A 131,909-nucleotide genomic window follows, 5' to 3' on the forward strand; every position below is an offset into this window, starting at 1 on the left:
ACTATAATTTTTCAAAAAATGGAAATTATGAATAACAATTTGTAGAATGTAAGTACTACTTATATTGATAGTGCAAAAAAGTGCTGTTATATAAAAGAAAAAAAGTGGAAATAGTGTTTTTTTTTATTACAATCTTTACCAACCTATTTTATTGACTACTCAAGACCCTTATGAATTTGCCTTTCTGTGATTTCTAATAAAGGCCAGAGAGAATTTCACCCTTATAAAGATGTTATTTAATCATGAAAAAAGGGCATATTCACTCTATGACAAAATGTAAAAAAATAATGAACACCTCCATTAAAAGTGGACAAAAAATATTGGCATAATCTCCATTGTTGCACACTGCATGGCATTCTCAACTCTAGTGGAATCAGAAACAGGAAAAAGGAGTGTTAATGTTTGCACATCTTCTATTACGATATTCTATTTTATACGAAATACCCTCCACCTTTGGGACTTCAACCACCATTCCTTTCTTAGATAATCAAATACAAGTACCAGCACTTTAATTAACAAAAGAAAACAACAAATGGTATGGCTATAGAGGCACACAAATTTCAACTCTTAGGAGCATTGGGAATTTCATCTCCACATTGCAAGTTTTTGGATATTTGTTCTAAGTCTTTAGCAACTCCTTTCACTACTTTAGATATTTCTGATTTAGACATTGGTTTGAATTTTTCTGATCCAGGCATTTGACGTCTGATTGCATCTTGTTCCAATAAGATTTGAACTTTTTCATCAACCTTGCGACACTCCTCACTCCTTTCTTGAATTCGAGCTATTTTAGCTTTCTTGAGTTTCTGCAACAGAAGAATTGTTGTTTTAAAAAAAAATTACGTCTACCTGAACAGGTTTTCTTCTCATCTGAACAGGTTTATTTGATACTTTTAAATGAACATTCTGCTTTTTTGAAGGTTCAAATTTGTGAAAACTATACACAAAAATCTAGAAAAATGTATCTTGTAATGTTTTACGGTTTAATTAAAAATTGGTACTCTCTGTTTTTAATTAACCCTTTTAGACAAATTCAGTTTGATCAAGTACATACATAGATATGAATAGCATACTTTAGAAATATTTTCAGGTTTAATTTATTATTTATTTATTATAATGAAAATATTTTACAAAAAAAGCTGAATACCCCTTTAAAGCATATCAAACAAAATCACAGAATTTTTGTTGAGTAGGGCTCTGTATATAGTTTGACAACATTTCACTATTGGTAGCTACTTCCAAGCTTACAGTTTAGTCAATGATAATAAATAACTCATGTCTTCAGATGTTGAAAAGGGCCTTTTAATCCCCCTATTAACTAATAGTAGGCCAAATACTTGTGACTGTGTTGTCAATCAATAAGATAAATAAATTAGCCCATTCCCAGCCATTTAAAAAAAATGGATTGAATTAAAACATGAAGAAAATTCATTTGACCAGGTAGCAAGGTGAATTACTCTTTATCAGCTTCTAAATCTGACCAATTTCTATGAAAGATAGTGGACTGTCTTTCTGTAGTGGTTTAGGGAGCCAGACACTGGTTGGCATTGGCAGTAGTGAGTTGGTATGTTGACTAAGCTTTGGGGATTTTTCTGCTAACATTTGACTATGATTTATCTGCCAACAGGGTCCACTAATTAGTATCCGCAGCAAATTAATTCTACTGATTGAGAAAGAAAAAAAAGATTGCACCTCTTTTCTTTCAAAAGCTTCTTTCTGTTTTCTCTCTAAATCTTCTCTCGTCAAACTTTTCTTTTCACTTTGTGAAGTGCGACTGACAAATTTGGGCAGATTCTTACTATTCTTTGGCTTTGTGTCATCTTTTTCATTAAAGTTTATCACGAACGATGCGCTGAGCCTTTCAACTTCAGTTTTGGTGGATTTCTCCATTCATAAAAAGTAAGCAAAACTAAACTTTGGGTTTCATAGGTTTCATTTGGTTTCATAGGTAAACAACGGCAACTTTGTATCGTATATGTGAGTTATTCCCCTTAGTAAGTTTGTTTATTTACAGATGGCACTTTATTCAATGTGTTCGATTTAACGTGCTGAATATTCTTATTTCATCGATTTCGATTTTAATTTTTGCTGATCTAACCTTTATCGTAGGTAACCCCACATACATTAGACATAATGATTAGGTTTGAACTCAACCAACAATACAAAATTAATGTTCATTTTTGTGTGTTGTACTACTCATCCGTCGAGTAACGATAATAATTTTGAACGCACCCTATTTACTAATTTACCTTACACGTGCTATTTGTGACATTCAGCGAAAATTCGTCTGCATTTGTGAGTCATTATTTACTTATTCTACAGTCTTGTCTGTTTATTTTTGTGGTTAGTCGCCAAGTTGTCAAAATTACAAGTAAAGGAGAATCTAGAGAAGATAGTGATGTTTTTAGAGACACCTGGGTGAGGTATTTGGGTAAGTTACTGCTAATACTAGGCCATATCAATATCATCGTGTAGTTTGGTTTGATATTTGTGTTGTTAATGCGTGCCTGAGGTCAGTTCTGGCCATAAAATATTATTATTGGGTTTAATTGTTGGCATATTGTCAACTCTACCATTTAATTACACAATAATCATACGAGTTGGGCCTACATAAGCACCAACTGTTCAAGGCTGACCTACCATTCATCCCCTAAAGGACTTGAAGAGGTTTTCTGGCCTTTGTTTAATTCCAATCCAACTTCCAACTACTACGACTACCATAAACTAGGCCTAACTAGTTGAGGTATGACCTAGTTTGCGATAGCAGCTTTTAAACGCTGGAAACGAACGTTAACATGTCATCTACCAGCCAACCAACCTTTGTTATGAATTTTAGTGTATCTAGGACACCTAAAGCACCCATTTACACTATTTAGATTTTCCATCTGTTCTGTGGTTCCCGTTTCAAAGTTTTCTTTAGACGTAATGATTTGCTTGTAGGTTATTCAAATGAAGTTGGTGAAGCCTTTAGGTCATTGGTCAATGTTAAACTGGTGTATTTAAGTTATGGATTGGCTTCTTCCTACGTCTTAGCCGATTCTATCCATAAAGGATATGCAGAGTACCAGGTATACTGTGCTATTCTTTTTACTTTCTCTATATTATTTTGTTTACTTTACAGGTAACTGACTTTGATTGTCACAATACAAACCTAGCAAAGTTATGCGAAATAGTGCAATTCATTCAATGGCGTTTCTACGCCACTGAATTCATTATGTATTGTAAACCAGTTTGTCAAAGTGAACGAATGAGTCTTTGTTATTCGACATTAATAGAAGTAACTTTTATGATAAATGATAGACAAACTCATTTGCAAAAAGGCGTTGACATGTTAATGTGACATAAGTTAAACACTAAGTAAAGAACTGTGAAGAGGTGTGCATATTCATAGCTATAAATACGATAGCATTGAGAGAAGAATTCCATTTGTCTGATCGGTAATGTATTTAAACTTTTCAGAAAAAAGGAACAGAACACAGAACAAAGAGAGTGGCTATTGCTGCTGGGGATTGTTTAGTTTGGCAAGGATTTGCTTCTGTTGTTATACCAGGCTTTATTATTAACAGAATTTGCACATTCACAGGCATTGCCTTAAAGAAAGGGACGCAACTCGGAGGTCCTGTCAGGCATTGGACAACAACGATCATAGGACTGATGTTCATTCCATTTATCATTAAGCCAATCGACCACAGTGTTGAAATAGGAATGGATAAAACCATCAGGAAATTATACCCCATTAGCAAAAGTGATTCCAGTTCTTGACCATAAAATCATGAAGTAAATTATATACTAAACTGACAGGCAAAAGAAAGTTTTCACCGACTTCATTTGACCACACACCAAAGACAAAGGCATATGTGAGATGATGATTGATTTATAAACAGAAATCAATTTCCTTGAATTAGAACGAAAATGCATTGTAATACCTATATTCAATTCTCCGCAATACACAAAGGAAGAGTCAAGGGGTCAAAATTAAAAATTACACAAACCAGAATTCATTGCAAAAGTGCATAAAGAGTTCATTCCATGACAGTGGTCAGGCAAAACTTCATCAATAACGAGTGTGGTCACCCTGGGCAAACATGCACGCAAACACACGCCTCCTCATTGACGTCGTCAGGCGGCGGATAACGTCAACAGGAATCCTGTTCCATAAGTTCAATAGAGTCTGTTCAAGTTCCTGTCTGTTCAGTGAAGGCGGTACATGTTGTCTCAGCTGACGATCAAGATGATCCCAGAGATGTTCAATGGGGTTCATGTCTGGAGAACAAGGTGGCCAGGGCAATACTTCGACGTTGGTATCGTTCCTGAACAGACAGAACCGACTTTCATCTGTAAAGAGCACCTTCGCTCAGTCACGTCGCTGCCACCGACGTTCAGTTCGTGCGCATTGCAGTCTGGGTTGACGATGTAGACGGGTCATCGCCATCTCACGGAAGGGTCGGTAGGCAACTGAAAGAAGTCTTCGAAGGACTGTTCGTCTGCTGATGACATGTCCTAGTGCTGTTGCTGCCATCGACGCCGCCATCACCTATCTGTTTCGAATATGAATCCTCCGGATGTAGCGGTCGTCGGCGGGTGTTGTCTCTATCGATCTTTCCGATGTCCGAGGTCTTGGGTCTGTCCTGTCTGTTGGGGGCCGAATTATCAAATTGCTGATGGTGGTCTGGGAGCATTTGAAGGTTCTAGCTATCTGTCGTTGAAAAGCCCCCATACTGGCCATACCGATCGCTCTATCTCGTTGCGCTTGCTTAAGTCTTGGCATACTTTTGGTGGTTTTTACCTTACTGAATGCCTGTTCTGTCCAACTTCGGTATTTATGCCGAAATCGTGCACGTGTGTTTGGACCAATGTCCCAAAATCGCGTTTTGTACGTTTTTATGCATGCACGATTTGGAAAGTTGCGTTCGATAATCTGTGTTGTGGTTATGATAACGTTGCATTAAGGCAAATATTTGCTGCTGGGGTTCAAACATGTACTAGCTTTTTTGCTTTTTATACAACGATTTTTAAAGTGAAAACTTTCTTTTGCCTGTCAGTTAATAAATAAAGGGGGGCTCAGATCGACTTGAGATTTAAAACATCCCATAGTATCCGTTGCAGTCGACATGAGTAAAAAAGAACTGTAATCAACTGGATGGTCGCAAAATCCGAATGCTTACGTCGACGATAAGATCAAGTTTTTTGTGAAATGTAGAACTTGAATAACTGATGTCGACTGTCCCAATTTGTACTCTGAGTCTATGACGCCGGTCGTTGAAAATCCAGTTTCTCTCAGATTCCGACAGTCACATAGTCGAACTGAACCCCCACTTTTGCAAGAGTATTTATTATTCTTCACTATGGAACATCTTCCTATTTATAGCATATCAATTTCAGGGTTTTATTTTCTATTCCTTATATTCTATTAGTGTGATAAAGTGATGTATTATAGATTTTTGTAAATAGTAACAAATAATATATTAAATCTTCTAATAAAGCTATTACATTGTTTTATTTATATCAAAATCTCTCAACATTCACCAAGAGCAAGGCGTAAAACCACCGCCATTCATCCAAATACCTTTACAATTTCATACTTCACGGTTGTTTCTTACAGGAATGTTATAAATGGTAAAGTTTTATTTGATCTTATTAAAGAATTGTCTTGTTCAATCAACAATCTGCAGTCACTCTATTTTTGAATAGACATTGTCTGTCTGTGGAAGACAAGTTCTGCAGAAATATAACCTAAGAATCCAAATAAAGACACACCAATTGCTATATACAGTCGTGTTTTAAGACACAGAAATGTACCGAGTACAAATGTTGCAGTGAAAGCCAACGCCTTTGACGTATGATAGTTAGCAAAAGCTGAATCCAGTTTTTCTTCGAACATGATGCTCACCAGCGCTGCAAGAAATAATAAATGGCGTTAGTTTGGGATAATAAAGGCAGCAGTTTTTAGAAGTATATATGTGAAATAATTTAACCAAAGAAATAACCTAAACTTAAAAAATCACGAAGCCAATGGTTTTGATGGAATGATGGTGCACAAAAATATACGAACATCGAGGAATACCCTGAGAAGCATATTTAATGAATATTTCATAAAGGCAGCGTTTTACTTACAGTTAAACTGGGCTTGCAATATAGCTTCAGCAACTCCCCAAACTGTCGGAACAATGTAAAAGAAAGCTGGGTGATCGGGGCTAGGATTCCAATACAGCAGCGCTATTGGCATTGCGGCGTCTATTATATTGCCTACGATAAAGAGGGAATATCTTCCAGTATATTTTGCCATACGACTAACAAACAGAGCCAGAACAGCAGTAGTCCCACCATAACTCGCCATTATAAAACCAACCATTGAAATACCAAGAGAGCAACTTATAAATGCCTGGAAGGAAAATGAACACATTTTATAGTGAAACCGTTCTCCTCCAATTTTCAACCCCACATTTTGTGAAAATAAGAAAAGACATTGGAGAATATATCTAGTGTATAGGACTATGTTATGGTTGTGGACGTGAAAGATTTTTTTGACAGTTGTAAAGGTGTTGAACGACGCCGCTCTCTTGATGTATACGGTATTCCAGTGAAAACATTGTCATTTGAAAAGATCATCTATGTAATTAGATGGATGCTAGGCCCTGTGGGTTTCCACATCGAGTATAAGATAAAGGTACGTGAAAGCCCTAACCTGTGTGTAATCAGCGAACAGAATACCAAGAGTCATTGCATTAGACATAAATGTTGGTATGAGAAGTAACATCTTTTTGTCCACCATAGTAGTGCAGCAAGATACCACTGAATTGGATATTGGTTTGTCCTGAGATGCTTTCATTTTTAATTCCGGTAAAAAGAAAAACGTCAAACACAATCCTACTAAGTCACACGCTAGAAATATTCCCAATAAGATGTATATCACATTTTGATCTGGTTTTTCGATGACACTCGTTACATTAGAGGCAGTAGCACAGAATTCAGCCCCACAAGATATCGCTGTGTTATTGTTTTCGACGGAAGACGATTTGCTTAAAACTAATGATGAAATGAGATTTCCAATTATTTGTGTAGCTTCATAACAAGTAAAAAAGATACCGTTCAATTTACTTAACGCTGAATGAAAATTTTCGTTGATTAACTTGGAATATGCATTTCCATTTGCAGTCAGGTACAATCCTTGAGATGTCCACATAGGTCCAGCAATTCCACCAAGAAGCACTGATGAAGGAATTAGAGTAGCCCATGAAGGATAGAAGTTACTCCCAACATACACAGTATGTATAATCCAAGCTATCACTAATGATCGTTTGGCACCAACTATTTTGATAAAGGACGGTGCCAATATTCCCGATAATATAATGGTACCATACAAACAAGACAATGCAACTACCCCTAAGGATCCTTCTTCATTTAAACTGCTCTGGAGGTTTTGTATAGCGAGATAGGACGTGTATATAGCTAGAAAAGAAAACGAAAGCACCAGCGTGTCTTTCAAAGGTCTTTTTACTTCATTTTCATCCCTTGAATCTGTGTTTAATGCCACTGACGTTTCGTTGCACATTTTGATTTTAGGTGAATAAAACATCTACTCCACATCCACTTTGAAATTATAATTTGTACTTCCAGCACTACAATAAAAAATAAGGTTATCGATGAAAAGATATCAATATGCTCTACTTTCTGTTGTTAAATAATGATTCCTTGAGTGGCATTTAGTAATTGATGATATTAACACGAACACAATTATATGGATAACAATTACTTTAATAAATAACTTGCGACGTTTCGACGATGATTCTTTCGTCTTAGTTATCATGTTCACTATGTCAATCTATTACAAACTGCGTCTGCACTGCACTGCATCAGCCACCTTTCTTCTATCATGGATGTTTGATTGGGTTGTAGGCCTACGTTAGCGAATAAAGCCAATCGAAGAAAGACGACTTTTGAAGCGTTTTTAGCCGTATTCGATAACGTACAATCCAATCAAATCGTTGCAATTCCGTGATACAAGAATGGTGACTATTGAGGTCCAGATATTGGACTCAGCATGACAAGTTACACCCACAAACTGATTTCCATACCTCAGTTTAAGTAAAATGTGTCTGTTGAAGACTGTTTCCCAGGACCCAATAACGGATTAGTTGTCACTCCTTGTCCACATGAGAAGCATCTGATTGTTTACGGTACATTATTGATTCAGTATATTTCAAATATATTACAAACAAATTTGACCTTCTTTATCATTATCTAAACATGAATTTTGAACATAAGATGAAATTTGTTTTATCCACACGAAATCGACTTGAGAGGTTTGGGTATTAATTTCGGTTTGATGTCAGTATCTCATATCTCAATGATGATGCAAATAATGTGGTGTACAACAAGCTGGGTCTTCAGAAGCATTGCTCATACAAACTTATCTTGTAGCAAGTCTTAATTTGCCTCACTGAGATTGTTGGCTTCCATACGAAACTGCGCGCCTTGTATATAGAGCTATAATACAATATTAGTCTCGAATGTGCTGAAGTTTGAAGATCATGTAATACTTAACTAAACCATGTTACTCAGAGTTTCACGCCGTGCAATCTTCAGGCAACTGACCAATTTTAGCCTACGTTCTACTGCAGTTGGTTAAGAAAAATTCCTTTTTCCTGCCTGCACTTTTAGACTTTTAGATACGGCTGTTGTTTTTACATTGAAAGTTGAACCAATACTTAAGTCCTATAATTCTTAATCAACAATCGGTAGATTATAATGTATACATCACCTGTTGCATCAAGGGTTATAGATGTCTAAGACTCTTGATACCTTTATTAAACCACGACGGTAGTTTATTGGATCTTAAACCTATTCATTTCAGACTATGAGTTCATTCCATAGAAAATTAACATAGAATAATATATATTACTTTTACTCTTGAATAGTGTTGCCTCCAACAGCCGGTCGTTTTTGTATAATTATGTTTATATGTCAAACATTTCAATATATGACTTGCTATATTTAAATACATGTAAGTATAAAAACTGTAACTCTGTCAGATATTTTTAGATTACAGTTTCGTTATATAATGCAGTACACATAATTATTGCGGAAATAAATTGGAAATAAAGACAAGATCCTTGTCAATTAGACTGTATGCAAACTTAATAATATGGTTATCATTGAAAACCATGCAGATGTCAATTTAACTATAATGGTTAGGCCTAAGTATCTTATATAATGTTTCGCTTGTATGCAAATACATGTTATATAAATATTTTTATTTAACTTTTTTTTTAAGTTTGGACTACCTAGTAAGAGTCGTACGAGTGTGTACTGAAGAAGTGTCCGTAAAATACCACAGCCACGTGAAGCCATGGTATTGAGAGCTAAGGATTGATGGCGTATATAATCTTAAGTTACAATTTAGAATACCATTAGCATACGATTTGGCCAAAATCCCGTCCAAACTTGCTTTCTATGATCTGATGGTGCATCTTTGACAGTTGTTAGCTCACAACCAACGGACAGAAATACGATACTTGCAGAATATATGCATGGCATATTGTGTCGATAAAGAAAACTCCGTTAATTAAAAACCGAATGCAAACCTGCAAGCTGTTGAGTTGAGATGAAAATTTGATAACAAAAATAGAACATTTCCATATAGATGCTCCCTTTCTATGCAGTCTAATACTCGTATCCCTTATTATCTTATTTGATACACCCACGAGCATAAAATTATATTCATCGAATGGTTATATAAGATTTTAAATTTAAAATTTATATGGAGAATACAGAATTCCACCTACCTTTGCACCGATATAACCACAGCGTTATAAATAGCACATTAACTTGCCGTGTTTCTTAATGTAATGATAAAGCATTTTTATTAAACATAATGTAGGCCTACATCGATAAACTTTATCACCACATAGTATCGTATACGTAAATATTGATTCATATCGGTGGACTTTTGAAACACGTGTTAACTTTTGTATGACCACACCACAGTAGACTGTTAAATGCCTTTATATAAAATTATTCTTGATCATTAATGTGCATCTCACGAAGAACGAAATACATAGAGCAATACAACGTTCCATTTTATATAGATCTTTGGAGATTAATGGTGATTTCATAGTAATGGTGGATTTTTATTTTTGCACCTTTTTGTTAACTGCGACATTTGCAAGCCTATTTTAATGCCATGCTTAATTTTTTTTCATAGTTTACAACCTCGTAACGCATAGATTAGATAAGAAAGTCCTATTTCTAAAAGAAACTCTTTGGATAACACCATATGAAACAACGTATTGGTAGTATTGGTAGTATTGGTAGAAATATCGCACACAAACGTAGCTAACTACCATTTTGAATCACTTACTCGACTTAATCAAAACCCTATTATGTTATTATACATAATATAATTGCACTTAATAAGTCGGATTTTGAAAAGGCTTCAATATTTCAACTAAGTCTTCAAAGCATATTTCAAGGTTTAAGAAATGACTTTAAATGAGATTTGAAGGCATTGTTGAAATATCAAAGTCGAATAATGATTAAAAATGGCTGTGAACTACGTTCGTGTCTGTTATTTCCATGTAATAACCATACGTTGTGGATGGCATGTGTCCTAAGTATGTAATTTTACATTTCGGTTGTGGATGGCATGTGTCCTAAGTATGTAATTTTACATTTCGGTTTTAACCAATCAAACTTCTACCCTCTCCACCTCTGGCATTTATGACGCTGTGTTTATCAGGTTAACTAGGTCTTAAGACCGAAACTGAGAATTAAAAGCTAATTAAGAAACGGAACGAAAGTTTGGTCTAAATTTAAGTAGACTTCTATAAAAGGAACGATAATTATGCTCATGCAGCTGTAAATTTTCAAAAAAACACAAGAACATCATTCTTTCCTTTATGATAATATTGTCCCAGCCTCGACAAGATCATCTATTAACCTGAAAGCTCTGATTCAACTTCAAAATATCCTTTTAGTTTAGCTCTCATTAGATGAGTGAGCTACTACGATAGTGTTTCTACCAGGGCAAGACATGTTCATATGATCAAGCACAAGAGAACGGAGCTGCTCGGCATACGGATTGTAATTTAACTACTGTCTTTTTAACAATCGTGTTCATGTCAACCCATGTTACAACAAAATGACAATATTTAATTCAACAAAACCATATACAAACTGTCCCATGCAAATTCACAACAATTAAAAATGCATACATTTATAACATTATTTGAAGAAACACTAGATATCGAGTGGATCAAAAAAAAACATAACATGCACTTTTCATTTGAGGATTTTCATAAAGTATCAAAGATAAGATCATAATATTTTAAACTCTCAATTAGCTATATATAAGACACATTTTAACAAAAAATTCTTTCTCGAAATTAAAGTGAAATTACAAAAATACTTTCGGTATTGAAATTTGTGCCAAAGAATTTAAAAATGTTGTCATTTCAAAGTGTTTTAAACAAGAAGCGGACATTTTGTGAGAACATGTCTGATATATATCTTATTATGAGGTTAGAATGTCATGACTATAGCTTTGGTAGTTTACGATTAATCCTGTAACAAAAAGATTATGGTTTTTTTCTGGACCACCCGATATATGGTAATACTCTTTCTGATATTTGGGACATGATAATGCAATATTTATAATGTAACAACAGAGACAGATCGACATGAAATACCAAATACATGTATAGACATAGAAAGAGAGGTAATTCAAAATGAGTTAAAGCTTGCAAGATACATGTACACTAAAAATTGGCCTATATATATTTATAGAGAAGTAATGTGGTGGTTTTTTCAACAAGGTTAATACATGGGGAAATTGAATTGTTCAGATATTGTTCTACTCTTTGCTAAAATATATAATGTAAGCTTTGCTTGCTCGCATTGAAATGTGAACATAAACATGTAAAAATACCAGAAAGTTGCATATCATTGTGTCTTATGAGAAAGGAAATGAACTCTTAAATTTGTGCACGATCGGCAGCTCACATAGAGAACTTCTTCAGCATCTCTGATGTTCCTTTTCTACACGTCGCTGCTCTGTAATTTTCCTTTTCTTAAATATGCCATGGATTGGACTGATCAGACATATAATTGTTCGTGTAATGAAGAACTGCACCAAATCGCCAGCACTTAGAAAAAGACAATTAAATGCTCATTCGCACAAGTAACTGCTTTTCATAAAATTCATTAAAGTAGTTCAAATCACAATAAGTAGTTTACTCAACCAACATATTCTCATAAATGCTCATTTTAGATGACGACTGTTGTTCGAAGGTCATTGGACGTTTTGCAGAAGGGTATTGTAATGGGGTAGGTTCGGGTAGTTCGTCTGACTCCATGTGGTGCACCGGAAGTTGACGCCATGTTTTCTGATCACCTGAGTTGCTGAGTATTGATGTCGAAGAAACAGTATTGTCATAATCCTCATTTCCCAATAATCTAGTTTGTGATAAGTCCATTATTGGGCCTCTTAATTGAGTAGATTGTCCGTAAGAACCTGTACCCATTTGGTTTTGAGTTGTGTGACCACTTGAGGAGTATGAGTAAGAAGAAGCATCGGACGTACGTTGATGTGATTGAATACCCGGAAGATTTGAAACGGTCTTGTTTGGCAACGTTGCCGAATAGTACCTAGCTTCAACTGGGAACTTGGGAGACGAGTCGTAGGGATTAGGATTAGAATAATGTGAGAACATTTGACTTTGGTTAGCACTGTTTGATGGCAACGACGAGTATGGTGATTTCACTGGATACGAAGCTTCTGATCGGTATTGTTGTCGCAGCGAGTCAACTTTATCAGCCTGTGTGATATAGGCACCGGGAGTAATGGTCGCCGGTTGTGGTTGCTGGTGAAGTTGCTGGTGTGGTTGTTGAGATGGCTGCGGACTGCGTACATTGTATATATTTTGTTGCTTCTCGGGTGTACTTGTTCTTTGACCAGTTGGGATGTAGGTTATGATATGCGGAGACGCTGGAAAAGCGGGGATATCTTGTATAACTGCTCTCTGTGGTTGATCTTGAACAAAAAACTCTTTATCTGCAACCTGTATATCTGGCGACATTGTAACCTTCTTATAGCCAGGTTTTCCATTGCGTCTTAAAGAAGATGGTTTCTCTGGGGTAATAAATCCATGGGGCTCTATTTCAATAGTTTCTGATGGCGGGATTGTTTCCTGCAAAAAGACAGGTTCAAACTGTTACTTGTTAAAGAAAAAAACATTTATTATGTGGTATTTTAAAAGTTTTTACATTAGCTAAACTTTTATTTTTCAGAACATTGTCGCTTGCAACACCGAATGCTGTCACACATCATACTATCTATATTATGCAATTTACATGAACCTTATCTTCTATTATCAACCATAAAAATGTAGTTACACAAAGGGAAAAGGGTGGCAAAGGGGTAAAATATTGGCTGGTTCAATTGCGGTTTGAAAAATTGTTTTCCCTGTCAGTTGACATGAAAAAAGGCGTCTAGTTTGTAATATCTCTTGAACCTTAGAAAAAGACAAAAGGATTTGGTTAATGAAGCCGTTCTAATAGTTTCTGTTCTTGTACAATTTCTTTTCCTTTTCTGGTTTATAAGAAAACTTACAGTTGTCTGCGTTTCTTGATCCCGAACATACCATATACAATATGCATGTAGACATAAGAACAGAAATATTAATAAACAACATCCACCTAGGCCCATAAAAACAGCACCAGCCGCAACTGCACCACTGAAATATATAAAGAAATAACACTAATGGAATTTTGCAATATTACACTATTCTAGTGAAATTTTACAATCAGTCATACAATATTTAAGTCATGTCATCTCGTGAAATACACCATGGGTGTTTACAACACATAAGCATGAAGCTTTAATAATCACAGTAACAATACTCAGCATCACTACTGGAATAAACAAACAGCATTAAAAAATCCATCTTCACAATATCAAGCTATTACGAACTTAAACTTTGACTGAAATAGCCACCTTTCTTGTATCATGGAATTTTTTTCCGAGGATTTGTTTGGATTTTTCGTTTAGAGCACTGTTGAAATTTAACAACCAATACTGGTAGTCTCATTATCAAACGTAGCCACCGAATGAACAACTCATCGACTTCGGCAACACTATTGAAATATACCTACTATAATACTGGTAGAATTAATAAACCTAGCCACCGAATGTAGCAATTTTTATGCACCTCGACATCACAAATAGAGAGAATTAAAGACGATTAGAAACAGAGTTTTCGCCCTTAATCTTGATGTTTTAAATGCTTTAGCATGTAAATTGTTCGTATTTGATCAAACTTGAGATACAAATCTAAAAGGATTTGTGATTTTGAGAATTTAGTGACAATTTGTGTTTTTTTTTTGTATTTAGTTACACATCTTACTCTTTTAACAGATTTTCATATAATTTGGTGGAGATTCTGCATGTCAAGTGGTCTAACAAACTTTTTATTCTCAAAACAGTATTATAAATAGGAAAACCAATTATACAATATCAGAATATACGTGAGCTCATTTGAGTGCAAAAAAAGAATAAAAATATCAACGCAAAAAAAATATTTTATTAGAAAATTGCAATAAAGTTATGAGTAGTGAGTGAGTGACGGTATTTATTCTTTCCGCTTCTATAATTGTATAGCTAATGCTGTTTCACGGGTCATAAAAAATGAAATGAATGGAGTTTTACGTCCTACTTTTCCCCACCTGAAGGCAGGCAACGCAAAACAGTGCACAATGAGGGAAATTTTGCCAGGACACCGGCATTAGCATACTCTTTTTCGATTTCCAACTGTCGGGGGATCTTTAACGTACAGAGCCTGTAGCATTGGGTTTATATACTTTATAAAATATATACTACATATTATGTTAAGGTCCTACTGCATTTCTTATCGTCAATTTCAGAAGTCTTAATATTTCCCTTATATTAGATTTGAATACAGAAAAGTAGAAATTCGGTGGAAACTGTAAACAATTTCAACATTTTTCAATCTCAATGTTCACCTTAAACAAATACTGTACACCCAAATACCGGTTACATTTTCAACAAGTTTGACGAACAATTCTTAAACTAGACTTGACAATTGGTCGAAATAACAACCGTCTTCTTTATTTCCTGAATAATACGATGTATTTTAGAGGAAACAAATTTCATTAAATCGTAGCACATATACAAAATTGATTTTTCCTGTTTGGTTTTCTTGATATTTTCGTCAATAAATGAAGAAAATTGTCCTGAAATGTCTCAGACATATTTTCTTTATCAAAAAACTGAAGAGAGGTAATATAGTCGAAGCCTTTTCCACCAATCCCCGAATTCATAATGTATATATTTGAATATTTGGGAATATAATTTGTTCACAAAAAATAAAAAATAAAACAGAGTCGAGATTCCAAGTTGGCCTACACTAGCGTCATGTTTTTTTCACAGTAGGCGTACACTGTTCATACGTACCTAATTATTATAGTACCCTATAATAATATGGTATGTTGTATGCTAGTAATCAATTTTGACACATAATTGAATGAACCTAGCCTCTTATATTGATATATACCGGTATGCATTTTTTTTATTAATTTAGATAAAATATGGTTTGTGACACTCAAAATAGCAAATTAAGTGAATCCAACTAATTGAATGTGCTACAACATGCCAATAGCCAACCTGGATCATTCAGTTTTTTCTGTTTCATGAATGGGGCCAATAAAGATGAAATCGTTTATACTTTTAAGATAAGACTCATTTAAATATAAGACAATCCGCTTCAGTTTCTATGCTAAAGAAAGGACATTGGCTCTCTGACTAACAACATGAAAGGAACTTCAAAATGATTTGCCAGAATACCACTGAAATGGGAAAAAGTTTCAAGTTCAGGGGAGGTAATGATTGAAATTTAGTTAATTTTTGTCTCCATGGTAATCTTACACGGGTTCTATCATAGCCCCATTCTAACTCAAAGCATGTCATGTAGGGCCCTTTAATTTTTATAAGGAAGAGAATGTGGGCGAACCTCAAAGAGTGTGTCATATTGCTCTACTGTTGGTTTCGCTATCCCACAATTCATCATTTTGATCTTGAAACAAAAAGGTCTTCCACGACAAAATGATTGGTCATTAAAACGTCTCTGTGGTAAATAATTTCTTAAATTTCAATCGAAATAAAATTTTAAAAATTCGGCATGGTACCGGCTTTCACCCCCTCATACCTATAAAATAAATATTGTTTATACAAAAAAGGTATTTATCTTGCATCTTCATTGTATTTACAAAAGTTTAAATGGTCAAAAATCCTAACCAGCGAGTTGCCCCTTGCAATTTGATTAAAATGCAAATTAAAAGAAATTGGGTTTTTTTGTCTGTTCTGCAAGTAATATGCTGCACCCCTTGTATGTGTTTGTTTACTTCTATTCTTCAGCCATATAGATTTATATATATTAAGGTATCATTTTTCAAAAACTAAACATGATTTATATTTGAGACTTTGCTATCGGTTTATTCAACTGAGAGAATTATAGCCATGTTTCTGGCACAGTCATTTTTAGAATTCCAAGAAAATAGGCGATTTGCCAAGGACAAAGTCAAAACGATATAACAGTAGATTGGTTTATCGTGTCTTAGGGAACATGTTATATTCTCATAGGTAATATTACTTCTGGTATACACGAGATGTTCACAGTGGCGGTGCTCGTGGTCGTACAGCATGGGGTCACTTTGTCCCCCCAGAAATACTGAAATATAGATTGTACCCCTAACTGTACCAATACTTCATTTAAAAGAAAATTTTGGATTTTTTATACTTTTTTGTCCTTGTCTCAAGATGCGCCAGATACAATTAACTTTTTTCAGAACCTCCACAGACCTTTCATGGAAGTCTTTCGTTTATTTAACTTTCACAGAGCTTCCGCATTGGAATCTTCGGCAGTTGTTCCTCCATAAGTCAGTGCGCTCCCAATTCACAGAAGCTGGCTCCGTCAGTACTTAGCCAGGTGAGGAATGAGTAAGCTACGAAATTATAGAATGAGCGATAACAAGAGAACTGATGAAAGAAACAGAAAACATAGTAAGCATGCATGAATGTAAATCGACATGTTGTGACGAATGAGAGAATAAAAGAGAGAGAGATGGTGAACATGAATGTATGTGTTTTAAGGGAAAGAAGAAATAAACTAATGGAGAGAATAAATGGATGATAAGTAAAACCAATCGATAATCGATCAATCAATCAATCAATGTGGATAGCTTAATATGTTGCCAATGAATGAATGAATATTTGGATAAATGAAATAACTGAATTTGTCATTATCCACAAAGTTTGCCTTAGAAAAACATTCGCCAAGCAACATGACAGTCTTACACAGTACACTTCAAAAGATAAAGCCTATACAAATGATGTTTTTCATCTACATTCATATTTTCCCAGGCTTTAACAATATACCTTTACTGTCAATACACATTCAGGTTGAATGAAAGATATAAAGTTATTTTATTAATAGTCAGTTATCGATTTTTATATAAATATCATTTTATACTCGTGTTTACGTTTTACACGATAGAAAGGGTAATGAGTTTACTATGAGTAATGTTAGTACCCATAGGCACCATACATACCTACTAGCAGCACCAATCGCCAATAATATGATTCCAATAAATAGAAATACGATTCCCACTAAACATAATCCAAATACTACATTTCTTGGCAATATCCAATCATGAAAATTACGTGTAGCTAATCTTCCACCATTGGTTTCTGAAGTATCCAAAAAACACATATTGTATATAGAAGTTCACGGGCAGGTAAAAAAAGTGGTTCTATATACGTGAATTACGAACACCTTCTAAGTAAACTACTGGTAGCTATAGAGAAAATAGTACAGTGTTGAGAAGGCAAACAATTTCTGCTGCCATCATTACAGAGTCGTACTAAATTTAGGCCGGCGAATATAGTCGTTTCGTTTTATTTTTAGCTGTAAGGTCGTGCTTTGGTTTGTGGCAGGTATTTAGAAGATACAATCGGAGCGGTAGAGCTGTTAAGATGTGTTAATGAGCAACTCGGCTGTTAGGTATTGTGTTTACCACATTGTATTGAATAGTGTCAGTGAAGTGAAAACACTAATATGAATTGAGGTTGAATGTCTTATGTTAACAAGCTGGTGACTCATACACGTTATGGTCGTGAGTTTAAAAATTGTAGCGGCTTGATTTTTAATTCATTCTTAATCTTTAGTTTTTATTCCCATATTTTAAATGGATAGACAATATGATTTTTTGTATTCTTGAGGGTTTTTACACTCATTCTAGCGTCTGATAATGTCTCTATGAACCTATCAAAGCAATGTTAAAATTGGATAACAAATCAATATTTGAAATGAATACTGAACAAAGTTTGCATATTTTTGACAAATTCCATTGCAAAGGAATACCAGGAACCTCTATTTTAACAATATGGGTTTGCTCAGGCCCGTAGTTCGGAGGGGCAAGTAATATATCCAGACATCCAGGTGTATGGTGTTTATTGGCAGTAGTGCAATCGGTCCGTTGTAAGAATATTTTCAAGAGGAGGAGGGTGGGGGGTGGCAATCCATTTTTTCGGTAGCTACGGGAATAGGTGTGATACATTTCCCAGTAAAATGGAAAATGCATGAACATACATCTTTTTATTTTGATCAAATTGGTAGAAAAACATAATCTTACATACTTATTTCGAAACTTTGGACTTAATCGTTTTTGCTTTGATAATGCCAATTTGGCAGAAAATCCTTCCAAAGATGAAATTGCGCGATACATAAGAAAAACCTTTGTAACGTCCATATCTGTTTGTATTTGCGGCTGAGTGATTTGCAGCCGCCCAATACTACTACATCTACTCACAATATCGATTTTTTACTTGATTAAGAATATAATTATGTATGATATTGACCATTTGAATTAACTGGTGTGGACTTTTTGTCATTGAAAACTTTGAAATTAATTAATAAACTGTGTACATATGGTGAATATATCTGCTTTAGATCACGTGATATTTTTATGAATCATAAAGAAAATGTATCACTGTAAAGGTTGAATTAAAGGAATACTACCCCTTAAAATGGACATAAATTCTAAATTCTCAAACAAGCCAACAAGTGTATTATATTCATCAGTTGGACTTTGTGCCATGACGAAAGACGATGTATCCATACGCTTCAAAGCATATCCCAAAATTACTAAAATTACAAATTATTACTTAGTTTTATGGATTTATTGGATTAAAGAGGGATTCTGTTGTAAAGTTGTAACACCATAGGAATCCACTGATGAACAAAGAGTCATTTTGGCCCAGTTCAAAATTGTCAATTGTTTGTTTATCCTAAGAGGCAGTTCGATTGATATAATTTTCATATTGTAGGACTAGTCAACAGAACTATCTTCTCCATTTTATTATTATACTTAACTAGCCCTTGGTCTTACGAATGCGTCATTTGCAATTTGACCAATTAGCGAATGCATTTCGAATTGGGTCAACCAAGCAGTTTGGAATTTTTTTTTATTTGTCGAGAGCTAAATCATGGTCCAATCAAATGTAGAAATGCTATGAAATTAAATGGAATTCAATTCCTTTTTTGCACTTTTATCAGGATAGTGCCACCAAACATTTATTTTTTACGTTTTCAGCCTGTTTAATATTCACCGATAACAAAATGAAGTAAATCTGTGTGGCGGAGAACGTTGTTATACATTCATTTATAACTTCTGGCGATTAGCATGTGGTTGTGGGCGTATATGTACTATATGTGCTACTCTTATTCCTTGCCAAGCTATCATCGTATGCTGTAATTAAATTTCATGCATGTTCTGAATTAGAAAATGTAATAACTTAGGAAAGATGAAGAGTGGCGAAAAAGATTGATTTGATATTACCAACCGTGTTATCACAGCCTTACTTCAATGATAAATAGATGCCTGGCATTTCCCAAGATCGAAATCTTTAAATCTAAAGGTTCCAGATGTCTTTCATTTTTTATTAACTACTCTATACATCAATCCTATTATAATCACTGTTTTATATAAAAAAATATGAATGGCTGTTTTAGTTTAAAGAAGAAGTATGCATATTTTTTTTATTTTTACATTATGAATTATACATGAAAGATTTCTTAAATATGCTATTTACTTCTATTTATACACCGGATAAAGATTTATTTAAAAGGGGTGATTGAAAACGGAGCATAGGCGATGGAGCAATTGTTAATAAAGCAGTTTGATCTAGTTGTGGCGTTTGGCCTTATAATGAGTCGATACTATTTTTAGTTGTAACCTGTAGAATAAGGAAAAGGCATTTATCTTTGATTTGGCGTTTATATTTGTTGAAATTCATACATCCAACAATAACCAAAAACATTAAAACGTTTACGTAAACCTTTTAACTACTTTTGACGTTCTAGAATTAACGACAAGATACTTGAAGTCTTCATTGAGTTAAAACTTTCAGATAAGTGAAGATTTCTCTAGATTTTGGTGTGTTGTTCTGACTTTAAAGCACAAGGATCTCCTAATATCATCAGACTACTTGTTGAAATTTTCTTTTTACTAAAATAACTGAAATCTATACACAAAAAACTAGAGAAATGTGTCCCTTAAACGTATCTAAAAGCTTTAACCAAAAATATCCAGCCGTTAATTTTTAAATGCAATAACTATTTAAAACGTTTAGTAAACTATGCTTTTATGAAGCTGATAAAAAAAACTACCGTACGGATTCAAGGGACAGATGCGGCATTTTTTTGGATCAATCACTCATTAGTCTCAAAAACGGGAATAAGTGATATTGTCCACAGCTCACGGTCGAAATCTGAGCCTTCAAATCCATGTGTGTCCAGAATTATCAGCAATTGAACGTTAAACGACAACTCGTCAATTTAAGATACTCTGAGATATATAGAAAAGACATATATGGAAACAGGGAGGAAAATTTCTAGTCTGAAGTATTTTTGAAGGAATTATGCGATTTTTATGAAGACTATGTAGATATATTCAAGACTAAAATCAACCACCGGAAATGGCGCATCTGTCACTTTAAATAAAATTGTAGATAAATATGTCCCCTACGTATTCTAAAGGTTTCAACTAATAATACCGAGTCATAAACCCAAACCGTCGAAATTTGAGCCTTCAAATCTAAATACGTCCAGAATTATCCACGTTTGAACGTTAAAAAGACGTCTCGTCTTTGCTTGAGACACTACCACATATAGAAAAACATTTATAGAAATAGGAAAAGAAATTCCTAGTTTGAGATATTTTAGAAGGAATTATGCGATATTCGTACATTTCTAGTACTTTTGAAGACTACATATAATCAAGATTCAAATCACCCCCTCCCTCCCAAATGGCGAACCTGTCCCTGTAAGAGTGCGTTACTTCCTGCTTTTGTCATAATAATTTGGAAAGAGGTTTTTTTTTTAAATTGTACACGAACTTAACGTGACATTTTTATCACAAAAGTGGTAGTTCTGTTCTGTCAGATTGAGGTAAAGTATACAGTCCAATCTTTGTACACAGGACAATTTGTTCTGGATGCAAACAAAATCTTGAGGGGGAAATAATATAAAGGTGACGGTAATAGCTTTGTCATGGCGAAGGCTTGAAAGTTTCAATTACATTTTCCGCTTAACTACAAGCGTGGCGTGCTTTGAACTAATTGTTATTCTGAAGGTTTTTGGTAGAAAGAGGTTCTGGTAGTGTTTGTATTCATAGAACGTGTCGACAGTTTCTATCAATGCTTTTAGATTTCGGTGTCAAAACTACTCATATATATATAGATAGATTGTGCCATCATAGATCGTAGCCCTCTATTGAAACATACTAAACCGTTATATCATAAATACTATTTCGAAACTGAAATGTTGATAATCAGACTTCCAGTGGTGCCGTTAAATTGAGTTTCCATTCTGTACACAAGTGTTAGCGGCTTTACTTACTTATATTGTACTAGATATCCGTCCATTGGGGGTATTTTATTTCAATCTCTCTCAAAACTGTGTAGACTCGTTAAAATATACTACTTATGAAATGGTCGTTAATAACAGCGACTAAATTATCTTGTGACCATATTACTTTGATCAGTTTTCCTTGTGACCAAATTAGTTTGGTTTGCTTACATTTTTACACTGGAAATTACATATACGCTTTGTAACCAAGTTACAGTGACTAATTTATCTTGTGACCATATTACTGAGATCAGTCTACCTTGTGACCAAATAACTTTGCCTTGTTTACATTTTTTTAAACTCAAAATTACGTATACACTTTACCTTGTAACCAAAAACAGTAACTAATATGCTTTATGACCATATTACTGTGATCAGTTTATTTTGTGACAAAATTACTTCGGCTTTTTGCATTTTTTCACACTCAAAATTTCGTGTACTTTACCCTGTAACCAAAAAAAACAGTGACTAATTTACCTTGTGACCAACTTACGTTGTCTTGTTTACATTTTTTTACACTCAAAATTTAATGTACACTTTTTCTTGTGATCAGATTACTGTAATCAGTATCAGTATATATGTTACACAAATTCTATAAACAGTGTTAGTTTCAAATGAGGTGCCGATTTAACAACACCAATTGCTTGTAACTCATCTATAAATTCATATACAAATATAGACATGACATGGATTTTAGTCATGCATACGATAAATATATGAATTTATATCAACACCTTTAGGCTATAACATTTTGAAATTTTCTGTAATGATGTTTTTTGAGTACAAAGTAACATATTACGTTGCTGTTTTTATCTTTCTACTAACTTCATTTCGATTAAATTTTAATTTAGATCCTAGCAGGTGAAAGGCATTACAGTCTGAACGACATTTCTAGCTTAAATTCTAAATATAACGCATTTCCAAACTATTATCAAGGGCCAAACATCCACCCGCACTTCAAACAAAAATGCAAAAACTGTGCGGAAATTTCAAACTTTTTATTGTGGATCGTATATTTTCGCACAACGACACGAAAGAAATGATTGGCATGATCATATTTAATTCGTTCTCGAGACCAGTGATCGTGTGTGCGTTGACGTTGAGGGGGAGAGGGGTGAAGCGGGGTGCTTGCGGATCTTTCAATCTACGGATACTAGGTCTACTCTCATGAGAAATATGAATGAATCAACCTATTTATTTTCCGTAGGAAATATTAACTACACAACTCATGTTTATCATTGTTGTCTGAACCGTTAATTTTGACATATTCATTACAGAGTTATTGGCCTTTGAATATACACAATGTATAAAAATTTGGTACTCTCCAACTCTCGCAGTTGGTCCGAGAAACTTTGAAGGTAGCCTCTGGTGTGGTTATTTCATATATTTATTGGATGGTATAAATGAGAGAATTTGTGCGATGGTCAAGGAAGATTAAAGTTGTTGGAATATTAATAATATTATTATTAATAGCTTATTATAAAACTAGACATCTTAAAATCAAGAGACAATTGGCATTGATAGGCTTTTATGTGACTTAGTAAAGACGAAGAATTGAGGTGTTGTTCTTAAGAGATCAATTTTAATTATCATCCCAATTTTTGTTGTCAGTTTTTGAGTTTTTTACTTGATTTTGGCACCACATAATTCCCATAAGCATAGGCCTATATTCACTCCTAAAATTTGAAGTGACAATATGTGGAACATACGTCTGCTACATCTACTTTTTCAAAGGATTTTGAAGCATTTTTCAGATTGGATATAGAAATGGATTTGACCAAAGCACTCCTAATAGACTAAACAGAAAATAAACTATGCTATGTAAATGAGTGACGATGAAGTCCGTCCTAATATTTTCATTAAAACGATTGCAACTTTTGAACGAATGGTCAGTCAGTCCATTCCTATTCCAGATAAGGAATTAGCAAAAGAGACCAGAGCAACTGTCAAAATATGAAACCCAACTGATATACATGTGATTAAATCATGGACACCGATAAAGCTTTTTTATGCAAATGATGGTAACATTTAATCCGCGTCACTTTCAGATATTTTCTTTTCTTTAGGAGCGTTTGCATGCATATTTTTGACTAACTTTTGGCATAGATTTATTATTTGATTTCTAAAATTGCATTTCTTTCAGATTTTGTGAGATGATTTGATATTTACATGCTGAAGGATAATTATAAAAGTAGTCGTTTTGTGAGCAGTCACAGCCAATTAGTAGTTAAGATTTTCAGGGTCATGATGTATTTTTGTCAAGTTTCTAAGTATTGTCCAGACTTTCATGCGACATATTAGAAAGTGTTCAGCGCAATTTATTATAGGTATAGAAGGTTGAATTTCGTGATTTAACATGGAAAGAGCTGGCAAATGAATTGACGATGTGGGTCCATGGGTATGATTTCAAGAGTTATTTCCCTTCAATAGAATAATTATGCCACATAAAATTAAATACGAATAAATGAAATAAAATGAATGGAGTTTTACGTCATACTTTTCTGTACAATGTTAGCCAATGAAGACGGGCAACGTCATGCAGTGTACAATGTGGATAATTAAGCCAAGACAGATATTAGCCTACTTTTTTTACGATTTCCAACTGTCGAGGGATATTTAACTCGCACCGCCTGTAGCACATGGGTCCCATCCGAACGACTAGACGCTTTGTCCATGTCAACCCCTTCGACCTGCATCACTGACAAGGGGGAACCGGATTGAAAGTCCGATCTTCAGGTCACTGAGCATGCGTCTAACTCACTGAGCCACCGCGGCTCCTAAAATATCTCGAATAAAAAGCTTGCAGATTGTGACACGATGAGCAACAATTGATTTTGATGCTGTGGCGTCTCCAAATATAATTCGATAAAATTGCGGGATTTAAGTTCTTCATTTTCAAACTCTCCTGACCTCACAAGAATAGATTTTGCCAATCCACTGTCTCGAGCGTAGGAATATGACACTGATTTTGTGTTTTTGAATATTAAATGATTTCTATGACTGTACAATGTTTTAACACTGTGACTTATAACATTTACAAGTGTATATCGAACTTGGTCGATTCACAAAATTGCATTTCCTATGCAATGCCAATAATTACCAAGAATGCTTTCGCTTGTCATTCCAGCTTGGTAAAAGTTATTCGTCCAAAGTATTAGCCATGTCCAATAAAATCTAACATGCGGCCAGTCTTATTAAAATTAGCCGTTCCGTTAAGCTTTATTTCAAATGTAGCAACCAAAATTAAAGTCTAACGACGGCCCTCTTCCACGTTCATTCCAATAACCTTTTGACCTAACCTGAATATCTCTGCTTTAACCAATCAGATTTGACAGGATCCAATTGAAAGGATGTTCTATTTTGAACTTCAGTGGACTTGATACTAGTCTTATGCTTTTACACTTTATTCGCACTTTAATCCCAGCTCTTGAGAGGGAGGTTGGTTATCACAGGTCATAAGATTAGGTCACAAGGTTATCGGGATAAATGTCCAAGATGGCTGTCGTTAGACTCTATGTAGTGGCTAAATCACTAAAGCTTAAAAAAAATGAACGAAAGTTTGGCCAAGACCGAACATGCGGCTATTCATAGCTACAAATAACTGTTCTTGGTGCAATTGAAGTTTTCTTGGCCAGAATAACAAAAATACATAATACATAAAACACATGTTTTAAAAGTTAGTAAGAAACAAGTGCATTTTTTAAGGAATGCTCTCACAAATTTCCTTGTTTGATCTTTAATATTGACTTCCTTATAGCCAGTAAAGTATTAATTGGTGATAAACGTGAGATATATTAGGTAATTTTAGTTTCTAAGTTTACATTTATAGAATGATAGTATTTATCTTCCTTTACTATTAGCCTACTGGTTACTATATACTTTAGAGGGAATTTTCGTGGAAGGAAGTGTGTTAACCTTATTCCATTTCCATTATATAAATTCCATTTATATATCTATGGACAACTGTTAGCGGTCTACTTGTCACAACGAGATCGTATTTGTATATTTTTTTTTCTTTGCAACGACTCGGATTTATCTTAAATGGATTGTAAAGAGGTTTTCTAAAATATTATGTGTATCGGGGACACCAATTTGCAACTTTCCAATCAAAACACGTAGTTTTAGTTGAATTGTAGGAACCACAGACGTCTGATTGAAAATTAGAATGATGCAAATAAATGATATCAGTGTCCTCGATTCACATACAAAATTTAGAAAACTTCTAAGACTCGGATTTATCTTAAACGGATGGTAAAGAGGTTTTCTGAAAAAGAATTATGTGTATCAGGGACACCAATTTGCACCTTTCAAATCAAAACACTTATTTTTAGTTGAATTGCAGGAACCACAGACGTCTGATTGAAAATTGGAATGATGTAAATTGGTGATATAATATATCAGTGTTTCCGATTCACATAAAAAATTTTAGAAAACCTCCTTACAATCCCTTTAATAGAATAAATTTGGTAAAAACAAAAAAGTGGAAATGCATAGTATCGATTGAATAAAATGAAATTATTGCGTTATTATTACATTGTGTTAAATGTTTAATGTAATTCAACGGGGAATTCGGATGACATCATAATTATTATTTACTTATGACCTGCGATCTGGTATAGATAAAATGTTTCTTTTTTCTTTCTTTTTAACGAAAAGGCTCTTCAATTCGACAAACATTTGAAAATCAGTTGTATGAAATACATATTATGAGTTCCCCAAGCTCCGATATGCCCTATCAAGAAGGGCTCTCTCTCTCTCTCTCTCTCTCTCTCTCTCTCACGCTCTCTAATCTCTCTCTCTCTCTCTCTCTCAATCTCTGGGATGACATTCTGTCTGTAGATTTTATTATGTATGTAGATGTCATTCTAGATGTTTTCTAAAAAATATTTACGTGTATCGGATACGTCCACGATACACATATAAAATTAAGCCCTTTAATTATATTTAAAAGGATATAGAGACTGACACTCCGCCTTGGTACATCTGATTACGATTTACAAACAAAGACAAAGTATTGGTGGACCATAGATGCCTTATTTTATTGACATAAGTGAGCAAAATAGGACATGAAGTCAATCATGTGACTACAATGTGTAGATCTCTAGCAAACGGTTGATAATAGAGTATCGAGTACTTCCTTTTTATACATACATTTCCTAATTAATTGTCATTTTTCACTTATATTTAGACACGTGATCACCTGACTTGATCGCGCGGAACAAGCAAATCCATGCAGGGAATCCCACCCCATGTGACCAATAGGCGAATTGAGGAAGGTCCCTATTGTACGTACCCTTCAATACACATTACAAAAATAACATGTTATATCAATAAAAATGAATGAAGTCGAGATCAACCTTTACAAAAGACAAGGTTATACTTAATTAGAGAGTTGGCATCAAGCCTGGAAATTTATTATTTGTATGTTTTTAAAATAAGCCAACTGTGGTTTGGATATTTTTACATCATCGCAGTGTCAAATCTCAAAGTTAATTCAAAGGACAGATTCGCCATTTTCGAGGGTTGATAGGTAGAGTCTTCAGAAGTACTAGAAATGTAATTCTTTCAAATATACTTTCAAACGAGGACTTTCACTTTCTTTTTTATATATATGTCTTTTCTTTATAATTCTGGACACACATGTATTTCAAGGCTCAAATTTCGAAGGAGAGCTGTGAACATTATAACTGATTAGCTCAGCAAAAAAAAACTACCTATTTCTGAGACTATGATGTACTATTGGTCAAACCGTTAACGGATGGCAAACCTGTCCCTTTAAAAGTATAGTACAAACATATTTTATTTCCATGTCTGTGCGATTCTGTCTCAAGGCGTCTCTTTAGATGCTTATCGGTCTTTCGATGTCATTATTATTTTGGTTGACATTTTATCTCTAGATGTCTCAAGGTGTCATTCTGTCTCTTGATATCATTCTAAAAGATGTCATTCTGTCCCGATAAGATGTCATACGATCCCCGAAAGATGTCATTCTGTCTCTGGATGTCATTCTATCTCCTAATTGACATTCTGTATCTAGATGTCTCTGAATGTCATTATGCCTATAGTTGCCTTTAGATATCGATACCACCTTGTCTCCAGATGTTTCTTAGTGAACTAATGTCTCTAAATGTCAATGCTACTCTGTCTCTAAAAATCATTCTGTCTCTAGATGTCGACTTTATTTCCAGATGGCACTCTGTTTCTTGATATCATTCTGTCTTTAGATATCTGTCTATCTCTAGATGTCTTTCTTGTCCCTTGATGTCATTCTGTTTCTAGAAGTCATTATGTCTCTTAATGACATTTTGTCTCTAAATATCATTCTGCCTCTTATATAGATATATGCAGATGGCATTCCGTCTCCAGATATCATTCTGTCTCTAGATGTCTATCTACCACATGATATAGTAGATGTCAATACAATTGCTAATAAATGAAATGATATGATGCATAAATATGCACATACAAAACTCTGGGACTTCGTGACGCAAACAAAAGGTGCATTCAGTGTCTAATGCTTCTCGGGATGCACCTTTTGTTTGCGTCACAAGATCCCACCGATAGATAAGAGGGGGAAGAAATTGGATTCGTTCGCGGTGTCATCAAACGGATGAATATTCAAGAGGGTCGTCTTCAAACCCTTGCTGAAATGGTTAAATTAAAAATATAACCTAATAAAAAACGGAACGAAAGTTTGATCTAATTTTTTTAAAGACTGAATGGTGGCGTAAGAGATTATAAAATGTGTAGGTTGAGCCAACTTGTCTTGTGCATATTACATTGTTTTAAACGGAATCGATCACTTCATGTACTATTTCTGATGTTAATAACAACTTGTCAGTAATATGACCGACCATTCATACATATATACCCGGATAAAAAGCTTCTTTAGATTGTTAATTCTGTACCAGTACGTTCCCAAAACCCTATCCTTTTAACTTGTTATTATATTATGTTTTTTGGTCACAGTATTTTGGTCACAGTAATTTATTCATGATAGTTAGCATTACGGATCGACCCTATAAAAAATTTGACGGTAATCTTTGAATCAATTGGCTTGAACCAATTTACCTTGTGACAAGTGTGCCCGTTACCAATAATACTCCTTTTGGGATTTCATTAACTCTAAGTTGCCCTAATTATTAGCTGTCTTTAGTCGCCCGGCGTGTTGATCAAACTGTGTAGTAATTTCATAGGTGTCTTCCCATTTGGGCTAATTCCCCTTAGAGCTAATTCTCATTTGAGCTACTTATTTTTCCGGTTAGGCCTACTGTGATATTTAAAGAGACTAACTATTCCCGTTAGGGCTACTTAGTGAAAAAAAAAATTATATCTCCCATTTGTCGGATCGTGGTCTTGAAAATTTTTTTAAATGTTTTGATTTTACTATTAATAAAGATTTGTTTAGTAAACGAAGTTTGATTTTTTTTCAACTTAGTACCCTTAATTAGCCCTAGCGGGAATAGTTTATCTGTTTCAATATCATAGTAGCCCTAATGGGAAAATAAAGTAGCTCAAATGGGAATTAACCAAAACGAGAATTAGCCCAAATGGGTCTAAATCATTTCAGACTCTCAACGCTATTTTAATTTCGGTATATTAGTCTTGCAATTTCAGAAACTCGACCTACTGAATTAATATCCCCGACGTAATGTTTTCAGATGCTCGATGTAATGATTTCAGACACTCGACGTACTGAATTAATATCCCCGACGTAATATTTTTTAGACACCCGACGTAATGTTTTTTAGACACCTGACGTAATGATTCCGACGCCCGACGTAATGATTTAGACACCCGACGTAATGATTCAGATGCCCGATGTAATGTTTTCAGACATCCGACATAATGATTTCAGACACCCGATGTAAAGTTTTCAGACACCCAAATGGGTGTCTTTCTACATCGCCCCTTCCCATTTCGCCCTTCTCAAATCGCCCCTAAACTATTCCCTTTTCGCAAATCGGGCGGGGATATAATGGGAAGTGGCTGAATGAGAAGGGGCGATACGGGAATAAATCTAATGATTTCACGTATGCGATGTAATGATTTCGCATACCCGACTTGATGATTTCAGCATTCACAAGTTGAGGTTTTTTCAGAAGCTCAATTTAGTATCGAACATTCACTAATCGAAGTGCTCTGATTGTTTTTAGTGTCGATTTTTTCTAACAAACACGCAATAAAGGCATTATCAGTGAACCACAAAATATAATGAAGTATAACACAGAAACATATTTTAAAAATGATTTATATTTGCGTTTCTTAAACAATTTGTCATTTTGCAATAAAACTATTGTCAGCTTGTCATAAAACATGTTTCTGGATTGCATCTTACAAAGTAGATGACGCGACGACTTAAGATGAGGTTACAAGGCAACTATTTCTCTATATCTATTGAAAAAAAAAAATTGACAGCGGTGGCATACCCCATGACCCTCCCATAGAATCGCCACTGCAGAATAGAGAGGTTTGACAATGTTAGTGTGCATCATATTTTTATGAAATGTATGACATGACAGATAAAGAATATATATGTCTTTATGAATATATCAAATTTTATTTGAAGTTTATATGATATAATATCATATTGTGTAAACATTATATATTCAACCAAGTTTACTTCCCTCAATTGAATTTACTTCCGCAAGTCATCATAATAGGAAACGGTAGGAGTGTTTTGCAGGAAAAAGGACATTATGATTTATACTAATGATTTGCCATATTCCCAAATTTTCCAGATCACATGAAACACTTTCAGAATAACTTTCCCATTCCCTTCCATCTATATAAGAGCACATCAGTGGAATAATTTTTCAAAGCTATATTGATTAAGCCCGAAAGAACTTGTATAAAATGACGATGTTGGTTATACTGTGTGTTTTACTTGGATTAGTTGACTCAAAGAGTCTGGAGAAGGTTCTGTTAAACCAGAAGTCTAGAAATGCTGATGATTGTCAAATACCAGATAATATTACTGAACTGATTGAATCGTTAACTGAAATCAAGAGAAACAAATCTTTCCTGATACCAGTCCAGGAGTCCATTTATGAGGTTTGTGATCGCAGAAAATCAGAAATACCTTTTGTAACCCCGACAAATTGTCCTGAAAATGTTACATCACGCCGAGGAGGAAAACTCAACCAGAGATCAGTATGTCCATGGGATATGGTACAAGAGTATCTCCCCGGCTATTTTCCGTCTGTAATTAATGTGGCTCGGTGTCGACTATGTGAACGATGTTCCGGGGTTAATTCAACAACGTCTTGTCAGCCGATCGTATACCGTATACCAGTATTGAAGCTAACTGGTTGCGTTTCTGGCTTTTACACGTATGAAAAGAAGTACAAGAAGAGAGCAGTCGGATGTACCTGCGCCCGTCGGAAGACAATGAGAGCCAGGAGAAGAAATCGTGTTTAATCTAGCTTCGTAAGATCCATATGCCTGATCGAATATTTTGGCATCAGTATTTATTATTTATAATAGGGTTTCATTATGCCACCAAGATACCATATATCTTATTGTGTTTTGAGAGCTGTTTTTTTTAGGAAATATACCGAAACGATATTATATATAAATATACTTCATTGTGGAAGGATACTCATATTTTCGGCTGTAACAAGGATGTTATGATAAAATCTTTTACACCACATCAATTGTATTGTGTACTGCTATATACGGAAGTTTATTTGTCGATTACCTCTGACCTATATTATTTTAAGTGGTATTTATTTATTTATTTATTTATTTATAGAATTAGCATGATGAAATCATTATTAAATTTTTCATAATTATGGTATATAAGGTTTCTTAATTTTATATCCGTGAAAATTGTTTACTTGTAAGTTTTCTTTTGTTTCTTAAAGTAAACAGAATTTAACTGTTCAATCGGAGCACATGGAGCTCCATTTTGCAATTCGAGCGAAAAAAAAAGAAAAGTTTTTGTAGTTTTACAACATCTACATGCAGATGTCGGACTATAAATGTATATTATGTAAATAGAACCGAAAATCGAAAATCTCATTTGATTCTGTTAAAGAAGAATATATTCTGCATTTTCAATGCTCCTTTTCTCATTTGATGCGGACTAGAATTAAGACTTTGGATATTTTTTTTCAAGAATTCCGGTTTCATATTTGTCTTTGAGATTTAAACATGTATATTTATATCTTTTAATTAGGCTCAACCTGCAGCTCAATCCGAAATATCGTACTAAGAGAATTTAATCAATATTCGAATGAAACTCTTACTTATAGCTTTTATGTTTACTTCAACTTTTTTCATATCTTGATATCTTTATATTATAATAACCTCAAATTTTGACAATGTATTTCGTTTGAAATGTCAATGTAAGTCAATTTAATGACTTTTATGTATTATGCCTCTAAATAAAACATCATATTTCCTTTATTTTTTGTTTCTTATTTGATGAAATTGAGTTTCCGGTCGTCTAATTCTTAAATTATTTTAGGAGGAGACGAAAGTAACGGTGATGCCCAACACTTATTTACAGTTATCGTTAATTTATTTTGTAGTTGTTGCATGTGCTAAGGGTGGGACTAATATATCATTGATGATCTGTGCAGACAACTAATAGTCACTCCCCTGTCTCTATGAATTTGGCTCGTAAGCCACTGACAGAGTACCTGGAAACCAACGACATACCACTAACCATACAGAATATTTTGGCTCCACCCACGGTTGGTGGAACTCGTCTACCAATTTATTATCAAATCTGTCTTGAACATATAGGTTTTTTACTCTCAAAGTTTCTTAACACTTTTAAATTATAACCCATCAATGTAACAAAGATGGTCGCTAAATGGTTAGGAATTTACAAAGACGGAAATTTTGAATGGTTATTACATAGCACGAATGCCACTTTCCCAAATTCGAAAATTTGGAATTTCGAACAGCAGTCTCTTCGGAAGGCTAAGCTCCGGAAATATTAAATAGAATTCACAAATTTCATATGACACAATCACTCGTTTAAGATCTTATATTTATTTTATTATTATTAATTTCATTTTATAATTTCTTCAAATTGAGATAATTATAGCAACGATCAATTATTATACAAGTTAGATAAAAATAAAACCCACATTAACTCAGTTTAAATAATCTATAATTACGTCAGTTGATGACACAGAAAGACATGGGCATAACATCACACCATCGCAGGGAATGAATAGGCTGTACAATTTTCTCCTTAGTATTAAGCAACGCCGACTGACATGAACCTTAGGGAAACTTTACGGCCTGACCCAAATTGTGTAGTAAATGATCATAAACTGACAGACTGGAAGCTACAAATTTTTAAAGCCGTATTTTGGATGGGGATTATAAAGAAATATAGCTCTCACATCCATGGATAATCTGCGTTATTTTATCTCTGACCACAAATAAATAATTATTCTAATTTAATAATAAAATCATATCAATTGATTGTTAGTATGAGTAAGAATACTAAAATTAATGGAAGACATATCGTTGTTATGATTATAAAATAGGTTTCAAAATATTCTTTCGTGATCAATCACAAATTTGTGGACCGCCTTTGGAGCAACTTTTGTCCCGATTTTAAAGTTTTTTTCTGACCAAATTCAGACAATTTGGAGATGATTCCAATTGGCCAACGTCCTGAATTTGTAAAAATATTATAATCATTGTAAAATTAGTATACTTGTGAAGATCACACAAAGTGAAACTCTGAGTTTCAGGTTCTCTTTTATATTTTTAATTTCTACATCTAAACAAATGCATAACGTTCATTCATAAATACCATGAGATAAATAGTGCATTGAATGCTAGAAAATAAATAAATAAATAATATAAATTTATATACAATGAATAGAGTTTCAATATTTAATGCAATAGATAAATATTGCAATAAATGAACAAATTGATAATATGACTATTTAACATATATTGATAATGAAGGAAAATAATTTGTCTTAAATCAGACCTTATTTATCCAAAATTAACAAACAACTTAGCACATGTACATCCAACACTTACACTTATAGATCTTTGTTCGTATGTATAAAAGCCATTACTACAGCCTGTTTTCTTTAAAATGTTGATATTCCTGTAGATTCTGGAACACCCAGTCTCGGAATTACTCTTAGAATACAAGCAATCAACACATTTACAAGCAGCGTTATAAACTTTACTTGGGTAATACTCAGCTCCGTAATTCCTTTCACTGTAGAAAAATGGACACGTTGATCTTTGCCATATTCCACTATTACTGGTATCTTTTCCGGTATATTCATTTGGACATTCAGTATCTGTCTGATCTCCAGCTGCAGGTGGAATGAATCCCTGTGCATTCGGTTGATGTGTAGCGTTTACTGCAATGAGGAACTCAACACGGCTCACATGAGAATTCAAATTAGTAAATAACTCATCTATATTATTAGGTACTGCACATTCATCAGATCTTCTTTCACGTTCAAGTATGTGTTCCATATTCTTAATTAAAGTAAATGAGTATACCATGTTCACCAACAAAGCAAAGGTTAGGACTTTCATTAAAACCTTCATGATTATTGAATATAATGCCATGACAAGATCGAAATTCTGCAGCCTTCACTACAATAAGATTAAGTTTAAATGAACTTAGTAGTCATTCATCTATTAGTAGGCATCCATCTATTTATAAATTTATTATTTTTTTTGTGTATACAAGGAAAGTCTATAGATTGAATTGGGAGAGAACCTGGTATTTCCAATGGGTCATAGACAAACACTTACGAACTCTCCGAGAAATTCTCTAAAAATCTAAACTTAAATTCCGCCAAAGGCTGTGTCTAAATTTGGGAATGACAACGAATGAATAGTTTTAAAGTAAATTTTGTTTTCGTGTACATTACTTTTAGTTAGCTTAATCATTAAGATTTTGACAATCAACTGATATGAATTACATCTACATATTAATTAGTAGGGTAGCATGGGGGAGAACGTACCTCGAGGCAAGATGCCTCATCGGGATAACTCTAAGGTTAATCATCGGATGGTTTTTTTATGTATATACTTTCGCTGTCGTAATCCCCACCAACATCCAGCCAGATTTAAAGCTAATTTGAAGGCCTGCTGAAATTATTAAAACGTTTGTACCAGTTTTCATCTAATATTTGGAGTTTTGATTATTGCGATTTTATTCGAAAACAATATTTATATCTGGTTTCCAGACATGAGTTTCATTGAGACGTTTCAGCCTCAGTTTTAACTATTCTCGTTTACCTGTTTACAAAACAGTAAGGGCTTTGTGGTATGTCACCCTCTCATTATCATCAAGGCGCACTTTGACGCAACTTTTGTCTCGACTTTGGGCCTATTCTGACCCAATTCGGAGAGTTTGGGAATTCAGAATTTTACACCCACTGGGTTTACGTTAACTTTTCAAGTTCGTTTTGCTTTTTGGTGGAATAAGAAAAATATAGGCCTAATTGTAGAGAATTTGTCTTCTACGAATTCTAACTGTTTCATCTATGAAGCCTTTATAAGGCCCCAGTCCAAAACTTGTTTAAGCTGCCTTTAGCAACTTTTAAATAAACCGTTTTAAGGGCTTGTAAAGAGGTTTTGTAAATTTTGTAGGTGTATCTATCGGGGACACTGATAGCATTAATTTTAAATTTTAATTTTCGGACAATTTTTTTTGAAATCTTCCATGGAAATCGAATAAAGATTAAAGTAAACATTTAATTTTGTTCAAAGTTCCAAAACAAAAATTTACCGACAAAATTTTCCACAGTCTCCTCGGAATTTCTTTAAAGACGCACAATAATTTGACGTAAGTCGGTCAAGTCTTGGCGAGGCTAAGGGAAATATTAAGTAAAATTCACAAATTCAATATGACACAAGCACTGCTTTAAGATCTTATATTTATTTCATCATCATTTTATTTCATAATTTCTTCAAACTGAAATCAGGGGTCTGGTTTTCGAAAAATTCTTAAATAACGATTAAAAAAACTGATAAAATTGCCTGTAGAAATAAATGTGATGTTTAAGAAAGCTATCGTTTGTCATCCTTAAATTAAAAACAGGATGGACCTTCTAGAGGCCCATGTGAAATTTCCAGTTGATGATCAAGCCTCTGTCATTGACGTATATGAAATAGATCTCACGATGTACATCAATGAATAGTATTGAAAACTGAGTTTTACTAAGTAGTGTTTCCTGTGATGTATGGTCTATAAACATTCCTTTAATCTAATTCGTAAAGAAGAAAAATATTGATTAATTCATTCAAATTTCACGATGCAATGATTCTCACCAAAAACAATTTCCGAAACATGACATTATCTATATAATTTTTTTAAATTTATCCTTCTATGAAAAGAAATGTATATACATGCCATGCATTCCTTTAATGTTCGACCAGCATAGACGGTGAATCTTGTATCTTATCCACTGTAATATGGAAGTCACGATTTTCCGCGTTAGCTTGCGTATCCCTGTTCGATGCTTATCACAAATAGTTACCATCTCCTCCACCCCTCCAGTGAAGATTACAGTGTATTATAAAATCGATCCGAAAAAAGAAAAGAAAGTATATTAATCTATATTTTATTTTAAAATTAATTGCAATTGAGATCAGTATAGTAACAAACAGTTAAAGCATTTTACAATTATATATATATTTCATTTATATAAATCACATTAATTCAGTTTAAACAATAGTAAAATAAGTACAATTCATTAGGATTTCTAAATTCTACATTATCTTTGAGCAATTATTTCATCTATAATTACGATAGTTGATAACATAGAAATACATTCCACCTTGTAGAAGGTATATTTTATTCGTATAAGATTCCGAATAATCCATCGTGATTCAATTTGCTATACAAAATTCTTACAATATTCATAACACACATTTCCTAAGCTAAAATGATTGTTCACCTTGTATACTACCAAACATACCAATAAATATCATTCATTCATAAATATTAGACAAATAAATGCATTGAATGCTATCAAATAATAATAAATAATATGAATTTATATACAATGAACAGAGTTTAAATATTTAATGCAATAAATTATATAAAATAATACTTTTAAAAAAAAAGCGTAAGTTATTATGAGCATTTTGTGATGAAGTAATAAATAATATAATTAATTGATAAATTAAAATAAATTATCATGCAATGAATTAATAAATATGTGCATGCATTAATTATGAAATAATTACATAAATTTGGTCTTAAAACAGACCTACTAAAATCGTGCCGTGTATGAGACACACTAAAACAACTTGTTGGTAACGTTAGCAATCTAATATGAATAAATTTATCCAATATTAGCTTGTAACTTAGCACATGTGCATCCAACACTTACACTTATAGATCTTTGTTCGTATGTATAAAAGCCATTACTACAGCCTGTTTTCTTTAAAATGTTGATATTCTTGTAGATTCTGGAACACCCAGTCTCGAAATTATTCTTAGAATACAAGCAATCAACACATTTACAAGCAGCGTTAAAAACTTTACTTGGGTAATACTCAGCTCCGTAATTCCTTTCACTGTAGAACCATGGACACGTTGATCTTTGCCATATTTCACTATTACTGGTATCTTTTCCGGTATATTCCTTTGGACATTCAGTATCTGTCTGATCTCCAAATGCAGGTGGAATGAATCCCTGTGCATTCGGTTGATGTGTAGCATTTACTGCAATGAGGAACTCAACACGGTTCACATGAGAATTCAAATTAGTAAATAACTCATCTATATTATTAGGTACTGCACATTCATCAGATCTTCTTTCGCGTTCAAGTATGTGTTCAATATTCTTAATTAAAGTAAATGAGTATACCATGTTCACCAACAAAGCACAGATGAAGACTTTCATTAAAACCATCATGATTATGAATATAATTCATAAAACACCCGTAATCTATATTTCTTCAAAGTGAATCGAATTTTCTAATGACTTCTACTACAAGGAGGATTTTTTGTTGATCTTTTCACTGTAACAAGTTTAAGATTTATAATAATTGACTGTCGAGAGGATTTCAATATATGGCCCAAGAAATCCGGAATTGTCTCAACAATCTATTTTTAAATTAGCAGGAAGTTAAATTTTAAATTGGCTCTCCTTAAATATGGGTTTTCTTATTTTTATACGCCCACGTCCGTCCGTCCACAATTGCTCGTAAACACTCTACAAGACACAATTCTTGACCGATTTTGACAAAATTTTGTAATAGTGTTTGTTATCACCCAAGGATGAACCATATTGAAAATCAGAAGAATCGAAAAATATTTAGTATAAGTTATCGCACAATGTTCTTGAAATCGCGTTCAAATTTTAGCTTGTAAACACTCTTGAAGGGACAATTCTTGACGGATTTTGACGAAACTTAGCATGAGTATTTATTATCACCCAAGGATAAACCATATTGAAAATCAGAAAAATCAAAAATATTAAGTATAAATTATTGCCTTTGCTCTTGAAAACGCGTTCAATTTTTCGCTTGTAAACACTGTTGAAGGGACAATTCTTGACGGATTTTGACGAAATTTAGCATGAGTGTTTATTATCACCCAAGGATAAACCATATCGAAATTCAGAAAAATCAAAAATATTAAGTATAAATTATTGCCTTTGCTCTTGAAAACGCGTTCAATTATTAGCTCGTAAACACTCTAGAAGGCACAATTCTTGACGGATTTTGATGAATCTTCGTAATCATCAGAAGAATTGAAAAATATTTGGTATGAGTTACTGCCCTTGTTCTTGAAAACGTTTTCAAATTTAGCTATTACCTTGCCTGGCAATTTATCTTTTAGTGTCAAATTAAGTAAACTATTTGATTAATTGGTGTTTCTAATGAATTAGCATGTATTCTTTATCATATCATTATTTTCTTATATTGCATGTCCATGTATGTACAGTCTGGATAAACAAAAAAAAAGTCTTTTTAACCTTTTTTGATTGGTCACTCATTGGAATTCTGCTGGTAATTCTCTTCTAATTTAGCTAATTCTGAATTAATGGAGGAGCTCATATTTCCGATGCATAAGGGATCAACAATGAATTAATATTTTTAATTTTTTTGTATCATTAAACGTTGGCCTCATCTACCCACTCGGTGAAGAGTCTTGAGATTTAATCTCAAGTAAACGACGATTTTTTGCCACATGCATGCATAGATATTATGACAGAATATGTTGATTGATAGAAGAATCATTTTTTTCTTTTCTAATTAACTAATTATTGAATCAATTGGTGGGTTTTTCGTGGCTTGAAATTTTTTTCTCCCAAATTTAAGAAAGCTATACACCGAAATCTAGAAGAGAAAAGTTTTTCTTTAACTTAATTTAACGAAATAATAATCCTTTAGCTACATTTAGGGGTACAGATAACGGAACACAATTTCATGGTATACTACTCCTTAGTTTTATGACACACTACGTTTCTTTTTTTTTTTTTTTTTCGTTTCAACAATCTACCTTGTCATCTTCAGGTGAAGTGAGGAAATATGGTACAAGAAGTTATATATATACACAAAAAATATAACAATAGCAACAATTAATTAAGATTAGGAGTGGCTGTAAATAATAGGGTGACAATAAGCAATGATATAGAGACAATAAGCAACTAAAGTGGCGGATTATCTTGGTTGATTATGATGAATTAATAGTAATCACCATCAACATTGAACAGTGTCATCGATATCTAAATCTAATTTTATTGGCTTGATGAGATTGAACAGAGAAAAATCTATACATTCCATGTGGAATGGGGGCGACAAGCCGTAACTATACGCGAAATCTCTTCATTAAGGGAAAGGATTTTAGAGCCTGCATACAATGTTAGTTATTTTTTTGAACAGATAATTTGACAGAATTTTTACTTATCAACGTGATTGTTCCAATTTAACACCCCTATGTGGTCGCAAGGACTGAATAGGGTGTACAATTTTCTCCTTAGTATTTAGCAAAGCCAATTGACATGAACATTAGGGAAATCTCACTGCCTAGCCCAAATCGTGTAGTAAATGACCATAAACTGATAGCCTGGAAGCTACAAAGTTTTTAAAGTCGTGTTTTGGATGGGGATTATAAAGAAATATAGCTCTCACATCCATGGGCATTCGACAAGCTGCGTTATTTTATCTCTGACCACAAATAAATAATTATTCTAATTTAATAATAAAATCATATCAATTGATTGTTAGTATGAGTAAGAATACTAAAATGTAAGAAACATAGTTGTTGTGATTATAGAATATTTATAATATATAAACTTTTGTCTCCATTTTTATGCCTATTCTGACCCAATTCGAAGAGTTCGGGAATTCGGGATTTTACACCCACAGGGTTTACGTTAACTTTTCAAGTTCGTTATGCTTTTTGGTGTATTAAGAAAAATATAGGCCTAATTGTAGAGAATTCTAACGAATTCTAACGGTTTCATCTATAAAGCCTTTATGAGGCCGCAGTGCAAAACTTGTTAAAGCTGCCTACTTAACAACTTCTAAATAAACCGTTTTAAGGGATTGTAAAGAGGATTTCTAAATTTTGTAGGTGTATCTATCGGGGACACTGATAGCATAAATTTTAAATTTTAATTTTCGGAGAATTTTCTTTTTTGAAATCTTCCATGGAAATCGAATATAGATTAAAGTTAACATTTAATTTTGTTCGAAGTTCCAAAACAAAAAGTTATCGACAAAATTGTCGACAGTCTCCTCGGAATTTCTTTAAAAATTATACGTACAATAATTTGACGAAAATCGATCAAGTCTTGGCGAGGCTAAGGGAAATATTAAGTAAAATTCACAAATTTCATAAGCACTTCTTTAAGATCTTATATTTATTTCATCATCATTTTATTTCATAATTTCTTCAAACTGAGATCAGGGGTCTGGTTTTCGAAAGTATCCTGTAGATATAGTTTAGGACAAATTGTATTACTTTCTAATGACTATCATACAACATGTAATTATTAAATGTAAATCATAGCTGTCTTACTATAGTCAAACCTAAGATACTCGTATGACTGTCATAAGTGAAGATATTTTTTTAAATTTTTAAATAGTGATTAAAAAAACTGATAAAATTGCCTATAGAAATTAAAAAAAACACAGTTAATAATAATTATAACCTTTCTTATCATTTACGATTAGCCTAATAATTATAACCTTTCTCATTATTTACGATTATGTTATTTTAGTGTATTTATCAAGGAGTTTCCTACATGACATAATATGAAGTTTGTGTGTCAAGTAACCTTGTTTCAGCTATTATTTCAAAGTTAATACTCGATGTATGTACGACGAGCATTTCATATTTAAATTACCTGAATCGCGTGATCATGTGGAAATTTGTAAATAATGTTTGCCAATCATTACCGTGATATGTTGCAGAGAGATAGCAAAATTTTCACGGTAAGCTGTTTGAAAAATTAGTTGGCGATTTTGATCGACGTGCACCAACGAAAAAATACGCTCGTTCGCCCATGCCTTCTATTTCTACGTACGAAAAGTATGTGGTGTTTAAGAAAGCGACGATTTGTCATCATGTTTCTTAGCAATTAGATTATTCTCGTCTTACCGTTGACAATCGAACCGTTGTTTATGTAGAAAGATAAGGTCAGACATAATTGGCTCTTATCGTAATTATAATGGTCCCTGATAATGGATTACATTACACATTTCTTAGAACCACTCTTGGTCACTTCATAACTTATTTAGTAAAAAAAAATATTTTTAATTGAATTTCTTTTGTTGAACCTGACTCCACTAGTTTGTATTATTTGTCTTATGCCCGACTACCTGTCGGAGGACTAATATCCACTGGACTGAGTGACCTTACGTCACCTTATTGAAAATATATTTTCTTAATACATAATGACGAAATTTGAAAGTCGTCAAATTAATAATAGGATGGACCTTCCAGATGCTCATGGGAAATTTCCAGTTGATGATCAACCCTTTTTGTCATTGACGTATATAAAATAGATCTCACGATGTACATCAATGAAAAGCGCTGGAAAGTGATGACTCAGCTTTACTTGTATAGGACCTGCTAATATGACAAAAGGATAAATATACCGGTACTAAGTAGTGTTTCCTGTGATGTATGGTCTATAAACATTCTTTTAATCGAATCTGTAATGGAAAAATATTGATTAATTCATTCAAATTTCACGATGCAATGATTCTCACCAAAAACAATTTCCGAAACATGACATTATCTATATAATTTTTTTAATTTATCCTTCTATGAAATCCACTTATAAAATTACATACATGTCATGCATTCCTTTAATGTCCGAGCAGCATAGGTAAACTATGGAAGTCGGCTGTGGCCATATCTACTCTCGACTTCTCGCCCACGAGAAAGCGAGGAAACTCCTTTTCTCGCCCACGAGAAAGCGAGGTAAAGGCGAGAAAAATAATATGATGTGAATGTGCTTGAATTTGCTGATTCCGTTTCTCATTTTTGTTAAAATTAAAGTAGTTTGTTATATGTCACTTAAATGTTAAATAAATTATTTGAAGAAATTTTTGTTTAATGGACTTTAACTCGATTTTGAAAATTTTTTTTAAGTTAAAACTTTCATATATTATTATTCAGGGACACATTTTTCTAGATTTTGGTATATCTTTTTGTCACAAATTGGAGCAAAAATCTCCAGTGAAGATTACAGTGTATTATAAAATAGATCCAAAAAACAAAAAGAAAGTAAAAAATATTTTACCTACAAAAAGCGAAATGTCACCGTGGAGTGAATCTCACCTTTTTCCTCGCCTTTTTTACCCTTGCTTTCTCGCCTCTTTCCTCGCTTTCTCGTCTCTCGCCCGCGAGAAGTCAGGGGTAATATGGCCGCAGCCGGCTTCCATAGTAAACCTCTATTGAAATATATCTTGTATCTGATCCACTGTAATACGGAAGTCCGTGTTAGCTTGCGTACGCTCGAGTACTGTCAAATGGCTTTAGAGAAATTTACCGTAAGATATCAATATCTTATCACTCCTTACTGTTGGATAATGAAATGTATCTTGCACAATGCTTATCACAAATAGTTACCACCTCCTCCACCCCTCCAGTGAAGATTACAGTGTATTATAAAATCGATCCGAAAAAAGAAAAGAAAGTATATTAATCTATATTTTATTTTAAAATTAATTGCAATTGAGATCAGTATAGTAACAAACAGTTAAAGCATTTTACAATTATATATATATTTCATTTATATAAATCACATTAATTCAGTTTAAACAATAGTAAAATAAGTACAATTCATTAGGATTTCTAAATTCTACATTATCTTTGAGCAATTATTTCATCTATAATTACGATAGTTGATAACATAGAAATACATTCCACCTTGTAGAAGGTATATTTTATTCGGATAAGAATCCGAATAATCCATCGTACAATATTCATAACACACATTTCCTAAGCTAAAATGATTGTTCACCTTGTATACTACCAAACATACCAATAAATATCATTCATTCATAAATATTAGACAAATAAATGCATTGAATGCTATCAAATAATAATAAATAATATGAATTTATATACAATGAACAGAGTTTAAATATTTAATGCAATAAATTATATAAAATAATACTTTTAGTGTAAAAAAAAAGCGTAAGTTATTATGAGCATTTTGTGATGAAGTAATAAATAATATAATTAATTGATAAATTAAAATAAATTATCATGCAATGAATTAATAAATATGTGCATACATTAATTATGAAATAATTACATAAATTTGGTCTTAAAACAGACCTACTAAAATCGTGCCGTGTATGAGACACACTAAAACAACTTGTTGGTAACGTTAGCAATCTAATATGAATAAATTTATCCAATATTAGCTTGTAACTTAGCACATGTGCATCCAACACTTACACTTATAGATCTTTGTTCGTATGTATAAAAGCCATTACTACAGCCTGTTTTCTTTAAAATGTTGATATTCCTGTAGATTCTGGAACACCCAGTCTCGGAATTACTCTTAGAATACAAGCAATCAACACATTTACAAGCAGCGTTATAAACTTTACTTGGGTAATACTCAGCTCCGTAATTTCTTTCACTGTAGAACCATGGACACGTTGATCTTTGCCATATTCCACTATTACTGGTATCTTTTCCGGTATATTCCTTTGGACATTCAGTATCTGTCTGATCTCCAGCTGCAGGTGGAATTAATCCCTGTGCATTCGGTTGATGTGTAGCGTTTACTGCAATGAGGAACTCAACACGGTTCACATGAGAATTCAAATTAGTAAATAACTCATCTATATTATTAGGTACTGCACATTCATCAGATCTTCTTTCACGTTCAAGTATGTGTTCAATATTCTTAATTAAAGTAAATGAGTATACCATGTTCACCAACAAAGCACAGATGAAGACTTTCATTAAAACCATCATGATTATGAATATAATTCCTAAAACAGTCGTAATCTATATTTCTTCAAAGTGAATCGAATTTTCTAATGACTTCTACTACAAGGAGGATTTTTTGTTGATCTTTTCACTGTAACAAGTTTAAGATTTATAATAATTGACTGTCGAGAGGATTTCAATATATAGCCCAAGAAATCCGGAATTGTCTCAACAATCTATTTTTAAATTAGCAGGAAGTTAAATTTTAAATTGGCTCTCCTTAAGAGACTACTGTTATACAATCTTAAGTGACGCGTATAGATCAAATGGGGGAGGAGCTCATTTGCGATGGATAAGGGATCAACAATGAATATTTTTAATTTTATTGCATCATTAAACGTTGGCCTCATCTACCCACATCTCTATATGCCGGTTGCTCTCGTAGCGCATTGTACAGATCATCTTAGATGCTCGGTGAAGAATCTTGAGATTTAATCTCAAGTTAACGACCATTTTTTGCCACATGCATGCATAGATATTATGACAGAATATGTTGATCGATAGAAGAATCATTTTTATTCTTTTTAATTAACTAATTATTGAATTAATTAGTGGAAAAAAACAAAATAGGGACAAGACGGAACAAGATCAACACCAGTGTCATGAAGTAAGTTTTGATTGGTTAGCTTTTTTAGAAAAAACCCGTATGGGCCAATTAAAGCTGAGGTCATAAAGGGTGCCCTGATGACGTCAATCTAACCGGTTTATGAATGAAATGTTATCAACAATACAAATCAGCTGTTTATAGTAAAGCGTGTGACTAACTTAAAACAGACGTAAACGGGAAAAGGCTAGAATAAAACTAATTCATGTTTGATGACATTTTCCGTGCGAATTTCATCAACTTCTGGTCACAATGATACATGATGATACATGATTTCCAAAAGTACACCCTTTATCCTTGAATTTCTTGTTGAAGAATTAATTTTCATTTATCCCGCAATTAGTATAGATCCATTCAACATTTCTTTTCTATATAGAATTTCCGATTTCGTTAGTGAGGTCCGACCTATAGGGAGGATGCATCTTTCTTTCAAGTATTTGAAAGTCTAGATAAAAATATATAGTGGACTTCAAGCCATTTTCAATTTTTGATAGTTTATAAAATATTCTAGTTACCTAGTTCGAACCTATTACTGTTAGAATCTCGGATGTAAAGGGGTATAATGATAAACGGGACAGGTTCACCATCAGTTTGACTGATCGTACCTTAGTCTCGAAACGGGAATTTTTTTAGTTAAGCTAATCAGTAATAGTGTTCACAGCTCACCGTCGAAATTTGAGCTCTCAAATCCACTTGCGTTCAGAATTATCCGCAGTTGAAAGTTAAAATGACGACTGTGTATTACCCATAAATGTAATACCCACTATAAATGTAATACCCACCATAAATGTAAAAAAAATCAACCACAAATGTAATATCCACCATAAATGTAATAGTTATCAAATACACAGAATAATTGAGCTTAGTTGAGTTGGCATATTAATTAAACGTTAAGGTATGTATTTTGTTTTAAAATGTTAAAACTTCAATTAGGCACCTATTCAAGTAGGCACACTCTTTTTGGGCACACTTTTTTTTATTCAGCACTATGTTATTTAGGCACACCTGGCCAGTGGCGGCTCCAAAAGGCGGTGGGGCATGGCCCCCAAATGCTCAAGTAGGGAAAAGCGAGGTCACTTCATAGTTGAAGAAAGCAAGGGATAGGTATTACATATTCAAATTGCATGAAATGCATGCTTTTTTCAAGTAGGAAGATGCTACCATATCCCTTTATAATGGTTTGGTACCTTCGACGCTTCGACCCCCGACGAGAGTCTTGCGCCTTTGGTTCTTCAATATTTGGAATTTCAACCCTGACAGTTGTCCCACCCATTAATCAGTCTGCCCCCGATATGCACCCCAGTTCCAAGAGGCCGTCGCCGCCACTGATCAATGATGGCTCAAGTACTCTATTTGTTATTGCACCGTTGTTTATTACCTGTATGGTTGATGGGTATTACATTTATGTTGGGTTTTTGTTATTATGGTTAAATATTATTACATTTATGGTGGGGTTGGTTATTACATTTATGGTTGATGACTATTACATTTATGGTGGGTATTACATTTATGATTGACTTTTGTTACATTTATGGTGGGTATTACATTTATAGTGGGTATTACATTTATGGGTAATACACGCCATAGAAAATACATTATTACATGTATATAGAAATAGAAAGTGAATTTCTAGTTTGAGGTATAGTTGAAGGTATTATGCGGTTTTCGTGCAGATCTTGACCTACGAGAACTTTTCCCATAAATCAAAGTCAACCACCGAAAATGGCCAACCATTTCATTTAATATGTATTAGGTGGATAGGGACCACTCGGTTAAAGATGAATTAACTAAGCTTGGCCTGAGACAAGATCCGATTTCAATCGGAAGTGATGATAATCCAGGCGTGTAGGATAGAGTTTATCATATATTTCATCATAGTTATTCAATACTATCTACCTTCCTACTCGTGTCAATCCGGTAGAAAAAAGCCCTGATTTAGTTTAAAACCTTGAAATTTAACGGTAGTTTTCGTGCCTTTTATGGTTAGCAGGATTGCATGGATTCGTGTAAATTTCGACGGATGTGAATGCATCAGAGTGGGCCGTATTATAGTTTACATTCAGTGATTTGTTCATAATTTTGAAATTTTCCTCTGCAGAGGATACTACACCCTCGGTGACTGAATTTTGTCCAGAAAGCATTCACGAGGGTTTAATATAATTTATATGATGGTAGCAGGATCCCACTATTTTCCAAAAGATTTTAACGGAAATAAGGAACTTCATAATTTCAGACAAAGTAGGAAAATACCATGTCACACATCCACTAAAAGCCTAAACTACCCCCACCCTTTACCGCCCACGTCCACTGTTTCAATTTTTCTAATGAGAGTTATAAGGTATTTTATTTTTAGGTAAATACGATTTGGTCTTTCAGGGACGGGCTTTTAAAAAATTTACTTATATACATTTACTTATATATACATTGCTTCACTTTGAAAATATACTTGTGTACGGATGCATTTGAAATAGAAGGGAACCAAATGTCATTTTTTATAATTTTGTCAGTCTAGCCCCTATGTTTACCCCCACTTACTGGAGACTGGACCACTGTTTACAGACGAGTAGGCGAATAAAGAGTAGGTCGTTTCGTGATATTCTACTTCTAGTTGACCCAGATAAATAAGTATGGGTAATCTGTAATATAAATCCTATTATGACGTTAATTGCAGTTAACACCCTGTTGATGTAATTCTAATAAAAATATCCCTTGAGGAACCCAAGAACAAACATCCACTATATTCCCTATGATATATCATATTTTGGGGAATTTAGGGGATGTTTACTTCATAAATAACTTATAAATAAGGATGTTGCAGAGCGCTTCCGGACGTTTCATAATCGGCTGTCTTTAATTAAAATTATGTAATCGGGATTATCCAATAGCCATAAGAAACAGTTCAAAATAGAAATGGAATTTTATTTTGCTTGCAGTCAAAATAACGTATGATCTCAATTTTTCTTTTTATTCCCATAATTTGGAGGGTTAATTTACCGAATGATATATTGCTATTTTAATGCACGTAATAGGCTATTCTCCACTAATTTGGTGTATGCAGAACTCTGGGACTTCAACTTGAAGAAGATAGCTTGTCATATACGCCCACTGGCAGCTTTGATTTTAAATATATATATTTGACAGTACAGTAACAATTACCAGTATGAAATACATACGTACACTTCTTTTGAACTTTTTGAGGCGATACTGAATAATATTACCAAGTTCAATATCTGTCAAGAATTGGGCCTTCAAGAGTGTTTACAGGCTAAAACTTGAACGTGTTTTTAAGAACAAGGGCAATAACATTTTTCCATTTTTCTGATTTTCGTTAGGGTTCATCTTTGGATACACTCACATCAAAATTCAATAAGAATTGTGCCTTCTAAAGTGCTACAAATTGAACACATTTTCAAGAACAAGGGAAATAGCTTATATCAATTATTTTCTATTTTTCTGATTTTCAATAGAGTTCATCCTTAGGTGACAACAAAAACTCACACCAAGTTTCGTCAAAATCTGTCAATAATTGAACCTTCTAGAGCGTTTACGAGCTAAAAATTGAACGCGTTTTCAAGACACAAGGGCAATAACTCATACTAATTATTTTTCGATTATTCTGATTTTCAGTAGGGTTTATCTTTGGGTGATTACAAACAATCACACCAAGTTTCGTCAAAATTCGTCAAGAAACGTGCCTTCTAGAGTGTTTACAAGCTAAAATTTAACGCGTTTTCAAGAACCAGGGCAATAACTCATACTAAATATTTTTCGATTTTTCTGATTAGGGTTCATCCTTGGGTGATTACAAACAAATATACCAAGTTTCGTCGAAATCAGTCAAGAATTGTGCATTGTAGAGTGTTTTCGAGCAATTGTAGACGGACGGACGGACATGGGTAACGACAATATACGCCCCCCATTTCATGTGGGCGTATAAAAAAGACCAACAATTTATTGCCCAGATAATTATAACAGATAACACAAGAATAAATTAAAACACAAAAAGTATAAACGTATTAAATATTAACATTGTTTTCTTTTTGGTAGTATTAGTTTGGAAATTGTCAAAATATGCAATAATGGATAATTTACATTAAATATTTTGAGGAATTATTGTCGTCTATTAATGACCATCAAGGAAAAGTGTCGTCGTCTTTGAAAATTTTGAAATGTTACATAATTTGAAACTCACGCATTGTTTTAATGCGCATTGTAATATTTTCCTTCTACCTTTTTAAGTTGTCACTTGATCGGATGATTTATACACAAATAAGGAAGAGAGACTATAGCTATGCAATCAAGAGAAAACCACAAAAAATCTTACAGAGTCCTTGTCAATTTTATTGGGTTTTAATGGCTGCTTTATCGCCTTGTTGACATTGACAACCTTTCATGCAGAAAATTTGACTTTTATTGTAATCTGATATACGCTTGCGGTTTGCCGATTATTGTATCAAGTTTCAATCTTTATTTGTACAATTTAATAAATTTTGAGATAATTTTGTTTTCTAGTCGTACAATCGTGTAGAAAATAGGAAGCTCTATGCTCTAAGAAAAAGTAATATACCGTAAATAAGACTTTAAAGGGGCAGATTTATTTTGACCAATCATACCTAAGTTTCAGAGACGGATTTATTTTTTTAGCTTAGCCAATCAGTAATAGTGTCCACAGCTCACCGTCGAAATCTGAGCCTTCAAATTCATGTGTCAGTTATCGGACAAAAACTGTAGAAAAAGTAGGTCGCAAACGTCTATTAAAAGAATGGTTACCTTATTTTCATTTATGAAAATGCAAATGCTAATACTTATATGAATAGAAAGTAGAGGTAGAGTTGGGCGATATTACGATCGAAAAAGCCGGTATGAGAAAAAACGAACGATACGATATAGCATTTTTCCTATACCGAATACCGTTGCGATATAATCTTGACGATATTTCACGATATCAGACGTTGAAAAGAAAATATCATGATATTTTAGCACCGAGCTAGTTTAAAACAACCTCACAAATTTATTTCTAAATTCAGTCGCTAATTTAATGCTAATCAGTTTTCGAAACACTTTCGGATTATATTTCAAAAAATAGCTTAAATTTCCCTACTGCAGTAGAGTAGCAATCGCCTGTAAGAAATATTCAACCTTTTTGTCATACAATTCTGAATAATATTACAAAGTTGTGTCAAAATCTGGCATGAATCGTACCTTATATAGAGTTTACGGGCTAAAAATTGAAAGCGTTTTCATGAACATGGTCAATAACTCCTATAAAACATTTTTTGGTTTTGTTATTTTCAATGGAGTTCATCCAAGGGTGATAAAAACACTTCACCAAAATTCGTCAAAATCCGCCAAGACTTGGTCGTGTAGACGAGTTAAAATTGAACGCGTTTTCAAAAACAAGGCCAATAACTCTTACTAATTATTTTTCTGATTTTCAATAGGGTCCATCCTTGGGGGATTACAACCACTCATCCCAAGTTTCGTCAAAATTTGTGCCTTTAGAATGTTTACGAGCAATTGTGGACGAACGGACCGACCAACGGACGGACATGGGTGAGGACAATATACGCCACACATTTGGAAGGATGGTAATCTATATATGCGCTATATGGGTCACATATATATTGTTAGGAAGCGTAATAATTTAGAAAGTGGTGTAAAAGATATGAGGAAATAATTTATCATATCAATGTGATAATATATATATGATAGATGGAACACACGCCTGGCTAATTACTGTTACATCATAAGGAATAGAATGACCCTGCCTCTGTGTAGATTAATTAATACGGAAATCTGTGCATGCAGTATCAGACTTACAACCTTTTTCTTTTAAGGATTAACTGAGGGGGCGAGCACACGAACAGTCTTGGTCGCCGATTTTTGTCGCCGACTCGGATCTTAAGTAAAATCTCGCGCTTCCACGACAAGACTATCACCGACAGGATTCATAATACCAAACGAGCTTGATATTTGTTTCCAATTATTGTATCGTCTGCAAGACAGGGCATGATAACAACTAATGGCTTTTAGCTATTAGCCACATATGGTAAATGTCTCCTGCCATTCATAAAAGACCTTGTAGAAGCCATTTTTACTTAGTTGTAAAATGCCTAAGTCATAATAATGACCTATAATAGGCCCATTGCAAATCTTATTATTCGATCCCTCTGAATGTTTGACACAGGATACAAAGGACCTTTTTGCAACATTTAATCATTGAAGGTAAAAAAAAGTGATTATGTTCTAGTTGCATATAATTAAGAGTTTTTTATCATGTATATACAGTCTGAATAAACAAAGATAGCTTACCAGGCAAGGTAATATACGCCCACTGGCAGCTTTGATTTTGAATAAAAATATTTAGCAGTACAGTAACAATCACCAGTATGAAATATTCAACCTTCAGACATACAATTCTTTTGAACCGAATAAAATTGAGTATGAGTTATTGCCCTTGTTCTTGAAAACGTGTTTAGCTCGTGAACACTCTAGAAGGCGAAAATTCAATCTTCAAATCAAAATCCAGCAACAATCATGCCTTTTAGTTTTTTAGGGATAAATTTGGAAGCGTTTTCAAGAACAACGGCAATAACTCATTCTAAATATTTTTCGATTCTTGTGATTTCAATAGGGTTTATTCTTGGATGGTTACGAACATTCACACCAAGTTTCATCAAAATCTGCAAAGAATTGTGCTTCTAGAATGTTTACGAGCTAAAAAATAGAACGCGTTTTCAAGAACAAGGCAATAACTCATATTAAATATTTTTCAATTTTTCTGATTTTCAATAGGGTTTATCCTTGGGTGATAACAAACACTCATGCCAAGTTTCTTCAAAATCCGTCAAGAATTGTCCCTTCTAGAGTGTTTACAGAGCAATTGTGGACGGACCGACGGACGGACGGACATGGGTAAGACTTTTTTTAATTAGCTAATTATGAATTAATTATGGACCTTTGAGACAAACTGGTATTTTTCCAAGTCATTAGAACATCTCTATTTACAGTTGGGCGATATGAAATTTTTTGTGTATATATATATACAATTTTTTAATCACGCCGCGATATGTTCAAATATCGCGATATTGAAATAGTTCCGGAAATAAACTCTTTGCAATGTTATTAAAGTATCTCGTTTATGGTTATTTAAAGTATTTAAAAACTGGCACATAAGGCAAAAGGTCTGAGACACATTGTCAAATTTTAATGTTGACATGGCAAAGTAAGCTAATCAATTTGGTCATAAGGTTGATGAGATTGGGCCATTATCAATCAGACAAATTTCTTTTTTCGTCTATCAAAATCAAAAATATCGAAGTAATTCATTTCCGGTGTAATGAAAATAATGCACATTGTGTTATCATTCCCTCATCAAACAAGCGTTTAGCCAAGTGGAATAGTATGAGATATAGGTCCTGTAACATGTAAAGAACACATCATGCACAGTTCTCGAAAAACTAATACATTGTAGAAATAGATTTCTGACTTCTGACCAACCTCCACGAAATGCCACAAAATGGCCCTAGTGAGGTTCACCAAATGGCTATAAGATTATTTTAACAAGTAAGCTGCGATTCAACTGTAACTTAAAAGTCAAGCAGCGTCATAGAAAGTAATGGTCTTTTGGCAAACCTTTAAGAAGCCATGTTACAAAAAGGTCATTTTCGCACATTTTATAAAAATATACTCCGAAAGTGTTTCGAAAACTGATTAGCATAAAATCAGTGCTGAATTTAGAAATAAATTAATGAGGTATGTCAAGTTTAAACTAGCTCGGTGCTAAAATGTAATGATATCGTCTTTTCAACGTCTGGTACATATCACGAAATATCGTCAAGATTGTATAGGAAAAATGCTATATCGTATTGTCCGATTTTTTTCTCATCAGTTTTTTGGATAATATCGTAATATCGCTCAACTCTATAATAGGCCTATACAGTGCTATGAGTTATGAAAGAAAAGTGTATATTTTCATCAGATCGACTTACCAGGTGCCATGAAAAGAATATCTATGTAATATATTCATTTAATCATATTAATCCCGCTCTACAATTGATGTATTGAGCACTATTTTAATAGTGAAAATATTTTATTATTGTATCCATTAAACTAAATATGTTTTGAAACACGCTTCTAAGCATATTTAAAAGTTATTATTCCAATGGATTTTTACTTAGTTTTATGGATTCTGTTGTATAATTATGAGACCGGGTAAGTCTACTGATGAACAAAGACTCATTCTAGATTTCAAGCTTAAAAATTTCATTTTTCTGATCATCCAACGAGGTAGGCCTAGTATACCTTTTACATCAAAAAATTGATTTTAATGATCTTGTAACGATTTATAGAAATAGCTCACTGACTCACATTGCTTGATTTATAAATAGAACAATCTATTTTTAATCTATTGAAAGTCACTATGCAACAATGTTTATTCCCAATTTCAGCCATGACAGTTTTCAAATTATTCTAACATGAACACAATGCTTTGACTTTATTGCTATCGACCTTTTAAGAAAGTCAGCCAGAAACAGATCGCTGTTTACAGATCGTTGAATGAAAGTTTCCAACTAATTTGAGAATGCCCTGAATCAAAGAACATTATATTATAATTCTATATGAAATATTAAAACAGAACTTGAAACATGTTTCAGGTTCTGTTTTAACGCTCTATAATTGATAATATAAATAGTCAAATATGACGTGATTCGAATTCAAATAATAATTGAATTGATATAAATATCATAATAATACATTAATAAAAAACGCCGATGAAATATATAGAGCAAATCTCGCAATAACAGCAGATTTGCACAAAGTAATGCGTAATGTAAATATACGTGACAAATATTGTGACGAACAAATTATCACAATAAAAGTATTGAAAGGCATCAACCTTGCCTTGCTTGGGACTTAACCCAACCAAAAAGGGGAATTATCAGTGGCTCAACTGCCATAATATATGGTGACAGGCCCCCACCCCGGGAAAATATACACAATTTAAAAACAAAATGTACGAAAATAAGTATTTAAGAGGTTTGATACTCCCACTTCCCTAGAAAATATTCAGTATTTCAAGGGCGGTTGTCAATCTGTGTCAAATCGTACGAAAAACCTAACTTGTCCAAGATATTATTGATTTAAACCAACACACAAAAGTAGATAAAATTCTGATATAAACTATCGCCTCTTTTGTGTTCAAAAACTACATTTGAGATCATTAAAGTTAAAATTAAAATCGGATAAAATGTCTCTCTCAAATTTCATTAAAAATGGATGAAAACTGTAGTCTCTATTGTATTCACAAACAAATTTTGCCACGTCAAGGACAATAATTCAAAAACTGTTCTTCGAAAAATCGTCAAATTCGAATATGACCAAGACCTCATCAATAAAAATGTTATTAAAATCGGATGAAAACTGTAGTCTATATTGTTCACAAGCCAGTTGTCGACGGGTGGACAGGGGCAACTACCAAATATGGCGCACAACTTATGCTGCTCTACCAGGGACAATATTATATAGGCCTACTACAAACTGAAAATCTTTAAATTTTTTATTAATATGTATTAAATTGACATACAGGAGGGGAAGAAAGCATATTTCCCTGTGGAGAGGCCCAAACCCACTTACGTCCAGTACTTAAATGTGTACATTTATCACAATGTTCTATAACTATAACGCGAACATTGATAAGCATCATTTTATTACGACCATTTAGTGACAAAACGGTCTGTCAAAAACCGTAGCTGAAAATGGAAAATGAAATCTGTCGCATCCTTAAGCAAATTGAAATATTTCGCCCTATACCGGTACTCAAGCAAAGCAGCTTATTTAAAATGGGAACGGATGTCCGTGAAGTGAAATGAAATGAATGGAGTTTTACGTCCTGTACAGGACGGACTATCATAGCCGACAAACACGCCCACACCATAACGCATAGAACAATAGCATTGCTATATCAAAGATAGTTTACGAGGCAAGGTAAAATACGCCCACTGCGGGCGGAAATGATAAATCAGTCTTTAGTGACTAAAGTACGAATTTTCTCATATTGAAGTTTGAATTCAATTACATATGCCAGTTATTCATGCTGAGTAATTCCACAAAATTTTTAAAAATCAATATTTATAACCCAAATACAACAAACAATTAAATCACACAGCTCTAATCAAGGGCAAAAACAACTTTTACCGCATTTTTACAAGGTCAAGGGCAATAACTCAAAAACCGTTCATCGAAAATGCGTCAAGTTATAGAACTTGTCCGAGATCTTATGAATTCCAATGATCACACCAAGTTTCCTCAAAATTGATTGAAAACTGTAGCTTCTATTGTGCTCACAAACAAATTTGGAAGCGTTTTACAAAGTTAAAGGCAATAACTCCAAAACCGTCGATCGAAAATGCCTCAAGTTAGAACTTGTCCGAGATCTTATGAATTCCAATGATCACACCAAGTTTCCTCAAAATTGATTGAAAACTGTAGCTTCTATTGTGCTCACAAACAAATTTGGAAGCGTTTTACAAAGTTAAAGGCAATAACTCCAAAACCGTCGATCGAAAATGCCTCAAGTTAGAACTTGTCCGAGATCTTATCAATTCCAATGATCATACCAAGTTTGATCAAAATTGGTTGAAAACAGTAGCTTCTATAGGCTAGTGCTCCCGAACACATTTTGACGCGTTTTTACAAAGTCAACGGCAGTAACTCAAAAACCATTCATTGAAAATGCGTCAAAGTTAGAACTTGAAAACTGTATCTTCAATCCTGCTCACGAACTATTATTAACAAAAACCGTTCAACGAAAATATGTCAAATTCGAACTTGACCGAGATCCTATCAATCTAAAGCATCACACCAAGTTTTATCAAAATCAGATGAAAACTTTAGTCTCTATAGTGCTCACAAGAAATGTTGACGGACGGACCATATTCATGTGGGCGTATAAAAACCTGCAGATCAGAGTTCTGTTTTAAAAAAGAAACAATTTCTGTGATAAAATTATCATAAAGTTTACATAGAAACAACCGGGCCTTTACATCAGGATGTAAATTTCCATTTTAAACCAAAAGAAAGTATGTATATATTTTTGTTTGATGTGTTTTGTTTTGAAGAATAATATTTACAGAAGACAATTAATAGAGGATTGTGAACCTATCCTTTACATCACGCGGATTAATTTGTTCTGTTCCTAACTTGTCCGCACCCTATTGTCTGAAAATTAAAAATTTCAAAGCTACAGCCAATTAAAAATATTAATTGCTTTTTGTATTTAAATATACTTGGCACGCAACAGGGTCTTTTCGTATTAATTAGTACAGTAATGTCAGCCGAGGTACTATTCTGAGAACAGGTAGCAAAGTGGAAAAATCAATGATAATTCTTTAAACGGTGTGATAATGAAAAATAAAATGGTCCTACTGCCTAAATTAATTCGATTTAGCCGAAGTGGACATCGGCTCACTAAACTGCTTGTATGAGTGTTTTTTCGACCACCTTTTCTTTTCTGTTAATTTCTAGGTTAGTCTTCTTTCAACACGCCTCCCACCTTTTCTTTTCTATTGAGCGATATTTGAAAATGATACTATTCATTGGACATGTATGATTTTATTTCACCTGTGAAGCATACAAGACACCTGCACCTGTCAAACGGTTCACAGTGATATTGTGAGAGATGCCGAATGGACAACTGAATGAACGCAACAGGTGCAATAACGCATGGAGGTAATAATAGTGCTTATAGTTATTATTTCTTTATTATTATCTCTATGCAATAACGATGGAAGGGAAGCAACTCTATATATCTTATTATTACGACAATCTAAAATGAGTTTAATGTGAATTGTCAAACTTAATGATATCATAGAAAGAAACAGTTTTGTTTTAAATTCATGAACTTTGGGCTAATCAATAAGCCTAGATCTAAATTCTCTTAACAATATTCAACATTTATTTTTTTTAGATTATTGGTCAATGTAAACACTGTAACTTCCGGTTAGTCCATAGACTGAAACGTAAATCCTATTTTCCTATTATGTCTATCTGTTTTCCTTATAAATTTACACTGGTGTTCTTGTTTAATGGTGATTCCTAGTGGTTTTGACTTCAAGTCCCACGGCGCATTCTGAAATGGCCCTTCAAACCATTCCCGAAAAAAGTATTGTTGTAACTGAAGAAAGGAAAACGAAAGTAGAACAAAAAAAAACAAAGACAGTTTTAGATGAAGACACTTACACTGAAGTAATATTTTTTATCATATTCTTCCTCTATCAGAAATTTCATTGTGTTAAGTTATTTTATTTTAATGTTGGCCCAATAAAAACAAGTAATAATAGTCCCAGCTCATTTACTTCAAAATTTCAGCTTTAAAATGGTGCAGGAAGAGATGGCCTTAGACTATATTTGAGTAAATAATTATAACTTAAAATGGGTAGTTAACTTTTTAAGAGTGAGCATGAGGAAACTAAACAAAATTTGTGTTGCCTAATATCTTTTATTTTTTTCATGTAAGAAAATCACAGATATCATTCAACGTGATTTCTTCCCTGATTTATCAAAGTTAGAAGCCCAAGCTGAATATTTAGAGGCATTAGAGAAGAATGATTTGGTTACCTTGCGTAAAATCCAGATGAAATATGGGCCAGGTCAACCTGGAACAGGCTCTTCAACTCAATGTAAGTTTCTTTTCCCATTGTAGGGCCAATGCTTCTTTGAGATAATAGTACCAGTACTTCTTACTGTGAAAATGCTGTCACAAAATTTTACAAAAGTTCAAGCTTTTACTTTTCCTGGCAAGCTTTCTTTGTATTAATATGTAAATAGAGCCAAGCTTGATTGTATATTCTTCAGCTGATAGGCTTTGATTTCTTGTGTTTGTGATTTGTAATCCTCAATGTCGTTGAGTCTTAAAGGTTTCAGTTCTTCAAATTTAATTTTTGAAAGTGTTTTAATTTCATGATTCTGTGTATCTTCCTGAGCCCTATAAGAGACGTCAGAAATTCCGGGTGTAAAACTTCAGTATATTTCTTTTAGTCAAGTTATGTTTTTATCATCTTTTATTCTTATAGATTATACACCAGCCACTTTTGAAACACCAGACCCTAGTCACAGACCTCACTCACCTTCATCTAAACCCTCAAATGATAAGGCTCCAGTATCTACTACAAATATTGGTAATGATGAATCTGCTGGCAAGACTGAAGAATATCAGGAACTTTATGGTAGGCATCACAAAAAATCCAATGTAAATGACCAAATCAAATTTTCCACTGTCATTGATCAAATCAAATGATCCAGATCTAATGTGACTAACCAAATCAAAGAATCCAAGGTCACTGACCAAAAAAAAGTATACAAATATTGTCAAAGATTAAATCAAATCATATGTAAGTGATCAAATAAAGGAATCAAATGTCACTGATTAAATGAAAAATTCCAATGTAAGTGATAAAATCAAAGCATCCAAATCCTGTGTTAGTGAACAAATCAAATAATCCAAATGCAATGTCTGATATAACAATAAAAAAACAAAGAATTCAATGTAATTGAACCTTTTTTTGTTTACAGTTTTTTAATATACCTTTATTACTTTTTATTTTTAAGTCCTTGTGGTGGTGGTAATACATGTGAGGGAAAATATGTATTCTTGGCTAAATATTGTCCTATCAAAATTGTCCCTGAAATTTTTCTTGTCAAATTCCAACCAAATCAAATTACTCTTTATAGATGCTTTGTTGACTTAAACAAATGTAAACAAACAAAGCGTGTTATAAAATGTTTTGATTAATATGGACTAGAGAATTGAGTAACATTTTGAATTGAAGCTGACAGAAAAACCACTGTACTTTGGAATATTTATTTGGAAAGAATGTGCTCTTATCTCTTAAATAGGTGGTGGCAAATCTATTATTGTGTTTTGTTTACGTGACCCTAACAGCTGTCTGATAAATACAAGTTGATAAGACAATGTAAAAACCAGTATTTGGGATACGATGTGATGAGTTTTGAAAGTGCAGTTGGGTGATTAATATGCTTGAGATAATAAAATTAATTATCAGATCAAATTACTAACATGACATTGCCATTACTAAACTAGATTTATTCATGCATTAATAAGTACACAATAATGACAAATATATATATAGCATTATTATTATCTATCATTTAATTTCAAATTTAATGCCCTTTATAGCTTTGTGGTTTAAAACTTTACTAATGATATGATTCATTATAGCAATATATAATGAACATGATAAGTGAGTTTCAAGCAAAGAGCCTTTTGTAATTATCCAATTTTGTTTGCTATTTTTTTAAGATGTACAAAAGAAAAGTAAGATGGGTCTAGATAAATTTCTGAGTAAAAATACCAGTGAAGATAATGCATCATTTAATGAAATATTGGAAGAATCTGACAAAAAACATCGGATGAAACATGCTTGGTTATTTAATAAAGAAGATGAACAAATGAAGGTAGGTCTGGCCAAGAGATATAAGGTCAAAGGCACATAACACGAAATGGCAATAGTAATATTTTCGATAAATTTTCATCCGCCAATGGGGAAACAATACCAGTATTGACATTAAGTAGATGTCTGACAATGACCGGACAATCTAAATGAAAGCACTGCCCTAGGTCATAAAGCAATTATTAAGCTTATTAATAGCTCTGCTTGCTGACACAGGCAAAATAAGTATTGGGGTGAATTGAGACTCATCTCAATGAACAGTGTCATTGGTTCTGCAGTGATGGTATTTCTTTGCATTTCCTTCTCCACTTTCCAACATTTGAAGTTGTTTACCATTTCTATTTCTGCCACTCTGACTACATCACTGACAGGAAGAAATAAAAGCTAAGGTTCTATTGCGACATATGCTTGGATCTGACCCCTTGACCTCTAGGCGGGTTGGGTCCTGGACTTTGTCTTTTAGAGCTGGACTGAGATAGACACTTTTCTTGTATGGTAGTTTGTAATAGCTTGACATTGTGAAAATTACCTGTAAGTTGCTTAAAGATATTATCCGTCTCTTATGACCTCCTGTATTAGAGAACAATAATTGTTGTCAAATCTCATTTTTTGTCTTGGTGAAAATAATAGGAACATACAGATAAACTAGCTTTACCATCAATCGAAGAGCAAGCAGTATTGGCCATAGATAAGAGTTCCGTAGATACATGGAAGTATCAAGCTAAGAATGCTGTTATGTATGTTCCTGAGGGTAAGGATAGAATCTGTCTAAATTAGACCAAACGTTCATTCCTTTTTGTTGTAGCCACTCCATTTAGGGTCTAAAGACTGTGCTATACGATAAAGAAAATAGCTGTGAGATTATGAAGCCAGTTGTAAATTTTTGAATGGGAACAGGATGTGCAAAAATATTTTGGCTTGACTATTTAAGTTTTCTGTTATTAGTTGGTAATATCCACATGTGAGATTCTTGGGTTTTGATTTCAATACTAATATATCCATGTCTTTTCTCTATTATTATGTCTTCTTGATAGATACATGATGGACCCTATTTTTGAATTATTATTCTCAGGTGTTGAACTAAGTGAGAAAGAAATTATAGCTGAAAAGAAGTTCAAGGCACAAGAAATTGTTCATGAAAACACCAGGTTTTATGCCAACCCTCATGATATGAAAAAGAACAAGCAGATAATGCAACAGGCAGCTGTCAATAAAGCTTTGTCCAATCAAGGGAAAATTGGACATGATGGAAAGGAGCTTACAGCAAACCAAACACCAAAAATTAATGGTTATGGTTTTGTAGCCACACCTTCTCCAGCACCAGGTGTAGAAGAATCACCATTGATGACTTGGGGTGAGATTGAAGGAACACCCCTAACCCTTGACACTGGGGTTACACCTGGTAATACCTCTGGTCCGGTATTCAAGGTGAGATTTTCATCAATTCAATCATAGCTGCACTGTGTCCATATAAATATGTAGGTAATTGTTATGACAACTTAACAAGTTAACAGTAGTCAAGTTGTTTGTTTGTGGTATGTTTCTAGAACAACAGACATGGCCTTACTCGCGACCACAGAAATAATCCAAAATGGTCTCTTAATGAAGGTGGTCTCTTCAGAATATTGGATCGGAATAAACTCTTATGAGCTATATAGTTTAATGTTGCTTTTTTGAATTAGAAAATCTTATTTTATCTGTTTATTGTAGATCCCAAATATTCCACAAAGAGATCAGATAGCTATGGAATTGGCTGAAAAAGCCAGTAAAAACCACAGAGCTAAAAAGCAGGCTGCATTACAACAAGTCAGTAGAAATTTAGCCAGGTATGATTCACATCTAAACATTTTAATTTTAATAGAAAATACATTGCTTTGCGAGGCTACAGTTTTTATCTGATTTTGTTGTACACTCGCATTATAATGTGTAATCATTCAAAATAATAATCTGCTATAGAAAAAAGAGCACAAAGGAAGGGACAGACACACATGAAATGTCAGTTGAAGTTCAATGATGTCACTTTCTTTGGTAGTTGCTAAGTAACATTCCAACATTGTTCTCATGGTAGGAATCCAATATGGCTTCATAAAATGAAGAATCTTTCAATAGCCTAAGCTAAGGAAGATGCAGTGGTTCATTTTTAGTTAATCCATATAATGTGGATACTCTATACCACAACAAATGGGTAAACATTCAAAAAAATAATCTGCTATAGAAAAAACTAAGTAGTCCTAAAGTCCAACATGTTTCAAGAACATAAGGCCCCCTTCTTTCCTTCATTTTTTTTATGAAGCCATATTGGATTCCTACAAAAGGAAAGCGACATCATTGAACTTCAACTGATTCTTATCTGATTTTAATGAAACTTTATTGAGATCTTGGTCAAGTTCAAATTTGACAATTTTTTGATGAACAATTTTTGAGTTATTGCCCTTTACTTAGTAAAAATGCATCAAAATCAGTTTGTGAACACAAGAGAGACTACAATTTTCATCTGATTTTAATGAAATTTGGTGTGATCATCTTAGCAATAAGATCTTGGTCAAGTTTGAATTTGACGATTTTTCGATAAACATTTTTTGAGTTATTGCCCTGGACTTAGTAAAAACATGTCAAAATTTGTTTGTAAATTCAATAGATACTATGAGATAGATAAATGAGATTCGGTGTTACTTATGTTATAGTTAGTTATTTGACTTAGTACAATGCGTCAAAATTGCTCGTTAATACTATAGATATTATAAAGATTTCATCTGATTTTCATAATACTTTTTATGTTAAATGTGGCTTGTGAATGCGATAGAGGTGACAGTTGATGTCAGACTCTTATGAAATTTTGTGTTGGTTTAGATCAACACTATTTTTGATAAGTTAGATTTTTGGTACAATTTGACACAAACTGGTAACCGCCCTTGATACACAGAAAATTTATCAGGGAATGGGCGTATCTTGCAAGTCAACCACTTGTTTAATTTTGTTGTGACAATTTAGATTGATCAGAGCTTTGACAAGTTTTTGATGATTCCAAATTAGATAATTTTTCATGAACAGTTTTAGAGGTATTTCCCTTGGTTTAGTTAACGATTGTCAAAATCTGTTTGTGAACACAATAAAGGCTTGGTGTGATCAATGAAATTACTGAAGATTTATAAGATCTTGAAATATATCAAATTTAATGATTTTCTTGATAAACGGTTCTGTAGTTATTGCCCATGACTGCTTTATTATGTTGTTTATTCATAATATAGAATGTAAGCAAAAGTTTAAATGGTTTAATATCAGTGATACATTTACAGACAGTAGGCCATTTGGCAAGCCTCTAGAATGAGCGTGGTCATAATCACGTGTCCATAGTGATGACGTCATACAGCGGGAAATACAAACACACTAAGTATTGGCAAACATGAAACAATGTCGAAACTTGGTATATCATTGCAATGGTTAAGGACTTAGTTCAAAATATCTGGAGTTTTGAGGAAATTTAGTTTGATCATTGAGCAGCTTTGAGTTATTGCCCTTGATTTGAAATATTGACAATTTAGGTGATAATCAGTATTTCTTTTGGGAGGAACATTTTCAGATTCATTGCAATCATCTGGACTGATTAGTCACCATGATGCATGCTGTTTTTGTTTCAAATTAACTAAGCAGTTTGTTTACTTTTCTTGGCAAGCTATCTTTGAATATAAATATGATTTATTTTTTCATTTCAGTCCATCTCCAAAATTCAGTCTTTCTTCTACAGATCGCTTGAATTCTTTATCACCAGCTGCTCAACGTCTTGCTAGTAAAAAACTGGGAATCAGAACTCATACAGATAAAGCTTTAAAAGACAGTTACACACCCTCACCATCTCATAGACTCCCTGGTGATAAAACACCTGTTAGACTAACACCATTATCTTCACCCAACTCAGTCCGATCTTCTATACAATCTAGTCCACGAACACCTCGCACACCCATTGGAAAACACACTGGAAGTGACATTCGTTCATTAACAGACAATTTACTTCAGTTACCCAAGCGGCCTAAAAATTCAAATTTGCGGTCTCCAAAATCTTCAGTTTCCTCCTCAAGTTCTCCTAAACCTTCTGGATCGCAAGGAACTTCAAGACAAAGAGCTTCTGATTTTTTCTAATTTTGATCATGTTAACTGTGTCATCATTTGTGTTAATATCTGATTGAAAGTTTAAATTGCTAGTGTGTGTATGTTTATGTATTCTATAAGCTAATGAGATATACAGAAGCTGTGCTTAAACAACAATTTCCAGACTCAGTTTATAGTTACTTTATTAAAATACCTTACAATTAATCTTCAAAAGTTTGGAAATGAAAACCTACCTTTGGATGAGCGTTTAGTTTACTGGTGGATGTTAGTCAGATCAGTGAGTTCAATGGTGGATGTATAGTCAGATCAGTGTGTTCAATGGTGGATGGATAATTTGATCAGTAAGTTCAATGGTTGATATATCATTGGGTTAATGGATTGATATATATTCTGATTAGTAAGTTCTATGGTGGATTTATAATCTGATCAGTAGGTTCAATGATTGATATATAATCAGTGAATTCATGGATTGATATGTAATCTGATTATCGGGTTCATGAATTGATATACAATCTGATAATTGGGTCTATGGATTGATATATATTCTGATTAGTAAGGTCTATGGTGGATTTTCAATCTGATCAGTTGGTTCAATGGTTGATATATAATCAGTGAATTCATGGATTGATATATAATCTGATCAGTGAGTTCATGGATTGATATACAATCTGATCAGTGAGTTAATGGAATAATGTATAATCTGATCAGTAAGTTCATGGATTGATATATAATCTGATTAGTAAGTTCTATGGAGGATTTTTAATCTGATCAGTAGGTTCAATGGTTGGTATATAATCATTGAATTCATGGATTAATATAATCTGATCAGTAAGTTCAAGGATTGATATATATTCTGATTAGTAAGTTCTATGGTGAACTTGCATTCTGATCAGTAGGTTCAATGGTTGATATATAATCAGTGAATTCATGGATTAATATAATCTGATCAGTAAGTTCAAGGATTGATATATATTCTGATTAGTAAGTTCTATGGTGAACTTGCATTCTGATCAGTAGGTTCAATGGTTGATATATAATCAGTGAATTCATGGATTAATATAATCTGATCAGTAAGTTCAAGGATTGATATATATTCTGATTAGTAAGTTCTATGGTGAACTTGCATTCTGATCAGTAAGTTCAAGGATTGATATATATTCTGATTAGTAAGTTCTATGGTGAACTTGCATTCTGATCAGTAGGTTCAATGGTTGATATATAATCAGTGAATTCATGGATTAATATAATCTGATCAGTAAGTTCAAGGATTGATATATATTCTGATTAGTAAGTTCTATGGTGAACTTGCATTCTGATCAGTAGGTTCAATGGTTGATATAATCAGTGAATTCATGGATTGATATATGAGCTGAGCAATTCTGTGGTGGATTTATAATCTGATTTAAGTGAGTTTGATTATGGCCATGTTTATTTACCGACATAAATTAAAAGCTGATCAGTTCGATGTTGGACATATATACTGATAAGTTATCGATCAACATCATCTAAACAGTGAGTTCAGTGGTGAATATATGATTTAATCAAAAATTCCAATGACAATCTCAAATTCCATACTGAGTTTATGTTGAATAGTAGGGAATCTAGCTTGTATTCTGAAGACTGTCACAGAAATGACCATATCCTCTCATCTCCTAGCTATGGCATGTTCATAATTTCTTATAAGCATTGTTCAGTAGGGAAGAGCTATTCTACTGCAAAGGACAGGCAAGGATATACAAAATCTAGAGTAAGAAGCAGATTGTTCAGATTCAAGAAGTTGAAAACTGAAATAGAGATTTATACAATTTTAATGAATGTCAACAAATAAATAAACAATATGAAAATATTTTGACAGTTTGTTGGTATTATCAAGCATAGTCAGAGCATAGAAATGGATATAAAATTTGGCAATTAATACCGGTACCTGTTAGTCAAAACCTATATGTCATATGCTTGTATCACCTTAAATTTACTTATTCCAAGTAAGTCTTAATAAGACAAGGTAATGCTTATATCTTTACAGCTAGCACACCTTTTAATTTCTGATCCTGTGAATCATAAATATTGTTTTCAAGATCTACCTGTAATAAAGGTATAACTTTTAAGTTAACTAAGTTCTAAAATTTGACTTTCCCTGCTGTATCTTAATATTTCAGAATGCAAATGTGACACCTGCTATTTCAATAAAACATACTTGCAGAAGTGATAATATAAATATCAAGACGAACATAAATATATCCACTTAAAGGGATTGTAAATTTTCTAGGCCATTCTGCCATGCAGATACCAACAATGTTATTACACTATCATAATATTAAAGGGATTGTTTAAGAGGTTTTCTAAATTAATGACCATTGTGGACACTGATAGCATCAATTTTCTCAAATCCATAATATTTTTAATCAGAAATCACTGGTTCCTGCAATTCCAATAAAAGTAAGTGTTTGAAGACGTCACTAATTGCAAGGGCCTTATGTGATAAAGCATATGTTGCGATTAGTGATGTCATTAAACACTTCTTAGTTGTGGTACTGCAGGAACACAGATTTCTGTCTGAAAATTGAATTGTAGCAAATTGATGCTACAGTGTCAACAATACACATAAAAAAATTAAGTAAACCCTCATAACAATCCCTGTAATATTAATGTAGTGTAGTAATATTGTTGGTATCTGCATGGCAGAATGGCTTACAATCTTAAACTGTAGTGACTTCTTCTTGTCTGCTTTTATTCGATTGCAGACAATTTAGATGCTAAATGTTTTATCATTTGTCAGCTGGGAAACTCAAAATGTAGACTACTGAAAGATTTTTTAACTGTAAGTATTTGCAGTGACTCAACAACATTATTTTAAAAGCATAGTAATAAATAAATATATCTTGTCTATCATCAATCAAACCACCTTCAACATACAATAAAACTTCAAGCCGTTCCCATTTAGGTGCTTAAAAGTAACATATTCATGGATTTCAATACAATTGTTTTATAAACAAACTGAACTATTAGCAAAATAATAAATTGTAAAAGAAATGAGACATTTATCATACTCCAGAGCAATAGGACATTGTTTGTGCATCGCATGATGTACAAACTCTTGTATAGTGAAATTGTCCTACCTGATCAAAGTGTGCATTCCTTATTAAAGCATTTTACAGCTAAGCCCACCACACCTATAAATTCGGGTAAAAGTGTGTAAGCTTCAATACTGATATGAAACAGACAAATTTACTAGTAATTTGTGTTGATACCTTTATTCAGAATATCATTAGGTTTCAAACAAGTCTGTTCATTCATCTGAATAGAGATGTATGAAGTATTTTTCAAGCAAATTTTTAGCTTTTTTTGTTCCAGTTTCTAAGTTGATACTAAGTTAATATACTTGGTCTGTTTTAGGCTGTAATATATGAACATGTGTACAAATTTTGCACGTTTCAAGTAAATACGCTGCCAAATTTATTTTAATATACTTGCTGCCTTCCACATATTCATTATTATATTACTTTTAAGAATTTAAATCCAACGAACAATGTTTCAAATGTACGACAGAATTTAGGACTATAGTAACCTCCAAGGCATTGTCAACATCTACAGTTATTTAATGTTAACAAAACAAGGGCTATAACTCAGCAAGCCTCAAATGTTGTTTGGAGAAATACAGCAATCTTTTAGAATTATAAAATGCTTAATTTCCTCGAGAATGGTTTCATTTTGAATCAAAACAAATTTATATATAATGCCAAAGCATCACATCAAATTTTTATAGGTTTATAGCTCTGCCAAAATAACATTAACTTATTATTTTTTGTTTTTAACATACTCTGGATAACTTATTCTGAGCCTACATGTTTACATTGAAAAGTTGTATTTTGTAGAACTATGCAGCATGAGAAAGTAAGTTTCAAGAAATATACGAAATATAATTACAAAACAAGAAAAAAATTCCAACAAACAACATAATGCCCTAAATAAAACCATCTTTCATAATTACAGAAGCACTATTCCTTGACCACACAAAATATTAATTCAATTAATCTTAAAAAAAAAAGAAAATCTATATACAATAACACTAATAACAGAATAAACCAAAATATGGTAATAAAAATAAACAATCTTTGAGATTCGATGTTATGATCAAATAATGACATTAATTTGGAATGTACATAATAGTGAAATAGGATGATATATTAAATTTCGTAATTGAGAAACAGGTACAATATGGACATTTAGAAACTTTTGATTTTGGATGGTCAGCCCCTTCATTTTATCCTCAAATGGACACAGTCATCTATTTATATGCTTTAACACACCTACAGTATAGGGCAAGGTCTGTATATGAAGCAACCAATGCAACATGCATTTTTACCAAAAGTTTCAAAAATTTCCTTAGGCTACATAGAATTTCCAGAGGTTTCTACAGTTCATAGAAATTCAAGGGGCTACTGCAGTTCATAGAATTTCCAGAAGCTTCTACAGTTCATTAATTTTTCCAGAATCTACTACAGTTCAGTAATTTTTCCAGAAGCTACCACAGTTCTTAGATTTTTCAGAATCTACTACAGTTCATACTATTTCTTGAGGCTATAAAAGTTTGTAGAGATTTCAGATGCTATTACAGTTCATTGGTTTTTCAGAGGCTACTACAGTTCATTTATTTTTCAGAAGCTATAACAGTTCATTGATCTTCCACAAGCTATTTTCAAGATTTTATAGTAGCTTCATAGATTTTCCATAGTTGACTGAATATCATAGATTTTCCATAGTTGACTGAATATCATAGATTTTCCATAGTTGACTGAATATCATAGATTTTGAATAAGCTGAATTTCATAGATGACTATGTCCCACCATATGTTTCTCTTCTTCTCTTTTTTGACATTTTTCTGACATATTAATATTTATTTCTAATTTTTACTTCAAATGTTAAATAAAGAAAAAATAATAATATGAACTGGTTTTTTTTTTATTGGATTTTTGATTTATATTTTTGTATCAATTAACACTTAAAATACTCAGAAACTCAACTTGCAATAAACTAAGAAGAAAATAACAAAAACAAAATATATGAAATTTAACAACATGAAAATGCAATAAATAATATGGCCATCAAAATGGTCATAGCACTGGCATATCATACTGTGGTACTTTGTATAAAATATATAAAAATACTTAACAAAATGAAGGGGAGTAATAATACTGTGCCCATTATTTGCTTGGCACTTCTTTTCCTTAATATATTATTCCATACACAGACATACTGTAGTCACATTCTTAACTTTGTTTTTGTCAACTACAGAAAGTATTCAGTTACAATGCTCAAGGACATATAAGACCTTTAATTGGCTTTTGTACATTTTATGCACTTCCCTCCTTATGAAATGGGGAGTAACAAGAACCTTTGTATCCCTTTTTGCTGTTCAAAATCCATTCTCAAGTTGTCATGACCACAGTTGTGAACAGATTTGCAGCATGCTTGGTGTCAGGTGTATTTAGAAGAGCTGATTATTCAAGTACCCAATATCACTAGGATTATGTCTTTTTACTTTAATAGGCCTATCAACTTACTCGGGCAATGTGGACTGTTTTTATACTGCTTTGAGCACTATTTTAAATAATGTTGTCATTTAATACCAATATGGCATGGCACTAAATACACAGCACTCTAAAAATGCCAATATTATGCTATAAGATTTTAGATATCATAAAAAATATTCAAGGCACAAATCTTAAAAAAATCAGCAGCCATTTTGAATTGTGTAGCACCAAGTCGATATATTAAATTCTTCTTCAAAAAAAACCTTGTGGTTGTTTCTTATTTTTCAAGGCACCATTTAGCAGCAAAATTAAACCATGACTTTCCATGATATGATTTAACAATGAACACAATAGATGATGAAATGTATTCCTGATCTATTGAGGAAACCTTTGTATTATGCTTCAAACTTTGATTTCTTGGATTACAATCAAGGATATCAACAATGAAATAATGATGATTATAATTAATGAGCACATTTCACAGTATTTTGAATGTATGAAGAAACACTATAGCTAATCTATCTTTAAATTCTAACACAACATGGACACTATGTTTCTGTATGAACGCAATTTCAGATAAGAGATCTGACATCATACAACATTATGATCCATATCTAATACAGTAATCATCTACTAGCCTTACACAAGCAGAAGAATCAAAGTCATAGCCATTTTATATTACTTTGTACACATTACCCTTTCCACAATCAAGTCTAATATTAGGCCTAATAAAAAACAGGAGCATGACACACATTTACAATTTTTTGAATTTTAGTATCTCTATCTACATCTATCAGAAGATCTCCTTGTAGCAAGTCCAAGCCACTAGCTATTGCTACAGATCATGTATTATATATTACATATTAAAAATTCCATTATCCCTGTCAACATAAGCAATAAACTGTAGAACACAGCATTATCTACACAACACAAACATTCCTTAAATTCAGAGCTATCTTTGGGCTGGATTATCCACATAGTTTTTGTATATTATGCAGGCAAGACAAGACAGACCAGAATAGAGTAACCCAACACCATACAACTAAAATCCATACTGCAGAACCCGCTGAACATTATTATACATTCATGACTTTTTACAATACTGAGAATGTACTTTCCAATTTGCATTCTGAAAAATAGTAGCAAAAATAATGAATCAATTGATAATACAAAGATTGATGGGACATGGGATACAGCAACAATTGATACATTTTACCCAAAAAGTTCTTGAAGCACTGGTAAAATAATTACTAATTTTGTTTTTATTTCAAACCTGGTTCATCTCCAGCAATAAAATAACTTGCCATCAATAGGCCTATTGGGCGGGCTAGCCCTAGTTTTATATTTTATTTTTCATCATTGTGCTGTGAGCCCCCTTGTCAATTCTGTGACCCCTACTGGTCTCTTCCACTTCATAGAAACACCATTATAGAGTTATATAGTTATGAGTTCGATGATTTAGCTGCAAATTGAGTCAGATAAAAAACAATGGCCCTGCTATATCCTATACCATCACAGAGTACATTTCCTACCTGACATTGGTAACTACAATACCAGACTTTTCTACATCCAGAACAAATAAAGCAAGATACTTTATTACATACACAACAAGCTCTATTGTTCTCAATGATTGATGTAACTGGTCTGGTTTGACTTCCTGAATATTGCTGCTAAAAATCACAAAGAAAGCATGTCAGGCAAGTTAATATATTGCCCACTGGACGCTTTGATTTCAAATAAGAATATATTTATATTTGGCAGTACAGTATCAATCACCAGTATGAAATATTCATCATCACGTCTTCCAAACTTGTTCATGTTTTGGCAAGAACTGTGCCTTCTAGAGTGTGCTACAAAATTAAATGCGTTTTCAAAAACAAGTGCAATAACTCAATTTTCAACAGGGTTTATCCCTAAGTGATGAATTGAACCTTCTAGAATGTTTTCATTTTCAAAGGCAAGGCAATAACTCATATAAAATATTTTTGATTTGTTGTATCTAAATGGGATTAATCCTTTGGTGATAATTTTGTCAAGTTTCCTCAAAATGTGTCAAGAGTTATGAATAGTCTTTACAAGAAATTGTTGACTGACAAACCAACAGACGGTCATGGAAGACACCAATATAAACTCCACATTTCATATGGGCATATAAAAAAAGCTTTTCATAGCATAAAGGTTAGTTATTGTAATTATCAAAATTCAATGAAATTCAGAATTCCTAATCAGGTACAAAGCTTTTCTGCATTCCCATATCTTTGCTGAATACAACATGTAACATTGTCAATTCAAATTATCCATTAATGATTAATCCATCATGATTGAGATATATAATTTAGCATCTATATTTCACAAAGCATGAAACATGATTCAAGTTCTATTATAATATTTTTAGATGCTAAATTATATCACAATCTTCAAAAGCAAGCCAAACCAACCTGAATGTCATTTGATCTTTTCATTGGTTCGTGCAATGGCTGAGCCATGCCATGAGGAGAAAACACCTTTTGTGAAGCATTATATATAGGTGCTCGATATGGACCTGATTGTCCACTGGGATGATGAGACTGTTCAGCTGGAATTCTTTGCATGGGCTGTTGAAGAAATTGTTGAGTCATTATTTGTTTGAGAACATGAGGTGATAAAGAATGCTGTCCTGGGAACATCCTTCTTTCCGCAACTTCTGGCATGTGTTGGTTTGGTGCTGCGTTTATCTGACTAGGATGATGCCAACCTCGCGGAAATCTGTTGGTTATTATTTCACCAGGTTCCAGATGTCCATATGGATTATTCTGAGGCACAGGTGGAAAGGGTGCATGATGTATTTGCTTCTGCATCTGTTGTTCTGGTCGAATTTGAGGACTAAATGTTGGAACATTTGGAAGCCTCATCATTGGATTAGGCAGGCCTGGTCTCATGGGATATAATGCTTGGGGAGAGGCACCTCTAGAATATGGAGAGCTTCTGTCATAATGTAGTCTATTTTGTACTGGGGGAGTTGACGATGCTGTTGATGGAACCAAGTTCTGTTGATAAACTGGAGGGGAATGACTATATGAAGATGCCTTGATTTGGTATCGAGGTACAGGTTGGATTACTTCTTGACTATTGCTAGTTGCTGTTACTCGTTGATTGGGTGATCTTAAAATTTGTCTTGATGTAGATTCATCATACAGTAAATTATGGTTGATCAAAGGACCTTTGCTGTGTAAAGGTGGCATCTCCATTATTTCATCCCTTTTTATTCTCTTTAAAGGAGGTGGATCATTCAGCACACTGGAAGTTTCGATAGTTAAGTCTATCACTTCATTTTTTTGTTTATTTAGTTCATCTTCTTTGTTGTATGACTGGGTACGTTTATACTCTAATGTTCTCGATTTATTACTTTCATTCACTCCCGAATAGTTATAACCTAAACTTTCTTTCTGAGAAATGGGTATATTGGGAACAATCAAACTTCCTGCTGGTTGGAATGCTGGTTGATTATGAGCTTCTTGTATCGGTTTATCCATTGATTTCTTTGTTGGATTAATAGAAGGATCTGTAAGAGAATCAGAGCGCAGTCGAAATGGACACAAAGAACTAGCGTCATTGGGAAGTTTACAAGGTTCATCATGTGGAAGTGTACTTTTCACTCTTTGATGTGCTGGCTGTGGGGTAATTTGTTTGTCATTTTCAGAATTTGGATTCTTTATTGTCTTATTCTGAACTGCCTGCTGTAGAGCTTCAGTAATTCTTCCAGTCATTGTCCTCATGTCTTCAGATTTGTTATCTTTCGATGTGTGTTCGTTTGATCCAACATTTATTTTGCAATGTGAATCATTTGAGGTATCAGTGTTTTCTCCTTTCTCAGCTTCAGCACAAGAATGACCAACCACTTGACCGGGGTTTTCTTTCCCTGTTACAGCATTTGTGGCTAAATATTCTGATGAAGAGGATCCAGGACTAGAGTTACTAGCAGACACATCAAGCTGCACTTCATGTTCTTTATCAAATGTCAAAGTGGATAAGTTCAATGCTGCAGCTCTCTTTTTCTGTAATTTTAGTTTCATAATAGTCTCAACTTTCTTTCTACTTAATGCAAGTACTTGAGCATGTTCCTGCTCCTTCTTTCTGGCAAGACGTTCAAGATGTCTCAATTCTTCTATGTGATGTTGGAATTCAAGATCGTCAGGCAATTTTTTGCTAGAAGCAGGAGGTGTGTTTCCACCAGGAGTCATTTCATGATCTGAAGTTGCTGGTAAACATATAATAGTGTTGGATTGGTGACTTTCCTGATGTATTTGAGAGGAGCTATTGATGTTAGATTTTGTCTTCATTGAAAAATCACACACTTCAACTTGTGGACTGACATTGACCTGGCTTTCCTGATTCATAACATTTGATGCCTCATCTGAGGTATTATGGTCATTTTGAAATGGCGTTCTTGAGGATGTTATGGATTGTATAGCCATTTTTGTGGTTTGCAAAAGGTTGGTATGTTCCTCTTTTTTCTTTGCTGTTGATGATATAACTTGAGGATGAACCAATTGAACTTTTGGCTGCGGTTTCTGAGAAACTGGTTTAACTGGAGTATCTGTAAATAGAAATAACAGAAAACATGAAATCTCAAATAATATTTGCTTTATATTTACCAATGCCAACAACCTTTAAGTGACATCAATAAGAATTAATTTTATTTCAGATTTTCGAAATCATTACTTTCAAATGTCGTGATAAAATGCATAAAATGAATATGAAGCCAATTACAGCAATGTAAGTACCATTCAGATTTGCTATGCCTTACTTCAGTTCTGGTTGAGTGCAGTTGTTTTGTTGGAAAACTACAGTTTGGAAAATTGCACAAATCAAAAATAATTTACCTTGAGAAACTTTCAGACATAAATCCAATGGTTGATTGACATCGGAGACATTAGTAGTGAGATTGTGTGCATGGTTATCAAAATCAGGATTACTCCTCTCTTCTCTATAAATGTCAGACAAAACTATAAGTTACATAATGTCACTTATCAACACATGCTTTTCATCATTATATCAAAATGACAGAGTATTATCAAATCAGAAAGTTCTTTAGTACTCCATTCACAAGTACATTCAAGGTTACAGCAAGGCACATAAATTATGTCACAAAAGTGTGTGAGTGTTTGTAACATGCCAAATTTGTAGACTGATGTATTTGCTTTGTTCCTCTTCCCACTAAAATAAGTTTTATTGCATCATGTGTGATATAAATTTGAAAGCTAAATTGTCAAATGAAATCTACTGAATGTGAAATGAGGGAAAATTGCAGTTGCACAGAGAGGCCTTGGTTTATTTTCATATATACAAACAACCAGATATTTTTTCATATCAGACTTTACACCAAAATCCACATACATTACTAAAACTTACTCAATTGCGTTTTCTGTTGATTTATCCATCTCCAGTTCAGAATTGACATTTCCCTGCTTGATATCTGTATCTTCTATATTCTGCAAACTAGGTACCGGTACATTTTGGTCTGATTTCTTTTGGGATGTTGGAGTTTCATCAGCTACCAGTTGTCCATCAGCAGAATTTTCCACTTTATCCAGATTATGTAAACTCAAGTCATCACTTTGTAAAATGTCATCACCAACAGGACTTTTCTTAAAGTTAGTATTAACATCCTGGGCTGGTTTTAAAGTCTTTGGACTTACTAAAGGAGTTGAAGACAAGACAAGCTCTTGTACCTCTACGTTATTTTCTTGTATATCTTCTACCTCTTGCTTATTGTCAAAATCATTTTCTTTGTCTGTACAATTTGAAACATTTTGTTTGCTTTGTGACTTAGATCTTGATAATGCCAGTTGCTTTCTCCAAACATCAGACTTCTCTGTTGAACTTGTTTCGTGAGAAGGTGTCACTGCATTTGCAGCGTTATCTGGCAAAACATCTGACTCCTTACACAGTAATTTACTTGTCTCTGAATCTTTAAGGTCTTTGGTATCCTTCAGTTTAGTATCTGGAGACACTGGCTTGACCTTCTTGGAATGTTTTTCAGATTTTTTCTTTGTACATGTAGTTTCATTACCCGATTCTTCTTGAACATTTTCACTAGAGGTTTTTGTGGACTCTGTGCCCAACTTGATTTTATGTTCAAGCCAATTATGGAGTGGTAATTCCAACCTAATTCTATCAGAGTCTAAATTTGATCGTATGGCAGTTTCTTGCATGTTGAGCTTTTGAAGACGTCTCCTTTTTGGTGGATGTATGACTGGTAATTCATCTAAATCTGGAAAGAGAAAGAATATATTTCTTATATGCAAAGAATTATTGTACATGATATTTATTAGATTATGTGAATATATAAGATATTTTCTGGCATAGTCTACGCTTTAGGTTATGCCCCTTCCTTAAACAATGTAAAGAACTGGAGTATAGAATTCAAGCATGGCAAAGACATGATCCATGTCCAAGAAGGCTCTCAAGGCAACCATTCTGTAAAACAGTACCTAGGTATTCGACATGACATAGCTGATTGACAAAGTAGAGAAATAAATGAAATCCCATGGACTTGGTACGGGTTTTCACACTATTGGCCCTGAAACATTTTAGCCAGTCTTTGTACATAATTTTTTTAGATAACTGATTTTTAATGGCATGAAACATAGTCCATTATTATTGATCTTCAGGAGCTCAATATAAATGAACTACAATAAGGTTTGAACAATGAGAGTCAGGAATAAACTAAAGTATACAATTAATGCAACAGCAGCATCACAGTCTGAAAGAAACAGTATCATATAATCATCTTTCTCCTTAAAACAATGTGAGATAATATTACAATAACAGCAGAACTTGATTCTGTAAAATAATATTACACAATCATTTGATGCACCCTCACATTAAAAGAGCTTCCGGTAGATTCTTTCCATTATTTCACAATAACAACTCCATAATACACCATCTAAATAACAGCTAAATTATGAAATAAGTTCACAATAGTAGAGCTAGACATTGTGATGAACCCACACAGGAACAGCTTGATACTCTGCAAATAACTCTATATTGAGTATAACTCTATAATGCACCATCAAGATTACAGAGCAAATTTCTGTGAGATAACATCACAATAGTAGAGCTAGACTGTTTGATGAACCCACACAATAACAGAGCTGGATATTCTCTGCAGTAATATAACAATAACCACCAATTACATATACTTTTCATCATGTCTTATCAACAACAAAAAAATACCAAAACTAGAAAATGAAGTCTATCTAACATTTTCATAAATTATAAAGATATGGTATTTAATCTATATTGCCATGGGCAGGTATGTTTCTAAAAATAACTCTCAACTTGCTTTAGTTTTTAGTTATTGATGTAAGTCTTTTCTTCATAATGCAGAGATCAATAACCTCTGGTTAGAAAATAATTGTTATTTCAGCCTTGCAGCCTTTATATGGTACGAAATACTTATATCTTAGGTTATTGTGTAAAAGTAGTTACACTGAAATTGAACTCTAGAGTTAAATCTATAAATCATTTTCTATTTTAGTGTGTTTATGTCTGTCAATCTTAGAGAAAAGTACATTATAATAGTACTGTTGGCTGAAATACTTAAAAGGGACAGGTTTGCAATGGTTAATTTGAAATCGCATAGTTCCTTCAAGAATTTCACTTCCTATTTTTATGTTTGTCTTTTCTGGAAATGGCAGAATCTCAAGACGAGTTATCATTTTAACTTTCAAACACAGATAATTCTCAACGCATATGAATTTAAAGACTAAGGTTCAATTGATCAAACGGATGGTGAAACTTATTAAACTCAATTATTGAAGTTCAATAACTTCTTGACTTTTTTTTAGTTTAGAAAAGCATAATTTACATGTATATAAATGTGACCTATACAAAATCAAAATCCATAGCATATAAAAAAACAATGACTGCATGAGTGAAGGCTAGAGGTTATGCACCAATAGAATGTTGATGCTGGTGATCAGGTGTATATCCAAATGCATCAGACATACAACACAGTGCTTGAAGTAAATATACTGACAAAAATAGTGACATTTTTGAATGTATTAGACAGTAAAAATGAAAATATCTGTACGTGCATTAAATGTTAAGGTAATATGAAATAATCAACATTTCATTACCGATTAATTTTTTTGCCAAGTGGCCATCTGGCACCCAGAAGTTTGGGTTATTGACACCAGAATTTTAAATCAAACCTTCTACAGATAGACTGTAAACTTATTGTTTACAGACTTTCTGATGAGGACTCTGAAGGGCTGTATTTGATAACATACAATCCAAACGAATTAATTGCATTTACAAACTTCCGAGATACAAGAAAGGTGGCTATTGCAGTCAAGGTAGGAAAATGTATCAAGAAAAGTAGAAAACATTAAAATAAGGCTGTTATTGACGAATTAACATTATAATGTTCAAAAAATCATTATTGATATTATTACTCACACATCCAAAGAATATTTGTTCCAAATTAGAAATAATAAAAAATTTAGTGGCATAGTTGTGTGTTGAGAGCTGATCAATTAATGTTAGCAATTTCTATTCATTTTTTATTCAGAGATTATATCAGTCTTAACAAGTTAATAAAGACTACAATAAAGTGTTTTGTTACAGTATATTGTGTATATGATAATCAAGACTATGACAATAATGATATTCCAATGACAATAATCCTATCTAATAAATCTATATATAGTTTAATTAGTTTGTTCATGTTTTTAATAGACTGACACCGTGCAATAAATAGTTCTATATATTGATAATAGGTCTCAATATGATAAATATTTTAAAAATATATCGTTTTTGACAACAACAGGAAACACCAGTTTGTCTAAATATCAATAAAACAATTTTCACTGAAAGGTCATTTTTATTTTTCTGGATATCTAATTGTTAAAGCAATAACTATTGATATAAGCTACTTATTCAAGTGAAGAGATAACAAATCAAAAATTTGGACAAAAATTTTCAGAAAAAACACAATTGCATCTTTGAAATATATATGCTTGGAAAATTGTCTAAAAAAAACCTAAAAAAAAAAAACAAAAAAAAAAATTCACTCATACCGTATTCTTTTGACCAATATTCCAAAGAGCAGCAAATAAAAATTTGTTTCTGTTTAAGGTTGTTGCCTAATTCTATTCCAATGTCTGCCATTATGACCTTTCCTACTGACAAAATACATTTTTTTTTAGTTATATAACTTTCAATCCATGTCAGGTGAAATGTTTTATTGGAGGAAAAATGCTGTGTTGTGCATTAAAAAGACTGTGATGTACAATAAAATAATCGTGGCATGACATGATGCATTACAACATCCATCAAATGAAGCAGTTGTGTTACAAATTTAGTGCTAAGTGACATTTTTGAAGTGAACACTGGCTTTTTCAAACAAAAAGAGGCCAATGACACTGCATTTGTACTGAACTATCCATAACAGGGAATGTCATTAAATATGGTGTTGGCACTAGAACAGTCTTGGCTGCAAAATTTTGATGCCGAATCAATCTCAAGTTAATTCTCTCATGTGCCCTTGCTTCCATGACAAGATTATCACGTTGCGAACAGGATTTAAAATATCACATTAGATTGATATTTGTATATGATTGTTTTATCATCAGCAATTTCTTCAGGTGTATGTTTTGTGGGTTTTTTCTCTATATATTGATTGGGGTAGTAGCAATGTATATCATCTAGTAGTCATATTGTGAATTGTCAATTCAGATATATATTTATTTACTGGTAGATATGGTCAGGGCCAATACAGCACCAATCTAGCCTATATGAGACTTCTTATTCCTATACATACTGCCCTGATTTTTGCACCAGAAAGACAATCATCAGATTGATCATATTCAAATATCCTTCTACGTTTGGGACCTGATAAAAAAATACACTGTCGTATCAAGTGCTTTAAATGGAAATAATTATAAGCTCTCTAACAAAAAAGAGCTACAAAGGTGGATCCTGCACAATCTGCAGAAGACTTGGTAATCTGGGCCTGGTATACACTTTACCATTACACTGCGAGTAGAAATGGCCATATCTGACCCAATCTGTCTGTCATGCCAAGTCTGAATCAATTTTTTTACTCTTTTTCGTTTGTAAATATTAAAAGAACCCAATCTGGTGCACAAGGTATATTATACTCATGACTTTAAAGTGACCAATTCATTTCCAATTCCTTTGTAAATGACTTCACAAAATGAAAAATTAAACATTAAATATCAGAAAAGCACTTCACAATCACTTTCAGGTCAAATAATATAGATTAAATTGCAATCTACCGGTATATGATATTTTTTATACTCTAACTATATTATAATATACAAAGATAAACCAGGCCTTACCTTGATTTGAATGAAGACTTAAGAAAAATTGTTCTCCTATATTGCCATTGGTAAATTATGAACATCGTACATGTAATATATATGTCATATGTTAAGGGTCTTATCTTATCATTTTTGTTGATAGTAGGACATTTAAGCACTTAAACTTCCTCACTTCAAAATAATACATAAACATGTCATCTTTTCAAAATTATTATCATTCTTGTTCACTTTCTTAAACTCATTTGTAAAAACAAGGTGAATGTTTAGTACAATTTGCTTTTATAGTGCATTCAAATGAAAATATATATCGTAGTGCAACATTTACAGTTGCTAAATCAAGTTTCAAAGTGGTATTAAGTTTGCTAAAAGAACCAGTTTGTCTCCTAAGCTTAATATGTATAATAATAAATGAAACCCAATATTTTGGACATGGATATTAGAAGAGTGACATCAATTTGATATATTTAAGTAAATTCTAGCAAAGACATTTAAGTACATCCAAGGACAATTCAGAACAGTCCACTAAATTTTGAGGTAGTTAAACAATATAGCCCTAGCTAGGTAATCTCGAAACAAGCTTAGTGCTAGGACATCCGAGATAAGTGTTAGAAGTTAAAGAATCCAGGACGTCAGGATCATTATTGTTTGAAAAATTTGTGGCCTGGTCTGCATTATTACTATAACTTTTTATTCTACCCAAACATCAAAATGAAATGAAATGGAGTTTAATGTCATACTTTTCTCTACCATGTGGACTAATGAAGACGGACAACGTCATGCAGCGTGAGTGAGGAAAATGTTGCCAAGACAGCAGCATTAGCCTGCTCTTTTTCGATTTCCAACTATCGAGGGATCTCTAACGTGCACAGCCTGTAGCACACAGGGCATTGGTTTATTGTTCCATCCAACAACTAGACCCAAGTGGACCAGTTGTTTTTATGTGTTGAATTCTACTAGTTTATTATCTATGCTCAAACATACATAGCATTAAATTGTACATCTTGTATGGGTATCTACAATCTAATTAAAATTAGATTTTGTACCTTTTTCTTTTCTGATATTTTTAGTCTAAATAGTTTTCTACTAAAGGCCCATCACAATGATGTTTTTCAAACCAATCAAAGCCTGTCATGTAAAACCCAAATCTTGATAAAATAAGGAATTGTGGGATAGCATATTGCTCTACTTTAGTTTTGGATATCCCACTATTCATTCTTTATCAAGACGCACTTTGATTGTAATTAAAATTAGATCGAAATTTTTTATCTTTTTGTATATATTCTGATAATTTTAGTCTACATTGTAATCTAAGTAACTGTCTACTAAAAGCCTGTCCTAAAGGTAATATTCATTACTTACATTTTATAAACAATACACCATCCTTATTGTAACATTCCCAAAATTAGATAAAGCAGTGTTGAATTAATTCCCTCTTAATAAAAAATTTGACAATATATTACAATAAAACAAAAATAAAATAAACAGCCTACAGGTATATAAGTGGGTAATATGGAAGGTTAAGATGCCCTACTGGTTAGGACTTTGTGTCACAGGGATGTGTGAATATCACAATATTTAGCAATATTTTTGTATTATCATATCATAACAACTATTCTCCTAAATCATGGTAGAAGTATACCCGATTTACTTGATAGATTTTGAATACCCTATAAAAGTCTGAAATAATATAAAAAAACATTGTTGAACAACCATGTTTCCTCATTCAATATACATTTAACTTACAACAACCATGTTTCCTTATTTTATATTCATTTAACTTATAACATAACGATGTTCCTAAATCTCATTAATCTTATAACAACCATGTTCTTAAAACTCATTCAACTTTTCTTTCCCTCATTCATCTTATAACAACAATGTTCCAAAATCTTGTTCAATTCAACATTTTTCCACCCTCATTTGAAAATTTCATGTGACAAAGCGACAAACTTCATGTTTTATTTCAAATGTACATATGCCACAATAGAAAAATTAGCTAAATAACCTCTAATATTTTGTCTGAGGAAGGAAGTATGTGGCTGCTTCACATTAACAAGAGTTTTAAAAAACACAGGTTTACTACCTAAATAGTACTGGCAGGTGTGAAACAGACCATGCTTACTTTATTCGAAACACAACCAATGGCACTATTATATAACTTTTTTGTACACTTTGGATGAGATTTTGATTAACAGCATTGTCTTGCTCATATATTTTATACAGTTTTTGTCTTTTCTACTTCCTTTCTTCATGCATCACATTGTACAAGTGAAATTCATCATCTGAAGCAATCTTTTCAGACCAATTCAACAATAATTATCTCACCACAATTGGAGAAACTTCCCGCTCTATCTTTAGCCATACAAAAGAAAATGCAGCATCGACCAGAAAAGAAGATTCTATACCTGACTCTATAGGGAATTTGATTAGATGCCCTGTCAGAGCATAATTAAATTCCATTCTCACCATATTTTCTGGGACAAACAATCCATTCTTGCAGAAATTTACTCAAAATTCACAAGGAAGAACTCAATATCAACTCCAGAATTAAATCGTGACTCTCGACACAACATCTAAAAATATAGCTATATTAAAGTAATACGTCTTAGAATTAACATAAAATTTACGAATTTTAAACTTGGCGAATAAGAGCCAGTAAATATACCTGGTGTCATAAATAACATAACAGGATCTTTATATAATCCGATAAATCCAAGCAACTTAGTGATTATCCATAAATATGCAATTAACTATAGAAAAACGCTTAATATCAAGATTAAGCGTTTTTCAATAAATACTTAGTTTTATGAATTTTCCAATTGAATTGGCATCTCCAACTCTGTCTAGTACCTCTCTGGCTATAATCATCCCCCTTTTTCATCTGATATGATGATGACAAATTATGTGTTGAAATGTTACGTAATTTGTTATTGAGAAAGAGAGTCATACTATCATATATTTCTGATTTTTTGCGTTAAAAAAGTCGTTGATTGTAACCACAAACACTACAAAACAAAAAAATAAATTATTGCAAGCATGTCACAGACTAATTGTTGACAATTGAAAATATTATGTATAAAATTAAGCGCTGCAATAATTTTAAATTTTGTATAAAAACGTTTGCTAATTAACAACAGAATCATGAAATAATAAAACTGATTTTAAATGTAATATTTGAAAAACTGATTATTAATATCATATTTGAACAAGCCGTTACACAAGCACAAGCTACGCTCAATTACCCAATAAATTTTCAATGTATCTAGGACTCTAACTCTGGCAAATCTGTGTCACATTATGTCCAAGAATATGAACCTAATTTATATAATTCTGACAAAAACTATTTCTACACAAGCCACTTGTAACGTAGTTTCTGTATCCTCTGTCATGCTAAAAATCCAAATTTGAAGGATTTTTACAAAGTCAAGGGCAATAACAATTATTACCTAACTAAAAATCAATAAATATACCAAGTTGTCAAAGGCAATATCTCCAAAAATGAACATAAAACAGACGAACAGGCATACAGTGGTGACAACAATATACATTTCCATCCACCTAATATTGGATCAACAGACCGACTACAATATACATCCACAGTAGAATGTGGGCGTATAAAAATTGATAATCAAGGACACTTTAAGGCCTGTTAATTTCTAGAATCTCCCTCGGCCATGATTCCTGTAAAAACATTATTGCCCAAGCTTGTTGGATTTGAGCAAAAACATAAAAAACATTTGCCTGTGAGATTTACAATGGACAACTGATTTGTTCTAAACATACAGTTCTATTTGTCTGAAGGTATGTCTATTGTGTTTTTGTGTATCGAAAAACCCTCCAAATTTTTATAAATTAGCAAAGCATCCTAGGGATTATTCCATTCACAATTCTTTATCTGTGTTTTGTTTTATTATGAAGCGTCTGGAATAAGAAAGATAGTGGACCACAGCCATATACGCCCACCGCGGCATGCGGATGGTAAATATTAAAGATTTTTTTGGCCTAGAACACTGAATATTGTGTTAGCCTTGTAAATAACTCACCTAACATTAGCAAGAATACCTTCACTAAAATAATACAATAGACTGTAAGTTTAGTGCTTATAGGCTACTGATGCCATATTAGAAAATGTTATACAATTCACCAACATTCCATATTAGCCATGCGTTAACTGTGTCTTGATTTTTGCTGGTCTATTTCATAAAAATTTAATTGAATTATTCAAATATATCAACTACATCAAATTGAATCAGTATATATTATTAATTAATTAATTAGCCTACTTGTAGCTTTTCTGTATTATGAATTTGAAACCTCTAATCCACAGGTTTTTAACCTTTTTGATTTTGATGTGTCATTTTCTGGAAGAGCATTGAAGTTCATCTTGATATGATAATTATGTAAAAATGTTAAATTCTAATTATTCTGTACTTAAGGATCCAAAGACAAATAAAATGTATTTGAAACTTTATTATGAGTTCATTTGATTCAAATAAAAAATCACTCTTGTTGAACATCTAACAATTGGTATCAAGATCAAACTTCTACTTTGTCTGAGTCTAATTTATTACATAATATTATTTGGTAACTCACTGTTAAAATAGTGCTCAATACATCAATTGTAGACCAATATAGAAATATATTTTGAATTTATATTAAACTATAAATGTTATGTGCAGTTTCTATTACTGCAACTAACATACTAAGTTTCATCAAGATCAAATAAAAATCTTAGCCTTTATCATGCATACAAGGCAAATTAAAGCGTTTTTTACTACGTCAAGGGCAATAACTCTGAAACCGTTCATCCGACTATTACCAATTTGAAACTTGACCGAGATCTCATCAATATATACATACATACCAAGTTTCATCAAGATCAGATAAAAATTGCAAATTGCAAATTTAACGTGTTTTTACTAAGACAAGGGCAATAACTCTGCAACCGTTCATCCGATTATTACGAATTTCGAACTTAACTGAGATCTTATCAAAATAGACATGCATACCAAGTTTCATGAAGATCAGATAAAAACTGGACGGATCGACGGACAAGGGCGACGGCAATATACGTCCACATTTCCATGTGGGCGTATAAAAAAAACTGACAAAGCCTTCTGTTTTACCCTCTTACTGTCATATTTGAAAAACTTATCATAAAAGTCATATTAGTCTGATTTTTAATATGTCTTATTGTAAAAACTGGTAATTTTGAAATACTGATTAAGAATGTCACTTTGCAAGACTGATTAATGTCTTATTTGAAAAACTAATCATAAATGTCATATTGAAAAACAGATCATAGATGTCATATTTGAAAAACTAATTTTTAATGTCATTTTGCAAGACTGATTATTAATGTCATTTTGCAAGACTGATTATTAATGTCTTACTTGAAAAACTAATCATAAATGTCATATTGAAAAACTGATCATAGATGTCATATTAGAAAAACTAATTTTTAATGTCATTTTACAAGACTGATTATTAATGTCTTATTTGAAAAACTTGAAAAATCAGAAATGTCATATTGAAAAACTGATCATAGATGTCATATTTGAAAAACTAATTTTTAATGTCATTTTGCAAGACTGATTATTAATGTCTTACTTAAAAAACTAATCATAATGTCATATTGAAAAACTGATCATAGATGTCATACTTGAAAAATTAATGTCTCTTTCCAAGACTGATTACTAATGTCATTTTGCAAGACTGATTATTAATGTCTTACTTGAAAAACTAATCATAAATGTCATATTGAAAAACTAATCATAAATGTCATATTGAAAAACTGATCATAGATGTCATACTTGAAAAATTAATGTCTCTTTCCATGACTGATTACTAATGTCATTTTGCAAGACTGATTATTAATGTCTTACTTGAAAAACTAATCATAAATGTCATATTGAAAAACTAATCATAAATGTCATATTGAAAAACTGATCATAGATGTCATACTTGAAAAATTAGTGTCACTTTCCAAGACTGATTACTAATATCATTTTCCAAGACTGATTATTAATGACTTATGTGAAAGATATTTTGCCAGGCAGGTAACATAGCCCACTGCCAGCTGTCAGAAATGATAACAAAATCTTTAGTGGCTTAATAACGAATTTTCAAATAATCTTAAAGTCATCTATAAGTCAAGACAAAAACCTGAAACAGTTCATCAAATTATAATCAAATTCAAACATGTCTCATCGCTGTACACACAAGGGTAATAACTCTGAAATTGTTCATCCGATTATTACCAATTTCTATCTTGACCAGGATCTCATTAATATTTATATGCATATTTAGTTTCATCAAGATTGTATAAAAACTGTAGTCTCTATCGTGCCTGCGGGCCAAATTTGACAAGTTTTCACTAAGTCAAGAGCAATAACTCTGAAACCCTTCATCCTATTATTACCAATTTCGAACTCAACTGAAATCTCATCAAATCATACGTGCATACTAAGCTCCGTGAGGATCGGATAAAAACTGTAGCCTCTATCGCGCCTACAAGGCAAACTTGACACGTTTTTTCTAAGTCAAGAGCAATAACTCTGAAACCATTCATCCAATTATTACCTATTTCGAACTCAAGTTCTCATCAATATAGACATGCATACCAAGTTTCATCAAGATCAGATAAAAACTGAAGTCTCTATTGTGCTTTCAAGCCAAATTTGATGCGTTTTTACTAAGTCAAGGGCAATAACTCTGAAACCGGTCATCCAATTCTTTCTACTTTCGAAGTTGACCAAGATCTCATCAATATATACATGCATACCATGTTTCATCAAGATTGGATAAAAACTGTAGCCTCTATCGCGCCTACAAGAAATGTGAATGGACGGACTGACGCGATTATACGTCCACATTTCCATGTGGCGTATATAACAACTGTTTAGAAATGTAATTTAAAAAAAAAACTGAATATCAAATAAAATACTATTCACAAAAAATTTTTCATGCAAATATATATTACACACTCAAATCCTTGTCACTTGATAATGACAAATGCTTAGAGAGTTTTGTACATGGACAATAAAACCTAGAATTGGTAGACTACCTCAATATTGTATAATATTCAAAATTCATGCTTTACTGCACATTTAATTAAAATTTTAAATTACACATTAATATAATAGTCATGGTAGGCTGCAGACTCAGAAATGAGTCAAGCTTAACTACTTTTTGCATTGTGAGACAGTATCAGCAAGTCAATCATGCCAAATTATTTCAAAATAAAAGCAGACTGAGAGGAAATAATTGGCGTTAATAAAAGATAAATGATTAAAGAAATAATCTGAACTATATTAATGAGATGGAAAATTAAAGCGAATTTTATTATTTACATTTTTAGACAATAATTATTGGGGCATTTAGGCCTTTTTGGAACATTGAATGCCACTGATTTTATCAGCTTGGTTTCACTTTCAGATGTTAAAAGGTAGAATACGCAGGAGGATTGGTTTTTTGTTTAGTAAAAGCTATTGCATGGCAGAGAGGTTATTGTCATCTGACTGACAGGAAGGCTATGAGATGACTTAAAGGAGCTTTTGTTGGTTGAAAAAAAATATATATTATACCAATATCTGAGTCCCTTTACATATCTGAAAATTTTAACTAAAAAACTCCAGCTGTTCTTATTTTAACGCCAAAAGTAAATAAAAAAATTGTACAGATTTTTTAGCAAAAAAAACCACCAAATTGTAGAAATATGTCTCCTACTTATTCTGAAGGTTTCAACTAATAATATCAAGCTGTTATAAAGACAAACACCAACACTTGGTCAAACTGCTTAATTAACAATTAGTACACTCTGTTTTTGATTAATTGTTATAACTAATTAAGCTTGATCAAATTGAAACATAGGCTTTAAACCTTTAGTATCACAGCACATTAAGAAACATTATTTTTATGGATATAAACCTCTATTTATTATTTAATCACATTCGAGATATTAAATAGAAGACTATATTCATAAAACTATTTTTTCTTAAACTTTTTGGTACCAAGATAATTTTTTAAATTTGTCATTGTCAACCAGGGTTAATTATCACTAATTGGTCACAGATATCACTTTAGACTTGTTACATCAATTTTAGCTGGATTCTTTGATAAAATCAATGATAGGTTTTTTTTTGGTAAATGAGAAGTATTTTTGGGGGAAATAAGTGTGTTTTCTTCAAAATCTATCTAATTCTGTAGTAACTTCATTTAAATTCAGATTTTGATCAATTTATTGATAGTTTTAAGTATTTCAGTGTGAAAATTGATATTTAGTAGTTTGACCATTGACTTATGTGCAAATCACTTTCGAAAACTTGGAAATTGTACCTATTACCGATGGATAGTTTTTAATTTCTCCAGTAACAGAACAACCTATTGACTAAACAAGGTGCAGTGAAAAATAAATTTAGCAGACAAAACACATATTCTGGGTCAAAAACACGGAAATGTACCTTAATGAGATGAATATTACGATTTCTAGAACTATCATAACTAAATTATGGCCATTGAAAGCTTTATTTGATGGAAAGGTTGTCGTTCAGATATCAAGTCATAAAAGGGGTATCATAAACTTAGCTTAAATCAGCATACAACAACAAACACTCAAACAGTCAAATTTTTACTGTCAAAATTGTTTTGGCAGCATACATTTCACACTATCATTTTAACAAAAAAAGAAATCTTATGTATCAAATGCTGAATTAGTAGACAATTCTATTTTTTCTGCATTATTTTATGATGGTTATGTGAATCAAGAATAGAATTGTCTTCATGTGAAAAGTTAGTTAACTTTGATAACATCATACTTGAATACTGTGTATAAAATAATTAATACTACAATATTTTTCACTCTTTTCAATGACTGAATTGATAAAATATATTTCTAAAATATATAATTAAAAATTATTTTGAATGACTTCTCTAGATATTTTTGCAGGAAAATACAACAGTCACTAATAAATCAGTGGTTCATTTCATGTAAATACAACTGTCACTAGATGCAAACTAGATTTTGCATTCGATGCTAAGTCCAAGATTGTGGGCAAATCTAATAGAAATAGAAGACAGTAAATAAAACATAGAGGACTATATGGAAGATTGCAGTAAACACGAATAGAAGGAATAGATTGTAGAGAATTAAAATAAATTCTTGAAGACAATACATAGAAAGATGAGACTGAAGACAATACATATAAAAGAGAAGACTATAGACAATACAGAATGGGATGATTTTAGACAAAACAAATAAAAAGAGAAAACTGTAGACAGAAGAAATAAAAAGATATGCTTGAAGACGATACATATAGAAAAAGAAAACTGTAGACAATGGAAATAGAAAGCTGTAGACAATAGAAATACAAATAAAAAGAGACACTTGAAGATGATATAAATAGAAAGAGAAAGCTGTAGACAATACAAAAGGAAAGAGAATGTAGATGATATACATAAAAAGAAAGACCATTTATATAGAAAGAGAAGACTGTAGACAATAGAAATAGAAAGAAAAGACTGTAGACAATAGAAAAAGAAAGAAAAAACTGTAAATTATACATGGAAAGAGATAATCTTGTAGACAATGCAAATAGAAAGAGAAGATTGTAGACAGTGCAAATAGAAAGAGAAGATTGTAGTCAATGCCAATAGAAAGAATAGATTGTAGACAATGCCAATAGAAAGAGAAGATTGTAGACAATGCCAATAGAAAGAGAAGATTGTAGACAATGCAAATAGAAAGAGAAGACTGTAGACAATGCAAATAGAAAGAGAAGATTGTAGACAGTGCAAATAGAAAGAGAAGATTGTAGACAATGCCAATAGAAAGAGAAGATTGTAGACAATGCCAATAGAAAGAGAAGATAGTAGACAATGCAAATTGAAAGAGAAGATTGTAGACAATGCCAATAGAAAGAGAAGATTGTAGACAATGCAAATAGAAAGAGAAGATTGTAGACAATGCCAATAGAAAGAGAAGATTGTAGACAATGCCAATAGAAAGAGAAGATTGTAGACAATGCCGAAGATTGTAGACAATGCAAATAGAAAGAGAAGATTGTAGACAATGCAAATAGAAAGAGAAGATTGTAGACAATGTCAAAGATTGTAGACAATGCCAATAGAAAGAGAAGATTGTAGACAATGCCAATAGAAAGAGAAGATTGTAGACAATGCCAATAGAAAGAAGATTGTAGACAATGCAAATAGAAAGAGAAGATTGTAGACAATGCAAATTGAAAGAGAAGATTGTAGACAATGCAAATAGAAAGAGAAGATTGTAGACAATGCAAATTAAATTGAAAGAGAAGATTGTAGACAATGCAAATTGAAAGAGAAGATTGTAGACAATGCCAATAGAAAGAGAAGATTGTAGACAATGCAAATTGAAAGAGAAGATAGTAGACAATGCAAATAGAAAGAGAAGATTGTAGACAATGCAAATTGAAAGAGAAGATTGTAGACGATGCAAATAGAAAGAGAAGATTGTAGACAATGCCAATAGAAAGAGAAGATTGTAGACAATGCAAATAGAAAGAGAAGATTGTAGACAATGCCAATAGAAAGAGAAGATTGTAGTAGACAATGCAAATTGAAAGAGAAGATTGTAGACAATGCCAATAGAAAGAGAAGATTGTAGACAATGCCAACAGAAAGAGAAGATTGTAGACAATGCCAATAGAAGAGAAGATTGTAGACAATGCCAATAGAAAGAGAAGATTGTAGACAATGCCAATAGAAAGAAGATTGTAGACAATGCAAATAGAAAGAGAAGATTGTAGACAATGCAAATAGAAAGAGAAGATTGTAGACAATGCCAATAGTAGTAATGCAAATTGAAAGAGAAGATTGTAGACAATGCAAATAGAAAGAGAAGATTGTAGACAATGCAAATAGAAAGAGAAGATTGTAGACAATGCCAATAGAAAGAGAAGATTGTAGTAAACAATGCAAATTGAAAGAGAAGATTGTAGACAATGTCAATAGAAAGAGAAGATTGTAGACAATGCCAACAGAAAGAGAAGATTGTAGACAATGCAAATTGAAAGACAAGATAGTAGACAATGCAAATAGAAAGAGAAGTTTGTAGACAATGCCAATAGAAAGAGAAGATTGTAGACAATGCCAACAGAAAGAGAAGATTGTAGACAATGCCAATAGTAGTAATGCAAATTGAAAGAGAAGATTGTAGACAATGCAAATAGAAAAAGAAGATTGTAGACAATGCAAATAGAAAGAGAAGATTGTAGACAATGCAAATAAAAAGAGAAGATTGTAGACAATGCAAATAGAAAGAGAAGATAGTAGACAATGCAAATAGAAAAAGAAGATTGTAGACAATGCCAATAGAAAGAGAAGATTGTAGTAGACAATGCAAATTGAAAGAGAAGATTGTAGACAATGCCAATAGAAAGAGAAGATTGTAGACAATGCCAATAGAAAGAGAAGATAGTAGACAATGCAAATTGAAAGAGAAGATTGTAGACAATAGATAGGAAGAGAAGACTGTAAACAATACATATAGAAAGGGAAGTTTGTAGACAATACATAGAAAGAGAAGAATGTAAACAATACATATAGAGAGGGATGATTGTAGACGATACAATAATTGACAATACAGATAAAAAGATATTGTAGACATCAATAATTCCTCATCAAAAGAAATAATATAGAAAAAATCATTCATAGAAAATAGTGATGATGAAATAGATAATGATAGGATTTGAAAGTTGTTAAACTGCCTCATTTGGAAATCTTGTATTGAAAGATTGTGCATTTCGCAGAAACTTGTCTCAAACCCTTCATAAAATTTTAAATTTCAGTTAAGAGAATAAAAAAAATGACTAACCAATAACAGGCAATGATGGTACTCCTGTATTGACAAACTAAATAAGTATACTCTATTTTTCAAGCTCAATAAAAGTGACAATTTAAAGATCAATATTACAGCTACAGGTAGAGACTATATATATATATTAATATAAGCCTTTATGCTCTAGTTCATATTGAGTATGCATTGAATTAAATTAATATTGATTTTCACGTATACCATTGAAACCCAACACAATTTGAAGGGATCCAAATATGGTGACATTTATAGCTTCTCTTGCACAATTCTGACACAGGCCACCTCTACCAGATTATATATCATTCAAACAAACTGTCCTCATGATTAATTTACTCATCAGCATCCAATAGATATGTTTCAGGGTTATACAATAAAGGGATTCATTCATTGGGCAATTACCATATCTCACCAGGGAAGTTTCATTGAAATCTAGTTAAAACTAAATGCAGATTTTTACACCTTAAATCAAATGTAATACAGTAAAAACATATTAGATAAGAATGTATTGTCTGTACTTTTACCATCTACTTAGAGTGATTCATTCACCTTTTTGACTAGTACACAAACAATGTGACAAAACAATGTTCTTTCAATAAAATCTTTATATACTTGAGCAGATCAAATCAATCAATATCTTTATGCAACTGCAATTTTCAACGTTGAATTGGTTGTAGACAAATGTTATAAATCATAGGCAGTAGGCAGCTGTCATATATGGTCTCACCTGAACTAAAATTTGTAATTCTAACTAGGAACTCCCAGATGTTGCCATCTACAAGCAGTTATGGACATCATTTGACATTTAACTCCTTTTAGTTATCATTAACAGAGTATTTTAAAAAGTCTTCCGATTCCATTAAAAGAAACAAAAAATAAAAATACAATATCAATTATCTGATAGACCCTAACATAAAGACATAAATTAAAAAGAAGCGAGCCCTGAAAGTTTACAGGAAGTAGTCTTGATATGAAAGGATGGCTCAGTTGATGATGAGGAGCACGGCCTGGCTCCAGAGCTGAAAACAAATGTGAACATCCAACTTGTGCCAAGACTTCTATAAACTACAATTATCTAAGTGTTGGGATTCCCACAAAATCATTTAATGAAGCATCCCGGAGAATGTTAGATAATAGGTGCTTTCACCTATGCCATGTCATTTGAGGTGTCTGGAGGAGTAATCAAACACAATCTATGTCGCAGATTCTTGTAAAATAAATACTGCTAATAGGCCTACTCCTCACATGGAGTCGATTTGTAAAATACAATTACAATTTCTGAGTTTTGTGATTTTTACCAACACTTTTTGGTCAACAGAATATAAGTATAAATGTTTGGTCATTGGTGTTAATAGCTCTCATGACATTAGTGAAAAAATGACCTGCAATAAAAATGTTATGTATAATTTTTTATTTCAGTGCCTGATACTATGACAATAAAAAAAATCTACTAATGATCCGAACCAAATAACAAAACCTGAAATCCAAAACAACAGTTTGACAATACATTGGTAGCAGTCAATAAGCAACTGATGTGATATGGTTAAAATATTTTCATTATAAATAATTTACTGTTATTCCACATTGGCCCTGTGATAACTGTGACTCATAATTATTTGCCAATTATCACTAAGTTTAAATCGGGAGATTTTTCCAAAGCGCTTACATTCATGATTTGAAAATCCAAATTGATTTTTGTTTTAAAATAAGCCTTGTAAATCAATTATATTGATCATAGACATACATGACACAGTAAAAATTAGGGATAAGCCTACCCAGGCAAAATAATTCTAGAAATAGTGCCAGATATTTCAAATTTTGGGGCCCAAAATTTTTGAATATTGTTGTTTTTCAGTATTGATTGAATCAAAAATAATGTCAAGGCGAAAGGATGTTTGAAAAATAGGAAAGCAAGCATGATCCTAACCCTCTAAATTAAATGGTACAGGTAGGCCTACATCAAACATGTAATACCATATTAAAAAATGTTCTGAAAGCAATATTGAGTAAATAATATGTACTTGCAATGTTACTTTTTCCAAACATGTAGTTCATGACATCTAAAATATCCCCAGTCCGGTCATTCAATAATTAAACAATCAAGGCAGAGCCCTCAAGTTCTGCTTTGAGCACATCCTGACCTGTTCTTATTTACATTTATGCTATGGTTTTTTTTAATTATGTGTAATTATGTGTAAGTATTGGTTTATGCAATCTGGCCAAGTATTCCCAAACTATCTTAGCGCTAGGATGTCCTAGTTTCTTATCTGCTAACATTGATTCTATGACATCCTAGCGCTAAGATTGCTTCGAGAATATGTGGCCAGGTTTGTAAATGGTATGTTTTTAAATGTTCTGGTTTGTGCCCATTTATGTCATTTGTGACAAAATTGCAACTTAAACACATCGTTTCTATTTAAATTCCTACCAGAGTTTGAATCTAAATACTAATATATTGTCACCACTCCCAACTTACTAGAGTTTGAATCTAAATACTGGTATTGTAACCACTACTATCTAAATACTTATAATTACATTGTAACTACTCACAATTTACCAGAGTTTGAATCTTAAAACTTCTATAGTAACCACTCTCAACTTACCAGATTTTGAAAGTAAATACTTATATTGTAACCACTCTCAACTTACCAGAGTTTGAAAGTAAATACTTATCTTGTAACCACTCTCAACTTACCAGAGTTTGAAAGTAAATACTTATATTGTAACCACTCTCAACTTACCAGAGTTTGAAAGTAAATACTTATATTGTAACCACTCTCAACTTACCGGAGTTCAAAAGTAAATACTTATATTGTAACCACACACCACTTCCAGAGTTTAAATCTAAATGCTTATATTGTAACCACAGACCACTTCCAGAGTTTAAATCTAAATACTTACATTGTAACCACACACCACTTACTAGAGTTTGAAACTAAATGCTTATATTGTAACCACTCCCAACTTACTAGATTTTGAATCAAAATACTTATTTTGTTACTACAGAGCACAAGCCAAGGTTAGGAACTAAATACATTTCCTTGTATTCTAACAAACACTTCACTTACCAGATTCAAACAAATTCATTTCAAAATTCTAGCTATTAAATCTTAAATTTGTGCAAATAGTTAACGTTTACATGATAATAACTCTCATCCTTTTTGATTTTGCAAGTTTATATTCTACTTATTATATATTGTTATTTTTTAAAGCCATTGTAATGTTGATTTTCAATACTAATATCAATAATATGTGTCAAATTTATTAAAATGCAAAGCAGATGATGTGTATTACTTTAACTTAATGCCAATTTTATTCATTAATTTTAAATGGTATTACATATCACGTCCAGTCTTTTATAGGTCTAGTAAGTTAATTTGATTCAAAAAATTATACCTTTAGTAAATATGTAAATATTTTCACACTTCAAATATACCATTAATTAGCTCAATATACCTCAAATTAGTATCCAGATAAGATGATCTACACAACTTCATACAGCTTATAATTTGAAACAGATGTGTTTTCATCATGCTAACGAAGTTCGATATATATGTGTTATTTCTTTTCATCTTAAATCAACACAATTAGCCAAAAACCAGTTTATACCGATATTTATATCCATATCCTCCATATCACGAGATATTAATGATAGATGCCTACTTATGGCCTGGGTGTAGCCTTTGTTAAAGTATATACCTAAAAAAACATCATATCCCAATATCTCATCAAAGCTTCAGAATCAGATAAAGCATTCTACCTTATGGGTTTGTGTCTTCAAGCCAAAATGATAATCTTTTGAAATATAAATGAAAGATTTATGTCTAACAGATCAATTTGGTAATATAAATTTTATGGATGAATAATATGCACTTTATTTCTACACCAGGGGGTTATAAATAAGTAATAAATAAAGATATTTAACACGAGAGGTGTCAAGATTAAAAATCTGATATCTAACATTTTGATCAAAAATGAGTTCTGTAGCCAACATGTATATCAAAATGTTTGTTTCGAGGTAAGTAACAACCTGATATTCTACTGAAAGTTACTCAATGAATCTACTTTATTGGTTTGCAATTGAGTCACCTCAATACATTTCCCTAAAAATGTCTTAACCAGACTTGATTGATCGGAGGGGCAAATAATATATCCAGAGGTGCAATGGGTTATGGTGTTTAATTAAAGTAATGAAATGAGACATGATGATAATGATAAATACTAATATCAATGATTATTTTTGAACATTCAGCAAGCTACTTTCATGTATTGGTATGTGACAATATCTCTCATTCAATAAAAAGTGAGGTTATTTTAATAAGTTGGTGAATGGAATCTCGATTTTTTGGGGTTTCTGTTGGAAATTATTGGAAACTTAAGGCAGTGGACATTAACCACTCCCATCAACTACATAACCAAATATCACAGTTACAAAGCTATAAATTATCATATACTCAAACTTTGATGAAATGTGTTAATTACATCCCATTACCAACTATCCCATATCATATCATATATCATATATTTTGTCATCAACACATTGATCACCCTCACTTAATTCAACACACGGCATACAAGCCTGGCCAAAACTCAATTCTTAAAATTGTAGAACCATTAGAGTGAAATTATTCTCGAGAAAATTACTAAAGTTTGTTTATAAGCAGAATTAATATTATCAGTATATATAAGATGGTTTGTCTGATTCCCTAAAAACTACCCATAAAAGTAATGGAATTACCCAATAGTAATGTTAGAGAACGTTGTTCTATTGTTCATTTTCTTAATTTTTTATACTTTTCAACTAGATAAAAATGAACAAAGGTAAATAACTCTGTCTTTCATATACAATGAAATTAACATCTAACCATATTTTTTTTCAGTCAAAATTAAAATGTTACCTTCAAAATATCTGGTTGTAATCTTAAAATATCTGAACAAAATTTGCAATATTTCATTGATTCGTGTGAAAATTGGTATAATTTACTTACATTATAATAAGCGACTAAACAATTATGTCATATTTGTGACCATGGTTACAATTACAAGGAATATTACCAAAGATAAAATTGCAAAGTAAGCCCTTTCACTACAGTAAGGTAAACTAAGAAGTAATCTAACTACATAAAAACCATAAACAAATCCAAAGTTTATTATCAAGAGCAATATCACACTGTGCAACAAATTTCTATATATTTTCTATGTATGTCAAAATCAATAGAAATATTTAAACAGAATTAAAAAACATGTTGTTGTTACTTGTTTTTTAGGTTCTGTTTTAATATTTCTATATCGCTCTACAATTGATGTATTGAGCTCTATTTTCACAGTGGAAATATTATATTATTGTCAGAGTCAATGTATAACTGTTTATTTTTCTATAGTATTTCGGCAGTTATACAATATGATGGTCCCACATTGATTTGATGTCTGTTATATCTAAATTAATGACATTGCATGTGTTCCAATCTTTAGCAGAAACTGTAACTATCTTTGTCATACAGAGAAAAAACTACTTCTGAATCTTAAACAATCTGAAAAGTATACTACCTCTAAGGATGATTAAAATTGAAATTATTAAACTTGGCCAAAATAAGTCTTTGTTCATCAGTGGACTTCTATGATGTCATACAACATAATCCCTTTTTAATCAAATAAATCCATAAAAATAAGTAATAATTTATCAAACTAAGTAATTTTGAAACATTCTTAGAAATGTGTTTCAATTGTTATTTAGTTTAATGGATATTTAGTCTTAGATAGTGATTCTTTTTTTCGTCATAGTACCTGGTGAGTCCAACTGATGCATATATACTATTATTGAACAATTTAGAGACTTTAAATTGTTATGTCCATTCTAAAGTAGTATCACTTTAAAAACCAAAACTCACAGCGTCTCTTATTTATTATTTCTATATAATTTCATAAATATCAAAGCTCAACAAGCACCTGTGTTTCAAGTCCAAACATTACTAATATTGTTGGTGTCAGCTGGAACATTTACTTCATTTACATACTTTTATACATAGTTTCTCGAGTCAGATCCCTTTTAGACACGCCTTGCAACTATGCACTTTCGAATTTGAATCTCAAGCTTAACAGTTGTCCCCACATTTAAGCAATCTGACCTGTTACTACTCTACATACTTTAGGGAAAGTTGAATTTGTGGATTGGTTTAACCATGAATCCATGAAAACTGAGCAGCAAGTTTTCACAGTATCAGTGTCTTACCAGTTGTTTATTCGATGTCTATATAGTCTGTCTCTTTTCGTGCAATACCATATCTATTGACAAGTAACCAACCTGAGTACAACATGCACAAGGCATATGAAGACAAAGAGATGGAATTGAAAATTTGAAGACCTACCTGAATCATACAGAACTTCATTATTAAGCTCTCTTTTCTTTCTAAATTTTTGTTTCTGCTTTGAAACTGTAGATTTGTAGTCATTCTTAACATCTCTCTCAGAACAACTATCTTGATTTGACTTTTGCATTCCAGACTCTGTATCAGCCAATGATTCCAGGACTTGACTTCTGCGTCTTTTTCTAATAAGAATGTCATTATTTTCCATTTTATTTTCAGACAGCTCCTCTCTTAACTTCTGAACCACTTTGAGAATTTTTTGTTTCTCAGATTTTAGTTTCTCATTTAATTTAAGTTCTTGATCAATATCTTCCAGTTCGTCACAAGAATATATGAGAGTCTCATCACTCATTATCTCTTCCATTGGGCTACCCTTCTTCCACACTTGTGTTTCATCTGTATTAGCTGATCCACAATCAGACATTGTATCCTCTCCTTCATCTTCCTCATTTTCATCTACACAATTTGTCAGCTCAATTACAGGACTAAGTTTGGGTGGACTTAGATCAGAGGATGAGGAGAAATAGAAAGGGGAAGATTCCGATGATGCAACTGATGATGTTGATGCTATAGTTGATGAATTGATGACTAAGTTATTGGCTGATATGTGACTACACACTATGCGACTCAGTGGAATGGAAATATGAATGTGGGGATTATTATGGTCTGGTTGTCTTGTTAACTCCGTTTTTGGACTTCTGTCACTGTTTGGAACATCTAATTTGTGTTCTACTTCCTCACTTTCCAAAATGTCAATGTTAGGTAATGCTTTTTGCTCAATAAAAGATTCTGAATTGATAATTTTGTCAGAGGGTCCAGTTATATTAAGTTCATTTGTTTGTTCTTCATATCTGTTTGACCTTATTTCATTCACACCATCACAAAGTTTTGACATATCATAAGAAGATTTAACTGGCTCAGATATTTTCAAAATTGTGCCCAAGGAAGAGTTAGTAGGAGTCAAAGAAGCTACTGCATCTCCTGGCAGTGTATGTGGAAACGTTACTACATTAGTACTATTGACCTCAGAGGATGACACTACTTGTTCCTCACTGTCCTTTACAGTCACCTGAAGCCGGCTTACAAACACATCTGTCTGATTTGCCTGACTCAGTTGAATTATTGTCTTAAATTCACTTGGATCACTTGTCAACAACTTTTCAGTTAAACTGTTTGTGCTTATTTTAAATAACCCCTTGTCCAATGGTTTTTGTGGTAGAGATGTCCATTTAGTATCAAATTGTTTAATAGATAAGATAGGTCTAACAATTGAATTAGTGGTAATTGATTGTGGGATGTATTTATTAGTTTTTGTTGGTGCAAGATGTCTTCCAGCGTCAATCTGTGTAGAAAATGATCCAACTGTAAAGGGAGTTCTTTCTATGTTAAAACTCTGAGCATCACTATTAGATTTAGATGGAAGGTCATCACTTGAAGTATGGGATATCATATGACTTGAGGGCATGGCAAGGGAACAGTTCTGATTGAACTGGGCTTCATTTGAAACAGGAACCTGTTCATTTTCTACAGTTTCAGGTCCAGCAATAGGAAGTCTTGAAGTCTGTTTATCATTTGCATCTAAGGATAAGTATGTAGAACATGGTCTTAAAACAAATCTTTGGGTATTAATTTGCTCTAAGGAAGGAATGACTGTGCATAATGGACTTCTAACAAGAAGTTGTAGTTGTGATGGTTTGGCCGTAAATTCACTTATTGTTTTAATATCATTGGGTTCTGATGGACCTACTTCAGAATATGATCCCAATTCTTTAGTAGACTGTGATGAGGATGGAGAAACCTCAACTCTTGCCATCAGATCAGTTTCAGGTACCATTGATTTAGGATGTGTCATATGATCTACTCCACTTGTGCATACATTTGCCATGGAAACTACAGGTAAAACATTCTTTACAGGAGAAACAGGACCTGAATGTTCAGTGTTATCAGCATCTTGGAGTATAGTTTCATCACTTTGTTGATGCTCTGTCACAGAATTAATATCTACAGGAACTGGTACTGGTTTAGATAAATCATTGTCCGTACCAATTGATTCTGTCCTAGGTTTCTGTACTGTTTCCTGGGACTGAGTCTTTGGTTCTTCATCATAATCATAAGAAGCAATTCTTACAGGAAGCTTCATTCCTTCATTGATACACAAACTTTTTGTGTAGTATAAAGGACACCCTTCATACAAGTATCTTTGATTAGCAATATCAAGCTCATTTGGTTTGAGTTTTGATTTTTTGTCATCATTTTTCACAAACTCCAAATATGGCATCTCTTTACTGTTATTTTCAATTGATTTCTTATCATCTAGTTTATATTCCAAATTATTTTGGGAATCAGGTAACTCTGAAAAGCTTGAGGAAGTGCTTGCATCATCAACTTTGGAAATTACAATTTGACTACAGCCCTCCAAACTATTCTCATCAACTATCAATGTAAAGTTGTCAGAAGATACTGCATCTGGTGTCTGGTCAGGTAGAGCTGTACTTTCCACTTGAACCTGAGTTGCATTTGAAACATCTGAATTTTTCTCTTCAACATATACATCATTCATATCAGCACAAATCGAACTGGTGCTATCTGGTAAATCATTTGTAACCTCATGAACAGTTTGTAACACATCTACAGACTTCTCTTCTTGAAATTGCTGACCAGTACTTTCAGGAACTGTTTGTAGAATTTCCTCAGCGGAATCAGTGTGAGACCCACCATCCTTTTGAGGCAAATTTGTGGGAGTAAACTGTTGTTCTGATGCATCATTATCGGAGAGTAAGCTTGGATCATTAAAAGGTTGTTCCATTTCAACTGGTATTGAAGCTAAATCTTCTGCAACACTAAAACTGATTTTTTCTGAGAGTGAAACCTCAGCAACAGGTTGAGATTGTTCTGTATCAGGTTTATTGGTAGAAGATGGGCTTGTTTCACTGGAAAAAGTAGATACTTGCAATGTAATACTTGGGTCATTTTCCTTTCCTCTACTGGCAGGAGTGTCTTGTTTTGATTTTTCATCTTCTACCAATTCTTCTTTTTTGTTTTGTGAAGAACACTCTTCTGCTACATCACCACTGTACATTGATTTTTTGGGAATATTGTTGATCAACTCATTCTCTTCAATTTTAGAAACATATTCAGATATTGATGAATTAGAGATATCTTCATAGAGTAACCTTTTAGGCAGTGTAAATATGGTATTTTGATCTGAGTTATTTCCAACTGGTTGAGGACCATCATTTGAACTTGGTGCAATATGATTTGAGAAGTTTTTTTCCAAAGAGTCAAATGTAGATGGAGTATTTTGACTTTGTTTTTCTTCCCCTTGCTTTTCAATGTCTTCAATCCTTTCTTTGTCAGAAGATGATTCATTGTCGTTAATTTCATTTGTGTTGCCAACTACTTCTTCTTGAATGGAAGGTTTAATGCTATCTCCCTTGTCTGAAGGCTCATGTATATTTGTGGCCTCTTTTAAACCTTCCATTTGCTTACTATTCGCCATGAGAGAAGTGGATGGTTGGTCTATTTCATTATTTTTTGATATTTCAGGACCATGTTCTTGTTCACTGGAACTACTGCATAAAGTTTGAGAACTTTCAATAGTCTTTCCATAACCAACAGAATCTTCAGAAATCTTTAAAGAGTTCTCATTCTGGTCTGTGTGAATCAATTTGTCAGTTACGTTACTTTCACAGATTGTGATGTTGCAAGGTTCAACTGAGATTTTGCTCACAGTGTCAACACTGACTACACAGTCCCTAAGCATGACCTCACCGTTGCTCTCCATATTAGTTGAATTATACAAATTTTGTATCACAACACTTTCAATAATCTCAGGACAATGTTCACTAATTTCATTCGAAATCACACTTTGCTGGTCTTTATCTACAAATGGAGGGTTGTCTGATATGGCTGATGTTTGACAGCCTTCTTTGTTACTTTGAAGTAACACTTTTTCCTGTACATATGCAAGTGATGTGTCAGCTAAAATTTGCTCTGAAAGGGATATTTTGCGCACTGATATTTCTTGAACTAGTGTTTTTGATTGTTCGTATTCAGGAATTTGATTTAAGATGGGTGTTCGAGTCAATAAAGCACAAGAGACAGTAGCATGTTCTAACACTGTATCTTCCACAACTGTAGTCTCAACTTCCACTTCAGACACAAATGATTCCAAAGCAAATTCGTTCAATTCTGGATCCAGGAATTCACTTGATATGGGGGATTTCACAGATATTACAGATGTTTGAAGTTCTAATGAACTAGATTTGTTTTGATCACTGTTATTGTTCACAGCTATAGAGTCCTTAGAAGAAGTATTTTCATTTAGAGCATTAGGAACAACATTGGCAGATAGAACCTCAGCATTATCCAACACATTTTCCTCTAAAGCAATGTTATTTGTGGTTGAAATACAGTGATCTTTATCCATAGCACCATTCGGCATACAAATTTTGTCTCCTGAAAAGGAAACGTTAGTACTGGATAATAGTTCTGACACATTATTTAAGGTTTGTTCTTGAGTTTTGGGAATAGTATTTAAGTCTTGGTCTTGAATTGCTAAAGCTGACGATTTTAGAGGTGTTGACCTATTCTGTTTAGCTCTGGAGTCACTAACAATCCTGGATACCTTGTCTATTGATGAGTAATTCTTTTGTGATTTGGAAAAATTTTTACCCTCAGGTCCTTTTCTTTCTCTGCTGGACCTTTCTGCTACATCCCATCTGCTAGTAGGCTTTCTTTTCTGGATATCATCTTTGATCCCTGTAATAGTTATTACCTCATCTTTGTCTGGTATAATGGTGGTGGGATCATTAGTGCTACTTATTTGTGGATACTGAATTGACAAAGAAGATTGTTTATTATTATGTGAGGATTCGATCGGTTTCTGCTCACTTTGTTTATGTTTGTGATGCTGTTCAGATTTAAAGTTATTTTTCTTGTTGTGGTGACGACGAGTTTTGTGGTCTCTATCACATTGTTTCTGAGTAGCTCTAGTTCTTCTCCTTTCATGGAAGTCATCTTTACATTCAGATCTCGCTTGATGATTAACAGGCTTCCTTTCATCATTCCTACTTTTATCTCTTAATAAAGTTTGAGAAACTTTACTACCACATTTTGATATATTTCTAGAATTGTTCATAGTTCCTTGGAGGCTATTTCTCAACTTATCCAAATTAAATAAATGTCCCTTTTTCAGGAAACTCTTTTCAAGACTTTTAGGACTTTCCTTTAATTTGAAGGCAAGGGTACTGCCATTCGAATTGGTATTACATGCTTTTTGAAGTGTTTTGGACATGGACATAACTTTTGGATCAACCCAAATGGAGTCACAATTTGTAGAAGAGATTAATTTCTTAGTGTCATCCAACTCTTTCTCCATAGAGCTCAGAAAGCTTTCACGATCACGTTTTAGTTTTGAATGTTCACAGTGTATTTTCAATGAATCAGCAGCTTCTGAACTGGGTTTGGTAATATCGAAATCTGTCTGACCACACTGAGCAACTGTTTGTTTTGAATCACCAGTAGTCTTGTTCACAATTTTCAACTTATACTTCCTTCTAATACTGCATGGAATTTCACTTAACATTACTTTGGCTTTTTTAATCCAAATATTTTCGTAATCTACTTTTGAAAGGGGTGGAAACACTCTTATTTTGATGCATCTGGATTGGGGCTTCCTTCTTAGATTTGAATTATCCACAGGTTTCTTTAAAACATCTTGAACATTTGGACTGATACTGTCATCCATAGGATCAGAGTTATTATTCAATTTCAATGGTGCCTTATTAGGAGAAGTGTATTTATTTTCAGTTTTACATGTCTCTGTCAAAGCAGTTTTTTTGTCTTGATCAATATTTTTCTCTTTACCTTTGGACATTTTAATTATTTTGGGATTATCTTTACCAATAATATGGTCTGTTTTGTCATCACATTTTGTACCAGTTTCAGCAGTGGGTTCTTTTTTCTTACACCTGACTCTATAAGTATCATAAATGGATCTTTCGGTTTTGTTTACAGAAGGTACCGCAACACCAACCATGGAAGTTTTGAGTCTTGGATCCCTAATATCTGGAAAGCATTTCTTTGAGATTTTTTCTGAATTGTCATCCAATTTTGGCTTCTTCCATTCAGTAACTTTCTTATCTTGTTGGTAACATTCTCTCTCGTATCCACGTTTTGAGATTGTTGATTCTGAGATTTTAGACAATCTGAATGGTTTGGTATATTGGTTTTCACATTCAGAGGATCGAGATAAGTTTTTCCGATAAACGGGTTGGAGGCCAGACAATTGATCAAGATAATTGTGCATATCTTGACTGCTAGATATATAGTTGTTATCATACATCTTTGGGTAGACATGATCAGTTGACCAGAAACAAGCTAGCCATTGAATACCTGAAACGACAAAAAATAAAAACAAATCAAAATCTGATGATTGAAAGGATGTAAATCTGGATCAATCTGTTGCATATGTTTAAATTATTATCACTGTTTATATTTGGTATTCTGACCTTATACGCAGAATTCCATATTTCTTTTACAAGGATATTATCATTTCATTATTCGGGTCTTTCTAGAATGTCTTTGGGTGCTCCGATTTGACAATTATCAGTCCTGATTACACCTCATAGCAGTGAAGTGTAACAGGAGTTGAAACGTGCTCTAAAGATTAAGCCAATTTGCTTCTAACCTTATTCTTTAGAAACCTGATTGTCCCCAGTTGTAAATTAACCCATACCAATGTAAAAAGTAACATGGTTGTATGCTTCAAACTTATGCCTTGCTAGATGTCTACTATAGCCTCTTTTGTCTTATATATTTTGAACACATTGGACCTCTTAAATGATGGTTTTGCCTTTTAGAGACTCACAAACAAAAACAGGGTAGGTCACTGAGCATAAATCTGAGAGTGCACATACTCAATTTTTCCCAGAAACAAGTATTCATATGTACCACAATTGAACCCAACAATTACAACTTTTATGCACAAAAGTTAGATATAAACAATAATTCAAATTTATATTGAGGACAGGAAATGATGAGAAATGTTACTCAAATAAAGATAATATTAGCCTAAATAAACACAATATATTGATAGTGAGCTGTTATTCAGAGGGGAATTTGATATTATACAGGAAATATGATCATCAGAATGTTCAAACTATCATTAAACGGACAGTCTGATTTTTTAAAATTGTCTTTTGAGTCTTGGTGTAAAATACTTCTAAATGTATGTAAAACATTTAGAGGAGTATGGCCCTAAAGTGATAGTTTCAATTTGAAACAGCTTAACAAATCGTTGCCTAGCAAGATACGCCCACTTCCCTGATAAATTTTCAGCATATCAAGGTCGGTCGTTAATCCATGTGAATTCATACTTGTCCAAGATATTTCTGAAGCCAACAAACAGGATTTCGTAAAATTCTGACATAAACTCAGCTGTGGCCTCTATCGTGTTCACAGGCCACATTCACATAAGTAAGTGTAACATTCACAAATTTTTGCATGATTTTACTAAGTCAAGAGCATGTTCATGGAAGAAATCGTCAAATTCAAACATTACCAAGATTTCTTTGTTATAGATGATCACTTCAAATTTCATTAAATCCAGATGAAAGCTCTACAATGTTCACAAACAAATTTTGATGAGTTTTTACTTAGACAAAGGCAATAACTAAAAAATCATCAACTTAATACTTGATTAAGATCTCATCATTATAAATTTCATTTAAATCTGATGATTAATGTATTCAAGGGCAATAACTCAAAAACTGTACATGAAAAAATCGTCAATTCAAACATGACTAACATCTCATCAATATGAATGATCACACCAAGTTTCATCAGGTAAAAATTGTAGACTCTATTTCTGACACGAATATTTCTGATCAAAATCCATCTCTTGTTTTAACCAAACCCTTTGCACATAATATGTAAAATGTAAGATAGCTTGCCAGGCAAGGTAATATACGCCCACTGATAGCTTTGTTTGAAATTGAATATTTGTTAGAAAATAGCAAACATAGACACCAGGAAATATTCAACTTATACCCAAATCCATCACAAACTGTGCCATCACAAGTTAAAAATCAAACACATTTGTAAGAATAACGGCAATAACTTGTATTCTATATTTCAAAAGGTTTAGTTTTGATTGTTCATCAAGTTGTCAAATTTGTTTTAGACTTCTGCTTTGTAGAATAAAAATTACGTGTTGTACAAGATTTTTGATCAGATTTATCCTTGGGTGATTTCAATAAGTCTGTCATGAATTGTGTATTTGCAGATTATATTCAAAAATATAGGCAATAATTCATACTACATATTTTTCGATTTTCCTGATTTTTCTATAGGGTTTATCCTTGGGTGAATACGAACACTCATACCAAGTTTCGTCAAAATCTGTCAAGAATTGTGCCTTCTAGAGTGTTTACGAGCTAAAAATTGAACGGTTTGCAAGAACAAGGGCAATAATTCATACTAAATATTTTTCCTATAGTAGCCTACTTATCCAGCAACTCAATTCAATCTCCCAAGAAACAAAACCTTTCCCCTATGACCCATGTTTAATTTCATTTTTGTATCAGCACAATTGGTGAAAATGAAATGATTAAGCAAACCTTTTCTCTTGAATGACATTTATAAAATGAAATCAGATAAACTGCTGCATCTTGGGATGTCACATGACTAAGCTATGATTGGATATCTGTCTTGGATTTTCCACTTGGTCTATTTATAGTATCTTATGATGCTGTACATGTATGGTGGCTGGTTAGAGACATGTTAAATGATTAAATTAAATTTTCTTATTTGTTAACCAAAATAGTTTCTCAGGAAAATAATGACATCTATTGTAAATTGTGATTATGAACAAAAAAATCGTGACTTGTAGAGTCTGTCAAGAATTGTGCCTCCTAGAGTATTTACGAGCTAAAAATTGAACGCGTTTTCAAGAACAAGGGCAATAATTCATACTACATATTTTTCAATTTCCCTGATTTTTCTATAGGGTTTATCCTTGGGTGAATACGAACACTCATACCAAGTTTCGTCAAAATCTGTCAAGAATTGTGCCTTCTAGAGTGTTTACGAGCTAAAAATTGAACGGTTTGCAAGAACAAGGGCAATAATTCATACTAAATATTTTCGATTGCGCTGATTTTCAATAGGGTTTATCCTCGGGTGATTACAAACACTCATACGAAGTTTCGTTAAAATCCATCAAGAATTGTGCCCTGTAGAGTGATTACGAGCTAAAAATTGAACGTGTTTTCAAGAACAAGGGCAATAATTCATACTAAATATTTTTTGATTTCGCTGATTTTCAATAGGGTTTATTCTTGGGTGATTACGAACACTCATACCAAGTTTCGTTAAAAGCCTTCAATAATTATGCCTTCTAGAGTGTTTACGAGCTAAAAATTGAACGTGTTTTCAAGAACAAGGGCAATAATTCATACTTAATATTTTTCGATTTCGCTGATTTTCAATAGGGTCTATCCTTGGGTGATAATGAACACTCATACTAAGTTTCGTCAAAATCTGTCAACAATTGTGCCTTCTAGAGTGTTTACGAGCTAAAAATTGAACGCGTTTGCAAGAACAAGGGCAATAATTCATACTTAATATTTTTCGATTTCGCTGATTTTCAAAAGGGTCTATCCTTGGGTGATAACGAACACTCATACTAAGTTTCGTCAAAATCTGTCAATAATTGTGCCCTGTAGAGTGTTTACGAGCTAAAAAATGAACGCGTTTGCAAGAATAAGGGCAATAATTCATACTAAATATTTTTCTATTTTGCTGATTTTCAATAGGGTTTATCCTTGGGTGATTACGAACACTCATACTAAGTTTCGTTAAAATCTTTCAAGAATTATGCCTTCTAGAGTGTTTACGAGCTAAAAACTGAACGCGTTTTCAAGAACAAGGGCAATAATTCATACTTAATATTTTTCGATTTCGCTGATTTTCAATAGGATCTATCCTTGGGTGATAACGAACACTCATACCAAGTTTCGTCAAAATCTGTAAAGAATTGTGCCTTCTAGAGTGTTTACGAGCTAAAATTAACAAGGGCAATAATTCATGCTAAATATTTTTCGATTTCGCTGATTTTCAATAGGGTTTATCCTTGGGTGATTGCGAACACACATACTAAGTTTCGTTAAAATCCGTCAAGAATTGTGCCCTGTAGAGTGTTTACGCGCAATTATGGACGGACGGACCGACAGACATGGGTGACGACAATATACGCCCCCCATTTCATGTGGGCGTATAAAAATGTAAAAGAAAGGGTTTTTATATTATAGTATGACACACAAAAAGCCATGTTTAAAAAACAACAGAATGTCCCTTTAACCCTTTCAAACTCCAGTTTTTCCCCTTTGAAATCCAAGTATTTACCACAATGACTTAAATGTTAATTTCTATGAAAATCTCAATAAATCTTTGACCTTTATATGACTTAAACCAATCATGTTAGTTTTCAAACATATAAAGCAATGTCTAGTTATGGTAGAAGCTGTGTTTTTAACACACTCATATGAAAATGTTGTTTTGCCATCAATCAATTCTTTTTGTGTTTTGTTTAGTTTTGTGAGTCAGTCCATCAATATTTCATGTTAGTTCAACATTTTTCATTTGTTTTGTCAAAGTTTGTAGGGTTGTGTGAAATATAAACTATTGCTCTTAAAGTAGAAAAAAGGCTTATTATTTATTATTACAACATTTGGTCACAACTCCACTAGCAGGTCTAAGGCACCAAGAAACTTAATCAAAGCAAGTTAGGCATTATTGCTCAGTAATAGGGAACTTATTATCTATTCAAGCAAATAGGTAACTAGTATTCTATTCTATTTCTAATAGGTAGCTAGTATTCTATTCAAGCAAATAGGTAACCAGTATAATTTTATTCATGCCAGTAGGTAGCTTATTATCTATTCAAGCAAATATATTGCTATATAAATATTCTATATATGGCAATTCAAACAAAGAGGTAACTTGTATGCTATTCAAGCAAATAGGTAAGTAGTATTCTATTCAAGCAAATAGGTAACTAATATTCTGTTCATGTCAATAGGTAACCAGTATAATTCTATTCAGGCCAGTAGGTAGCTTATTATCTATTCAAGCAAATATATTGCTATATAAATATTCTATATATGCCAATTCAAACAAAGAGGTAACTTGTATGCTATTCAAGCAAATAGGTAAGTAGTATACTATTCAAGCAAATAGGTAACTAGTATTCTGTTCATGTCAATAGGTAACTAGTATAATTCTATTCATCCCAATAGGTAACAAATATTCTATATATGCCAATTCAAACAAATAGGTAACTAGTATTCTATTCAAGCAAATAGGTAACTAGTATTCTGTTCATGTCAATAGGTGACTAGTATAATTTTATTCATGCCAATAGGTAGCTTATTATCTATTCAAGCAAATAGGTAACAAATATTCTATATATGTCAATTCAAACAAATAGGTAACTAGTATGCTATTCAAGCAAATAGGTAAGTAGTATTCTATTCAAGCAAATAGGTAACTAATATGCTATTCAAGCAAATAGGTAGCTTATTATCTATTCAAGCCAATAGGTAGCTAGTATTCTATTCATGTCACTAGGTAACTTTAATTAGTAATTAATCAAGCAATTAAGAAACTTATTATCTATTCATGCTGATTGGTAACTTAGTACCTATTCAAGCAAATAAGTAAGTTATTATCTATTCAAACCAATATGTGACAAGCTAGTATTTTATTCATGCCAATAGGTCTATCTATTGCTGCAAAAAGGTCACTTATTATCTATTCAAGCAAATAGGTAACTAGTATTTCATCATGCAAATAGATAACTTCTAATCAATACAGTTTATAAATTTAGTCAGACTCATTGTATCTAAATATAGGTTTTGACATAGTTCATATTCACTCTTATTATGAGAATTTTATTTAAGGTCATGATAATCCCTTTTCTGGTTTTATGTGTAAATTCCATATGGACAGTTTAAATCTTTGGGTCTAATTTGATTGGTTGAAAACATCTAGTGTTAATTAGGATAGGACAGTATTTAGACTTGAAGATTTCACACTGTTAGGTAGGATTTATCTTTATGATTTTTTGTCATTAAAATTTTGATTTTTATGAATAACAGAATCCTTGGATAATTCTTTTTTTACTATGTAAAAACTCAAGAAAATAGTGTGATAATTGTGTGATAATAGTTATCTGCTATCAGATGTTATTAAAGAGACAGATTCGCCATTTAAAGGGTTGATTTAGGTCTAGAATATATCTAAATAGTCTACAAGGGTACTAATATTGTACGAAAAATCGTATAATTCCTTTAAAAATACCTCAAGCTGGGAATTTCACTTCTTATTTCTCTACAGATAATTCTGGAAGAAAGCTTGAATGTGTGCTGTCAACTTAGCAAAAAATTTCTTTTCTGAGACTGACGTACAAATGGTGAATCGGTCCCTTTAAGATTTAGATAGCACTTACATTAGATAGCACTTACCACAATGTTATCATTTCATTTTTATCCTCATATCTATGTTGATAAAATAATAGATATGTCACCTTTAACTCAATCTTATCAAAATCAAATTACATTTTTGTTTCTTTTTTTAATATATATTTCCAACTACAATGTAATCTGACAATTTTTAAATCGTAGTTGCTTTGTAATGAAGCTATTTGAACCAATCAAAGCGTGTAATGAAGAACCTGTTTCTTTGCTAACTATGACGAATTGTCAATCTGATGAAATAATGCTTTAAACCTAAGCACCAATTAAATATTCCAGAATCTTATTTTGCAAGTTATTTTGTTTGATTTTTCTTTTATTCAAATTATTGACATTATTTTAGATCCAATTAGATTCATTAAATCCATATAAAAAAAAATGAAACAATCAAATAAGGCTTACAATTAATTTATCAATCATCTCTGAGTTACACAGTTTACATTGTGTCCAAACTACAGACACTCACAAGTGAGAGAAATTACATATTGTCAAATCAATATTGGTCCTTAAATATTTCTAGGAAAACTCAGTCAATCAAATCACTTGTTTAAGACACTTTGTGTACAATATGATTGTATCCTAATCTAAGATATACAGGATGGCCATGCATTTGAACAATCCTACCTTAGTCTCAGAAATGTGAATTTTTTAGCTTTTCAGTAATAGGATTCACAGCTCACTATCGAAATTTAGTTATCAAATCCATGTGTTTCCATATTTATCTGCATTTGAAAGTTAAAATGCCGACTTGCCTTATTCAAGACGCTGCCATTATGTAGAATGGCCAAGGACTTGATAATCAAGTATTATCCGTACACTGTGTTTTTTATCATTTACCTTATTAACAAGGTACCCAGATAATGTAAACCATGCCTATTAAAACAAAGGTAATAGAACACCCTATTTGATGCAGAAATGAATCATATCTCTTATTTTATACATTATATTTTGAATAGAAATGACCTATTTATAATATTACTGATAACAGATCTATCTGGGAAAGAAATGGTGTTTCATATCTTACATTTCTACTCCTAATTGAGCTAATATCCACTGACAGTAGAAATCAGAGGAATTTGCTGGGACAGCAGAATTACTACCAAAATCCTATACATTTTGGGAAAATTCCATCAGAATCTTACCGAGCACAACACGTAGTACATAGAGCCTCAGTTTATTATTATCTGTATGACCGATACTTTGATAGGCATCACTGGGTTTCCCGTGGGAGAAACGTTCAAAGTTATTGACTCATTCCATACAAGCTCATAAAATTCATACAATTTCATTTCATTATATTTGTTCTTGTTCTCCATTGTAATCGAAAAAGATAACAAGGTGGATTTTTAACTAATAAATTGGCTTAGACAATATTCCAAGGTCTCCATGCTGTAGCTTTGTTTTCAATACAGAATGCAGCAATTTGATAGGATTGTACACTAGCCAATACAACCAATCAAAGTCCTGGACAGAAAGACTCTTAATAGTATACCTGAGTGTGTACACTTTCTGTTAAGCCCTCTGATTGGCTGAATTTGATAGTATACAATCTATTACAAACTTCTGTGATACAAGAATAGTGGCTTTTGCAGTCAATTTATAAGACGAAGTTCATATTAATAGCTTGATATTGTGAAGATGCTGAAGGGAGAATGACTTTTCCCACAGCTCCAATTTGTTTTAAAGCATTCAGAATGAAGATTAAAACAAATACATTGACATGTTATTATAATTCAATCAATATACTCCACATTGATTATCACACCAGATATAAAATTCTATTTCTTGCAGTTAATATTTGTTTATTTTAACACAATGCATGTAATGCAGACATTCTTCAATTTCATTTTCTGGTGTAATCTATTTATGATATATACAGATTCTACATGAGATGTGGGTGTTTAAAATGAATATTTACATTTCTACTATCACTCCCTTCAATAAACCAGTTAGCCAAACCAGTGTTTATTTTCCAATAACTGTAGTTTGTCACATGACAATAAGGCGTATGAATACATCGGAAAACAAGGATTGACCCAAGTTTTTTACATAGAGTTGGAAAGCGATTTTGAAACATGTATTTTAAATCAAGCCACATTAAACAGATTCTGTTTTTTTTTAAGAAGAAAGTGTTGGTTTATAGAAAATGGAAATATAAGGAATGAATGTGGACCTTGTTATCGCCGGGTCATTTGTCTTGTCACATGATAAACAAGCGTTTATTTCCCCATAACGATAACAAGATCCACATTCATTCCTTAATTGAACGAATGAATGAATGAAATAAGGATGATATTTGGAACAGATTTAAATTCATAGTAAGCACAAATAAAATTCAAAGTATATGTGAAACATTGGGATATAAAATTTATTATTAGAATATTACATTTCAATATCAATAGTCATCTGATGACAATGACTCATAAACGATACAAAACCTAGTAACAGCTATTAACAAATATGAGAACTGTTTTCAAATAAATCAATAGTAACTACAATATGCCTATTACTTCATTGTAGACAATCCATTAAAAACATATAATTATAAAGAATTATCCAATTCTAATCAGAATAGCAATAAGGTTGATCTAGACAGTATCACCCACTCTAGATCAACATACAGACAATATCACTCACTCTATATTGACATACAGACAATATCACTCACTTTAGATTAACATACAGACAATATCACTCACTCTAGATTAACATACAGACAATATCACTCACTCTAGATTAACATACAGACAATATCACTCACTTTAGATTAACATACAGACAATATCACCCACTCTAGATCAACATACAGACAATATCACTCACTCTATATTGACATACAGACAATATCACTCACTTTAGATTAACATACAGACAATATCACTCACTCTAGATTAACATACAGACAATATCACTCACTCTAGATTAACATACAGACAATATCACTCACTCTAGATTAACATACAGACAATATCACTCACTTTAGATTAACATACAGACAATATCACCCACTCTAGATCAACATACAGACAATATCACTCACTCTATATTGACATACAGACAATATCACTCACTTTAGATTAACATACAGACAATATCACTCACTCTAGATTAACATACTTGTAATTGATACACTCACTCTAGATGAACATACAATTGATACACTCACTTTAGATTAACATACAGACAATATCACTAACCCTAGATTAACATACAATTGATACACTCACTCTAGATAAACATACAGACAATATCACCCACTCTAGATTAACATACAGACAATATCACTTAATCGAGATTGACATACAGACAATATCACTCAATCTAGATTAACATACAGACAATATCACTCAATCTAGATTAACATACAGAAAATATCAGTCACTCTAGATTAACATACAGACAATATCACTCACTCTAGATTAACATACAGACAATATCGCTCACTTTAGATTAACATACAGACAATATCCCTCACTTTAGATTAACATACAGACAATACCACTCACTCTAGATTAACATACAGACCATATCACTCACTTTAGATTAACATACAGACAATATCACTCACTCTAGATTAACATACAGACAATATAACTTACTTTAGATTAACATACAGACAATACCACTCACTTAAGATTAACATACAGACAATATCACTCACTCTAGATTAACGTTAAAGTCTTCTTAACAAATCTGTTTCTGGTCCACTACAAAAGAATAAAAGATGTTCACCTAACAAAGCTTGCATATTGGTAAAGTTAGAAGTTAGTCAGGTAGAACAGTTTTCATAATACAAAGGTAATCAGAATACGATGCTCAGAGCTAAAATATAATATCCCGTTGAATATTTTTATCAAAACAGATCATGTACTTATCCTATAGCTGTTAAGACCTAGTTGACTTGATAAGTAGGATTTCTATTTAGTTCATTTAGAATTTCAGCACTACTTTCCTTGTTATTCATAAAACTTGAGAAGCAATGGGGGATGGTATAATATGGAAAATCATCCAATTGTCACACTGAACAGTTACAAACCCAAATGCTTGATCTTGCATTTGCACTGAACTTTCTTTCAAATTGTTCATTTACAAAGGTTTGTGGAATTAGGAATATTTACAATATTATTCATGATATACTACATGTCACTGAGAGCCTGTCATATGGTTTGCATCATTAGCATTTTTAGTCCATAGAAATATATGCTAATGTAAGATATCTTTTGTTGGAAACACATCTCCTTACACTAGCTGCTATCAATATGTTGTTTTGTAATTACTGTTTAGATTTTTGGTTTTGTTTTGTAGTACACTCCAACACAATATCATTTGACGGTATCATTCACTGACACAAAATAATCAAAGATATCAAATAATTACATTATAACATACAACATTATTACAGTAATACAATATATACACACATTATTATTGAGCAATATTCACAATTGATAATTAAAAAATCTTTACAACTTCTAATACATGTTTACAATACATACAATACAAATTGCTCTGATTATTCTTAACTTAAATAATAGTAATTTTAAAGCCATACAACTTAAATGGTAATAATTAATGAGTTAAATCATTTGATCCAATATTCAATTATGAATCAAATGAAGATATAAATAAAGGCTAATCTGTTTCAATCTGCTTAACTTAACTTAATATCAAATGCATCAATATTGCAACTACGGTTCATACCATTTACAGGTCAAAAGCAAAATAATTTAGAATGAGTGATAACCAGGAACAACCTGTCAACATTTTAGTAACTTGGCTACCATAACAAAAAAAAACATCATACACTTAAAGGGACAGATGTGCCATTTTTAGTCTTCAGAAGTACTAGAAATGTACAGAAAATCACATAATTCCTTTAAAAATACTTAAAACTCAGAATTTACTCACTATTTCTATATATGTCTTTTTTATTTATCACAAAGTATCTTAAATTGGCGAGTTGCCATTTTAACATTCAAACATATATAATTCTGGATACAAATTGATTTGAAGGCTCAAATTTCGACTGTAAACACTATTACGGATTTGCTCAGCTAAAAATGTCCAATTTCTGAGAATAAAGCATGATCAGTCAAAAAAATTATTAAGGTTCATTATTGTAGTTTATTAGGGACACCAGTTCAATTAAAATGAAACGAATAAAATTATCTTCTTCAATCTAATTGAGTAATGATATAAGAAAATATCTTTTATTATTGCCTTGAACAATATCTGTCTATAATGTTAATCAGTAGGCTATAAGTCAATTGAATATTCTAATATGTAATCATACACCATCTGGTTACCTTTTTAACCTTTAAAATTTGTGGTGTAGGTAACCATAGTATTAATTCATTTCATTCTAATTATGTTCCTCAATAGTTTATATATAACTGAAAAAGGGGATTTGTTCTTGTTAATCTTCAGAAGTACTAGAAATGTACTAAAATCTAAAACTAGGAACTTCTTTTCATATTTCTATAGATCCTAAGTCTTTTTTATATATTGCAGTGACACAAGAAATGACATCTCCTCTTTTTAACTTACAAACGTGAATAATTCTGGACACACATGGATTTGAAGGCTAAAATTTTGACTGTGGTGAGCTGATTGGTGTCATTGGTTAAAAAAAAAATTATCACTTTAAATAGCATACACTTTTCACTTCCCTTACTTCTGTATTTAGGGATAGGGATTCAACAAAAGCAGTTCCCAAGACAGAAAAACTAGAACAAAATTATGACCAATAAATTTGATAAAGATTTTAGTTACCTATTCACTAAAAGAGAATAGTTCTTGAAATCATGTTTTTGTTAGATGGTTTCTTATGTCATGTATCCATTGACAAAGGTTTGGTCGTGTAATGTGAGGAAAAAAACATTGGTCAATTGTCTAATATTTAGTTACAAGTATAACATAGAGGGATGCAGATTTGCATGGAACCTTCTATTTTGATTCTGTTGATATCTTTATAGTCCTGGTTGCAGACCGTGACTCATCAACTTGACAATGAATCATCTACAACATATGCAGCAGTATATGCAGACCTAATTTGTATATTCAAATCATATCAAAACCAAAAATCATACACATATAAGATCTCATTAATCTACAGATACAAAATAAGTTTCATGAAAACCCAGTAAAAACTACACTGTATTGCATCCAAATTTTGATCAGTTTTATCGGAATCTTCTTAGTCAGGGGTAATACCTCAAAAACAGTTCATACTTTAGGTGTATAAATAATTTAATCATTAGTTAGAATATCTGAACATCAAGTTGATTTGTTTTGTTCTATTTTAAATGAGTGTTGTCACCTGCTGAGACAAACGGCCTCTGTGAAAGTTACGTTAGCGATCTACAACATATCACGGTAAGGAATGGCCACTTTTTAATATCACATGATTCTGGTAATTTAAATATTAGAGGCAGGTTGTTCTCTACTACAAGTGTTTGTAAACAAAGTCGATGAACAAAACATGCATTCAAACTGATAATAAAATGTATCATTGGATAATCAATTGTCACAATTGATAAGTGTGTGTCAGAATTATCTCCCAAAGTATCTGAATTTAAAAACTAATTTAGGTCGCAATCTGCTATATACAGGAAGTAAAGAGTCTCGCCCAAAAAGACACAAAGAAATTCACCATTCATTACCGTGTCAGTTTCAGCTTTCAGTAACTACTGAGAATTGCCCAATGCTGCTGAGAGACGCTTTTAATTGAATGTTTCTACCTGAGTCCACCTGAAGTCACCAAATAAAATTTCTGATATAGAGCAAGTTGATGGGGAACAGCACAAACTACTCTTTGTTGAGATAAAATGTATAGGTTGAAATGAGTATGAGTTGCCGGAATTGAAAAAGATAGGCCTTCAACAATTTAATGATCCTCTATATAATCTTATATATTTATCTATATAATTGTGTTGCTGTGTTACCCCAGGGTTTTGTGTATTGTCTTGAATGTTTGTCATCTACATCAATAAATAATAATCATCACCTACCGTTTTCACTTTTAGCATGTAATTGATGGGGTTTAACCATTTCTCTAATATCAATTCCAACTCAAAAGGACAAGAAAATATGCATAAAAAGTTTAGTATGAGGTCACTGCAAGGTTTCCCATTATAACTGGGAAGGGAAGTAATTATAGATTGCAGAAGATTACCTTAAATACTTTACTCATGACCTGTCAAAAACATAACAATAACTTTTTTGATTGAACCTTTCAAAAGGAACAGGTTTGCCATTTTGGGGATTGATTGGGGTCTTGAATATATGTAAATTGTCTTTAGAAGTACTAGAAATATACAAAATCGCATTATTCCTTCAAAAATACCCCCAACTTGGAATTTCACTTTCTATATATGTCTTTTCTATATGGCAGAGTCTCAAGGAAAAAGGATAAATAAATAATTCTGGACACAAATGGATTTGATTATTGATTAGATTAACTAAAAAATTCCTGTTTCTAAGACTAAGGTACGATTGATTAACACGGATGGCACACCAACCCTTTAAAAAAACATATAAGAAAACTATTTATTACTCTTCTGTCAGACCTGATGGATTCCATGGAATGTGAATTACAGTGTTTTTAATGAATTACTATAGTAACTATAAGCTTTAAATGAATTATATTCCTGATCAAACAATTCTAAATCCAACATTCCTGAAACTTATTCAACATTGAAATGTGGCCGACTGACAAGAATTACTCTGATAACAAAATAAGTTCAAAACCATCAAATGTTCGAGTCTGTCTATGCATAAAGGGCACTTACGCTGCAGCTTCCATTTGTATCTTTCCAATGCTACAATCTCAGTTTTTATGGCATTTTCTGGAATGACAACAGGAAATGGTTTTCATCTAAACAGAAGTAACATCTGTTTCCAGTAGAGCCCTTAATATTAACAAGCTATTTTGAATCCCTTAAAATAGTAATTTACTCACTATGCTTACCCCTTAAAAAAACATACACTCTGATAATTAATACATGATAGTTGAAAAATCCTTTTAAAAACATCAACCATATAAGGTAATCTATTTGTTTACTGCATCTGCCTCTCTAATGAAATGTCAGGAAACAACACCAGGAAATTCTCAACAATTAACCCTTCCTAACTGTTAATATTACATAGACTATACAATCAACTTGTCATGTGACTTAGTCAGACATCTTCATACTCTAGTTTCTATACAATCATAAAGCTTAACGTGTCAAACAAGCTCATTCAAGCATATGCAAACTACATATCTTATTGGCAGAACATCACACAAGTCATTGCTACAAGAATCCCATGATGTTCAGCTGTTTCCATTTTGAATTTAATTAAGTTTATATGGTGTAATTAATTAAATCAAAAAAACTTCTTATGTCTTTATGTGGCTCAAAAGTTGATCTATGCATATACCTTCTATACTATGCTTTTGGCAGAGTATGACCCAAGTCTTAGTTTAAGGTATCCTATTAAAAAGATATCTCTTACCTTAATACAAGGAGTTTCCACATGAAATTAATAATGATAAATGATGCAATCCGTCACTCAAAATCACTCTCTATCTTCACTTAATCTATTAAAGATCTGCAAAAAAATTCACCAACATAAATCACAAATTAGTCAATTTCAATTAGTAAAAAAGTACAAGTTGAACAATTAATAAATAGCCTATAGTATATTGTAGTTTTTTAAGCTGATAAATAACCATAACAAAGGAAGTATAGACTGTATTCCACGTCAGACGTTATGATTGGTAGGTTAATAATGGTATAATATTGATTCTTACCACCAAGTATCAGATGACTTTTTATCTAGTCAAATAAATCGAGAACATATCAACACATTGAGTTTATAGGTAGTTCAAAATATTAGAAAATTGAATAGGATAATGTTGATATGAACAAATTTGGACCCTTGCCAAAATTTTTATTAAAGTAAACATGTCCCCATTTTAGATAAAAAAAAAAATTGAAAAAAACAGTTTTTATAGATAATTTACCAATTTTGATTGGTATTTTGCAGATAAATTATTCCATTTTCCAATTTCTCCAAAAAATTAATAAGCACAAAATGTATAAGTTTATAAGAGAGAAAAACCTGGAATATTGCAGATATTACATAGTTTGTTTGATCTACCTCGAAGTTGTACTTTACAAAGTATGATCATATCTGCATAATTCAAAAATTTGCATTTATACATTAATATTAACCTAAAGGCAAAATTATAAGTGAATATAAAAGATCAATATTTATGAATTTGTTAATGGGAATCCAACTTTAATAGAGACTGGTATTGTAATGCGTAGTGGTTGTGTAGCTAGTATAAAGGAAACGTAACTTCACTGAGCTATTCAATGTTGGTCAGGTTGTCAAGCGACACACACAATCTATAAGAGAATGCACTTGTTTCTATTGAATAACTAAATAACTGTAAATTCAATCAGCATTATGTTATATTCTCAGGACAGTCATATTCTTTATAATGCACATTTTAATACAATATATTCAAGTCTTTATAACCTTAATAAGGTTATACGTTGACGTGGCTTTATTTGTCACTGTTATTCTAAAATTATAATAAAATTTATTTAGGCCTACAACACAAATCAATAAATTGACTCATCTTACAGAAAATACATCTGTGATTTTATTGATTTTTACAAATTTCATTAAGGTTTTGAAATCTAATTTATGGAATTTAACTTATTCATGAAAATCATTCTGACTATAAAAACTAACCACAAACCACATGAGAGGAGACACTGGATGTGCCACAGTACCCTTGAGCTGTTAGCAACCATGTTTGAATTTTGAGGGACTTCTAAAACAGATTACTTTGTCTGTTTATTCCAAATCATAAAATTGTGGTGCTGAATTATGCTCCTGCACAATTCAAACACATTTTTAAACCAGTGACACAAGGCTCGATTCCGGCAAATATACATATAACTGTACAAATTACATGAGATGACACCTTAACCCTAAACAATTGTAATAAGCAAGATAGAGTGGAGTTCTTAGAAACTCCTGTATCATGCTTACTCATCCCAAAAATGCAAACCCAGCGCCAAATAGTATAAATTTCCAAGCCTAATGAGTCAGTCCACAGTATCTGTTAAACGCCCCAATTGACTGATGAACATACGCTAAGTCAGAGCTTTTTTTACCATTCTCTCTCATTGGATAAAACAAGCAGCCCCCTTATCTACCAGGACATTTGTTGTTTCATGTGGTTCCATTGGGGGAGTTCTTGTTGATCTCAAGGGGAACATACAATATCAGAAGGTTAAATTTCTCCTCACTTGTTAAAACTGACTTGTTTAGGAGCGACATACTGGTAATGTAGGCCTATTTAATTAATTTTGCAATGACCGGAAATCAAGTTAAGGAATGATAACTCTTACCACAATGTCATACTATGCCACTACAGCTTTTTCTGACAATTTTAGACTATCATAAAGCCAGGAAATCTAGATGCTCCACTTTTATGGCAATGTTACAAAAATTAAAATTTGAGGAAATTTAAATTTAGGTTATATAGGCTATGCAACCTTCAGCATACAGATCTATGACTAGGCATATTTACGATTTAACAACAGAAAGTCACTCGATTTATCACAAAATTATCTGAAGCAAGCCTAGGCCTACAATTTTTCAGTCCCAATTTGCTTTCCGTTGACGACTGTTCCTTGACCTATGACCTTGAAATGGAAGAAAGGTCACGCCTATTGGGCGACTCATGCAACCAGTGACAAATTCATTGCTCATTTTGAGTCGTTTCTTAATTTTATCTGAATCATGGTCACACTTTTACAGCACAGTCCTAGCTATTCTAGTTTTATTCTATTTTATTCATCATCAAGTTAAGTAACAGCGAAGACTTCTTGATATGACTTAGCCCGAAACTTTCTGACTGCCGTTGACTTACAAACCTTCGAAAATATCCGATAAATCCAAAAAAATTAATAAAATTGCAATTAACTATTGAAAAACGCTTAATATTATGATTAATACTTAGTTTTAACTATAATAATGTATTACAGTTCTATGGTTTTAAGAATTTTCCAATTTTCAAGATTTTACAGGGATTCTGTTGTAACTTTATGACACCAGGTAAGTTCACTGATGAATATATACTCAGAATGAACATAAAATTTAATTCTTAAGAATGGTCAATATAAGACGTAGTTATCACTTTAAGATGCCCTACAGATTACAGTGCAATTATCAAGCTATCATTTCTATTTGGATTATCGTCTTTTGGGTAATAATGTAGATCTAATCCAAATATTTTAAATTAATTGTATAAAGGAAAATCACCAGGCTGTTGCCAATAAATGGCGGCGATATTGAATCGACAATGCAATATCATGAATAGGATGTTAGGTGGCATAAATCACGAAAAAAACTCGGAACCAGCGGGAACCAATCAATAAGTGGTTGAAAGGAAGTATTTTTCTAAATTATATTTATATCGAGTGAGAATTTGAAGTTGATCACACTTTATATATAAAGACTTATTTTTTCCAGTATACATAGGGCAGAATTTCCACTATCCCTAGCTATCAGCTTCAAAACGAAAGCAATGTCTATTTCGGCAGCGATAATAGACCAATGAATTACGACACTTTAATTTTCAGGGTCAAATCTAATACAATTAAAGTGCGTATATTGCATGTATTTGCTCAATGGATACATTTCCCTCTAAATCATAATGAATATCCAATCATATGTTTTGATTTTATCTAAAAAATCTCACATACAGAAGGGTAGGTGATCAAAGCTGACCGAGTAATTAGATTTTCTCGCCATCTTAATACCAATCGGTGACAAATAATAGATAAAACTGGATCAGAGAACCGGAACACGTAGGCCTATGATTGGATACATTATATTTTTAACCGCCATAAAAATATTTCCCTGTGCAGTATGTTTTAGGACTATTTTGTATGGCATGTACTTTTGATAAAAACATGAATCATTTCTTGGGAATTTTTAAAAAAAAAAAAATAGTCTAGCAAGTGAATCCGAATAATTTTTTGAAATGTCCTTTGATAGAATTGGATTTATATATTATACTACAATGAAAAGGAAGCTTGATCAACACGTATACCTTGTAATCTGTTGAACGTTTTATGACAAAAATTAGTGTGAAATTACTGCATTGGTGAATGCTCACTTGTATCTTATTAGAATTTGTTTGGGTCGACATAGATTCTTGTATACAGGTGAGAGTTATTTCCCATTAAAGGAGCAGTATACATAGGTTTCATTATCAACAACGTCGTAAATTATACCTGAAAATATTTCTGAAGTATTCTGTTTACATTTATGTATCTATATGATCAAACTGAATTTGTTTTAAAAGGGCTGATTTAAAACGGAGGGCACTGATCTTTAATTAAGCAGTTATTCAAAGGGTTTCAACAAATAATATCGAGGTATTATCTCTACAATTAGTAGTTTTCTAACAGCTTACACTGAATGTGTAAACAATGATTTATAAAAATTTGATAAATTTACAGAAAAAAATGTAGCCTTCTTTTTTCTCGCACCTGGTCGATGAGTATACTCATAGGATTGTTTATCCGAAACGGGCAACGTTAGTATGAGATGCACCTTCGTAAATTAGTGTTTTACTTCATGGTACTTGAAAGTTGCTTTCGATCTGTAACATTTACTGTGACTAATGGTCAACATACATATCTTACGTCACTTTAACTATATCAGCGAGGAAATGAAACCACTTTGAAGTAGTTTTAGAAGTAGTGGATCGTCTTTATAAAATGATACCAAAATATAACTCAACTAAGATATATGGACTATTGAATATTTCCACAGGCAGGGCAACAACAGAAATCTACCACCCCCTTTATCCTGTTTACAACACAAAACCAAACCATAATATCAGATTCCGATTATCAGATCATGTGGACCTGGGAAGGCTGCGTTTTATATTAAGACTGCAATAATTATTCATAATTTATTCACGAATATAAAAGTAATAAAGTGAATCAAAGTAAATATTTAGAAAGAATTGTGAGCATCAGATAATATAATGCTCTGGGCATTATCTACAAGTTCAATGATATCATAAAGCAAAAATCAAAAGTTTTGATTAAAATGAAACGATATAAGACATTACGAAATTAAGTACAAAAAATAAGAAAATGACTACTTGATAAAGGTTAAATACTTTTTTATCGAATTCTAACCCATGGAAACGATAACCCGAGAAGCAGCTTAACTTACTTCATATGGCCTTTACAATCATATTCTATGTATTTGAAAAATAACCAAACTTGCTGATGATAGAACGCAATAAGCACCATAAGAAACAACTGATCACCAACAAAGATCAACAAAAACAGCACGAACAATTTCAAGTTTACAAACATTTCAATTGAGGTGCAGTATGTACAGAAAAACAGAAAATGGCCTCCAATATATTGTTGCTTAGTGTGCATTTTAAAGTAAGAATAATGAATGAATAGACTAGTTCATGAATACAAAAAGGGACTCGAACATTGGAAAGTCAATAAAAATTCTTAGTTTGATTAAGGATTGGCATGCTTTTTATGCATAACTTAAATACTTGCATATGTTAGAAATAACATAACTTTGAAAAATGTAATAAATCAACCACTAAAGAATCCATGTGTATATTTATGACTTCACTACTGTGTAGCTACTAACAGTTTTACAAATTCAATAATACATTTAAGAATTCCGATTATAGTAGTAAAATGCCTATTACAACAATAGAATTCTTAAGGAAGGTTCAGAAAATGTACGTTGTTTTCGAATATGCTCAACTATGGCCAGACGATGAAATTTAAGATATTCATGTCTACCGTTTTCAGGTCCTCTAAACACATTAGCCTCTCAAATAACTCTTTATGTCAATGTAATTTGAACACCTTAAAGGGGCGCTCCCACGAATGGAATCTCTCATTCATTCATTATATGCAAAGCTATACCGATTGCAGAGTAATTGTATCAAAACGGCCATGCGTTTCGGGCGTAATGAAATGTGAATTTAGACTCCCTAAGGTTTTAAGGTGTCTTATTCCATGTAACAATAGTAAGGATATCAACCATTTAATGTAAATAATTGGTTTAAATACGGATCATCAATAATCCCTTAATTTAGTAAATTGTCCGAGCTGAATGATACAAAAATTTAAATTTAAATTTATCATATACGTATTACAAGCCTGCTTATTTGGTTTCATAATACATTTGATTTCTTTGACATTGTTTACAAATCTTATATACAGTCCAACTTTAAAACATACTTGTATAATTTGTTCAAAATATCATCAATTTAAACGAATGAATCAAAATAATGCAGAATTTAAAGGGACACTTGCGGAATTGCATTACATGTGCATGTAACCATTGACTCGTATCAAGATATAAGTAACATGAGCTCGTTAGAAATCTTCAAGTGCCCCTTTAAGAATCTTATCTCAACTGGTATCTATATAAAATATACTCTAAATTACTTTTTACTTGTGTTAAATATTTCGTTACAACGTCTGGGATCTACATTATCAGCACACATACATTTTCTACCGCCCCTTGGCGTGGGTAAACATAAGAATCTACAGCCTCCGTTATTAAAGGAACATGCGTTAGTGATTTGAGGGCATGTATTACGTACAGCTGTAATACCATACAGTTTACCGTTACCACCTGGGGCAAGGTTTAAATTACCACTAGCACCTGTATCGCGATTAAAACTGATTATTTGTTTCTTTTCCCAATCTGTCCAATATAAAACATTATCAACAAAAGTTAAACCAAAAGGATATTGAGCCTGATCGTAGATGATACGACGTCCGACTCCGTCAGACCTTGCACATTCAATTTTGCGAGCACCGGCATCCGCCCAACATAATTGCTGGGTTGTTACATCGATTGCTAGTCCATTAGGCAGTCCTAAGTCAGTTTCAACAATGGTTTTTCTTTCCGAGCCATCCATGCTTCCGCGTTCAATTTTAGGTCCGTTTCGATTCCAGTCGGTCCAGTATATGACAGACCGACTAACGTCGATAACAATCGATCTTGGGTTTTCTAAATTCTGTTTGAATAGAGTTGACTTGGCAGAGCCATCTAACTTGCTGACCCCAATAACATCCAGACCTGAATCAGTATAATAGATATTTCCTGAAACATAATCTACTGCGAGTCCTTCCGGTGAACTTAGACCATCTAAAATTACTTGAGAATTTGAGCCATCAAGATTGGAACGTTTGATCTGACCTCCGTAAACATCCGTCCAATAAAGATAACCTGTTTTACAGTCAGTTTCGACAGCAATAGCCAACTGTTCTGGGTCGGAAACAATCTGTTCACCATATGTGAATTCGGATGAGTCGTGGGGTGTCTTCATTAATTTATAGCCCTGGGCATAAATTAAATAGTTTCCTTTACCAACGATCGGAACACAACGTGCACCATTTCCTCTATATTTATCATTACAAACACAGGCATATTGATCTACTAAAAACAGACAAGATGCATTGCTGTCACACAAGGAGCTATTTTTGTTACAGTCAACAAGATCTGTGCGACGACGACACTGATATCCGTCACCCTGGTATCCAGAACCGCAACGACAACGGTACGACAGATTGTCGGGATTGTACAAGCATTCGGCATATGGTGAGCAGTTGTTTACTTGGTTACAAGGAACAACTCTTTGAATACAGACACGGCCATCGCCTTCGTAACCCGGGTTGCACTGACAAAGATAACGACGTGTGTCTCTCTGATCGGGAATACATTGAGCGTTCACATCACAATTATTGACTATATTGCATTCCGCCACGACACACCGCCTTCCATCACCACGAAATCCACTTTTACATTCACAGATATTAAACTCTCCGTCCTTCACACAATCTGCATTAGGGTCACACACTTGCTGACGTTGACAGTCATAACGTTGGCAACGATTTCCATCTCCGTAGAATCCCCTCCGGCAATAACAACGATTTTTATTCTCAGTTCTATCGAATAAACAATCAGCGTTCGGATCACATAAGGAACAGTCATCGAGTGGGGAGCATGAATATCCGTTTCCGGTAAATCCAGCGTTACATTGACATCTGAAGACAAAACGCTCAACATCGTAATTACATTGAGCGTTAGAGTCACATTTTTCACAGTCAATGCGACCTCTTGTTGGCTCACAAACTATTCCATCTCCGCTGAAATCGTCCATACATTCGCATCGATATTTCCCATCGTCGTTGTCGAAAATGCATTCAGCATTTTCACCACAAATGTCTGCTTCGTTGCATCCAAATTCAACTGGATAACATTCAATACCATTACCAGCGAAGCCACTCTTACATTCGCACATTGGTCTACCACGTCGATCACTGCATATGGCATTAACATCGCAGTACCTCCCACCACACTCTTCAAGATCCGGGCGACAAATAATACCATCTCCTAAATATCCATTTTCACACTGGCATTGGAAAGAGCCAGGAACGTTAAAACATCTAGCATTTTCGTCGCATGTATTGAGTTCAAAGCTACATTCGTCAACATCTTGGCATGTAACTCCGTCCCCACCGTAGCCCACTCGGCAGGCACATCGGTATGATTCACCAACTGGGATACAGTCTGCGTTTGAATCACAGTTCTGAGCTGCGTTGCTACAAGGATCTTGTCCTGCATATACTCCAACCTTGTTTGAACCAGCGTATCTTACGACTTGATCCTGTTCATTGTAGACCACAAAACTTCTTGTTATTGAAAGTTGAGTAATTTCACCTTCGTCTTTCATGGGATCGTTCATGCATTCTTTGAAATATATAGTTTGATCCCATGTGTAGCGGTATGCTACTTCGTTAATACGATATGTTCTGGTAGAGAAAGATTTGATTACACCAGGAGCAACCTTTTTATAATTTTCTTTGTAATCATCAACTGAGACTTTTGCATCAATAGGAATCTGTGGAATTACGCCATCCAATCTACTTTCCATTCGCATGTTATTTAATGCATCATGTCCAAAGAAATACTGATATATACGAAGTTTTTTTTCGTTATTTTGATCAAAGAAAGTCACAGTTACAGTTCTGTTAAATTCGCCACCAGTAAAAGCGTACCCATTTTTGGCACTAGGGTGGATTTGAGTAGCGAACATCCAACCGATCACCCCACCAAGAGTATTTAATGTTTGTAGACCAACGCCCAACTCTGGTGGCACTCTGCTTATGGCAGTATAAGCTCGCCCATCTGATGTCACTACATACGTATGCTGATCTAAATCCTGTAGTCGATATCCATTGACGGTTCCAAAAACTTTCCCGTTCAGACGTTGTGGTACTCCTGGTTCCAAGCATTGTCTACCATTACCGTAATACGGCTTCTGACATTCACAGCAGAAACCAGAATCAAAATCAACACATTTAGCATTTATATGACACTGTCGTGCACCCTCCAGACAGGATTGTTCTTGGTCAACTTCGAAAATTACAACCTCACCCGTGTTTAGATCAGCTGAAGCAATATTTGATCCCCCAGTGTTTCCGATATGGAACATCCATGATCCAGGAACATTCACGTTGGTATCATTGACGTAAGAGGTTGTCGTTCCAGAATTGGGCAGCTTAACAAACCTCTGACGCTCGCCGGAGTCAAAACCGGCTTGCGCTGGAACGTCTGGTAAACTTGGGGTTGTTTTTCCATCTCCGGTAACCCAGCCCATACCGTTATCAAGGTAATTAAAAATGGCGAACGAATCGCGTCCATCGGAAGCAATGACCAGTTGGAAAGTGTTGGTTTTATCCGTACCCTGCTTATAGTATCCTACTTTATCCCATGTTACGATGAACAAGGATGTTGGTTCGAACGATTCTTGACCTGTAAAGTGAGTTTGAATGTCCAGTGCAGCTCTCTGTAACGATGACTTGTCCTGTGTTTCTCTGTAATACACCTTACCAGTACCCCGAGTATCAACATCGGACAGATAGACAGCTATGATTTTAAATCCAATAGGCAATACCAATGTTGCTCTGTAGTCGGGTAATTCCGTTTCAAATGACAAATGTCCGTTCACGTTGATGTACACATTTCTGTAATAATTTTCGTAAAATGCAATGGGTGTATTCAGTGTTACTTCGTCCGAACTCACATCGTCTCCAACATTTAGAGTTACATTGTTTCTGGCGTTTTCGCCATAAGAATAGAAAAGTCTCAGTGGTACTCCGTGCACTAAAGAAATCATGCACAAGGCAAGATATAACGGTGCCATTTTCTGTCTGCTGTTTAACTCTGATTCATACTATATAATTATATATCCACTCATAACAGACAGTTCTTCAACTTCCTTGTCCAAATAACTTCTCACTCAGTAATGTAAACATATAACAGTATCTTAACATCAACTGACTGACCGAAAGGTAAGGAACCGACCAAATATATGCCAACTTCTGATTGGCTGTGAAGAAATTATTTGGGGGGAGTAGGTCAAATAATTTAAATAGCTTATGCCTGCAGTAATCGTACTACAAACTGGAGCTATTTGGAGCGATAAGGAAGATATGATAACCGTTCTGACACCCCATGCTATTCTATGGTAAGAAGTACTCACATATGGCTCCTATTACTCGCTGCTGTGTCGGTATCTTTAATGAACGATAGATAAAAGAAAACCATTACGAGAACATCTTAATACGTGTCACTTTAGAATATATATTTAGGCTACTAAACTTCCTTTAATAACGGATAATGTTTAGAGTAGTTTGTGGTTTATTTTGTGATTAAATGTCACCTTAACCACAATACGCTCCGTCAATTTTCTCGTGAAAACAATCGCATTTCGTTTCAATTTCAGTGTTATCGGATATTCAAGTAGATTGTGTCGAATATTTCTTCAGCCCCAATAAACAAACTTTTCATTACTAGAGTCTTGGACACAATCATGTTGTTTGTCTCTTGCACATGGAAAATAGATCAATTCCGCCAAAAAGTCCTAAATACATGGATCGTAAGATGTCGAGAATGTATAATACAATCATAGGGAATCATCTTTTACATCAATGATTCGATGAATATAAATTCATAGCAGCAAACCTTGGATGACTCCACAAATCCACAAATAACAAAGAATGACCTGGCCATGGCTGTAATTTAATTTTTTATAATGTCATAAGGAATCACACAAGGATTGCTTCTATGACGTTACCATTTATAGTAACATATCAATAAATGTGGCATGCAAACTTATCTTAATGTAAGTTTGAGTGGTTTATAAAAATTTTGTCACGAATATAATTTCATGTATACTTATCGATTGTCTGTGACTGAGGATGCTCTTATTATACTGGTGATCCTCAATTGATTTTAAATTTTGTACCTACATCTAGATAGGTAGGGTTTCAGCAAATCAAAATCAAAAGTCAAAGATGGGCTTCAAAAAATCACAAACGAAATTCAGAAAAATGTGCAAATTGTATAATGTGTGTGGAACTTGACTAAATTTTCATTGATTTAAGAAAAAATAAAGTTTCGAATTTAGGCTATAATGTTACATCTGTATTATGATAATGACGTCTGTCTTAGATATATATTCATGATAACATTGTTTTTCTGCAATCTGGCTAATAAACAATGAATAATGTAAATTTGACCACGTCCAGAACTAATTGTACAGCGACATATAATATGCTATAGGACTATTGTCGACATGACATTTGGGTTATTATTATTCTGTTCATGTTCAGATACAAAATATGCATATAATGTCAATTCAAAACTAAGGCATACACTTGTAATCCCAGTTTACGAATTAGAGGTTGAAATTCAAAATGCGGCAGATCTGGAGCACATAGGCGCACGTCTCCCATGTAACGTCTGAGAAATTGAATAAAATGAATGGAGTTTTACGTCTTACTTTTCTGCACCATGTCGGCTAATGAAGACGGTCAACGCCATACAGGATGCAATAAGGGAAAAACACATCAAAATCATATTTTCGATTTTCTTAGAAATGAAGTGGGGATGCAACAAAGGGTACAAACCATGTACCAGAACCTCATTCCCCCCACCTCCATGCACACCTCCCTGTACCCTTACTGGCCGTCCGTTGTCGTGTACCAAAAATGGTACACGATACACGAAGAATACCAGGGACAGACTGCATTGTCTGATAAGAATGTACTGTGTGATTGTATTCTATGATTAGAACGTATTATATGATTTGAACAGTATTGAGCAGTGTATGTCATCGTGTATCGTGTTCTCAGACGTACGTCATTCGTGTGAAAGGTCAAGAGGTATCGTCTCAAAAAAGATAGAAGAATATAAATACAAATTAATAGTTCAATTGTGAGATTATTTGCAAAACAATGCAGAGTTTTCACTGCACTTTAAGCAACCACCACCACACGCCCACCCCCTTTTCTCACCCAAAGTTTACTTACATTTTCACGGCATACATGCGTCAGACTTTATAAAAACTGTTGATAATAGCAATAAATCTTGCTCTCAATTTGTTATGTTTATTTGTTAGTTGTGTTATGGTCGTAAAGAAATGCAATTGGCATGACTACAGATCATCAAACCATTTATCAACATTGAATTACAAACATTCAGATAATGCAGCTTTTGTTGATTGCTGACCACCAACCGTTTAAATGTCGACTGTTTTTCTTGGCTTCCAGTTTTCCAAATTAAAGAGGTCTACCCAGTTAAAATGTGAATGTTGGGCATCCATCAACAGGTGGAATTGTCAAAAGACACTGTTCTGACAAAACGACCCCCATTGCGCTCCACAGTGCTGTTTGTATTCTTAAACAGGCAAAAACTCTTTTTCCGAAATGATTCCAGTTTCGAGTGAGATATTTACTTCGCATCAGCAAAACAATTCAATTCGGACCCCCTCTTTAAAGAGAAATATCTTGAACTTTGTTAGTGTTATATGATGGCCATAAAGAAACTAATTGTCATAATAACAAGACATCAATTAACATTTTATCTTCTTACTCTTTAATCATAAATAAACATTAGTCTCCTTTAATTAACGTTATAGGGCCTATTAAATACAATTACAGTTAGGACGTAAAGCTCCATTGTTTCTCGCCCAAACTGGATGACTAAACACTTTGGACCTCTCGGCCTCCACGATTAAAGTAACCAACATGTAAAAAGTAAAATGAGAATCCGAAGGACCATTAAGTTAGCGACAAGCGAAACAGTCTAGTTCTTCCAGTAGACTGCCAACAATATAAGGGAAACAACTTTTATAACAATTTTATAACTACAGACAACACTTTAAGTGTTAAAGCTTGATTACACACGATGTATATAAGGGGAAATGACTCTATTTGTCGCTTGCTCGCGAAATCCCGGTCTTCCCCTATCTGGACTCACTCCACTAAAACATTTTATGCAAATGATTGTAGTCCAGGCTATTTTTAGAAATCTTCTTTCTCTCTCCCTTTTGAGGTTTTTGCCTGCCTATTTTTGGGTAAAATTTGGTCTAGATTTGGAATTTGATGTCTGAAATTGCATTATCTTTCAGATTTGGTGAGATGATGAGAGACTTAAAGGCGGAAGGCTAATTCTTAAAATAGTCGTTTTGTGAAGTGCCAAACTCTAGCGGATGAGTATAACCGGTAGTAGTCTACTTTCAATTTTAGTAGCTCAAAATTTTCATGGTCATCATATA

General features: G+C 32.9%; 14 protein-coding genes across 14 annotated transcripts in view; 5 read left to right on the forward strand and 9 right to left on the reverse strand.

The window, feature by feature from the left end:
- The window catches only part of LOTGIDRAFT_208727 (hypothetical protein), an 8,157-nt gene extending 7,934 nt beyond the window's left edge, over window positions 1–223 (forward strand). Inside the window, exon 17 of the mRNA XM_009053159.1 lies at window positions 1–223. This exon is cut by the window's left edge and continues 411 nt beyond it. The gene's annotated coding sequence lies outside the window, so the exon portion shown is untranslated.
- A 2,168-nt stretch (window positions 224–2,391) lies between these two features.
- On the forward strand, window positions 2,392–3,053 carry LOTGIDRAFT_60346 (hypothetical protein; the record flags this gene model as incomplete). The annotated part of the gene is made up of 2 exons (XM_009053086.1): window positions 2,392–2,431; window positions 2,941–3,053. Coding segments are annotated over 2 exons (153 nt in total), but the record flags the coding sequence as incomplete, so codon positions are not given.
- A 430-nt stretch (window positions 3,054–3,483) lies between these two features.
- LOTGIDRAFT_79182 (hypothetical protein) lies at window positions 3,484–3,738 on the forward strand (the record flags this gene model as incomplete). The annotated part of the gene is made up of 1 exon (XM_009053101.1): window positions 3,484–3,738. A coding segment is annotated over one exon (255 nt), but the record flags the coding sequence as incomplete, so codon positions are not given.
- A 1,939-nt stretch (window positions 3,739–5,677) lies between these two features.
- LOTGIDRAFT_152636 (hypothetical protein) lies at window positions 5,678–7,552 on the reverse strand (the record flags this gene model as incomplete). Its single annotated transcript, XM_009053160.1, has 3 exons — window positions 5,678–5,895; window positions 6,115–6,382; window positions 6,686–7,552. 3 exons carry the CDS (start codon window positions 7,550–7,552, stop codon window positions 5,678–5,680), a joined length of 1,353 nt encoding a protein of 450 aa, XP_009051408.1.
- A 4,678-nt stretch (window positions 7,553–12,230) lies between these two features.
- LOTGIDRAFT_228209 (hypothetical protein) lies at window positions 12,231–17,927 on the reverse strand (the record flags this gene model as incomplete). The annotated part of the gene is made up of 3 exons (XM_009053161.1): window positions 17,623–17,927; window positions 13,610–13,733; window positions 12,231–13,187 (listed from the first exon to the last, which is right to left on the reverse strand). The coding sequence occupies exons 1-3, from the start codon at window positions 17,781–17,783 to the stop codon at window positions 12,231–12,233; spliced, it is 1,242 nt and encodes a 413-aa protein (XP_009051409.1). The 5' UTR covers window positions 17,784–17,927.
- Window positions 17,928–30,836: 12,909 nt separating this feature from the next.
- Window positions 30,837–31,400, forward strand: LOTGIDRAFT_152638 (hypothetical protein; the record flags this gene model as incomplete). The annotated part of the gene is made up of 1 exon (XM_009053162.1): window positions 30,837–31,400. One exon carries the CDS (start codon window positions 30,837–30,839, stop codon window positions 31,398–31,400), a length of 564 nt encoding a protein of 187 aa, XP_009051410.1.
- Window positions 31,401–33,748: 2,348 nt separating this feature from the next.
- On the reverse strand, window positions 33,749–34,481 carry LOTGIDRAFT_152639 (hypothetical protein; the record flags this gene model as incomplete). Its single annotated transcript, XM_009053163.1, has 2 exons — window positions 33,749–33,787; window positions 33,999–34,481. The coding sequence occupies 2 exons, from the start codon at window positions 34,479–34,481 to the stop codon at window positions 33,749–33,751; spliced, it is 522 nt and encodes a 173-aa protein (XP_009051411.1).
- A 2,062-nt stretch (window positions 34,482–36,543) lies between these two features.
- Window positions 36,544–37,968, reverse strand: LOTGIDRAFT_228210 (hypothetical protein). Its single transcript, XM_009053164.1, has one exon. It carries the CDS (start codon window positions 37,853–37,855, stop codon window positions 37,280–37,282), a length of 576 nt encoding a protein of 191 aa, XP_009051412.1. The 5' UTR covers window positions 37,856–37,968; the 3' UTR covers window positions 36,544–37,279.
- Window positions 37,969–43,821: 5,853 nt separating this feature from the next.
- On the reverse strand, window positions 43,822–44,394 carry LOTGIDRAFT_152641 (hypothetical protein; the record flags this gene model as incomplete). Its single annotated transcript, XM_009053165.1, has 1 exon — window positions 43,822–44,394. The coding sequence occupies one exon, from the start codon at window positions 44,392–44,394 to the stop codon at window positions 43,822–43,824; it is 573 nt and encodes a 190-aa protein (XP_009051413.1).
- A 12,781-nt stretch (window positions 44,395–57,175) lies between these two features.
- LOTGIDRAFT_72520 (hypothetical protein) lies at window positions 57,176–63,519 on the forward strand (the record flags this gene model as incomplete). The annotated part of the gene is made up of 8 exons (XM_009053094.1): window positions 57,176–57,262; window positions 57,534–57,666; window positions 58,060–58,194; window positions 59,337–59,491; window positions 60,118–60,253; window positions 60,590–60,915; window positions 61,198–61,313; window positions 63,201–63,519. Coding segments are annotated over 8 exons (1,407 nt in total), but the record flags the coding sequence as incomplete, so codon positions are not given.
- A 1,256-nt stretch (window positions 63,520–64,775) lies between these two features.
- LOTGIDRAFT_228212 (hypothetical protein) lies at window positions 64,776–78,282 on the reverse strand (the record flags this gene model as incomplete). Its single annotated transcript, XM_009053166.1, has 7 exons — window positions 64,776–65,378; window positions 65,627–65,675; window positions 70,659–70,796; window positions 71,565–73,702; window positions 73,989–74,092; window positions 74,518–75,379; window positions 78,192–78,282. 7 exons carry the CDS (start codon window positions 78,280–78,282, stop codon window positions 65,299–65,301), a joined length of 3,462 nt encoding a protein of 1,153 aa, XP_009051414.1. The 3' UTR covers window positions 64,776–65,298.
- A 12,021-nt stretch (window positions 78,283–90,303) lies between these two features.
- On the reverse strand, window positions 90,304–91,101 carry LOTGIDRAFT_103790 (hypothetical protein; the record flags this gene model as incomplete). The annotated part of the gene is made up of 1 exon (XM_009053167.1): window positions 90,304–91,101. A coding segment is annotated over one exon (798 nt), but the record flags the coding sequence as incomplete, so codon positions are not given.
- Window positions 91,102–94,873: 3,772 nt separating this feature from the next.
- LOTGIDRAFT_152644 (hypothetical protein) lies at window positions 94,874–120,015 on the reverse strand (the record flags this gene model as incomplete). Its single annotated transcript, XM_009053168.1, has 6 exons — window positions 94,874–95,004; window positions 97,671–104,066; window positions 117,217–117,276; window positions 117,997–118,053; window positions 119,351–119,424; window positions 119,954–120,015. 6 exons carry the CDS (start codon window positions 120,013–120,015, stop codon window positions 94,874–94,876), a joined length of 6,780 nt encoding a protein of 2,259 aa, XP_009051416.1.
- Window positions 120,016–124,718: 4,703 nt separating this feature from the next.
- LOTGIDRAFT_208735 (hypothetical protein) lies at window positions 124,719–128,949 on the reverse strand (the record flags this gene model as incomplete). Its single annotated transcript, XM_009053169.1, has 1 exon — window positions 124,719–128,949. Exon 1 carries the CDS (start codon window positions 128,490–128,492, stop codon window positions 124,719–124,721), a length of 3,774 nt encoding a protein of 1,257 aa, XP_009051417.1. The 5' UTR covers window positions 128,493–128,949.
- Between the last annotated feature and the right edge of the window lie 2,960 nt (window positions 128,950–131,909).

This window comes from Lottia gigantea (assembly GCF_000327385.1).
Source record: "Lottia gigantea unplaced genomic scaffold LOTGIsca_2, whole genome shotgun sequence".
NCBI lineage: Eukaryota > Metazoa > Mollusca > Gastropoda > Lottiidae > Lottia > Lottia gigantea.

Coding starts and splice junctions, on each gene's coding strand:
- LOTGIDRAFT_228210 (XM_009053164.1), bottom strand. CDS start 37,855: ATGATGGTTTTAATGAAAGTCTTCATCTGTGCTTTGTTGGTGAACATG.